Here is a 143768-nt window from a genome sequence, read left to right as displayed (position 1 = left end):
CCATTGCCCCCTGCTCTGCCCACTACAGACATTTATGGCATAGTTTTTCTACTCTGATGACTTTCACGGTAGCCTACAAAGGATGTGTCTCCAGCCTCAACTGCTCTTTCAGATAAACATATCCCATTGTGTATTTAGAAAGTTCCGTGTGAATTTTCTTTGGCCAGCTCAAGCTTAACATGGCCAAAACCAGACTCATCAACTTCCCCCTAGAACCGCTCTGTCCAGTCTCCATCATTACATCATCCACCAATCCCCTAAGCTGGACATTTGAGAGTCATCCCTGACTTTCCTCTCATTGTCAGGTGACACAACCCACAGACTTCTTTCCCTAACTTAGTTTCCTGCTTAGTATGTATTATGTGCGCCAGTGGTTTTTATGGGTTGCCCCAGCTAATCCCCAGGACACCCATACACCATAGGCATTATCCCCAATTTAACAGGCAAGGCTCAAAGCAGTGGAGTAATTTTCTCAAAGTCACATAGCAAATATGTGATAAAAGCTAAGCCAGTATTAGATCCCAAGACTGTTGTGACCTCAAACCCTGTCCTCTTCCCCTCCACCACTGGCTGTTCTCTTAATAGGAGTTTCATGGTAGACACCAGGTTATCTACCCAACACCCAACCCTTCCATTCTGCATTCTGTATCAGCCATGCAGTTTGAGGAATGACTCCTCTCGCAATTCCAAGCATGGCTGTAATTGTTATTTGTTTGTATTGAGGTGAAATTCGCATAACACGCAATTAACTCTTTTAAAGTATACAATTCGGCAGCATTGGGTACCTTCACAATGTTGTGCAATCATCACCTCTATTTAGTTCCAAAACAGTTTCATCACCCCCAAAGGAGACCCCATATGCATTAAGCACTTAATCCTCATTGCTCCCAGCCTGAATTGTTTTAACCTCATCAGGATCACCTCCCTTGGGATTCAACCTCAGCCAAGTTGAGCATGGATGTCCCATGGCTAAAGAAAGTGATTCTGGGGTGGGCATGGTGGCAGGCCAGAGCCAGGGCCCTGTGCCAAAAACATGAAGAGAATGTGTAAGTAGCTAAGTTATATTCACGTCAGGCAGCAAAAATGTCTTTTCACAGAAATAGGGGTGCGGCCCTGACATCCAGCCTCACATGATAGGAGAAAGAGAAAATGTACATTTCTGAGCTCCTCTGCCCTGGTGTTCTCTCACTGGGACCCCCAAATTCGGGTGCATCTCTGTGAGGAAAGCACTGGGAAGCTGCTTCTGCTCAGCCCCCTGGTCCTAAGAATAAGCCTCATCCTGCTTGTTTGCTAGCTTTATAGAAAACTAAGCCAAAGTCAAGGAGTCTGAGCAATCATTCTCTCTAATCTTACAACCCCTGCTAGCCCTGCCACTTGGTCGACGTGAGCCTCAAACTGAACTCGGTGCAATAAAGTCTGAAGGCAGATCTGCTGGGGGCTTCCAGAAAAGTAGGTTCCTCAAGAAAGTATTTTAGGGGCGCCTGGGTGGCACAGCGGTTAAGCGTCTGCCTTCGGCTCAGGGCGTGATTCCGGTGTTGCGGGATCGAGCCCTACATCAGGCTCCTCTGCTATGAGCCTGCTTCTTCCTCTCCCACTCCCCCTGCTTGTGCTCCCTCTCTCGCTGGCTGTCTCTATCTCTGTCAAATAAATAAATAAATAAAATCTTTAAAAAAAAAGGTATTTTAATCTGTCTACACTGCCATGAACTTCCCCATGAACAATGAGGTTGCCTTGGTGGTTGAACTTCATTAGCTATTCTCCTGCCCGTGGAATCACCTTCACTCTGACAGATCCTAGATAGGTTCCAAACAAGTGAGTCGGTAAATACTCAACTTTTAACAGAGCCCGAATGTAGCCTTAGATGTATGAAAACTCTGATGTGGGCCATGTAAAGCCAAGGATCTGCTAAAATAATTCCTTTCATATTTGCCTTACGTGTTTTTCTGTGTTTTCTAATTTTTCTCTGGTGGATCTACATTATTCTTCTAATCAGAAAAAAAGAGACTGTGTGAGAGCTAGGTTCGTGTCCGCCCATCGGTCCTTCCACTTTGTGGGCCTTCGCTCCTCAGGGGTCAAATGAGAGGTCTGGACTACACAACGGCTAAATCTATTCCAACCCTGACGACCCAGAATTTGAGGACTCTATCGAATTCAGAGTCAAGTTTGAGGAAGGGACCACTAACAAAAACAGTAATAATGGGGCCGTAGAACTTTGCCTCAGCTTGCAAGCCGGGTATTATTTTCTCTGTTTTTACAGATGATTCCGAGAAGTTAAACAATTTCCTGGCATCATTCCGCTTATGAGCAGCAGAGCTAAGCTTGGGGCCCGGATCTGTCTGAGTCGAGAGAACAGGTTTGTATTTCCAGTGTGTTTGCATGCAGGCAGACGTAGGCCACGGGCTCTAGATGATCCTTTTCCAGAGCGAGAAGACCGCACCTGCTAGTGAGCGGGCCGGGTAGCAGGTGCGCTCAGGCGGCCTCGCTGCTGCTTTATCTCCCAGGAGCGCCAGAAGCAGCTGCTGCGCATGCTCTCGGCCCTCGTCTGCGCGCGCGCAGAAGGCTGTTTCCTGTGAACCCCTGTGTTTCTCGGCCCCAAGGCTATTTTTCTGGTGGCATGAGGATGTTTGCTGTGCAGACAAGCCAAAGTGTTGGAAAGACAACGTTCTGGAAGCAGCAGGCAGCCAGATGACAAACGGTTGGACAGGAATGGCAGCTCCCTTGCCATCCTGGCGAGGGGAACTTGCCAGAATGTTCCCTGCTGCCCATGGCGGTGGCTGAGCACACGACCAGCCTTTATTGTCTCTCTCCCCTACTGCTAGCTCTCCTGAGACCACCTCCCAGGCAGCCCGCTTGGGTTCACACCCTTGCTTCAGGAAACCCCACACTCTGACCCCAGGAAAGGCGCCGTTAGGGGGGAACTCAGGAGCATCAGACCCGTTGTTTCATACGGAATTGAAAACAGTGCATCACTCATTCTAGTTCGTGTGCGTGTTTGACTTCTTAGCCACAAACCAGGGTGCTCCTGGATTCCTGCAGGTCATTTGGAGCTGGTGAGCCCAGGAGGCCTGCGTTGTCCATTGGAACGCACAAGGATGGAGGAACAGCTCTTGAACTTTTCTCCAGACCACAAAGGGCCGGGCTACTGGGAGCTTCACGGAGAGCCCGGTCTGTGATGACGTGTGGTCCCAGAGCCGCGGGCTCTGCGGGGGGGCCACAGAGGAGAGGGGGCGTGTTCCAGGGACGTGCGCAGTCCGCGCAGCGTCGGTTCCGCGAGGCGGTGGAGAGTTGCTGCGCACAGATCGCCCCTCTCACTCTCTCCTTCGCGGGCTCTGAAGCTAGAGCGCCACTCTTCGCCCACAGCCTTCTTCTCCTTTGGGCTGCTCCCAGACCCATCAGCGCATGCTCCGGGCCCCGCGGAAACCTTGCGGCCTCTTACTGACTTGGGAGGGGATTCTTTCTGCTGCTCCGCAACCTACCACCAAGTATGCCTGGGAATTGCGTACTCGAGGAACGGAGCAGCGCAGAGAAAGACAAAAGCCCAGCACTCTTGCTCGATTTGCACGGCCCGCAGGCAGGCGTCAGGACCTGCGCGTGTGCACACGTGCGAGCAAAGAGCCACGAGACGAGCATGAGCAAGGTAAGGGGGCTGCCAATCAAGGCGATTGTTTTCACATGGGTGGTAGAGCTTATGGCCCTAAATGCTGCTTATTTCTCGTAGTCCCTTGCTTTTGAATTTGGGTCAAATTCGAGTGTGAAAGTGAGATGGAAGGTGGATTTAACAGCCCTTCCTTTAATCCCACTAACTGTGCTGTCCTGCATTAATACTTCCGCACTTCTGTCAGCCTGGAATTTTCTATCAGGGCTCTCCCAGCGGCTCCGGCTCATCTCCATTCAAAATAATGGGGTTGTTGATTTTTAAGGAGAGCGTCCTCTGCTGACTTCACATTTCGCTTCTAGGTAGACTCTTGCAGGTCTCGAAAGTTCCAAGACTTTTGGTATTTTTTATCTTTTTGGTCACTGTCTCACCTCACGTATCAAATCAGTCACTAACGGAGGTATTTGTCCTTTCTAGCACGTTTATAAATCATATTTCCCTTTCCCTTTCTGCCGCCTCTGCCGGGGGCAGGTCCTTGTTAACAGGAGGTCTCAGGCTTATCTGGATTATCTAGATTTTTACTCTAGCATCCTAAAGGATTCCCTTAGTGGAGTTTGAGCACTTCCTCAAGGGCAGGGTCATATTAATCTTAAAAAATGCTGATAATGACACAGCACAGCAGCAAGAGTGAGACTCTAAACCCTAAGTCAACTCCCGTCATTTCTCTGCTCAAAACCTTCCAGTGACTCCTCATTTCATTCATAATATAAAAGTCTATTTTATATGCAGTTCTTTAATTGAGATGTAATTGACATATAACACTGTATTAGTTGCAGGCGCACAACATAATGATTCAACATTTGTGTATATTGGGAAATGATCAGCACAGTAAGTCTGTTAACATCCGTCAGCCCGCAGTTAACTCTGTATCTGAGTTCAGGTTTTGGTTTGGGGTTTTGTTTTTTTTTTTAAGATTCTACATTTAAATGAGATCAACAATATGTGTCTTTCGTATAGCCCTCAAGGTCTATCCATGTCACAAACAGCAAGATTTCCTTCTTTTTGTTTTTTAAAGATTTTATTTATTTGAGAGAGAGTGAGAGACAGCACGAGTTGGGGGGAGGGGCAGAGGGAGAGGGAGAAGCAGGCTCCTGCTGAGCAGGGAGCCCGATGTGGGGCTCGATCCCAGGACCCTGAGATCATGACTTGAGCCGAAGGCAGACACTTAACCGACTGAGCCACCCAGGAGCCCCAAGATTTCCTTCTTTTTATGGCTGAATAATATCGTATTGCATCTATACAGCTGACCCGTGGAGGATGCCAAGGTTCAGGGTGCTGACCCCCTGAGCAGGCAGAAACCATATATAATTTTTGACTTCCGAAAAACATAAGTACTAATAGCCCACTGTTAACTGGAGCCTTCCCAATAACATAAAGATTCGATTAACATGTATTTTGTATATTATATGTATTATATACTGTGTTCTTAAGAGAAAAAAATGTTGGGAAAATGCATTTATAGTACTGTACTATGATTATCAAAAAAAATCCACATATAAGTGGACCCATGGACTTTAAACCCATGTACTTCAAGGGTCAATTGGAGGGGCACCTGAGTAGCTCAGTTGGTTAAGCGTCTGCCTTCGGCTCAGGTCATGATCTCAGGGTCCTGGGATCGAGCCCCACATTGGGCTCCCTGCTCAGCGGGAGCCTGCTTCTCCCTCTCCCTCTATTGCTCCCCCTGCTTGTGCTCACTCTCTCTATCAAATAAATAAAATCTTGTAAAAAAAGGGGGGGTCAACTGTATATACCACATTTTATTCATCCCTTCATCCATCATTGGACACTTAGGTTGCTGCCATGTCTTGGCTATTGTAAATGATGCCACAGTGAACATGGGGGTGCATACGTGTTTTCAAGTCAGTGTTTTCATTTCCTTTGGATAAATATCCAGAAGTGGGATTGCTGGATCATGTGGTATTTCTGTTTTTAATTTTTTAAAATACCTTCTTCATTGGTCCAGAGGAAAATCCTGATATTTTTAATTTTTTGAGGCACCTTCCTCCTGTTTTCCATTGTGAGGCCACCAATTTACATTCCCATCAACAGTGCGCGGGGTTCTCTTTCCTCCACACTCTCACCAACACCGGCTGTTTCTTATTTTTTGGTACTAGCCATTCTGACAGGTGCGAGGTGATAGCTCATTCTGGTTTTGATTTGCATTTCCCTGATGAGTGATGTTGAGCATCTTTCCGTGCACCTGTTGGCCATCTGGATGTCTTGCTATTGAGCTGTTTGGGTTTTTTATGTATTTTGGATATTAACCCCTTACCAGCTAGATGATTTGCAATTATTTTCTCCCATTCAGTAAGTTGCCTTTTCATTTTGTTGAGGGTTTCCTTTGCTGTGTGAAAGGTTTTTGGTTTGATGCAGTCCCATTTATTTATTTTTGGTTTTGTTGCCTTTCCTTTTGGTGTCCAATTTTTAAAACATTGTTGCCAAGGCTGGGGCGCCTGGGTGGCACAGCGGTTAAGCGTCTGCCTTCGGCTCAGGGCGTGATCCCGGCGTTATGGGATCGAGCCCCACATCAGGCTCCTCCGCTATGAGCCTGCTTCTTCCTCTCCCACTCCCCCTGCTTGTGTTCCCTCTCTCGCTGGCTGTCTCTATCTCTGTCGGATAAATAAATAAAATCTTTAAAAAAAAAAAAAAAAAAAAAAAAAACATTGTTGCCAAGGCTGATATCAAGGAGTTTACCACCTAAGTTTTTTTTTTTTCTAGGAGTTTTATGGTTTCAGGTCTTATGCTCAAGTCTTGAGTTAATTTTTGTGTATGGTTAAAATAGTGGTCCAGTTTCATTCTCTTGGATAAGCCTGTGCAGTTTTTCCAGCAACGTCATAAATTCCCATTATATATTCTTGGCTCCAAACATGTGGTTGTAAATTAACTGACCACATTTGTGTGGGTTTGTTTCTGGGCTCTCTTATTCTGCTCTATTGATCTATGTGTCTCTTTTTACGCCAATACCATACTGTTTTAATTCCTATAACCTTGTAATATAGTTTAAAATCAGAAAGTATAAGGCTTCCAGCTCTGTTCCTCTTTTCAAGTTTTGGCTATTTGGGATCTTTTGTGGTTCCATACAAATTTTAAGATTGTTTGTTATATTTCTGTAAAAAATGCCATTGGAATTTTGATAGGAATTGCATTGAATCTATACATTGCATTGGGTAGTATGAACATTTTAACAATATTAATTCTACCGATCCACAAGCATGGAATATGTTTCCATTTATTTGTGTCTTCAGTTTCTTTGTTCAGTGTCTTATAGTTTTCAGTGTACAAGTCTTTCACATCCTTGGTTAAATTTATTACTAGGTATGTTATTCTTTTTGAAGCAATTGTGAATGGGATTGTTTTCTTAATTTCTCTTTCTGATAGCTTTTTATTAATGTATAGTAATGCAACAGATTTTTGTATATAGATTTTGTGGCCTGCAGCTTTACCGAATGTGTTTATTAGTTCTAACAGGTTGTGGGGTTTTTGGTTGTTTGTTTGGTGGAGTCTTTAGTGTTCTCTCTATATAATATAATGCCATCTACAAATAGTGACAGTTTTATTGCTTCCTTTCCAACTCGGATGTCTTTTTTTCTTTTTCTTGCCTAATTGCTCTGACTGGAACTTCCAAAACAATATTGAATAAAAGTGGTGAGAGTGGGCATCTTTGTCTTTTTTTAAAACATTTTTTAAATTTAAAATCAATTAACATATAACATATTATTAGTGTCATAGGTAGAGGTCACTGATTCATCAGTCATACCCAGTGCTTATTATACCACATGCCCTCCTTAATGTCCATGACCCAGTTACCCCATTCCCCCCCGCCCCCAGCAACCCTCAGTTTGTTTCCTATGATTAAGAGTCTCTTAAATTCATCTGGTCTAATGTGTCATTTAAGGCCAGTGTTTCCTTATTAATCTGTCTGGATGATCTCTCCATTGATGTAAGTGGGTATTAAAAGGCCCTATCATTATTGCTGTCTATTTTTCCTTTTAGGTCTATTAAATTTTGCTCTATATATTTAGATACTTCTATGTTGAGTGCATAAATATTTATGAATGTTATATCCTCTTGTTGGATTGACCCCTTTATCATTATATAATGACCTTCTCCGTCTCTTATTATAGTCTTAAAGTCTATTTTGTCTGATAGAAATACAGCTACCCCAGCTTTCTTTTGGTTTTCATTTACATGGACTATTTCCCATCCCTTCACTTTTTTTTTGTTTAAGATTTTTATTTATTTATTTGACAGAGAGTGACAGCCAGCGAGAGTGGGAACACAAGCAGGGGGAGTGGGAGAGGAAGAAGCAGGCTCCCAGCAGAGGAGCCTGATGTGGGGCTGGATCCATAACGCTGGGATCACGCCCTGAGCCGAAGGCAGACGCTTAACGACTGAGCCACCCAGGCGCCCCCCCCCGTGTTTTCATGACAGCCTACAAAGCCCTACTTACCTCTCTGAGCTCCTCATCTACAGTGCCCCCTAGCTCGGTCTTCTCCAACACACCAACTTTGCTGTTCCACACAGTTTCCCACCACAGAACCTTTGTTCTAGTTGTTTCCTCTGTTACTTGGGGTACTCCAGTGGTACCCATCCTCCAAAATGGCCCCCAGTGAATCTCACCTTCCGGTATTCATGTCCTTGTGTAATTCCCTTTCATGCTGAATGGAGCCCACTGGTGTAACCAGTAGGATGCTACAGCAATGAGGGCTTGTAACTTCTGAGGCTAGGTCATAGAAAACATTATGACTTCTGTCTTGCTTTTTCTTGCATCACTGGCTCTGGGGGAGAGCCAGCCGCCCTGTCATGAGGATACTCGCGCAGCCCTGTGGAGAGGCCCTTGTGATAAGGAATGAAGACCGCCTGCTAACAGACACATTGGCCTGCTGGCCACGTGGGTGAGCCCTCTTGAAAGTAGACCCTCCTTCTCTAGTCACGTCTTCACATGACTGCAGCCCCAGCCGATATCTTGACTACAGCCTTGGGAGACATTCTGAGTCAGTGAAGCAGCTTCTGAATTCCTGACCCACGGGAACTATGAGATAATAGATGCTTGTTATTGTTTAAAGCTTCTAAGTTCTGGGGTGATTTGTTTTCCAGCGAGAGTTAATACAGCCCCCCCCCCCATGCTGACTTGGTTAATGCCTTCACCTCCTTCAAATCCTTTCTCAGATCTCACTTATCCAATGATGTCTACCCTCAGCATTCTTTTTTTTTTTTTTTTGAGATTTTATTTATTTGTTTATTTGAGAGAGCACAAGCAGGTGGAGGGGCAGAGGGAGAAGGAGAAGCAGAATCCCCGCTGAGCAGGGAGTCTGATGTGGGCTCGATCCCAGAACCCCGGGATCATGACCCGAGCCGAAAACAGACGCTCAACTGACTGAGCCACCCAGGCGCCCCTATCCTCAGTATTCTATTCAATATTGTAATCTGTGCCCACTCTCTTGCCTTGTCCTTCAACTCATGATTCCTTTTTACCCTGCCGTAATTCTCTTTTTTCTCATAGTACTTACCGCCTTCCAAAGTAGTGTATAATTTACATATGTGTTGTGTTTATTCTTATTTATCTTTTCCCTCTCCTATAATATAACTTACTTGAAGGGCGTCTCATCCATGCCCTTATCTCCTTTCAACAAGACTTTGTTCTTCTGTGAATTTGCACAGCACCTGGGGACCCTTAATATTTATACTTTGCTTATATTGCCTCTGGAATTAATTATGTGTATATGGACCGTGAGTGTGTTGACAACAAAGAATCATTCGCCAATCTAATTCAATTCACAAACATTCATGGGGCACTTACTAAGTGCCAGTCACCTTGTTAGGAATTGGAATGCAAAAGAAAAAAAAAGAATGGAGATACGAAAAGAGTAGGGAAAGGCCTCTATCCTCAGCATTTTGTGCAGAAGAGAGATGTAGCCATAATGAAAGCAGCAGAGAAAATGAGCCTGTGAAGGACATGAGAATGAGAAGCTAAAGGGGCAGACCACGAGCCCGAGGCAGGTGGGGAGCCCCAGAAAATAGGGGAGTGGAGGAAGCAGTCATCAACAATAACAATGCCACAGGGAGGTCAGGGCAAAGGAGAGCTTAAAAGTAGCCACTGGGTGGCAGCGAGGAGGTCACCACTGTTCACGTGGAAGGTTCCATCCAGATGCTCCATGGTCCCATTTCCAGGGCACACAAGAAGTCTGCATTCCCAGACTTCCTTGCAGTTCCATTGAGGCCATGCTGATATAGCTTTGGAATATAGGTGAGGTTCTGTGGAGTGGAGTCCGGAGCCGAGGACCAAGAAAGAATTCTTGAGGCGTCTTTGGTGCAAAATGGTGGTTTATTACAGCACGGGAACAGGACCCGTGGGCAGAAAGAGCTGCTGCCCCGGGTTGTGAGGGTGGCTGATTATATACTGTGCGGTTGGGGGAGGTGAGGAAAAAGGGAGATTGAGAAAATACTTTCACGTATTAAAGAAGACTCACAGGATACCAGAGGCCTTGCCGTTGTCAAGTTAAAGGTTGTTTTTCCCTCTAGCAAGGCATTAGCATTAAGATGGTTGGGGGCTTCCTGGAAGAATGTCACACAGGTCCCACCCAGGAGTGGGGGTGGGGGGAGGTTGTAGGGTGTCAGCTTATGCTTTGTCTTCAGCCAGCCTTCTGCTCCCTCGTCAGCATGACTGGTTGCTGACTGCTGCGGTGTGGGAGGAAGTGATGTATGCCTAGGCAGGAAACTTTCTACACAATCCTTTACTGCCTCTCGGGGGGGTTTTGGTGGGCGGAATGCAAAGGATCCAGCGTGGAACTTAGAGCCCCACGGGAAAGTGGGGCCACAGGCTAGAAGGAACATGGGGTTCTGAATCACCACAGAGAGGACAGCTGCCCAAGAGAGCTGCGGGGCCTCCAGATAGGATGGAGGCCAGGGGTGCAGGAGGTGAAAGAATTCACAGCTCACCCGAGGCCGAACAAAGGAGACAGAAGTTTATTGGCTACACCGTGAGGGGGCAGCAGGACAGCGGAGGAGAGCCTGTCTGCCAGGAGGCGGTGGGGAGGGCCGCAGTGACAGGGCGGAGTGGGGGAGTGTGGGAACGTACGGAATTGTCCTCTGTTTTGGTACTCTTAGGAACTGCGCCTGGTTGTAAGTAGCCCATTGGTCAGTTCGGGCCGATGGCTCTTTCGAGGTGGGCAGCCTCATGAGCCTGTTTCTGTCAGCTCGGTGGTCACTGTGGCCCTTTGGCCTTGCTCAGGTTTCCAGTGCTCGAGCCTGTTGTCTAAAAGCGGCCTCTGCAAGAGCCACTCTGTGCGTTGGACTATAACAGGGCAAGAAATAAGCATTTATTCTGTTAAGGCTCTGAGAACTGGAGGCTCTTGACTGCAGCTAGTGTTAGTTGCCCTAATACGGTGACAGGAGGGGAATTTTAAGGGGGCGTTGGGCGTAGTGACCAGGCTGTGGTGGGCTTAGAAGTAAAGGGAAGAGGGGCAGGGGCGCCTGGGTGGCTCAGTCGATTAAGTGTTCGACTCTTGATTTCAGCTCAGGTCTCAATCTCAGGGTTGTGAGTTCCAGCCCTGAGTTGGGCTCCACGCTGGGTGTGGAACCTACTTCAAAAAAAGAAAGAAAAAGGAAGTAAAGGGAGGGGCAAGCAAGTGAAGACAATCTGAGACCAGAGGGGAACGCTGTGAAGTGTCATTTGTCATCATTTCCAGTGGCAGGGGGGATGAATGAGTGTTTTAGTTTTGAGGATATGAAGTGGGGGTTCTGTTTTAGGTTCTTACCATATCCATATGTAAAGAGCTTCCTCATTCTTGTTCACAGATACATAGCATTCCATTGTACGAATATACAATACTTCATTAATCACTATTTAATCACCGATCAGCTAGTTAATCATTAATTAACATTTAGATCATTTTAAATCTTTTGCTATTGAAGGGGTACAGGATGAGACACCCCAAAATGGGCCATTTGGCATAAAGATTATTTCCAGTTAAAAGTAATAAAAACCCAGCGGATGCAGGAAAAGCAGTCTGCCTCCCCCTTGACTGCCTACATTTACATTGGAAAGGAGAGCCTGCAACAGGAGAGCAAGTATGCATGGAGGGGCCCTTTACAGAAGGAACTCATCTGCATTAAAGAACAACCTTGTTTTTCCAAACATCTCCTTTCACCTCTTGCTAATGAGTTTTCTCGCCTTTGTGTCAGCAGGCCCCTACTTTTTTTTTAGCTCATATAAGCTTCATGGTGCCTCATTGTCTTTGGAATTCCAAGTCTGTGTGGATTCCTCGTATGTGCAGCTTATAAATTTGATTTTCTCCTGTAAATCTGCCTCCTGTCAATTTGATTCTAAGTCTAGCTAGAAGGGCCATAGAGCAGAGGGAGATTTTCCTCCTCGACACTATTCTAAGCATATATTACATGTTATGTATATATTCTATATATATTCTAGTTTTCTAGGATATATAACTTTAAATTTACCAGTTTCACGGACCTCAGATTTTACTGTATGCGCAGTGGTAAAATACTGAGGGATTTTAAGTGAAAGAAGCAACCTCATTTGTTTCGTCCAAGGAGGTTGCCTAGATTGAAAGCAAAGAACCTAAAAACAAGCCAGTGAGAAAGATGGAGAATGACCACAAAAAGGGCAAAAAAGATAAGGAATTTATGTTTATTAAGAAATTTGGCTATGCATCAAAACAGAGAAACAGCCTTCCTTGTGCAGTTCTCAATAATTGAGTCTGGTGGGGGACGGGGTAACTGGGGGACGGGCACTAAGGGGGGCACGTGATGGAATGAGCACTCCGTGTTCTATGCAACTGATGAATAGCTGAACTCTACCTCAAAACTAATAATACACTATATGTTAAGTGATTTTAAATTTTAAAAAAATCGAGTCTATGTCCCAAAATAAAGCAGTTTCTCTGAAACCGAGCTTCTAGAATTTGGAGCACATGCTCTCTACTGCAACTTCCCTGGGTGGGCCCTGACAAGAGAAAGAAGCCAGTCATATTCTTTTATCATGTGGTTTTCATACCAAAGCTGGTCCGTTACTTAGCAAACATAGGTCCAGTCAACCTCTAGAACCTCAGCTTATCAAAACCCCATTTCTAAGAGTTTAAAGACTCAAAATCCAGATTTTTCCAAGTTCTGAAAGCAGTGCCCCCAAGGAGGGCTGGCAGCAGTCCCATGAGAACTATTTACTTAAGTCACTAGAATAATGTTTAAATTTCTAAATTCTTCCCAGTGACTATATTTGATTCATGCAGGGCCTACCTAGTATTTGATTGAGGCCTGACAAGTATTGCCTGGGGAATGCTTTGCTAGGGGCAGGAATTGGGGTGCTGCGGTAGGGATGTAGTTAGTTCTTCATTTCTTTTACCATCGCATGGTTTCATTTTAGAAAGATAGATTTTGTAACCCACTGACATCTGTTGGCCACATGAAGGTCAAATCCAGATCCGTACGAATTAGAATAATTTTGCATCTATTTCGGGAAATTAGGTAATTAAAAGAAAGGCAAACCTCAGGAAAAAATTCTCTCTATTCTTACAGGTATATATTAATCGTAGTGTCTGATTAATGAGCCTCAGATCTGCGTCTGGGGGCCCTGGTGTGTTCTTGGCTCTCACCAGCATGCTGCTTCCTGTGGGAAATGCAGGGAGTTCAATCCCCTCATGGTTCAAAATAATCTCACATGTGTTAAAGAACCAAAGCTTTGATTGCTAGCTGCTCACGTGGAGACCACCACATACGTGAGTACCGCTGGGGTCCAGCTTTTCAGATAGAGGATTGTAATTCTTCAGAGGATATTTGCATTCATTCTTTTTCTTAGTTGTATGAAGTTAACATGGTACGTGCTCTGAAAATTGTTTCTCTAAGCTATTAGGAGCAGCCACTGTCCTGGCCTGGTTCAGGTGATGCCATCCTCGGGACATGAAACCAGTGTCCCCTTTTTCAGTCAGGAGGACATTTGGGGAGATGGGCTGATTGAGTTCAACTCAGTTGCTTCTCGCTATTATAGGCCCTGGGAAACACAAAGCGTGGATTGCATACCTTCCATATCCTGACCCTGATCCTGGGCCCAACTTCAGGAGCTCTACCAGTTCAGGATGCCTGGTGACTTGTTTACTCACAGAACCTTCCCGGTCAGGAAAAGAAACTGATGGCCATACTTGCTCTTCAAAACTTTCACAGCAAGACAGAGTGACTCACTTGAATTTTTTTTGATGATGCTGATCTCTATTGAATCACATTCCAAAGAACTGCTGACTGAGCTCCTGTTCTAGAGGCTTTAAAATTGGGGAGAAAAACCTGAAATAGCTTGCATTATAAGCAAAGGAGACTCCATAAATCTTTATGTCCCACCCCAGGGCTAGAGACGTGAAAGAGGGCCTTCCCAAGCCAATGGGACCACTGATATGCCTAGTCACAACTATAGACCAAAAAATGCCATTACAGGGGCACCTGGGTGGCTTGGTTGGTCAAGCATCTGCCTTCAGCTTCAGGTCACGATCCCGGGATCCTGGGATTGAGCCCCGCGTCAGGCTCTCTGCTTGGCGGGGAGCCTGCTTCTCCCTCTTCTCCCTGCTCATATTCTTTCTCTCTCTTTCAAATAAATAAATAAAATCTTTTTTTTTAAATGCCTTTACATTTTGGCCCAAAAATGCAGTCCCCATCCTCCACCCCCTCCATGGCCAGGTAAATAGCGAATGAGCACAAAAACTCAACCTACCACTTCAGAAAATTATTAGTCTGTTTTCAATGATATTTATCTATTATGCCATCACCTTCAGCTTCGTTCAGGGGCAGAAATGGTGACTCTTATTGGTACTGTCACAGAATTTGAAATGCTCATTAAATATTGCTAAAATAATATGAGCATGTGACAGTGAGCCACAGCTGTTCAGCCAGTCCCACTTCCTCCCCATCTCTTCATCGGTTTCTGTTCTGTAAGGGCAGCCAGCAAGCTGTCATACATGCGTCCTTCGTTGTCTGCCTCAAACTACGATCAGGAACACTTCTTTTTTTTTCTTTTAGATTTTATTTATTTATTCATGAGAGACAGAGAGAGGGGGGCAGAGGGAGAAGTAGGCTACCCGCTGAGCAGGGAGCCCGATGTGGGACTCGATGCGGGACTCGATCCCAGGACCCCGAGATCATGACCTCAGCCGAAGGCTTAACGACCCGAGCCAGCCGGGCACCCCGGTCAGGGACACTTCTAACCACGTGATGGCATGGTATGTAAAGTGATGAGCCTCTGCTGTTTTTTCTGCTTTCTCAGTAAGCCTACCCTTACTCTCCTGTAGGCAGGCAGCCTCGGTTCCCTCAGGGGAGTGATGACACAGGCAAAAGCAGCTAACCGGGTCGTCTAAGTTGCGACTTCCCAAAGCCGAGGCCTGGGCATGACACGAAGACCTGGCAGAATGCGTGGCAGAGAGGGGCCTGTTGCTCCACGCTCAAGCCCAGAGAAGAGGACCTGGGATGCAGGGCAGGAAGAGAGCCAGAAGGCAGTTGGGAATCGTTTGGATGCCAGTGAGTCCCTGAGGAGGCGTGTGCCCTTGAGCAGGCCGAGCCAGGGCAGACAGGAGGGAATCACGTAAGACCAGCCTGGTTTGGAGATCCGAATGCAAAGGGTCCCTGTGCTCTGTCCATGGTTAAACTGAAGTGGGCGGGAAGGCCCCGGGGTTCCCTGTTTCAGCTTGCTGAGGGAGCGGAAGGGACTGCGATTCGTGGTGTCCATGGGAAGGGTAAGGCAGCCTCCAAGAGTTTCTCAGAGCCCTGAGATGGCCTCGAATTGCAGAATGTTACCCCATGCCAGGAATTGGTATGGTCACAGTACCATAAGCCAGTGGACCTCAAGAAGTCTTTTTTTTTTTTTTTTAAGATTTTATTTATTTATTTGAGAGAGACAGAGATCACGAGAGCAAGGGGAAGGGTAGAGGGAGAAGCAGACTCTCCACTGAGCCAGGAACCCAATGTTGGACTCGATCCCAGGACCCTGGGATCATGACCTAAGCTGAAGGCAGACGCTTAAATGAGCCACCCAGGCACCCTGAACCTCAAGAAGTCTTAGAGTTGGAAACATGGGGAGACAGAATGGTGACAGGAATGCCCAGGGACCAAAGAGCAGAGCAGAATAAGGCCACTCCGTGGGCACCAGGAAAAAGAGCCCCAGTGGGGGGACTATCTCTCTTCAGAGGGAGCCCCAGATAGCAGACTGACTTCCCATCCTCTAGGAGAAAGGACCCAAAGGAGGTTAGATTCTATTACTTGACATTTTTCTCAGGTGCCAAGATTGACAGCAGAAATCCAGAAATAGAGGCACACCTTGTTCTTTTGTGCTTTGCTATATGGTGCTTCAGAGATATTGAGGTTTTGTTTTTACAAAATGAAGGTCTGTAGCAACCCTGCTTTGAGCAATTCTTTCGGCGCCCTTTTTCCAATAGCATCTGCTCGCTTCCTGTCTCTCTGTCACATTTTGGTGACTCTCACAATATTTCAAACTTTTTCTCTATTCTGTTTGTTGTGGTAATCTGTGACATGATTATGCATTTTTTTTTAGCCAGAAAGTATTTTTTTTTAAGATTTTATTTATTTATTCGACAGAGATAGAGACAGCCAGCAAGAGAGGGAACACAAGCAGGGGGAGTGGGAGAGGAAGAGGCAGGCTCATAGCGGAGGAGCCTGATGTGGGGCTCGATCCCACAACACCGGGATCATGCCCTGAGCCGAAGGCAGATGCTTAACCGCTGTGCCACCCAGGCACCCCCAGAAAGTATTTTTTGATTAAGGTACATACGTTGGTGTTTTTAGGCATAATGCTATTGCATATTTCATCGACTACAGTATGGTGTAGACAGAACTTTCTATGCGCTGGGAGGCCAAAACATTCACTTTGATTGGCTTTATTATGATATTCGCCTTATTGTGGTGGTCTGGAATCGCACCCATACTATCTCCGAGGTGTGCCTGTCCCTGGTTTCCTGGAAGAGACAAACTGGAGCAGACGGATGACAAAGTGGCCTGTGTTCCCTTCAGCAAGGCCATGAAGTCAGTTCTGAGGACGAATGAGCCATGGCAAGCAGCAGCGGAAGGAGAAGAAAAAATACAGAGAACGCATGGAGGGAAGAAAGGGACACTGAGGGCGAAGTGCACTGCCTGGTGGGTCCCAGACACTGGAGCAGAAGGGCAGTGGAAGGAGAGGAAAGGGAAGAAGCAGGCGGGCAAGGGCATGTGGACCTGCAGGACCTGCTTATTTTTGAACTCACCCTTCATTTCCGAGACGAAGAGCTAGATTATTTATTTTAATTTTATTATTTATTTAATTTATTTATTATTTATTCGACGTGCAAGGGAGCGGTGAGCGGAGGAGATACTAGGACATGTGGTTACCTTCTCCAGGCCGGTAAGATCAGGGAGGGGCTGGCCATCTCAAGGGCACGCCAGCGCGAGAACTCACGTTCAAGTGTACTTAGCTCAGGCCTCCAACTCCGCTTGGGCGGAGTCAGCTCTCAGTAAACATTGTGAACTCCCAAACCAACCAGGATGCTTCGCACTGGTCATTCTTGTCTAAATTGAGAATCAATTTACCATAGCTTCCTGAGTTTAAGGAAAGTAATTCTCAAAAGCATCCCTGGGGGAAAAAGAAAGAAGTCATCTTATATTTGAGTTTATATGAAGTCTTTCGTATCACAAGATCCTCCCTAAATTATTTTAACCGTGAAGTATGTTTAGTGAAAGGCAAATTAGCTTTGTTGCAGGATCGCAGGGCTCTTGTCTCACGAAGTCGAAGACGGAATCTCTCAGACACAGAGGGATGAAGTGAAAGTTTACTAAGTGAAGCTGAGAGCAGAAAGGAAGGGCAAAACTCTCTAGAGTGAGAGGGGTCCCGAATGGGTTGCCACTGAGGGATTTTAGGCCGGTCTTTTATTGAAAACTTGACCAGGGAGGTTGTGGCCTTGAGATTCTTGGGCCGTCTTGGTCTGAGCAAGGACAACTGATAACACCCTTAATGACTGACTTCTTTGAGGTTTGGTCGGTTTCTGTCATTACACTGTAGCCACCAAAGAAAAATACTCCCGACCATCTGGGGTCAGGTGGTCTGGTCTACTCCCTTATCTCTTGTTCCCTCTTTCAGAGCCTAGTTAAGGGCCCCCTGTCTCTCCCTGCCTATACCTTAACCCTCTCCTTACTCATTCACTCGGTGTTAATTTTGGAGACCTATAAAAGTCACTGAAAGAAGTCCCTAGTGAAAAGTAGTAAAACACCCATTAATACACATGGGCCGTGATTCCCGTGCGTATGATAATTTCTAACGTGTTTTGACTGTTCATGGGGGCCAAGCACTGGCTAGGCCTTTTACCTCATATCTGCTCTTTAATCCTCCCAAAACACCTCTGAGGTCAGTACTAATATCCCCCTGTTTTGCAGAGGAGAAAACTAAGGCCCCGAAAGGCTGTGTACCTTGCTCTAGGTCATGGACGGTGGAGCGGGAGAGCCAGAGAAGGGCCCCGGGCAGGCTGGCTGTGAGGCCCGCGCTCCAGCCCCTGCGCCGGCCACCTCTCGTAGCCACGGTCAGTGCATGTGTGTGGGAACCAGCCTTTGCAGCAGCTCTTGAAAAGCGATGGAGGGGCGCCTGGGGGGCTCAGTCAGTGAAGCGTCTGACTCTTGATTTTGGCCCAGGTTGTGATCTCAGGGTCCTTGGATCGAGCTCCGTCAGACTCCACACTCAGCAGGGGGTCTGCTTCCCTCTCTCCCTCTGCCCCTCCCCCGGCTAGTGCTCTGTCTCTCAAATCAATAAATAAAATCTTTAAAAAAAATAAAAGCGATGGCATATATTGTTATGTTTGAAGATCACAGATACGAACACAATGAAAAAAACCGTGGCTGAGAATAAAATGTTCAGTGGCCCCAAGATAGAAGTGGCTATATCTCAAAACAAGTAAGATAGAAAGGAAGTGAGCAGAAATCTGAAAGATTCCTTTAGCCGACTCAGAAAGTGCCTCCCAGAGTGATGAAGACCTCGCTGTTGGAAGATGCGTGTGGAGAAGCTGAAGAAAATATCTGCTGTAAAATGTGAACAGGACGATGTTCTAAAGTCAGGTTTTATGTTACACGTGTATTTAAATAGATTTAATCGTTCTCAACTGCAAGTACTTCTGCCCCCACGGGACGTTTGGCAATGTCTGGAAACATTTTTTGCTGTCAGAAGTTGGGAGGGGGTTGCTGCTGAAATCGAGTGGGTAGAGGCCAGGATGCTCATTCTGTGGCCCTAGACTTCATAACACTCGGCCTTGGGAGTGCACAGTTCACGGGGCTGTGATGTCACTCAGGATCGGACGTAACCATGACGGATGTAGGAAAATGTCTCTCCGAGCATGTCCCCAAAATCACTAGTTGTGTGAGACACCCCGAAAGAATGGCTTGCGTGGTCTCATGATTTGGGAAAATGCTACATACCAGCTTCTCCCTTGTAACTTGGCAGTAGGTAGTAGTGTGTTCAAGTCTCTGAGAAGTCCTACGAGATGCTGTACTTTGTTTAATCCAGAACTTTCCAATTGTATTTGATCATGGAGGCTTTTACAAAGGTTTCTGATGAGGAGAGGGCAGTGATGCTTCCAGCGTTCCGTGCTTGACTGTTTACGTGTCAAAATACATTTCGTTATGAATTACGCTCTTCTTATTCCTTTTTATGTCGCTACTGGAGCAGCAGATTACATTGTCTATGAGTTTCACTGAAGGATAGGAAAGTGGGGGGCTGTAAATCATTTGTCCTAAGAGAGGCTTCGGGTCCAATCAGGCGGCGAGCCACTGTGCAGCAGTGCGCCTGGGCATAAACGGAGAGTGGTGGTCTAGGCTGCCCCACCAGCAGAGATGCGCCCAGAAGAAAGGAGAGAGGCTGTGGGGTGTGGAACCCTGCTGAGGTTGTGGGATTATTGCAGAGCAGAGCTAGAAGCCACCCCGACTCCTCTAGCCCCACTTCCCATTGCACAGACGAGGGAACAGAGAGACTCTGCAATGGTCGTCGCAGTCACCACAGCGTGCGAAAGGCCTTCTAGTGTGGCCTGCTCATACTGCACTCCTGGAGTGAGTGAACAAAAAGTTCTGGAAGCAAAAATTATACCATAATGTTTCCAAAGAATTTACCGTTTTTGATTCATGTTCACCAATCTCTGAAGGCCAGTGGAGTGATGATATTAAACATGTTTCTCGTGAACCCTCCTTTCCCTTGAACCGGCTAGACATAACCCCACAGCACAAATTTTAAATGGGCCCCCTAGAGACCATGGGATATTTGGGAAGGAGAATTGGCCGAGGAGCCAGGAAACATCAGACCGAAAACATCAGCCTTATTCTTAAGGATAAGACCTTTTACATTTCTTGAAACAAAAAGTTTTACTCATCTCCTTTGCCAGACTTTGTTGAAACAAAACGCGACTCTTTCAGTGAATTGAATCAACCCCAAAAGGATCAAGGTTTGCCACAAAAGGGAGAAGCATTTTCAAAAGTGAGAAATTGGGGGGGATTGGAGGCCTGGCTTCTCTGCCCTGGCTAGTTAGGCATGCGACGTGTGCTTGAGACTTATCAACTCACTTTTCTGTTTTCCCCATCTATAAAAAAGAGGGATGAAAATGTGTTTTCAGTTTCTCTCAGGGTTGCTTTGTAGGTAAAGTAATGCAAGGTATATGAAAGCTTTTTCAAGGTGTCTGCAACTTCACAAATATAAGGGAGAGCGCCTGTGAAATGTGCATATGTCTTTTCCAACCTGAAGCGAATGTGACTATTTCTGGAGATTTCTGTTTTGGGTCTCAGACTAATTCAGATTCCTCAGTTTGGTCATTGCCAAGTAATGTCGATGACTTGCTGATTACGCCAAAGCAGTATGGCTTCCTCCCTCTGGATGAAGTCAGCAGAGAAGCCACATAGTTCTGGAATTTACATCCAGATGTGTTCATGCTTTCCAGTGTACATTTAACTACAATGGTATCGCTCCATTTCCCAAATGAACCAGGAAATACAAATGTTTCTGCACACAGCATTGCATACTCAGCCACAGCAAATGTGAACCTCAACTTGAAGAGATTTCTGGATACTTGGAACATTCTTTTCCAGACAGACCGGGACTGTTACCCCTGAGCGTTTTTTTTTTTTTTTTTTTTTCTTTTCTTTCTTTGTTTCTTTACCTTGTCCAAAGACTTCCTGGCAAAGGCCGCAAGGGACACCTGTAGTTGATACGAACCTAGTTGGACGTGTTGGGATTATTTCGCTTTACAGCAAGAGAGACTACCCACAATGGGGAATCATGGGCATCTCATGGAGAGGTTTTCTGGAAGGACTTACTTGAGGATTTGGGCTTGTGTTAGGTGACTTGGTGGAGAGTTTCAAAAGGCGGGGTTGGGGCGCCTGGGTGGCTCAGTTGGTTAAGCATCTGTCTTCAGCTCAGGTCATGATCCCAGGGTCCTGGGATCAAGCCCCGCATCGGGCTGTCTGCTCAGCAGGGGAGTCTGTTTCTCCCTCTCCCTTACCCTGCTCATACTCTGTCTCACTCGTTCACTCTCTCTAAAATAAATAAAATCTTAAAAAAAAAAAAGTGGGGTCTTGCTTTAGAATAGATGCTGTGAAGAAGTGGGGGCAATTCTATGATTAGGTATCTTAGATCCAATCTTATTTATTTATTTTTAATACTTTATTTGTTTTTAAGATTTTATTTATTTATTTGAGAGAGATAGCGAGAGACAGAGCATGAGCAGGGAGGAGAGGGAAGAAGCAGGCTCCTTGCTGACCAGGGAGCCCGACACGGGGCTCGATCCCAGGATCCTGGGATCATGACCTGAGCCTAAGGCAGACGTTTAACCCACTGAGCCCCCCAGGAGCCCCCCAATCTTATTTATAAAGCAGAAGGACTAAATCGAAGCCAAAGCTGTACTTGGTAGAAGCAGCAGTCACTCATACTTGCCAGGAGAGGGACATGTGTGGTCATTTTTGAGACGTTACAAGGGTCATGTTTTGTCTTCTGTATTCACACATGACTACGGGGCAGTCTTATTTTTGTCTGGATCCGTCCTGGTCACAGAGTGGCCTCACGTGACCTTGGTGCTCTGTAACATATTTACATTGAACAGGACCGTGCCAGTACCCAGCTGTGAGTACCAGGCTAAGTGCCGGCAACATCACAGCCTCGCTGGTAGCGTCAGGCTCTCAGGGGCTACTTTTCTTTTTCCTGATCTTTATCGTGAAATACAGGACAAATACAAACCCCTACACACAACAGAAGCAGGGCTTAACGAATTTTTATGAGAGAAACACCTTTGTAACCACGGTTCTGGTCAAGAGATGGCACTCTGCCAGCCATCCCAGAAGGCCCATGGGTCCCTGGTCTCCGTCACAGCCCCAAAAGGAGCCACTCGACTTTCATAGCAGTCACCTCCTGATGTATCTTTATCATTCTGTCACACAGTGTCTCTCTCTAGACATTGTAGGTTGGTCTTACTCATTTTTGAAGACTTGATGTATCTTTTGAATCTTTAAAAAAAAATTGCTTAAAGTAGGCTCCATGCCCAACATGGGGCTTGAACTCATGACCCCAAGATCAAGAGTCACATGCTCTACTGACAGCCAGCCAGGCGCCCCAAAAACTTAATATATCTTTTGAATCCATAGGTTTCCTCTCTGACCCTTTCTTTTCTTGTGATTTATCTGTTGAAACATTAAGGCCGTTCGATGTACAACATTTCCCACTGTCTGGATTCTGCTATTTTCTATCTTGGGGCAGTTTGACCCTGACCTCTGTCTTCTTTATTTCCTTCCACTCTCATCTGGATCCAGAGGTCTGAATGGACTCAAGTTCAATGTCTTTGGCAAGTCCACAGGCAGCGTTGTGTTCTTTCCTCAGGAGGCATGTTTCATCTCATTGTCCCGTGAGTTATTTTTATAAGAAAAATGTATGCTGCTTGTCTTCAGGTGTGAGATACTGACTGAAACAGCCTCCCCCACCCCCCAAGGAGGCCAGCTGTGCTTCGGTAATCCTGCCCAGAGGAAACCCGGAGAACATTGCCAAGGAAGGCTCCGTGGAGCACAGAGGGTCAGAAGCAGGTCCTGGGATTGTACTAAATGTCTCCTTCCCTTACATTTCTGTGAATAATTTCCCTTTCTCACCAGTTGTACATGTAATATGGAAATGCCTGTCACTCAGAAAACCTTAAAATAGAGCGTGGTGACATCTGGCACAGATCACACTTCCTTGTGATATGATGACAAATGTCTGGCTAATACAAGGTGAGACGCAGGCATTGGAACTATTATAACGAGAACATAGGATCCTGTGCTTACATCCCGCGACATGTAAAGTACTTGATTGTCTCGGACATAGTACCTGCTGGAAGCAGCTCCTCCCCCTAGGGCTCAGTGGGAAGAGGTCGGGGTTATCTGAACATGGAAGATTGTAGGAGAGTCTCTGTGGGGCTGCCACCCAGCTCTGTGAGTGGGGTTCCGATCCGATGTCAGGGCTCCGATGTGGCTGAGCAGGTGTCATAAGGCTGGTCTCTGATGTAGGGGAAAAAGCAGGAACTGGAACCAGCTGCTAGGGCCAAGGGGGGGACCATTCCTGGGGGAGATGCTCACAGAAACCTCAATAAACAAGGAGCACAGCCTTCTCCCTCCTCCCGTGTCCCTCCAGTGTCCCCTCACGGAAGAGCCTAGCAGGGAGCAACTGGCAAAGCGGAAATGGGGAGGTGTGAGTTCAGGGCTGAGAGACAACAGCTTCCTGATGGGCACACTTCCATTTGTTCTTCTAAGCTAGATGTCTCTGATTGCCCTTGTTCTCGGTGAAAAGTATCAACTGAGTCTTTTGAAGCTTGTCCATGAATCCAGAGTCATTCTCACACAAGGGTTGGGGGCCGTGATGCATGTTTTGGCTACGCCCAGCTCTAAAAGACTGCTCCTAGTTTCCATGTGTTAAAGGACCGGGGTGTGGGCTTTCCCAGGCTCCGGCTGGTGAGCATTCTCCTCCTTCTTCGGAAAAAATTTCTTACAAATGCCAGTGTCAGGTTTGAAATTCTTGAGCCTGCGGTCTGTGTGCCATACCCCCATGGAGTAGTTCCTGAGGCCTTTTGTGCCCAGCTCAGATCTCTAATAGCTTAGGAGCACTGGCCGTGTGGTTAGTGGGGCCTTGAACTTTCCCCAAAGAGACAAGTCCTCGTCGGCCCCTTTCCTCTCTGTGTTGAAGGCTGAAATGAGGCTTCTGCTTTGAACCATGAGCTTGGATTCCAAACTTGACAACATCTTCCAGAATGCAGGGTGATTAAGGAATCCTGGGCACTTTGCGGGGCACCCATTATTGAGCAGCGTCTGGAGTAATTCGTTTGGGAAAAGTTCGTAAGTACAGATACACATAGTGCCGCCATTCAACACAGACCGCCTGGGATACAGAAGATACTCTATGTCAGCGTGTTGATTCACTCACAAATTTAGTAAGTATTTATGGAACACTCGGGTGCCAAGCACTATTTTAAACCTTGATGGTACAGCAATGACAGACAGATGGCATCCTGCCCTCCTGGGGTCTGCCTTCTCGCGGAAGAAACCTACAACAGACAAGGAACTATGTAAAATATCGATGTGATGGGTGCTATGCAAAAACGTAAAGCAGACACGGGGGGAACAAGGGATACAGGGGGGCTCTTCCAGAGAAGGGACATCTAAGCAGACATCTGCTTGGAGATGATGGTGTCGAGAGGCAGTTCTCTTGGATTTCTGCCCATCTTTTGAGCAAAGGCTTGGACAGCCTTTGTTCTGGATTATCTTTCCCTGGATGTTTGTATACCACCCAGCCTTGGAATCCAGAGATAGCGTCTCCCTCTGAGGCAAAGGGCAGATTTACTTCCTGACCAGGATAATGACGATAATGGGTCCCTCCAGGGCAAAAGTGGGCAGGTTTGCTTGCCACCCCCTTGGCCCATTAAGGGGTTCCCAATCTTGGCCCTCCTCAGCTTTGACCTAGAGCCTCAGCATGCTCGGCGTGCACCCTGGGGCCCCCTCCACGGCAGCCCGTCGGACTTGGGGGCTCGTGCTGCCAGCTGGGCTTGGCTCTGTGCCAGGAGTCTCAGTATGCTGCCTACCTGCAGGGAATTATGGCAGGCCAACTTGGTGCCTGGTAAATAGGGTACATCTCAGACCATTGCTCTCAGCCACTTTTGACAGTTGGCTCGGTCTCCAAGACAGGAGGAGGAGGCCTTCGGTTATCAGGAGCACCTACAAAACCACTATTGCGGTGAGGGCTCACGGTTGCGCTCTTGATGAGATTAAGATCAAAAATGTATTGAAACAGGAACGGCTAAGTCAAAGAAAAATTCTTCCAGCCATTGCTAAACATTTCAGATCACTAGGAAAAGATAACCTTTAAGCATCATCTAAACATCGGCGGGATTGAATTAAGTCCCACAGAAGGCTTAAAACTGCTTGTCTTATCTAACACTTTCATTTGCCATGAAAGGGGTTCTGGCGCCGTTCTGTACTAGCAGCAAGCCTAACTTTTTAAGAAATGTCTTTATTTTTGTGTGCCGTACAATTATACAGACTCATAGGAAATCCGTTTGGCAGCCAAGCCCCTTGACAAATCACATCAAGGTAAAGAAGAACAAAATCGTTCCCATAGGTCGGATTTAGTCTCCAAGCAACAGTTTTTAACAACAGTGGAACAGTATAGCAGAATTTGACCATCAGAATTTCCCCCAAGTCTTTCTAAATTTGTAACAGGGGGGCGCCTGGGTGGCTCAGTCGGTTGAGCATCCGACTCTTGGCTTCAGCTCAGGTCATGATCTCATGGGTCCTGGGATCGAGTCCCACCCCCCACAGTCAGGCTCCGTGGTCAGCCTGCTTGAGGATTCTCTCTCTCTGTTCTTCTCTGTCTCTCTCCTTCCTTCTCCCTTCCCCTTGCTCACAGGAGCTCTCTCTCAAATAAATATATGTCTTTTAATAGGTAGATAGATAAATGAATCAGTTGATAAAAGGTTCAGTTGTATCAACCTGGAAAACCTCCAGACGGGACTAGGAGGATTAAGACAACTGTGCACATCGGATAGGTCATGACTCTGTGTAGATACTGCGTTATCTCCCATGCCCGGTGTTTCCCTGTAGTTTTAAACTCACAAATTCAGCCCCAGTAGTGGTGGATACACATCATGATACACTTGTCCAAACCCATAGAATGTAGCACACCAGGAGTGAACCCTCCTGTAAACTATGGACTCCGAGTGATGATGATGTCAGTGCAGGTTTGTCGACAGTAACAAATGTGCCCTCCGCTGGGGATGTAGACAGTGGGGGAGGCTGTGTGGGGGTGGGGCAGGGGGTATATGGGAAACCTCTGTACCCTCCTCTCGGTTTTGTTATGAGTCTAAAATCTCTCTGAAAAACGTGAAGTCTTAAAAAAACTCTCCAGCCTCACAGGGAGAAAGGCTAGAGTAAGTGGGCAATTATCTGTGCAGCTCTAAATGTAAGACTCAAAGAGAACCCAAGTCAGCTTGCAACTGCCAGAATGACTTTTGACTGTCCAGGCTTCGTCTTATTGCTCCAGTAAGCTGATAACAACAATTCCAGTAGTACTAGGGTACTGGAAATTCACAAACGTAAGCGGCATCGGAGACATGTCTCCCGCCCCCACTCATTCCCCAGGATACCCCAGGTTGCCTTGCATTTCCTATGTCCATCTCACAAACTAAAGGTGGTGATCGAAGAACAAAAGGTGTTTAGTTAAAAGGGCTGAGGGCGAGCCCTGAGCCTCAAAAGAAAGTCGCCGTGATGCTGCTGCTGGTCGACTGTGGCAGTGTGAGCTTTTAACAGCTTTGTTGACATACAATTTCGTATCATAAAATGATCCCACTTGAAACGTACAGTGCAGTGCTTTTTAGTAAACCTACTGAGTTGTGCCACCATCCCCCCAATCCAGTTGAAGAACATTTCCATCATCCCCAAAAGATCCCTACTACCCACATGCAGTCAGCCCCCACACCCACCCCCAGCCCCTGGCAACCACTGACCTACTTGCTGCCTCTCTAGATGGGCCTTTTCTGGACAGTTCACATAAATGGAATTGTGCAGTATGTGGTCTTTGTACGTGACTTCTTTGAGCATAATGATTTTAAAGTTCACCCATGGCAATGCAACATTTTCCTGCAAGGAATTTTATATCTAATCAATAGGGTTCTTTTTTAATTTTTTTAAGATTTTATTTAGTTATTTGACAGAGAGTGAGAGAGCACAAGCAGGGGGAGTGGCAGGCAGAAGGAGAGGGAGAAGCAGGATCCCCGCTGAGAGGAGGCCCCACACGGGGCTCGATCCCAGGAGCCTGGGATCATGACCTAAGCCAAAGGCAGATGCTTAACTGACTGAGCCACCCAGGCGCCCCCAGTCAATAGGGTTCTTAATAAAATTAAGCCACAGGCCACACACCTAAGAAGCAAGAGTTTGGGTTATTTCCCTAACCTTTTCATTTGTATTTATTAGAACCACATTCCATAACAGCTCAGAAACCCTGGAGACATCATTGTGATCTAAAGTTCAAGGAGTTTATTACAGACTTGGTGCAGTCACCAAAGAGGGCTAGCAAGTGATGTGTCAGAGCTAACGATGTCTCTGTGCCTGATAGAGAAGCATCTTCACCCCAGATGAATGCGTGTCAAGGCACCATCAACTCCGGACCACTATTCTCTGATTTCTTTTCGGTCAGAGGATTGAATTCTTTCTTCACGATAAATAGCAGTGCAAACTGTACTGGATTTCAGAATCATTTACATGGACAAAATAACGCTTTCCCCTTACACACACACACACACACACACACACACACATACATACACAGGTGCGTGGCACACTCACATGCCTTGGCTCTGTGATTGTTTCACTTTTCTATAGTTGTGGCCATCCCACCCACCTCCCCTGTGCTCACCCCCACACTGCATTCTTCTCTTGTCAGCTTGGTTAAGGTGGGAGCTAGGGTTCCCAGTGTCTTACTTAGCATAGGCTAACTTATTTTAAGTATGTATAGTTTATTTTATTCTATTATTTTTTTAAGATTTTATTTATTTATTTGAGATAGAGTGAGAGAGAGAGCACAAGTTGAGGGGGGAGGAGGAAGAGGGAGAAGCAGGGAACCTGACTCAGGGCTCAATCCCAGGACCCTGGGATCATGACCTGAGCCAAAGACAGATGTTTAACTGACTGAGCCACCCAGGCGCCCCTAGTTTATTTTATGTTTTAAAGAACTTTCCTTTTAAAAATTAAAATCCTCGGGGCGCCTGGGTGGCACAGCGGTTAAGCGTCTGCCTTCGGCTCAGGGCGTGATCCCGGCGTTCTGGGATCGAGCCCCACATCAGGCTCTTCTGCTATGAGCCTGCTTCTTCCTCTCCCACTCCCCCTGCTTGTGTTCCCTCTCTCGCTGGCTGTCTCTATCTCTGTCGAATAAATAAATAAAATCTTTAAAAAAAAAAAAATAAAATAAAATAAAATAAAAATTAAAATCCTTCTTATATAGCTCTACGTTTTACACACCAGCAAAGTGGCAGATCTGGGTAATTCTTAGTGTATCCAGATCCAGCTTCTTTGTGGCTTCTCCCTACTTAGATAAACAGAAAGTGTGCGTCAGCCTGGCTTTATTGAAGCCCTTGATTGTCTGAGAGTCTAAGTAGTACCAAGAACAAGAATTAGTTACCCTTGTGTTATCCTGCGGTTAGGGCCACCTGCCAGCCAGTCTGTGTAAATCGCATCCAGGAAAATAGTATGTCCTTTTACTGTCTAGGGACTAGTTCTCCGAGCTTCCCATTGGCACGGATTCGCTTAGAGAGGGTAGAGATGGCCAGCTTGCAACGATGACAGGTACGATTTACACACCAGTGTGGACACGTGTCTGCGAATGAATTCAGGAGCCTCCAAGAGGCACAGAGAGGTGACATAACTTGTCCAGGGAAACACAACTGTTTGGGATTCGAACCCACGGCAGGCAGCAACATAGGTCGTATGCTCCAAGACTGCTGTGCTGTTTCTGCATAGCTAAAGGGGTGAGGTTGAGGACAGAGGGTTGGACGCCACCAAGAAGGACCCGCAGAGGACCGAGACTCAGAGTGGCAATTTTGAGGATTACTGGGGATGTAGAGAGGGTTGGGAAGAGGATAAAGAGCCCGTAGCTAGAGCCACAAGAAGATGCCACCAAGCACAGTGCAGAGATGGACTGATTTCTCCCTGAGGAGATGAGGGAAGGGAGAGTGGGGAGGCGGAGCTGAGCTCATGGGCCAGCACTTGGGTTTCCCTCAGGGACTGAGATCGTGGTGATGGGGTCAGAGCTTCTCAAACTGGCCTGCGCCCCTGAGTTAGCTGGGGGTTTTCAGTGCAGATTCTGATCCAGCGGGGCCTGAGCTTCTGCATTTTTAACAAGCCCCCATGCATTCTAACATTTCTAACCCCTGCTCCACCCTACTTTGAGTAGCAAGGGACAGAGTAATGGGAGCACCATAGATATAAGATGGCAGCTTCTGGTTTCCAAGGCAGTGCTCCTAGGGGGAGTCCCTCCAGGGTTCAAATGGGGAATAGCCTGCAACGAGATGAAATTCTGGGGTGAGAGGTTCTAAAACAACCGTCCAGCAAAAACATGACCCTCAGGGGCCTCAAAGCTCTATGCCCAAGACCGCGTACCAGCAACAAAGCCCTCAGACTCCCCGTCAGAGCTTGCTCTGATGATTTCCGGGCATGGAAATGGAAGGAAACATCAAGAAGGACATGGACAGATTCGTGTTTGGGAGAGAATGAGGGAGGCTGCCTCTGGATTTTGTGGCCATTCGCACGTGCACACAGGGTCGGCATTTATCGAACTAACTTTATTGAGCAGTTACTATGTGCAAAGCACTATTTTTCAAAACTCTGTGTACAGTCTATACAGATACATCAGAAACTTCACGGTGGCTGTCCCTGGGGCATGGAATTTGGAGCAGAAGCGTCCATTTGACTTTCTACTTCAGCAGTTCTGTGTGGTCCGAATCATTATAGTATGCGTAGTTTACTATAATGAGTAAACTACTCATTATAGAGGCAGAGTATACCATCGCCCCTCCTCCAGATCCACGAGGCTTCTCCTGCTTCTGTGCCTTGGGACAGATGCCTCTGTCCACAGTGTTCTTGTGCAGTTGGCAAATTCCTACTGTGCTTTCAGGTCCAGTTCCCATGCCATCTCCTCCAGGAAGCCCCCTTGGTGAAGTCCCAGGCTCAATCTGGGCTCTCCGATGTGCGGTCACGGCCTCCCATCCACTCTTTTATGAGAGTCCTTACCACAGCCTATTACAGTATCTGGGTCTTTCCTGCTATTCCTGCCACTGGCCGGTGAGCAACTGGAAGGCAGAGAGTTGGTTTCCTTTTCTTCCATCTTTCCAGTTCCCAGTTTGGGGCCTGGCATTTACTAATAATCACTAAGCCATGTTTTTAAATTAATTATTGTATTGATAGGTACACTAATGTCTTTCATGCGCTTTGGAGCCAGTTTTTAGTTACTACTGTCGGATTTGGGGGCCCCGCAGTGATCCAGATGAAGACTGTACAGTGTGGTCATGATGCTTGACTACAGCTTGTATTCTGGGCCAAGTTCCTGATCGGGCTTAATACCCCCGGACTTACCACTTGTGGGGGATTAGCGTGTGACTTGGTGAGCAAACCCCGATTCAGGGTCCTGTATTGATTTTCAGCCCCCACGCCACCCAGGCTCAAGTTAAACTGGAAGTAGACGTTGTCAAGCTTACAATTTGTTCAGGCTCTTGCCTTGTCGTTGACCTACATTCCTCATCTGTAAGTCATTTAAATTCACCTGGCAGTTTGTTTAAAGAGGGGAGCGGCATCGTGTCAAGGCAGAAGGCCCCAGCCCGCTGCTGGAGAGATCTGTCTCAGCAAATCCTCCCCGAGGGACTAGCTCTCATCCTCTTGAGTTAAGCCGCGGGGTAGAGGCAGCCCTGTCCTCCGGCTCTCTGCGCAAGAAGCAGGTTAGGAAGAAAGAAAGCACGTTTATTTGCAAAGGAGGAACCCATTGAAAAGATGACAGAGAGGGACAAGCTGGGGCGCAGACATGCTTATTTTGAATGATATAAATCCTCAGGGGCCACAGCCTTAGAAACATAGAAAGTAGCTAAGAAATACAGAGCAGGCCTAGCACTGAGCATGTCTGCAAGCGAGACCAGACTTCATTATCCTCATGAAATTGTCAAAGGCTGTGCTGTCCAGTCCAGTAGCCACTACCCACATGTGGTGTTTAAATTTAAGTTAATTACAATGAAATGAAATAAAATATTCAGTTCCCGGGTTGCACTAGCCACATTTGCAGTGGCTGTGGGACAGCACAGATAAAGACCATTTGCATCCTGGCAGAGTTCTATTGTCCAGCGTGCGTCCAAGGGTGCCGCAAAGCCTGCGCTTTTCTCTTCACATAATATGCCCTAGGGCCTTCTTTCTGGTCCGTTTCCAAAGCTTCTGAGGGCGCCTTGCCTATTAACGCCAGATCTCTGAATGAGCTGCAGGGGAACCAGGAACCATTAAGCAAGCAAACCCTGTCAAGTGCAAGTTCATCACTTCCAAGTTCCATGATTTCCAGCCGACACCCTCTGCCCTTGGCACCCACTCACAGGGTCTAAGCGGCCCCCAGCCAGCCTCGCACATGCTATTTCCACCAGGACACATTGCACACAAGTGAAAGCAGATTTCCAGGGTGAGGGAAAACTGAACAGTCTGGGATGGGATTTTAACGGCTTCCTCCCCAGATGTGAGGCCTAGGCCATTCCTCTGGGACCCTTCTCAGATGGTGCGGTTTCCAGCATTTTGAAGGAGGCTTTGAATACCTCTGGATATTTTATAGGCTGAGGAAATTGGGGCCTCCTTTTATAGTATATTTTAAAGGATCTCACCAGCATGGAGGAGAAAATAAGTCCGGATTCAAAGCACATATTCATAGAATGCCATTCTCTTATTTTTAAAGAAAATGCATGCACTGTATAAAGACATACCACCATAGTTAGGAAATATTCAAGAGTAAGAAGGAATAGAAGAATTGATAAAGAGGAATGGCTCCTTTTTAAATGTCATTTTTTTGAAAATACAGTTTATACGATGTGTGTGTGTGTGTGTGTGTGTGTGTGTGTGTGTGTGTGTGTGTACACGTGCGCATGCGCGCATGTGTGTGCCAAAATGGAGAGTTTTTGTTTCTGGGTTCCCCATTAATACCAAGAAGATACTAGGGACACTGATGAATCAGACATCGGTGAGAACAAGAATCTAGAAAGGATCATCAGTTTGGATGCAGGTCAGCAGACAGACTCGAGTTACTCCAGACTTAAAAGTCATTAAGATGCCTCAGCTTCCCCAACCGATCCTCTTTTGGAAGGCCCTAGGCAAGAGCCATTTAGAAAAGCCACTGACTAAAATGAACACTGGTCTGACCCCACTCCCCGCCCCGCCAATAGTCAACTACATTGTTTCTAAATCACCCGGCATTTCATCAGTCCATCTACAAAGCAAGTGTCTATCTGTTGTTTTTTGTCTGTTTGTACCAGGCTCTCTTCCAAGAATGGATTTGACACAAATATAAAATGTTGCATACTTTTTAAACTCATCAGTTGCTACAAATTTATCATTTATAAGTATTTCAACTGCTACATATATACTTACACATTGTGTCAAATGTGCCGATTATAAGTATATTTCAAATGTATCAACTGGAATATGTTTAAACAGAGATAAGGTTAAATATAAAAATAAGCCAAGAAATTAGGCAAAAGAAAGCAGAGTGAACTGGTCAGCATCCATGCTGTGGCCACAGATTTGGTTCTGAGCTTTCAAACAGCCAAGCCAAAGAGAGAAACAGACAGTGACATGATCCAGCGTCCATACGGCATAAACTAATTCTTAGGGAGGGGTTCCGTTCTCCCTCAGTCCTAGCAAAGGGAACAGTATAAATGTGAGCAAGGACCTCATCAGTGACCCTGTGACAAATAGACAAGTTTGATATGTGTGTTCTTTTTTTTTTTTTTAAAGATTTTTTTTTTTTTTGACAGAGATAGAGACAGCCAGCGAGAGAGGGAACACAAACAGGGGGAGTGGGAGTGATATGTGTGTTCTAATAGTAAGGCCAATGGAAATGGGCAACTCTGAGAGTTTCAAAAAGCAGTTCTTAAACAAGGGGTTGGGATCAAAATGTTTTTGTCCAGTTAAATTACTTTCCGATGTATCGTTTAATCCAAGGATAAATTGTAGAGCTGTGATTCTTGGTGTAAGTGGGAAAAGTAGGAGTACGATTTGAATCAACTGGGGAGATTTTTCATACTGACATCTAACATCTAACATTCCTCTGCTGCCATCCTCCCTTGGGATTTGATGGGACTTTAGGACGTTCATCCCCAAATTTATTAAGAGTGAGCCGGCAGGGACTCCCTCACAGGTGTTGGGGGGGAGGCACGTGGAGAACGGAGGCCATGGTGAGAGGGTAACCAGGTGCACGCATGAAGACCACCTAGCCAGCTTTCACCATGATCTGCCTAGACCTCCCTAGACCTAAGAATCAAGGAGTGTTGGCTGCAGCCATGTGTGTGTATTCTTAACTCCCTTACCACATGCTTCTGGTGCAAAACTCCTTTGCGAAGTGCTAACTAGATTGATGGACGGAATGCGTACTGTTTGGGTGAGCTATCCTAAATATTTTTAAAGAAAAATTTTCAAAAGGAGTGAGTTCTGAAGTCTATTCCCCAGTAGCACACCTGGAGCACCACTCTTCTGTCATTCTAGTTGATCAGTCCTATGATGAATTTATCAGATAATCTCACCCCACCGCGGCACAGGCCACCGCTGAGTAAAGCAGGGGAAACCGACAAGGAGACAGTCTCCCTCCTCTGCCTACTTACATATCTCTGATCGCAGGTAACGTATTCTATTGGTCAGAGTGCAGGCTTTGTTTCCATAAATCCTTGGCCTTATGAGGTGCCCTGTGGTTTGAGAATCTGCTTCTGTACATCTAAGCCCTGCTCAAAATGCCATTGATAGAAAAATATCAAATTGGTGTTGTATATTTGATGCTTAAAAAATTCTGACACCGAATATTCTCAGTGTTTACTGAATTGATTTGAATTAAGTTCATTTATAATAATGATATGAATGACACTTCCTCTCATTAAACAATATAGACAGAGAAACTACCCATCTGGCCCAGGTAATTTGGCATGCCTCAAGATTCCTGAACCAACCCAAAGTCATAAAATTTAATTTCTGAAATAAAAAAGAAAGAAGGAAAGAAAAAAAGAAAGAAAGAAAAAGAAAATTAGAAGAGGAAGAAAAGGAAAGGGAAAAAAAAAAAAAAGCAGAGCCTCAGGTTGGTGTGAAGGCAATACACAGGCTTGCACTACTCCTGACAGATGCATGAAAAAGCTCCAGAAATTTCCTCTACTTTAGACTCTGGCCTACCCGCAAGTGTCCCAAAGACACTTTCATTGCGGTTCTTCTTCCCTTGTTGTCTACCTAGTTTTTAAAAGATTATTCCTGGGGCACCTGGTGGCTCAGTCAGTTAAGTGTCTGACCCCTGATTTTGGCTCGGGTCTTGATCTCAGGGTCATGAGATTGAGCCCCACATCGGGCTCCCTGCTCAGCGCAGAGTCTGCTGGAGAGTCTATCCCTCTGCCCCTGCCCCTCACCGCCCCCCCCCCCCACCGCTGAACATGAGCATGTGTTTGCACTTGCTCTCTCTCTCTCTCAAAAAAAATTAAATTAAAAAGTAAAAGATTACTCCTGGAAATGAGCGTGAGGCATAACAGAAAAGCACACAAGGAACTTCATCTGACTTTAGGGGATTGGTTGAAGGGAAGAAGATCAGGAGCTGGTTTCTTTCTACCAAAAACGAGTGGCCCCCAACTTGGAACAGCTTTTAGAAAATTCAAAGATACCCCATGGGACTTATTCACTCAGCCACCTACCAGTAAAAATAACCAGTAAAAATATTTCCTAGTGCAAAATAGTTTTCACTTAAGAAAAAATGATTTTCGATTTGATTTGATTTTCTGTTCTAGCTGCATGGCTAAGAAATTACTTGGGATTAGGGTGCTGTGTTTTCTTTTTTCTTCCTCTAGGGCTTTGTGAGGAAACATGAGAACTGCATCTTTTGCTGGAAGGTTATCTCTATTAATATCTGGGATAACTAAAGCTTATTGACAGAGGAGGTAGGAAGAGGTAGACTTCATTCTTTCATTCAAAAGGCACGCCTGGGATACTGGTGCTACTTGCAATAAAAATTCCTTTCATGAAAGGTGGGTGGAAGGACATTCCATCACGTTCAATTTCCTATTCCCATCCCAAAGACAATAACCTGGATTTGAGGGAAGAGTATTTGTGCCTCTACAGTGCATGAGAAGTCATTTGAAATTCCTTATTTTTACTACCTTGAAGAGGGGTGGGAGAAAAAGTAGAAATGTTGTAAACATGTTGGCATGCTTGCGTTTCATTTCATTTCATGCTTTTGAAAAAGATCTTTAAAAAGACCTATGTTCTGGCCTCCTAAATTATAATGTTCAAAGGAACTATGACTTCTGCCCACAAGTCCGACAGATATCCTCAGGAGGATTTAACATACCTCAGGGCTAAGATTTCTAATTTTTTCTTAAGTATTTTCATTATAAAAGGAAATAGATACAGGAAATCACATGAAGTGAACACACGGCTTAGTGAAGGATTCGAAGTTAAGCACCCACGTAAGCATCACCAGGTCAAGAAAGAATGTTCCTAGCCACCCCAAAGCCGCTTCTGTGTACCCATTTCCGGTCCCTTCCCCCCCTGTCCCCATAAGTAACCATCGTTTTGGCTTTTCTGGTAATCACTTCCTTGCAGGTTTTAATAGTTTTTTTTTTTTTAAAGATTTTATTTATTTATTCGACAGAGATAGAGACAGCCAGCGAGAGAGGGAACACAAGCAGGGGGAGTGGGAGAGGAAGAAGCAGGCTCATAGCGGAGGAGCCTGATGTGGGGCTCGATCCCATAACGCCAGGATCACGCCCTGAGCCGAAGGCAGACGCTTAACCGCTGTGCCACCCAGGCGCCCCAGGTTTTAATAGTTTTATTACCAAGATACGTGTGCCTGGATAGGACATACAGTCTTGCTCATATTTTAAAATTTGGTATGTCTTTTAAGTCTCTTTCAAACTGTAGGCTCCTTGTCCATTCCTTTCTTCTGCTTACAATTTACCTGAGGAAGAAGCTACACCTGGACGCCTGGGTGGGGGGGCTCAGTCAGTTAAGCGGCTGTCTTCCACTCAGGTCATGGTCCTGGAGACCTGGGATGGAGCTCTGCGTTGGGCTCCCTGCTCCGCGGGGAGTCTGCTTCTCCCTCTCCCTCTGCCCCTAGCCCCCCAACTTGTGTGCATGTGCACTCTCTCTCTCTCTCTCTCTCTCTCAAATAAATAAATAAAATCTTGAAAAAAAGAAGAACCCAGACTATTTGAAGAGTCGCATTTTCACAGTGTGGAGTTCGCTGATTGCGTACTTGTGGTTTCCAGCTTTCAGGATGGGTGCTGGTGAGCCTCACTTCGCACAGTTGTGTAGCCGCCCCCCCCCCCAGCCTGGTATCAGGGTTGGTCTGTGTGACCAACAGAATAGAGGCAGAGTGATAGCGTGTGGTTTCTGAGGCTTTATCATAACAGCTGTGCTGCTTTGCTCTCTTGGATGACTCAGGAAAAGCCAGCCACTACCTCACGAGGACGTTGAAGCAGCCTGGGAGAAGCCCGTGTGGGGGGAACTTAGGCCTCCCACCAACAGCCAGCGTTTCAGTTGACAGTCCCGTGGGGAGGCCACCATGGAAACAGGTGCTCTAGCCCCATTCAAGCCTTCATGTAACTTCAGCCCCAGTGAGCATCTTGTCTGTGACTTCATGTGTGAGCTGGAGCCAGAACCACCCTGTTAAACCATTCTTGAATTCCAGAGACCATGAGGATGATAAGTGTGAATTGCTGCCTTAAGCTGCTGAGTTTTGGGGTAATTTGTTATACAGCAGTAGACGACTAACACAGCACTCTTGGCGCAGTTCACCGGGTTTCTTTGTCCTCCGTATTTCCTGCAGTTCAGCAATGGGATCCTGAGACTTGTCAGACTCAGGTCAGATCTCTCTGGCAAGACCACAGGATGGTGATGGAAGCTCATAATGTCTGGTTGTCTCTGTTTTGGTGATGTTACCAACCACTGATGCTTAATACATATATACATACATACGTATATACATATATCTACATACATACAGATATACATATATATACATACATACGTATATACATATATCTACATACATACAGATATACATATCTACATACATACGTATATACATATATCTACATACATACAGATATACATATCTACATACAGATATACATATATATACATACATACGTATATACATATATACACATACATACAGATATATATATATCTTTATCAGGGGTTGCAAAATGTTCTCTAATTTTACCCTTTCTAGGGACTTCCACTCATTTACTATTTGTTAAACTGAGTTCCTAGAGGAGGGTGGGATAAATCTTTGATTCACTTCCTTTATTTATTAGTTTTCAAGACAACACGTTAGTTTCTTGTCTTATAGAGGTGACAGTCATCATCATCACTCTAAATATTATTATAAATTCATGTAGTTAAACATATTTGAGGATTTCAATTCATTGCAGTTATGAATTATCATTATTAAAGCTCAAATTGCACCGTATTGGGCTAGTGGGAGCCTTATCAAGTTGGTTCCTGCGTCTTTGACATGATCCTAATTTGCCTTTGAGAGTGTCCTTACTGTGTGGTGTTAAAAGATGTTTCAGACTCTCTTGGGTCTTCTCAGCCTACTGACAGTGATGCTGTTGGCTGGGGATGCCTAGGGCGCTCTTCTGGGCCCGCACGACTCACGAGCCACCACGGGCACTTCTATGACCAGGGCCAGTGTTGTGGCTGGACGAGTACTTGTGGTTCTTAGTATGATGGCGGGACACAATTTAGCAAAAACCTCAAGGGGACTTTGAAGAATGAGATATATCACAAGTCCTAGAGGGTACATGGCACGCCCAAGGGCCACACAGTGAGGTTGCTGGTAGAGCGAGAGGGGCGTCACCAGCCGGATCCCAAGACCTGGCCTTTACTGTCTGACTGCTTGTACTCACTAACCTTTGTCTTACATTTCTCCTTAAGCTCTTCTTGCCACGTCTGGACTCAGATGAACCCTGCAAGCACCCCAGCGGTGATGTCTGCCCTGACAAGACCTGCCGCAGGCCCAGACCCACGCAGACCTTTTGAGCTAAACCCCCTCACTTGCGCCTGCGCAGATGGACCCGGGAATGACTTCTGGAATGACCTCCAGCTACCTTGACCTCATTATAATACTAAACACTCCACTGTGGGAGGAGCCTCAGCCTCATTTACATAACATACAAGGTACGTGAATGCGGGTTTCCTTACGGTGCATGTGCGACCTGACGTCCCATCCATCTGACTGCCGAGCTTCCCTATCTAAATAGTCATCCTAACCCTAAACAAAAGGAACCCATTCATCCTCTCTCTGAGAGTCACGGCTTTGGAAGCCATTCCCCGTGGTCTCTTTATTTGCTGCAAGTAAAAGTTTTCTTGGTGCGACAGTTCAACCTGGTGCAGTTTCGGACTCACCAAGGAGCGAACCCATGTTGGTTCAGTTACAAAACCGTGAGGGAGGGGGGCCTTGAAACAGTCCGGAGGGAAGTGTTCTTCCGGACGGTGAAGCCCTGTTTGGGGCCTAGTATGGATCAGATGCCTCAAAGGCAAACGTTACCGTCTGGTCCCCATTAGGTTTCTACATTCAGTGGGTAAACAGGGAGAAAGAGTAGAAAAGGCAAAGTTAATGATTAATCAGGCATGAGGTTAAGAGGTGCCTAAAACAAAAACAAACAAACAAAAGAGGTTCCTAAAACATAATTAAGTAGGAAACAAAACAACATGTAGCTAGGTGAATAACACAGCTAACAGAAGTATAATTCAAAAACAGGTCCAGGAACTAAAATGTCTGGCCTCAGTACCACCAATGATTATTGAAACATTTAAAAAATGATAAATGCTTTCCCCTTTCTTTTAATTTCCCCATTAAAAAACAGTTGAAGTATTCCTTGTTAGAGCCTACACTCACCGCATACTGTGTACTCTCCTCCATCCTGTTAGCCCTCCTTTGGTCTGCTTTGTTTAATATGGTAATCACTAACTACATGTGCCAATTAAACACTAGAAATGTGAGACGAAGGAATTTTATTTTAATTTTAAATAACCATTTGTTTTTGAGCACTTGAAACAGCTAGTGTAACTGAATTTTTTAAATTTTAATTTAAATTTTAATTGCCATGTGTGCCTAGTAGCTACCATATCGGACAGCACAGATGGAGAGAGAGAAAGAGAGATGAACAGATCGAAAAGGGTGGCGAAATAAAAATTAAAGACAAATCAGTCCCAAAGAACTCCCAGATGAGTTTGAGCTGGAGCCTTAGGCGGCTTGAATGAAGTAGTGCTCAACTCGGAGACCGTTGATCACTTGAGGCGGCCTCCCCCCCCCCCCCCCAGGTATTTTGATTCAGTTGGCCCAGTGGGAGCCTCGAGCACCGTATTGTTAACAATCGCCACCCGGTGATTCCAGTAGGCAGCCCGGCTTGAGCATGTAAATGTGTGATCCATTCATTCTTTCATCACATGTATATGGAGATCTTACAAAATGTCAGCCGCTCTTCAGGCCACTCCTAACTTTATCCCAGAGATGATGCTTCCGTACCTCAGGGCAGTGGGTCCAGGAATCTATTCACAAAGAGCTCAACTTTGCCGAAGAGAGTGGAAAGCCATTTAAAGTTTCCAGGATAGTAGTAACAGGATTTAGGCTGTGCTTTAAGAAAAATTCTGCCTGAGTGTGATATTGTGGTTTATAATAAGAAATATGATAATAAGAAATATGTATTTGGTCTATGGCCTCATTTCCTGGCACAGAGCTCCTAAAACCCTTGGAATTGCGTAAGTGAGGAAAGCAGTAAAGTTGTATTTCGTTACGTTAATGAGGTACTTTTGGAAAGCACCTAAGGATGGGGGCCGGTTGCCAATGATTCACCAATGATTTAATCATACCTAGGTAATGAAGCCTCCATCAAAACCCAAAAGGACGGAGGTCAACCAGTAGTGAATGCGTGGAGGTGCCTGGCGAGGACTTGGAGGCTCCGCGCCCTAGCCCCCTGCATCTCTCCCATCGGGCCCATTCCTGAGTTATGAAAGGTAAAATTTACCATTGGAATCAAGAGACAGATCCAACTGCCGGGGAGTTGGTTCACTAGATGCCTAAGGAAATGCAGGCTACTAAGAAAAAGGCAGATTTTTCGATCCTTGGGTTATTATCTGTAATAGTTGAGATGAACTTGAAAGAGTGCTGGTTCAGGCTTCCATGCTAGACCAAACGTAGAGTTCAGTGAGTCTGAGTTGTCGCCACTAGCCTCCAAGCCCCCTAGCAAGGGGAAAATCCTGCAGGGACAACACAAAGTCTCTTAAATATCCCTGGTGTCCAAGAAGGTGGTCAGCATGATGGAAGGGCAAAGCTAAGAAACTGTCGAAACCAGGGGTGCAGTGTGAAGTTGGTTTTAGTGTTGGATTGGTATCCTCGCTTTGTGGATCAGTTTCCTAAGCAGCTTTTACTGAAATGGATTATGAAAGCAACTAATTCGGAGCGTCCTTGGTTTTGCATGCTGCAGAGTAGAAGGGCGTGTTTGACTTGATACAAACCCCGGAGCTCACCACGCGGCGATCAGAGATGGCTTTGTGTGACCCAGACGCATAGCAGGTTCTTCCTGAAGGAGGAGCCAGCCTAGTGCGCTGGATGAAAGCCACTCTGAGATCTGTAGATCCTGAGAGGGTGGACTGCCCACCTCCCTTAATGAATACCGAGGGGAATGCTCCAGATAAAGCAGCTCAGAAGTTTCTCTGCAAGCCATGTGGGACCAGCTTTATGATGACCAAGATAGTCACTCACCGAGTATGCTTGTTACCCAGGTCATGGTAACTGCTGCAGTTAACGGGGCTCCCTTCACAGGGGCACCCCATTTAACCTTATTGCAGCAAATTGGCTGTCTCTCCTTCCCCTCCTGTGTCTTACAAATGCTAATAAAAACATTAGGTTAACTAAGGAGAACAGGCTTAGGCTGAGGGGAGTCTAGGGACTCTCGCCTATAAGATAGAAACTTTGAAACTTACTAAGAGATCGTGAATAAGAGAAATAGGAAAGACAGAGGAGAGTCTGGGGACTGCCCCCCCCCCCAACTAGCAGGATGGCCGTCTCGAGGTGGCTATTAAAAAACGGGATGCATTAAATGGACACAGATGGGGTTAGAACAAGTTTCTGTAGGGTAAAGGAACTCCCTGTTGGTCCCCAACATTAAATGAGCCCAAATAAGTCTGCTTTATTTACCCCAATTTGAAGGTGTTAAAGTCAGAAGTTACATCAGAACGCTTAAATCATCACTGTTCTGCTACATTCCACTTTTTCAAAGAAGCAGATAATGATAAAACAGGTCACTTGTAATCTCTAATTTCTAAGGTAATTGCTTTGCATATTGTAATCACCTGGGGAGCTTTAAAAAAAATCACCCCATTCTGGTTTCGTTGGGGTGGTGTGGCCTGGGCATCAGAATTCTTGAACTCTCCCCAGGAGATTCTAATAAGTAGCCCTGGGTGAGCACCACTGCCTTCTAGGGCCACTTCTCAAACTTGAATGTGCTTTCAGATCACCTGGGGCTTTGGTGAAATGCAAATTGCTTTAGTAAATCGGGGTTGGGGTACAAGATTCTGCATTTTTAAAAAGATCTTTATTTGAGAGAGCACGTGAACGCGTGAGCTTGAGCAGGAGTGGGGGCAGAGGCAGAGGGAGAAGCAGACTCCCCGCTGAGCAGGGAGCCGATGTGGGGCTTGGTCCCAGGACCCTGGGTTCATGAGCTGAGCCAAAGGCAGACGCTTCGCTGACTGAGTCACCCAGGCGCCACCAAGATTCTGCATTAAAAAAAAAATACTGGCCAGCGAGAGTATAAATTGGTACAGCATCTTAGAACAATCCAGCACTATCAAGCAAAATGAAAACACCTCTGACCCAGAATTCCCCAACTAGGTATTCTCTTTCCGGACATGGGCACCTAGGTACAAGATGACGAACGTATGCAAAATTCCTCACATTAGAGTTTGTGCAGCGGCCCAAATTTCCATCAGTGGGGGACTAAGTAGATAAATGACAGGGTGTCCACAAAAGGCCTTAGAAGACTCTAGCTCAGAATACAATGAGGCCATCTACGTATGCTAACAGGGAGTAATCTGTAAACCACACTGTTACGTGGAAATAGGATGGTAGAAATGATGCGAATGTTTACAAACCTAGTCTGTATTTACAGAAATATCTAGGGAAGGATGTGTAAGAAGCCAGGAACAGGGGTTGCCTTTGGGGTAAAGTGGCAGTTGGAGGTCAAAGAAAAAACCCAGACTTGACAGAGACCTTATTAAAAAGGATTCTTGCAGGAAGGTTTTCCCCTGAGGCCTGCCTGTTCTAAGGAGGGCCATCTGGGGGCTGGGGCTGAAGGTGAGCCAAAATTCCAGATCTGGAGGAAGGCAAGGAGCTTAGTCAAACTTTTGTTAACAAGTATTTTGTTCCGATACATTGGTAGGGGCAGAACAATTCAGCTAATCATTTTTAAGGCAAAAAGTGGCAATTAAGAGAGTCTTTGTCAGGCTTTGGGGTAAACAAAGGGTTTCTCGGCAAGTCTTCTCAAAGTCCTATGGAGAAAGGTGGTTCTTACTGATAAGCTGCTTCCTGGAACACAAGAGCCCGGGGAGACTTCTTTCTGCTGTCTTCCAGGAGCACGGGGCTCAGGTAGAGTTCAATGTGGTTGTTGGAGAGAAGGAACGGGGTACATTTTTCATGGCAAATGCTTTTGTACTTTAGAATTATACCCCAAAATAAACTTAAATAGAACGTTTTTAGGCGTGCCTAAAAACAGTCGGTTTTTAGGTACAGTCGGTTAAGCATCCAACTCTTGGTGTCGGCTCAGGTCGTGATCTCCGGGGGGTGAGCTCAAGCCCCACATCAGGCCCCACGTTCGGCAGGGAGTCTGCTTGAGATTCTCTCTTCCTTTCCCTCTCCCTCTGCCCCTCCCATTCGTGTACTCGCTCTGTCTCTAGAAATCTTCATGTAAAATTTAAAAAAATTTTAAATAGAAGACCATGAATTTTAGAATTCTTCCAAAATAGTTCTGGATGTAGAAGGAAATCTTGGGCCGTGTTTACAGAAACTTGGGTGGAAGTGCCGTGAGGCCAGAAATGTTGCCATGGTTTTGATGACTCGGTTCCGAGTTTTACTCGTGCAGATAAGCAGGGTGCCCCATGGGTCCGGCCGGCCGTACTGCAGAACCCACCTCTGCCTCTCTGGCTTTCTTTTCCCAGGAAGGCATGTGTTCCGTTCCCACAGAGGTGCTGCTCTCGAACCCCCGCTTCTACCAACTCGAACAGATCATGAAATGGGACATGGACTGTAGCCCAAGTATATGTAAAAAGGGGGGGCATTCATATTCTGCTCCAAGGGACTTTGTGAGGTACTGTGGCTTCTGTCACGTGAGCCCCTGTGAAGGCTTGACAGGATGAGGTGGCAGAGTTGGGGATTTTCTCCACTACTGGGGCCTGCTCTTTGTCTAAGAGACCTTTTCGGCCTCAGCCAGGAGCCGCTGCTCTGTCCTACTCCGGCTGTGGCCTCGGCTGTCCGGGGGCCTCAGGCGGTGCTCCCGCCTCTCGAAGTGCGGGCCTGAGCAGGGCCCCGGTTGCACAGAGCGTGCCTCAGCTTCATAGGCCTCTTCTGAGTGCCGGCAGCCTGACGGCAGTTGCCACATTCACCCATTTAATTCTCTTCATAGCTGAAAGGGTTCTTTTACTGAAAAAAAAAAAAATGACCACAGAAAAGTTAGGCAACATGAAATCCTCTCTCAGGAAATGAACTATATGTGGCTTCCTAAACAGTTCACTGCAGTAAGTGGGGGTTGATCAGGACGAGGCCTGCGGGTGACCTCCACTTCCGACTGTACCTCAGATGGACATGGTGGATTCTCGAACAGAAAGGCCTGAGACAAACCCCTGCCTTGCCCTAGGCCAGCCATCTGCATGTTCCCTTCAGGCCTTCAGCTGCACAGGGGAGACGCGCCCCCCCTGCCCAGGGAGGGCCTAGCGCCTAGCACGTGTGCTCTAGAATCCATCACTGCGCTGGTGCTGAGGCCATCTCCCTTTTGTGGTGCCTCCCGCCACTTACCCAAGTGCAAGGGGAAACTGAGGCAGCCTGTGGCTGGGAGACACAACTTTCCTCTAATAGTGGACTTAGGCTCCAACACTTCCCAGTACCTTTGCCAAACCTTAGTCTGCACAGTAGCTAGGATCCTTCTGCCACCATGCCTTCCCACTCTCCTTTACTGGGGTCAAACATGCAGCGGGGTCTGATGCTCCAGCCTTCCCCCCAGCATCTATCCCATTTCTCTGGCAGGATTTCCCCTAGCCAGACCCTTGCACATCTAACCTCCTCTTGCTCGAGGGTGGACCTACACTAACCCGTGGTCCTCTCTGGATTCCTGCTGCTTCTGTTGGCTAACTTGATTGTTGACCTTGGGCCTTCTTGTCTCATGGCCCCGCACTGCTGGACATTTCCTGCCAGCCTTATCAGGAGGGTTACTTTGTCCTATTCAGGTGGTCTGTCTTTCCCGATTATCGTCAGTCTTTGTCTTCTGTGAGGTCTGTCTGTGGAGGACACAGCCTTTGATGACTGTGTTTTTAAGATTTACATTCTGATATCCCTAATTGTGACAGCACAGATTTAAGAAATTCCAGCAAATTTCATTTGTCCTTTGCTAGTCTGGAATCCCCTGTGCACCTGGGCATGTCTTTTGTCTCTGAACTGCAGAATTTAGGGACATTCTGGGCTTTGTCCCTCTAAGTTGCACTGAAGTTGAGGGTTAAAGCCACAGGGCTATTGGTACAGGAGAGCAACTTCTAGATGAAAAATGACCCAAAAAGTTTCCCCGGGGACAGAAGTCACTGACTCCATGATAATTCAGGTGTCTCTCATTCAAATATACCCATGGACTCTTACTAAATCTCTTAGCACTCCTTGTGGGGCTGCACAAACACAGTCCTATCATGTCAGTTCACTGCAAATTATTTTGTTGGAATGGAATTTTGCCACGTCAAATATTGAATAATATTAGTGGAAAACAGTTTGAGCTCACCACTGGTGTTTATTTTGAAAACGAATCCTCTCTCCATAGGAAATGGTAACAGTATTATCTCCAGGGAGGGATATTGAGGCACTGGATGGGGCTATAGGGAGGCTGACTTCTCACTTAATGCTCACAAATGTTCTCAATTACTTTGTACTGAGGAAGTATTACTTTTTCTAAGTTTTAAAACAACAAAAAATGAACTCCAAAAAAGCCACTAAAGCATGATAATGGGATACGCCTCGGACTGGGCAGACAGTTAGCATTTAATCAACAAGGTAACGCTATGCTTGGCCTGCTGTCATCAGCGCTGGATGGTGACGGTCCCGATGGCTTGTCTCCTCCAGTGCCATTCTTTTTGTAACGTAGAATCTGATTTTCATTTTGCCTTCACTCATTTGCTCCTGGGAGGAGGATTGATTGGGTCCCCGCCCTCGGTTACCAATGATGGTAAGCTTTCAGTTAGTTTTTTGTTTTTGTTTTGTTTTTTTAAGATTTATTTGAGAGAGCAGGGGGAGGGGCAGCGGGAGAGGGACACGCAGACTCCCCGCAGGGCTCCATCCCAGGACCCTGAGCTCAAGACCTGAGCCAAAATCAAGAGTCAGACGCTTAACCAACTCAGCCACCCAGGTGCCCCAAAGAGAGTCTTTAAAGCGTTCATATGTATGTATAGTTACAGAAGTACCTCAAAGAGTAACTCTCTGTAACATTACAGTGTTCTTCCCACTTAAAAACATGAGGGACATTTTACCTTTTTAAAGCCGATGGCTTTTTAAGGGAGGGGGGAGGCTGCTAACAGAGGTACAACATTTCTAAACCAACATATGGAAAATATTGTAGACCAAGAAGTGAAAGAGTCCTGAATTACAGCCAGGAGATCTCCCTGGTTATAATTATAAACACTTATGAAATCACTGATGTATAACAGCGGCAAGATGAAGCTCTTAGCTCTTGGCCAGAGGCGAGCAAAGGTTTTTTTTAAATTCTGAAGCCAGTGATTTATATTTATAACACTTCCAAGCTGAAACCAGCATTCTCATTACATTTATTCATGAAAATGATAAATGGGCCATTTCCTGATAAATGAGCAGATTTCCTACCATTCATTGGAAAATATAGTGCAAAAGGGGGAAAATGTCACTTAGCGAGGCATCTATATTCCTTTTCTTTCTGGACAACTGAAAATGACATGAAAAATGAGTGTCCTGTGACTGTTTAAGTTAGACCTCCTCTCAGGGTTCCCAAAAGTAGGTTTTGAGATAAAGCGTACAGGCACTAAATTACCGTTGAACTTTCTGAACTGAGGCACAGAGCGAGTCCTGTGAGGACAGCACAGAGATGGTCTGGAATACTACCCTAGCCCTTGGAGCATAGGAAGCAGGGCCAGGGAGGTTGCCAGTCCATGGTCATGTAACAGGAACTGCTGCTGTCAGACGCAGGGGTTTAGCAGGCTTACAAGCAGCAGCTGTCTGAGTCGCAAGCTGAATCTACACTTCGTCCTGGTAAAATGAGTCCCTTTTCCAAACCTGCCATTCCTCATTGTTTTTCAGTGCTGCTCTTGTATTTCACCTTCCACACTGCCCTGTCTCTCACAATTCATTCTTCCCCACAATTCTCCATCTCAAATTCTCCTCTCACAATTCATCCTCTCCCACGATGCCTTGCTTGCCCATGATTCCCAGGCTCGCCTATAATTTGTTTTCCTTTACAATTCTATTCTCTGTTCTCATTTTTTCCCACAATTCTCATCACCTCCCCCCCATTTTTTTTCCCCAGAAATTTTTTCACTCTAAGTTTCTAATCTCTCAGTTCTTCCCACAGGTCTCCCTGCCACTCCCACAATTTTTCAAGATTGTAATTTCCATCTGCCTCATTATAAATTCTGACAGTTTTTGCTAAAATAATTTTATATTCCCTTTAGCAATTGTTTCATAATCCACTGCTCCCTCAAGCCTCCGCTGCTCCCACAAGCCTCCGCTGCTCCCACAAGCCTCCACTGCTCCCGTAATTATATGCATCTCCTATAATATTTCAATCTCTCCCACAATTCTTGGTATTATAATTGCAATCTCCCTCACAGTTCTCCATTGTCCCTCAATTTTATTTTCATTCTCATAATTCTCCACTCTTACAGTTGTCTTCTACACACAGCTCCCCCATTGTATCCCATAATCCCCCTCCTCTCCCATATTCCCTCCTCCTCTCCCATATTCCCCCCTCCTCTCCCATAATCCCCCTCCTCTCCCATGATGCCCCTCCTCTCCCATGATGCCCCTCCTCTCCCATGATCCCCCTCCTCTCCCATGATCCCCTTCCTCTCGCATAATACCCCTCCTCTCCCATAATCCCCCTCCTCTCTCATAATGCCCCCTCCTCACCCATAATCCCCACCTCCTCTCCCATAATCCCCATCTCCTCTCCCATAATCCCCATCTCCTCTCCCATAATCCACCCTCCTCTCACATAATCCACCCTCCTCTCGCATAATCCACCCTCCTCTCGCATAATCCCCCTCCTTTCCCATAATCCCCCTCTGCTCACATAATCCCCCTCTGCTCCCATAATCCTCCTCCGCTCCCATAATCACCACTTCCTCTCCCATAATCCCCCCCATAATCCACCTCCTCTCCCATAATCCACCCCTCCTCTCCCATAAACCACCTCTCCTCTCCCATAATCCACCCCTCCTCTCCCATAATCCCACCTCCTCTCCCATAATCCTGCTCAGCTCCCATAATCCCCCCTGCTCCCATAATCCCCCCCCTCTCCCATAATCCACCCTGCTTCTCCCATAATCCCCCTGCCTCTCCCATAATCCCCCTTCCTCTCCTGCAATCCCCCCTCCTCTCCCCGAATTCCCCCCTCCTCTCCCCGAATCCACCCCTCCTCTCCCATAATCCTGCTCAGCTCCCATAATCCCCCCTGCTCCCATATTCCCCCTCCGCTCCCATAATCCACCCTTCCTCTCCCATAATCCCCCCACCTCTCCCGTGATCCCCCGCCTCTCCCGTGATCCCCGCCTCTCCCGTGATCCCCCCTCCTCTCCCAGAATCCCCCCTCCTCTCCCAGAATCCACCCCTCCTCTCCCAGAATCCACCCCTCCTCTCCCAGAATCCACCCCTCCTCTCCCAGAATCCACCCCTCCGCTCCCAGAATCCCCCTCCGCTCCCAGAATCCCCCTCCGCTCCCAGAATCCACCCTTCCTCTCCCAGAATCCCCCTCCTCTCCCAGAATCCCCCTCCTCTCCCAGAATCCCCCTCCTCTCCCAGAATCCACCCTTCCTCTCCCAGAATCCACCCTTCCTCTCCCAGAATCCACCCTTCCTCTCCCGTGATCCCCCCGCCTCTCCCGTGATCCCCCGCCTCTCCCGTGATCCCCCCTCCTCTCCCAGGATCCCCCCTCCTCTCCCAGGATCCCCCCTCCTCTCCCAGAATACACCCCTCCTCTCCCAGAATACACCCTCCGCTCCCAGAATACACCCTCCGCTCCCAGAATCCCCCTCCGCTCCCAGAATCCCCCCTTCCGCTCCCAGAATCCCCCCTTCCGCTCCCAGAATCCACCCTTCCTCTCCCAGAATCCACCCTTCCTCTCCCAGAATCCCCCTCCTCTCCCAGAATCCCCCTCCTCTCCCAGAATCCCCCTCCTCTCCCAGAATCCACCCTTCCTCTCCCAGAATCCACCCTTCCTCTCCCATAATGCCCCTCCTCTCCCATAATCCCACCGCCTCTCCCGTGATTCCCCTGCCTCTCCCGTGATTCCCCCTCCTCTCCCAGAATCCACCACTCCTCTCCCAGAATCCACCTCGTCTCCCAGAATCCACCCCCTCTCCCAGAATCCCCCTACTCTCCCATAATCCCCCTCCTCTCCCATAATCCCCTTCCTCTCCCATAATCCACTCCCATAATCCACCTCCTCTCCCATAATCTACCCCTCCTCCCCCATAATCCACCCCTCCTCTCCCATAATCCTCCTTCTTCCTGCTCCTTCATTAGACACCCTGCTGAGCCCAGAACCCAACATTGGGTTCCATCCCATGACCCTGAGATCATGACCTGAGCCAAAATCAAGAGTCAGACACTTAACTGACTGAGCCACCCAGGCACCCCTGAAGTTGGAGGATACATCTTACTAAGCTAATTGCCCCTGTATCAGTACCAGTAACAATGCCGCCTACCCATATTTGCCAGTTCACACTGTTCTACCTATGATGAGAAAAGGAGCCTGTGCCAAAAGGGAAAGCAATTTACTTCATCAAGAAAGTTGCTGTGAAAGAGAAAGACATACTAAATACTGCTGAGTAACAGATGAGATTTACATTCTAGTGCAAGCTTCTTATCCCCGTTCGGCCTGGCGCGTGAATTGCTCTGCCCTTCACCTACAATCTAGGTCCTGTTGTATGAAGAAGCAGTTGCTGAGTTGGTAAGCAGGTACTAAAGAGATACAGGAATGAACGAATTTTGAAAAGCATCCTTCATTCGACAGTACTTGCAGAGCATCTGTAACATGCCAGGTTCTGTGTTAAATGTTGACGATAGAAAAGTGAACACCCTGGACAAAGTCCCTGCTTGAAGGCCAGCGCCCTTAACTCTGGCAGGGTGCATCCACCTGCTTGCTCAGAAATATTTCTGCACCAGCCACGGCCACCCTTGTGGAGCCCAATACAAATGCCGAGATGTCTGGGGCACCTGGGTGGCTCAGTCGTTAAGCGTCTGCCTTCGGCTCGGGGCATGATCCTGGAGTCCTAGAATCGAGCCCCGCATCGGGCTCCCTGCTCCGCTGGGAGCCTGCTTCTTCCTCTCCCACTCCCCCTGCTTGTGTTCCCTCTCTCGCTGGCTGTCTCTCTCTCTGTCAAATAAATAAATAAAATCTTTAAAAAAAAAAAAAAAAACAACAACTGAGATGTCTACTGTGGGCCTGGGCACCTGGAAGTCTCTCCTAAGCAGAGTCAAGGAACCTGTGAAAGTGGCCATTGATGCAGAATATCATCACATTGACTGTGCCTGTGTCTATCAAGAATAAGAATGAGGTGGGAAAAGCCATCCAAGAGAAGGTCATGAAGCAGGAGGACCTCTTCATCATCAGCAAGTTAGGACCCACCTTTGAGAGAATCCTAGTGAAGGAAGCCGGTCAGAAGACTGCCAAGAATCTGAAACAGGACTGTCTGGACATCTGTCTTATTCATTAGTCACAGGATTACAGCCTGGGAAGGACTTTCCCCCCTGAAGACCATAAAGGCAATGGCCTTGCCAGTAAAGTAGCAGTCTTGGGTGCCCAGGAGGCGGACGAGCTCCGTGCAGTCTTCAGCCACTTCCAGATCAAAAGGCTCTTGAACAACCTAGGCTGAAATGCAAACAAATGACTGACCAGGTGAGTGTCCCCCACGCCTCACAGGAAATAATGGACCCAGGACAGCCATTCCAAGGGCATCGCTGTCACAACTTACAGCCTTCTGGGCTCTCCCGAAAGACTTTGGGCCGAGCCAGAGGACACTTTGCCTCTGGACGATCCCAAGATTAAGGTGATAGATACGAAGCACAAAAAACCCACAGCCCAGGGTCTGATCCAGTTCCACATCCGGAGGACTAGGGTTGCAATCCCCAAGTCTGTCCCTAACATGCCTTGTTGAGAGCTTTGAGGCCTTTGACTTCAAACTGATTAATGCCGAGGAGATGGTGACCATACGTAGCTTTAGCAGGAACCGGGGGGGCCTGCACTGTGGCTTGTATGTCTCACGAAGTCATCTTAGCCCTTTAATGATGATTGTGGAGGCCGAATCTCCTGATGAGATTGCCGGCAGCTTCTCTCTTCACTTTCCTGTGGTGTGACTCTCGGCCAGAGTCCTGTTTTAGCCAAGCTCGTCTGAGCTCGGGGAGCCTGGCCCTGCCATAGGCCCGAGTCTGGGCAGCGCTGTGTGCAGGTTGGTACGCTCAGCTACGAGCCGGTGACCAAGGGGTATGACTGAGAAACAAATGACTTTTTTTTTTTTTTGATAACAATTATTTGATCTGATCACCAGGGAACTCTGCTAACGAAGATTAAAAAAATAAAAGAGTAATAATAGTGCAAAAAAATAAGTCCCTCCTCTTGTGGAATTTACCTGCTACTAAGTCAAACAACCAATGAACAATCCAGTACACAAACATGATTTCAGAGTGTGAGACCCCCCACGAAGAAAGAGAAAGAGGTGGTGTGACCGAGACTGAGCAGTAGTGCTGCCTCTCCAGGTGTGGCACAGGAAGCAGCAGTTTTCATCTCCTGGGAGCTTGTTAGAAATGCAGAATCTCAGCCTCACACTGCCACCCCCCCCGCGCCCCCTAACCGCTGAGTACAAGTCTGTGTTTAACAGATCTGTGTGCGCAGTACAGACTGAGAGCTTTGGACACAGTCTCAGATGTGATTGTCAGGAGAGACCTCTCTCTCCGAGGACGTGACGTTTGAGCTGAGACCTGATGAGAAGGACCCAGCCATGTAAAAGATCAGGACGGAGTAGTCCCGACAATGGGAACAGCAGAGGAAATTTTCTGAGATCAGAATGAACAGGAAGACCCCCCCCCCCTTATGGTTCAGGGTTCCTTATTCACCAGCGCCCACCTTCTGTCCTCAGAGGCACCATGTGTCCATATCATGTCTATATCAAGGGCTGGGGCTGCCTCACTCATTGATATAAATGCTGTAAATTACATATTGCCAGAGGTTATCATTCTGTTTAATAGTTTCAATAGTATAGCAACTTCAGAGGATATACTATTGCTGATCAATAAATCCTTTTTTTTTTAATGATAATTTGAGTCTTTTCTAAAAAAGTTAATTTTGACTTGCTTTACCATTCAAAGAATATTATAAGATTGTGGGTAACTATCTTTTAATTTGGATCAGCCCCACTGTATTGTCTGAATCCCAGTTCCATGCTTCCAGATGTACACAGGACATCACCTGTTAAACGTATCTCTAACTTACGGCTGAACCTATTTAAGACTAGACTTTGTTATTTCTCTTACACATGAGATGCCTTTTTTAACTGCTTGTTCTCTGTGGGAGGTTCCCAAGTGAAAACCTTAGAATCCCACTCTTTTATCATTTATATCCCTTATGTTATCAAATCTGGCTGGGTTGCTTTTTTGTTTGTTTTGTTTTCCCTCTTTTGACCCTTTCCCTTCCATTCCTACTGCCAGAACCCTAAAACCTCCATTTTTCCAACAAGGTCTAGGGTCTCCATACCTATAGGTTACAGCCCCTGGGACTCCATTTCTAGGAATGAACAGCACACCTTCATGTGGTCTTAGAATGACTGTTGTCTCATAGACTTCAGGGTGAAACGGTCTGTCTTGTGTTCCTCCAGAGGTAAAATTCAGCGGGGGTGCCTGGCTGGCTCGGTTGGTGGAGGGTGCAACTCTTGAACTTGGGGGTTGTGAGTTCAAGCCCCACGGGGGGTATAGGGATTATAAATAAATGAAGACTTTAATTTAAAAAAATGCAGAAAAAACTCAACAGCTCTAAACTCAGAATGGTATCTTTACAACATGAAAAGTGTGGGCTGGTGTCAAAACCCATATTTTATTTCAAACAACAGTCCAACCTCCATCAGCTCCAATCTGCCCCCAAAACAAAACAAAAACTTTAAACTCCCCAAAGTCTAGCACTATAACCTTCCTGCCACTAGGTTTCTCTCCAAATAGAGCTGCTTTCTGGCAATTTAAATGTCAAAGGCTTAGAGCAGCCTAACGGATTGATTTTGAGTCAACATGCACCATGGTCAGAGGCTGACACTTGCAAAACCTTTATATTCTGTGTTTCCTATACGACCGACCACACACTTGAGTCATTTTAACAGGACTTTCCTTTTTCTTCTACATTAAGGACAGAGTGTTTACTAAAATGACAATCCTCTATTCTGGCTGTACGGTGGGAAAGGTATTTTGACAGGAAGTAAAACGTGATCCCTGATGAGGCCCTCACACCCAGAATGTTTATCAGCCAGTTAAGAGTTTGGAACTTTCACTTTGGATCAGCTACTGTGTTCTGGGTTTGAGGACTGTCCACAGGTAAGTGCTTTTGGTGTTTCCCATAACTTAATTCCCTCAAAACTCAGACCAGATGGCATGCTTATTCAGTTAAGCTGCAGTTCCCAGAATATTTTTGTCTTCTGTCATGAGTTGAGAACAACGTGTATGTGTATTTAGAATGGCTTCCTTAAATCCTCGGAAAGCTCTTTCAGTTTTCAGTTTAATATTTACAAATTTCAAATTTCACCAAACAGTGACTAATTTGGCCCCAAAATTTCACTTTCACTTTGCAGGGAACTTAGGTCTCTCCCAACTCTTACTCCAAGAGAGAGACTTGTCATAGCTGTGGACAAAATAGTTTTCTGATTGCACTTCAAGGTTGATCTGCTGAGATGTGGAAATGTGTAATGGTAGAAATGAAGATTTTATTTATTTTATTTGAGAGAGAGAGCACGAGAGGAGTGAGGGGCAGAAGGAGAAGCAGACTCCCTGCTGAGCAGGGAGCCTGATGCAGGGCTTGATCCTGGGACCCCCAAGATCATGACCTGAGCCGAAGGTAGATGCTTAGCCAATTGAGCCACCCAGGTGCCCAGTTTTTACATTTTTAAATGGTTAAAAAACAAAAGAATATTTCTCAATACCTAAAAATTACAGGAAACTAAAATTTCAAGGTCTATAAATAAAGTTTTATTGGCACAGGGCCACATTCATTCATTTATGTATCCCCTATGGCTGCATTTGTTCTACAAGCGCAGTGTTGAGTAGTTACAACAAAGCCCATATGACCTGCAAAGCCTAAATTATTTATTCCTTGGTCCTTTGGCAACAAGTTTGCCAACCTCTATTCTGTAGGATCATCTTTTCTCTCTTTGGACTTCCGTGGCCAGAGCCCTGGGTTGTCTTCCTTTCAGAAGGTACAAAAAGCATGCCCCTCTTGGAGGTTAAGTTGTATAGGTCTGCAGTAGCCTAGATCTTAAGCAAAGAGAGTTCCTGAGGATTATGTATGTTTTAGACCAGAGTAGGAGTACTACTAGCCAGTGGTGAAGAGACAGAGCATGGATATTTGCCCGAGGTGCTTAGAGTACCCCATTTCTGTCTGGACGCTTGCCAGGGTGAGGGATTGGGGTGGGGTAGGGCACTCAAGGGAGGTACAGGTTTGGAGACTTGTGATGCTGTTCATCTTTGTCGAGCACAATCAACATAGCTGAGCCCATGGGTGATAAACAGAACCTGTCTGGAATAATCTGTGTCATCAGGGTGGGATAGCCACCATGGCATGGAAAGCCCGCAGGAGCTGAAGGCTGTGCAGCAGACTCCTTGGGCATTGTGGTGGTGGGCAGTACTGTGGAATGTGGAGTGGCTGGTGAGATGGGAGGATGCTGCAGTTAGCTGGGTGGACGGTATGTGCATCTGTTTCTCTAGCCCGGCTGTGTCTAGATTCTCCAGCTTTCGGAGAGAACATGTTCCAAATGACCAAAGCCCTCCGCCTCCTCGAATGGTAGCATCCTGTCTTCCTAGATACCTTCCCAGTGTGTTGCAATTGGGGGAGTCGCGAAAGAGGTCTGTGTGCTCCCCCGTTTGCGTTGCTGCTTGTCTCTTTCACGTGCGGAGCCCACCGCCAGGCTTCCTGCTGGCCTGCCGTCTCTCGCCATGTCACTTTCAGATCCCGCAGGTGGTTACCACCCTCCTCACACCTCTCTTTCCTGGTCCCGGATGACTCCATCCCACATGGTGGCAGGTGCCAACAGTGCTCCATCCACATGCCCTTGGCGCCCGTGGCAGCCTTTACATTTGGGGGGCACAGTGCCTCCCGTGTGTGTTCCCTCTCAATAGCACCTGCATTTCTTTTTTTTTTTTCTCAAAGATTTTATTTATTTATTTGACACAGAGAGAGAGAGCAAGCACAAGCAGAGGGAGCAGCAGAGGGAGAGGGAGAAGCGGACTCCCCACCAAGCAGGGAGCAGGGAGCAGGAAGCCCGAGGCAGGGCTCAATCCCAGGACCCCAGGATCATGACCTGAGCCGAAAGCAGCCGCTTAACCAATTGAGCCACCCGGGCACCCCTGCACCTGCATTTCTTTGTAGGCAGTGCAGCAGGGGATTTCCGTGCTTGCAGCTGTGTTTCTAGCACTGGCGCTGAGTTTCCAGAAGAGTGGTTTCCACTCTTGCTCACAGACACTATATGGGGGTGGGAGGAAGAAGGTATAGAGGAAAATATGGATGTGAGATATGGAAGTATAATTTATGGGATTAAAAAAGAGTTAATTAAAGAGGAAATTAACACAGGTTATACTGGGAAGTAAACTGGTGGTCAAAAAGTTTCCCCTCCTGACCATTCATATGCCCCCCTCTCTGATAACCTGAAAATAGCTTAATCTGTATTTACCAGCCTGCCAAGAGTTGATCCTGATTTCTTCGCTTAACCACAAGGTGATTTGTGCAAGGTTCTGGATCTCTTCAGACCTCAGTTTCCTAATGGGGAAAATGGGGATGATAAGAGTTTTTATGTCATAGGCTGTTCTGATGGTCAAATTGCGAAAGTGTATGCCAAGGGTTTAGAGTCTGGCCCACAGTTGGAGCTCATATGGTTGCTGTTATTATCCTTCAATTGTCTTTCTCCTTCCTTTAAACCTATTTCCAGACTTACCTGCAATATTACCCTCACTCCTTCCCAAGCCATTACCCTTATTTAACTGAGTGGTACGTTAATACATTGAATCGCCACGGGGGCTTTTTGAGAAACACTGATACCAGGAAGCCAGCGATCCACCTCCAACCAACTTAATCAGAATCTCTGGAGATAAATCCTAGGGTCTCACTCCTTTTTGTAGAGTTTCCCAGATGGTTCTAATAGACAGGCACCTGCTGTAACCATAAGCTGGATTCCTCTCCCGGAGCCCCCCTGGAACTGTGCCGGGAAGCCTTCAGGGCCTGCCTGCCCAGCCCAATGGCCTTTTCCCCATCATCCTTGATCTCTTTGAATTTGTCAGCATAGCGGAATACCTTCTTGGAAGTTTCCCTTTCATTTTTATGTTCTTTCCTTCCCTGCTTTTTCCTACTCCACCTTCTTAGTACTCCCCTTCCTCTCCTGCCCTCCTAGATGAGGCTGTTCTGGGAAAACCACTCTCGCATCGTGAGCTCTAGTTCTGACCTCTCTTTTGAGCCTGCGACTTGTACCCCTAGCCGCCTGTTAGATGCCCCAGCGGTCCTTCCAAATTTAACCCGGCCCGTCTCATGATCAGAACCTTGGCTCTGCCATTTATTAGCAGTGAGACCTTGCGCAGATCACGTAACCTCTCTACGCCTCAGATTCCTCACCCGTAAAATGGAGCTACCAGCAGTGTTTACTTCTTAGGGTTGCTGTGAGGAATGAAGATTAAATTCGTTAATTTGGGGAAAAGGTTTAGACCGGTCCCTGGCCCATCGGACTCCACAGATTGGAGCTGCTGTTGCTGTTCGTTGTGTTGTTAACGTGATGTCGTTCCCCGTGTCACAGCGCCCTGCACCGCCCACCTCAGCACCGCCAGCCCTGTCTGTGAGCCACGCACACGGCAAGCTTGCTGTGCACGAACATCTTTGGAGACCATGCGTTTAGTCTCATGACCGTCTTGGGAGTCAAGTATTGTTATCCTCATTAACCTGGGCACCAGAGAGGTTGAGTAATTTGCCCAAGGCCACACAGCTGGTAAGATGCATGGGCCAAAATTTGAGCCCAAGTTAGATTCCAAAGCCCATACTTTTTCTACTATAATATGAAGATGATTGAAAATTTAATATAATGGGGGCGCCTGGGTGGCTTAGTTGGTGAAGCATCTGCCTTTGGCTCAGGTCATGATCCTGGGGTCCTGGGATCGAGCCCCGTGTCAGGCCCCCTGCTCAGCGGGGAGTCTGCTTCTCCCTCCCCTCGTGCCCCTCCCCTCTACTTGTGCTGTCTGTCTGTCTCTCTCTCTCTCACACACACACACACACTCTCTCTCTCTCTCAAATAAATAAAATCTTTTAAAAAATTAATATAATTATATTCAATATAGTTAGCTTTCTTTGGTAACTCAAACCTAAGGTGACCAACCATCCCAGTTTGCCCTGAACTGAGGATTTTCCTAGGACAGGGGATTCTCAGCACTAAACCAAAAAGTCCCAGCAAACAGACAAATTGGTCACCCTATATAATCAAACCCAAGCCTTTCCCACACACCTCCAAAGAAAGTAATCTTGGTCTAAATTACCTACAAAATGCCTTGACTTTGTCCACAAAGATAAAACGGTAGCGTGATACTGTCATTCACAATAAGAAATACATATTTGGTCTTCCATCCCAGTTCCTAGCACAGAGCTCCTAAGACCTTTAGAATTTCCTACATGATGAGAACAATAAAAAGTGTCTTTTGTTAAATTAATGAGGCGACTTGGGGAAAACTTCTAAGGATGGGGGCTGGTTACCAGGGGAACCAAGCAAGTGAGGAGAGGAGTGGATTGTTCAGTCCCACCCTCTGATCTCTGGGGAGGGGAGACAGGCTGGAGATTGAGTTCACCCTGCCCTGGTCAGTGATTTAATCAGTCCGGCCTATGTAGCAGAGCCTCCGTAAAAAACCCAGGAGGTCAGGGGTTGGAGAGCTTCTGGGTCGGTGAACACGCGGTTGCAGTGAATGACACGCTCGGCATAGAAGCTCTGTACCCTTTCCCCACGCCTTATCCAATGCCTCTCTCCCATCTGGCTGGCCACGGTTACATCCTTTTCTCATGCACTGGTGATCTAGTAAGGGAAATGTTTCTGAGCTCTGTGAGCTGCTCTAGCAAGTTAATCAAACCCAAGGAAGGGGTCATTGAAACCTCCAGTCTGTAGCTTGTCGGTCAGAGGCACGGGTGACGGCCTGGACTTGGGACTGAGGCCTGATGTTGGTGGGGGTCTTGTAGGGCTGAGCCCTTCACCTGTGTGACTGGATGTTATCTCTGGGGAGGTAGTGTCGGAATCGAGTGGAATTTGTGGGACACTTGGTCAGTGTCCTTGGAGAACTGAGTGACGGGTTTGGCGGTATTGGAACAAAACCCACATGGGAGGTAGTCAGAAGAACAGTTAGCCATATTGTGTTAGTCATCTTTAGCCTCTCTAGTGGGAAATCAGTCTTCTCCCATCTTGCCATTTAATTTTTTAATAGCCCTTCCCAGCCAACATAGATGGTCCCAAAATATTCATTTTTTAATTAAAATGTATTTTTAAATATTTTATTTTTAAATAATCTCTATACCCAATGTGGGGCTCAAACTCACAATGCCGAGACCAAGAGTCCTATGTTCCACAGACTGGGCCAGACAGGTGCCCCTAAAATTTATTTCTACTTGAGTGAACTTGGGTGGGGGAGATACCTTGTTTTGTTCAAATTTAAGAACTCCATCGGAGATAAGTGGAAATTAATTATGATATATATATTAAAAAAAACCCAAAAAACAACAAACTGGTTTGGAAAGTCCAGTTGACGAAAGTAACGAAGACTAGAGCAACAGCAACTGGGAGTGTTTTAGTCATTAAATAAAGAGAACCAATATTTTTAAAGTATTTTTTCTATATATGTTCATATTATATTTCAAATATTTAAGCTCTATTATCAGTTAACTCTGATTAAGATTAAAGGAAAATTCTCAAAAAAGATAAATCACAACTCTGATAAAAATGTAACACGAACACATGATTAAAGATTTGATGTAACTCGTCCCTGTGCAAACTAGTAAGGTACTCCAGCTAGTTTGAAGGAGAAACCGAAGAACAGACACATAGCTCAGGAAGGTTGAAATGAACTTGTAAATGGAGGCAAAACTGGCCTCTTCCACCCTGGGGGCGGGGAGTCTCTTGACCCTCTAGGGCATAGGATGTACGTGTCTATAGGTATAAATGATTTTGCATTGTTACCAGTCATCTACAACGTGCAGTAAACTAGCTTGAAGACTGCTGAGCTAGAGTCAGAAAACCAGGAAGGGTGCAATGTAAAGAGCACATTGCTTGCCATTGAAGTACAAATATTTCTTGACACCACCATTTTAAAAAATTGTTTTTACGGAGTTTTCCCACTGGCATGGTCGTGAGTGTTGGGGATCTTATGTAGCTGAAGAATAAAACCTTAGTGGGTTTCTTTGGGAACACAGGAGGCTTTTAATAAACTTTTTATGTTAGAAAGCATTGGCAGAATTCTTGCAATAAACACTAGCTTCCTATTTGTCATGCTGCAGAAAATTAGGTCTCCCAAGGTGCATACATCTTTGATATGCCAACCAATAATGTAACAGGGAGATTAACTCCTATTTGACCCCAAACTCCAGAACCAGTATTGGTTTTGAAGGTGAGCCATAGTGTGGTGGTTTGGAAGGAGCTGGTTGCCACTCTCTAGTTGTGGGCTTTGGACACATTTCTTGAAAAACCATTCCAACCCTGATGACATCTAACGCTTGATGGGTTCTTACCTTGTAGCAGGCACTGTTCTAAGGTCCGGGTTTGTATTAACACACTTAACTTCACCATGACCCTGGGAGGTATCTTCTTCGTATTTCACAGCTGAGGAAATGAAGAAACAAATTTAAACCACGGGCGGCAGCCTTTGCCCCATTCCCTCAAAGGTGGCATCTTAGATCTGATTGCACTGACACTCAAGTCAGAACACGGACCTTCTAAATGGCTCATATCCCCAAAGGATTCCCATTAACCCTTTGAGACTGGTGAAGAAATCCCATCACTGGAAGATTCAGCTTCGCTAAAAATTAGCAGTTTTAGATTGCTCACTTGATTTCTGGGTGTTAGAAGTCTGGCTGTATTCGGTGTTGCAAATTCACGCTTGTGACTCTCCTATTGTAAGAAAATAGATGATGCAAAATTCCAGGTGAGGCCAGAGCTAGGCTGCACTGCAGTGATAGTGTTGACGTTTGGGTGACACCCATCACCCATCAGCAGGTTTGGGTCAGGGCTCTGGTTCAATTCATGAATAGGAAATAGGAGATTCTTAGCTTCGCTCCCCAGACTGGAAGCGAAACTCAACGATACACACCGCAGCTACTGCTGCTTTACGGCTGAAGTTCGTGCTCGTATTTTTGTGCATTTCCTCACGTTGAGTGATCCTCTGTCCTTCGGGACTCAGTAATATTGAGCTTTAGATGGCTGTTCTGCGTGAGCTCCAGTGACACATTTGAAAGGCACACATACTATAATTGATACCCTTCACCATTTATCCAAAAAGACTGAATGTTTTGCTATTAAAAAAAATTTTTAGAGCTCCTGGGTGGCTCAGTCAGTTAAGTGTCTACCTTCAGCTCAGGTCATAATCCCGGAGTCTCAGGATCGAGTTCCGCATTGGGCTCCCTGCTCAGGGGGAGTCTGCTTCTCCCTCTGGCCCTACCCCCTCATGCTCTCTCTCTCAAATAAATAAATTAAATCTTTAAAAAAATTTTTTTTAATGTTGCTTTAAAAGATATGTTTTAGAAAATAGGTGCAGTTTAAAAATCTCCAACAAAAATGGAGATTTTAGTGAAGTCAGTGGTCCATGTTTAGCTCTATATACCATTTATTTAAACCACACAGACTTTTTTTTTTTTAAGATTTTATTTGCTTATTTGAGAGAAAGAGCGGAAGCAGGAGAGGGAGAAGCAGACTCCCCACTGAGCAGGGACCCTGGGATCATGAGCTGAGCCTAAGGCAGATGCTTAACCGGCTGAGCCACCCAGGTGCCCATCTCTGCTCTGTTCTAAAGGTAGGTTCTGGGGAAACCTTTTGAATGAAAGAGCAAATAAAATCAACTTTTTAAGAGTAAGCTTCAAGCACAAACATTTCCATCAGACCCATGTTGTATTATTAATTCCTGAATATATGCAATCATCTACAATGTTTTAGTAATTAACTTATCTTAATAGAGTCTGGTAGCAAACATGGGATATTTTATTTAACATGGGGAAGATTATTTAACATCAATAAAATTTTAATACATCTTTTTCTGCTTAGCAAAGGTATCTATGAAATATATCATAATTACCATATTGTGTTTCTACCATAAGCGCCCAGTTATATAAATTCTTGTCTCTGGCATCCAAGCAGTATGAGTAATTTGACAAAAGAAGGAAATACTAGAATTTACATAAATCGTAAATCTGCCATTTGGGGAATTTATATTGCACTTTGTTATAGTGAGAACAAATTTTAAAAGAGGCATTTTCTTCATTTTCACACCATACAAATATTATACCACACTAAAAATACCACGTGTTTGTAAGTTCAGTAAAATGAAAGGCGTGGGGCCAAGCCATGAATTTAGGAGTAGATTTATGGGTTTTATCCCTTTCGTTATAGTCAGACTAGGATAAATAGAGTTGTACCAAAATGGCCACTTACCATCTAAGGAAGACCAAAGTAGCTCACTGTTCTGAAATTGGCCTTGGGGAACCTCAGAGCTCATATATACTATAGAATTTATGTTAAATGGACTTATAAGGCGATCCCCAGAGTTCAGATGGAAATTCTTTCTACTAGAATGTAAATAGGTGTCTTGTTGGAGATTTCCCCAGGAGCAAGGGGGTGAATGCAGGTAGGTTATTTGGAAGGTGATCCCAGGAAATATTAGCGAGGGAATGGGGAAGTAAGATGGGGAGGAGAAGGAAGCCAGTGAAGAGTAAAGAACCAAGCCAGTTTCCACTCTGGGCGTCTGGAGTTCCATCCCCCTGGGGAGCACTGGGAGACAGTGTAGAGTTCTCCCAAGCGAGAGAGGAGGTGGCTGGGGTGTTGAGTTACCAAATCCCTGTCCATCACTAGTTGAGCTGTCCTCAATGACTGAAAAGCCCTTGATAAAGGGTGGCAGGTGTTCAAGGTAAGCAGCCTTTGGCGATCAGAGGAGAGCGCCAGAAAGCTAGGGGTGACATCCTGGTAGCATCTGCTACAACAGGTTTTCAAAGTTCAACTGATGAAACTGAGTCTTTCAGTTCTTCAGTGCATTTCCTTTTCCCGATGAAAATCAAGTGGGGTGGCAGGAAGAACGCCGATCAGGTGCCTTCGTTCTAGCCCCATTTTTTTTTTTTAAAGATTTTTTTTATTTATTTGACAGAGATAGAGACAGCCAGAGAGAGAGGGAACACAAGCAGGGGGAGTGGGAGAGGAAGAAGCAGGCTCCCAGCGGAGGAGCCCGATGTGGGACTCGATCCCGGAGCGCCGGGATCACGCCCTGAGCCGAAGGCAGACGCTTTAACGACTGCGCCACCCAGGCGCCCCTAGCCCCATTTTTATATCTTCCTACGTCTAACATCTTAAGGCCGACTCCAGGCTGGAACTCTCTGTACCTATTTTCTCGTCTGTAAAGCGGGAGGCTGGACCACATGGTCTCGAACATTTCTTCCATCTTAAGGTTCTGTGTTTGATGCAAATGGGCCTCTTCTTTTGTTTGCTTGAAAGGGTCAGTGCGGGCTGGCCAGACTGAGCAAAAGGTAGGTGGAATGTAATAGTGTTTTAGTCAGGACTCCTATGGATGCAAGAGATAAAAACTATCTCAAGTTCAAAGAAAGCACATTAGAAGGATCCAGGGACTCCTAGAGATGGAGAGCAGTAGGCAGATCCAGTCCTTAAAAGAACAGAAGAATCCTCAAACTAACTTGAGACACAGATAGAGACATAGTGATATGATACAGGGATAGAGAAACAGTTATATAGATGATACAGTCATAGTTACAGAAATAGAGATGTAAATACATAGAGATATTGTGATGGATCTAGGGACATGGATAACTATCGATATAGAGATCTAGTTATACATATAGTAACAGAGGTATAGTAATAGAATTCCAGACATGTAGATACAGTATTAGATAGTTGTGGATATGTAGAGAGAAACAATTAAACATACCCAGATAGAGAGTGATAGACATATAGTTAGAGATGTATAGATACAGGCAGACATGGGTATAGTTACAGTTGTAGAGATAGTTATATATATGTAGCCAGATACACAGACTGTGTATAGATACAGATATGGTTATGGATCCAGATCCAGATGCAGATAAAGATTGATAACGGGACCACCTGGTCTCTGAGCGTCTGCTCCCTTTCCACTCAGTAGCCTTGTTGCTCCTGCTTCCGCTCCCCCATTAGTCCCCTGCCCTAACTTCAACTTGGACGTGGCTTGACTTGTCCCACTGCAACTCTCCAGCCCCCACTGCTGACTGACTAATGACCTTAGTGTCCCAATTCCCCAGTCCTGGAGAGGAAAAGCATGGCTTTTGTATCCACCCTGGTCCAATCAGCTATGGCCAGAGTGGAGAGTCACAGCACAAACTTGACTACTAAGCCTACCACGTTAGTAGGATTGCAGGATCTAATTTAAACATTTGGGGAGGGTGGTGCGCCTGGGTGGCTCAGTCAGTTGAGTGTCTGACTCTTGGGTTTTGGCTCAGGCCATGATCTCAGGGCTGTGAGATCGAGCCCCACGTTGGGCTCCATGCTCAGCCTGGAGTCTGCTTGGGATTCTCTCCCTCTGCCCCTCCCCCCGCTGGCTCTCTCTGTAAAATAAAATGAATAAATAAAATCTTTAAAAAAAAAAGTTGGGGAGGCAATCATAAGATGTCCAAGCACCCTAAAATGTGTCTACTTGTTGCTCCTAAGGAGTACTAGAGGCATAGTTCTGTACTGAAAGAGGATGAGGACGCTTGGGCAGCCAATGACTCAAGGAAAGTATTTTTAATTTTCATTGCAGTATAGGTAACATGCAGTGTGATCTCAGTTTCAGGTGTACAATATAGTGATTCACCAATCCTATACATTACTCAGTGCTCCAAGCAAAGACAATTTTCAAGATTTCCTGTTTTGTAAAAATCTTGCCATCTAAAAATTGTTTTAGAAAACAGTTCATGAGAGTAGGGGATAATCCAGGAGCAGCATTTATACATATAGAACCCAAAGAATGTATCTTCTTCCTTCCTTGTTTCCACAGCACCCCGAAGTACTTCTCCTAACACTTAAACCATTAATTCTAATATCTTTACATGTCTGTCATCCAGGGCAAGGGATTATCTCTTAATCATCTTTACATCCCAATGGGACACAGTGTCCAGCCCATGATTGGCAAGAGGACAATAAATGTTTGTTAAAGGAATAAGTCTATAAACCATATGAGAACTTTCTGCAAATAAGGAGATATATATATATTTGTTTTAGCAGATTTTGCTGCTTTTATTCTTAAAAAAAAATCACAAATACAGTTCAAATTTTACAGTCCACAGAACATTTCTCAACCAAGCTTTCCCAAGTCAAGTTGGAGCAGCTTTGAGTAAGTGTCTGTACTTTTAAGGCCCATGTAAATGGAGGTGCCTGGCTTTCGCTCTCAGAAATCATTGTATAGGATTTCTGTAGGACAAAATAAATAGACAAGCCTTGCAGGGGTATGCCAAGTTATTACATTCAACGTGAACAGGAAAATAGCAAAGGATATTTACACATGGAACAGGAAGGAAGTATACAGGGTGGACTCCAGCTGTATCTCCCCCCAAGAAAGACAAAAAGAAAAGCCCTTGATGACTGAGTGCCTTAAGTTGCAAACATGAAGTTAGTCAAAGTCAAGGGCACTAACATTCACACAATGAAATTTCATTCACGAGCAAGGAGATTTTTCTATATAGTAGTGACATTTAAAGGGTCATAGATCATAGACTCAGTCACTTAAAAATCAGACAAAAGCCATGCTGATCCTCACTGACATATAAAATATTCATTGTTTCTGGTGGCGAAGTGACCTTACCCCACCACCACCAGGCCATGACTCCCGGCTATGAAAAATGAAGTCCGGGAGCAAAGTTAACCACCAGTGAATTCTGACTCCCAAATTCATGTTCTTTCCATTCCATTGATAGATGACCATAGACGAGGCGTAACTGCTCTAAATCTCCCATGCCTCACCTGTAAAGTGGCGTGATAAGACCTACCTTGTCGAGTAAGTAATTACTCTGAAATGTCTAGCATATAATAATCACTCCAAAAATAGCAATTGCTCTTCAATTATGAAGTGGGAGGTCCTACAAGCTGACAAAATTTGAGGGAAAGTGGATCACAGTGTTATTTTTTTCAGTTTTAATCTCACCTTCATTTTTTTCTGCTCCCTAAGAGGTGTGGGCTATTATGTTGAAGGCCGGACGGTCTAAGAACCACGTGTTAGCTGGCCAGCCCAGGTCTCCAGGGAGAAAAAAGCTAGAGACTGTCCAATGGACACATTTCTACCAAGTGGACCCCACAGGCCTGGCTCTTTGTAGGTTCCAGATGAATGTCTGAACAAGAATGGAGGGAGAGGAGAAAGAAGGAAGGAAGGAGAGGTGGGGAAAAGGAAGGGAAGGAAGACTGAAAGTGGTTGGGATTTTTCTTCTACCATCGAGCTCCAAGAACAGGGTCCTTGACAGGCACAGGATGAAGAAAAGCAGTGTATACCTGGACACACCTTCCCGTACAGAATGTAGCTGTGTCTGCAGTGGCATCTTAAATGTCTTCATTGACTTCTTTCATGGAATAAGAAATGGAAGGAAAAAACAGACTGGGAAAATCCATCCATTTCTAGAACATGTCACTACAATTAACTTAGAAAATGAAGAATTAAGGTACCTTCTTCCTCTTCAGTAGGAATGGTGATCAAGAAAACTGAAGTTTGGGGCACCTGGGTGGCTCAGTCAGTTAAGTGGCCAACTCTTGATTTCTGCTCAGGTCATGATCTCAGCGTCCTGGGATCGAGCCCCGTGATGGGGTGGCCTCTGCGTTCAGTGGGGAGTCTCCTTGAAGATTCTCTCCCTCTGCCCCTCCCCCCCCATGCATGCTCGTGCTCTCTCTCTAGAATAAATAAACCTTAAAAAAAAAAAAAGACGTGAAGTGTGAGGGGAGGGCCATGTGATGGAAACAGAGACATGAGCTCCGCCTGTGTGTGGCCTTGGGCAAGGCGCTTCACACACTGGAGCTGTTTTTCCACTTGTAAAATGTTGGAGTCAGCCCAAATCAATGGTTCTCAATCTTGGTTTGCCATTAGAACCACCAGGGAAGTTTCTGTGTGTCCCCATGCTCAAGCCATTGTTCATACGTTAGAAACTCTGGAGGTGCGGTTGGGGTACCAGTAGTTTCAAAGCTTCCCAGATGCTCTCAGTGTGCAGCTGATCTCCAGCCTCACTACCCTCAGAGGTTCTCGGACAAGCAGCATAGGCATCACTTGGGATCTTCTTAGTAATCACGACTCAGGCCTTACTCCAGAGCTACACAGTCAGAGCCTGCACTTTACCAAGACCGCCAGCTAATTTGCACTGCCCTTCCGGTCCGAAAGCTCTGGCCTAGCCACTCTTGCATCCAGCTGTTTCATCTAATCATGCTTCGCTTCTGCTGTTATTTCAATGTAATTTTGGATCTCAGCGCCAGGCGCAATGTGAGTATTGCAAGGTCTGTATGTGTGTTACGGGTCTGTATTCCGAAGGCACAAAAAGATCCCGTCACACCTGTACCACGCGGGGGGCTCCATGAAAACAGATTGAAAACAAAAGTAGCCCTGTAAAAGGTGCAGATGATTTTACGAGATTCTGATCAAAGATTGCTTTTCCTTTGTAGAATGCAGTGGGGCCCCCTAAAGAGCCGTACTCTGCAAAGTCAGCAACACCAGTGTGATTATTAAAAACACCTGCCTGTCCGTGGCCGTTTGGATCCAGTGTCTTCTCACCTGGCCACACATCACTTCCAGGCTCCTTCTTTGTTCCCCCATGCTACCCGATGGTGCCTTTGTCCACAGCTCCCCTCAGGAGATACTCAGTGGGTTGGCCGAGGGGAGTTTGACCACTCTGGAAGTTTCTCATTGTAACGTTCATTCTCTCCGTTAAGCCTACAGAAGAGAAGTCTGCTCTGATAAAAGCAAAAACCAGAAACATAATCGACTTGATAACTCAGGGCTAAGGAGGCAGGATGGCCCCCACGTGTTAGGCTACTCATGTTTTATTAGGACTTTTTGGAGTAATGCTCCATCTGGAGGAGGGAGTGATTTGGATCAGGATGTTTAGGGGGAAGCGGCATGGTCCAAAACCCCTAATTGCCGATTTAATGCCATTTCTAGACATGGGGTAGCTGCCCACGTGGTGCGCTGCCCAAACTCCCCTGGGCCTTCCCAGTCTAGTAGGACTTGAGCAGTCAGCATCTGCAAGGCTGGGGTGCCTTTGGCCGTGAGCACGGCAGGCGGAAGTCCTAGGGTCAGTACTCCGGGGGGAGCCTTCTGGCAGTGACCGGAGGCGCCTTTTGCATGAGCTCGTGTGGAGAGGCGTGCTCTAGGCTGGCTCCGGGAGATGCTCAGCAGCACAGAGCTCCAGTTGCCCCCAGTGATGACCCGATGATACATACTTGCTAGTTTCCTTCCCTTCCTGTTTGACTCCCCACTCCCCTGCCAGTGTCCTTGGCACCTGCAGAGAGAATCAGTTCCCCTCCGCTCCTTGCCTCGTGGTGTGCTTGTGGGGAAAGCCGCACTAAGACACATTTTAGATTCCATTTGCTTTAAAATATTTGCAGGTACGTGGTTCATATTTGATATCCTTTCCTTTCACTTCTAATATTTTCAGTAAATCAAACCAGTTTTGGTACGAAGAGTAATGGCAGGGAAGAGGTCATCTTATTACCTTATTCATGAGCTTCGTTTGACATCTGAAGCCACCAAGGAGCAAGAAGATGAGGAAAAGGATTTCTGTGACAGAGCTGAGGAGAGAAGGGCCCTCCTTTTCAATCTCAGTTCTACACTTGTCAGTTGTATGACCTTGGGCAAGTCGCTAAATCTCTCTGACTCTGATTCTTGACACTTCAAAAATGGGGGAACTAATGATTACTACCTATAGAGTTGTGGGTGTTGCGTACGAGTGTTTAGGACAGGGTCTGTCCCTCTTCCCTATGAAGAGCTCAATGGCCTAACTGCTTACTAACCAAGAACACCGAATCTGTTAGGATACCTTCAACCATAAAACCAAAGATCCAAGTAAACACGACTTCGCCTTAAGGAGATCCATAATGGTGTAAATGAAGAATCTGCAGCAAGAATCTTCCCCATCTCCCCTTCTCACATTTTATTGGCTAGAATTAAGGCATATACCCATTATAGAACCACGAATCAAGTTTATCAAGACAACTTCCTCTTTCTCCATAGTCTTCCTTTTATATCTAACACTAGGTCATAGGCGTGTCAGAGAGCTATTTCTGTAGCTTGGCTGGCACCGCTGACCTTGGCTGAGCTCATTGTGTATCTGTGGGTTGGACGACATACACTAGGCTTGATTGAGTGGCTCTGTTCCACCTGTTCCTCATTCTCCTTGGGCTACGATGCTGGCTGGGGCGTGGTTTTCTAGCCTCCTTGAGAGAGGCTCCGGTGTCTTACGGCCTACCATTGGAACTGGCAACTTGGTTACCTTCTGTCCTTATGCCGTTGGTCAAAACAAGTCACAGCCAAGTCCTGAGGAAAAGTGTGGGGACATAGGCTCTACCCACTGCGAAACCAAAGGGTATGGATGCAGGGAAGGGGTGGAGGAGGGACCAGTCGTGTTTTTGCCACTAGTTTCTGCCCTGGTTACTATATTACAATATCGGCCGGTGGTCCCATGTGAGTAAGCTGTTGCAGATGAGCGTGGGAGGTCACTTGTCAAATGAAGGGGTTGCCCAGGACTTGGTGTCCTTCCAGCTCTAGCAGCCTAGTGATTTGCAGTTTGTGGAAGAACACCTAGAAGCGTATGATGAGAACCTAAACAAAAGTGGTATGGAAGTGTTCTGAACCAGCATCCTTGGTTCCTGCTTTGACTTAACCAGATTCTGAAATCCGGGCGCAGGTATCACCGAAACCTGCCACAAAACAGCGGTCTGAAACAGATGGCGCGGCGTCATGACTCTGACCAGAGTGAAGTGCACTGAGTCTGGGGGAAGTTTCTCTGGTGCGCAGAGAGCACGGAGGAGGATGCGCGGGTCGTGCTGGAGGCGGGTCCCAGCCAGATGTGCACCGCCCGCCCCGCCCTCCCCTCGCGCGCCGGGCCCCGCTGCACCCGGAGAGGAGCCGCCGCGCGCCTCACCAGGGTACCCCCGCCGCCCGCTGGGACCGCGCCCGGGAAGAGCGGAGGCCCGGAGCCGCCGAGGAGAGCGGAGGCGGCCGGCCCGGAGCGCCCCGGGGTCTGCGCCCTCCCGAGAGGGGGCTCAGGAGGAGCAGCGGGAGGCGGCGGAGGGAGGCCCCGCGAGAAGATGCCGCCGCGCTGGGCCCTGGCGCTCCCGCTGCTGTTCCCCTGGGTGGCAGGTGGATTAGGGAACGCGGCCAGGTGAGTGCTTATCGCCCGGCCTGAGCTCCTCCTTGCGGGGGCTTCTCTCCTCGGTCCCTCCAGGCACCGCGTGGGGGTGTGTGCGCGTGTGTTTGTGCGCCCTGAGCCGGGATTTCACCAGGTGCCAGGCCCGGGGCGCGCACGGGCTTTCCTTCCCGCGCCCCTTTGGCGAGGCTGGTTCCCGGTCCCTCTGCACCAGCTGCGCCCCACCTGGTGGCGTCGGGCGGGTTTCGGGAGGAGGGAGGCTCTGGGAGCAGCCGGGTGGGTGCGTTCTGGCTTGGTGGTGGGCACGCATCTACTGTGCCCGCGGAGGTGCGAGTGGCGGTGGGCGGGTGGGTTCTGTGCCTGCGTAGTTTTGTGCTTCCCGTTCTATCTGAAGGGCACCAACTGATTGTCAGTCGCTGGTTTTGCTGGGGGAGGAGGGGGAGAAACAGGACAACAGAGTAAGCCTTTGCTGTGCTTGGGCCCAGCCGGCTGGGAAAGGGGCTCCTCTACTTAGTGCCTTTCTGATTAAGGTTAATGAACTGGAAAGAAAAGATGTGGTTGTCAGATGAAATCGACTTATTTTTCTTGCTATGGCAATTAAAATCTGAAGCCGTTTCTCTACTGTTGGTAAACTTGTTGAAGCCCTGAAACTTACTTTTTCCGAGATCAGCAAAGCCACTTAGTAAGCACACACGTACATAGTGCTTACTGTTGGCATGGCAGTATTCGAAGCACTTTCGGACTATTAACCCATTTGAAAGCCCGTAAGTGTTCTGTGTGGTAAGTACTAGTATTATAAGCCCCTTGTGGCAGAGAAGAAAAATGAGGCACAGAGAAGTTAGGTAACTTGCCCAAGGAGGCACAGGCAGTAGTAAGTGATGGAGCGGGCGTTGAATCAAACCCAGGCCTTTTAGGAAGCACTCACTGGTTCTCTGGCTGTGATACCTTGCTTTCTGAGATGTCCACTAGAGCCGTGTTTCTCTTCTGGGCCACTGTTGACCTTTAGCACTGGGCTGGGTAGTTACTGGTTGGGGGTGATCCAAAAACTGTCCTGTGCATTGTAGGATTTTGAGCAGTTTCTGTGGCCTCCACCCACTAGATGCTAGTAGCCCCCTCTCCACCAAAAATGTCTCCAGACGTTGCCCAAGGTAGGGGTGGGGGGCAGTGGCTTGCAGAATCACTGCCTTACAGAGATTTTTTTTAGTCAAACACTTCCTGGGGAGAGCAGGCTGGGAGCCGTGGTTTGGAACAGGCTTCTGAAAGGTGAGCCTGACTATCTTTGTTTGACTTACAGGAAAAAAATCTTTCATCAGTCAGCCACAGTATTAAGGGATTTTGAAGTTCAAACAGAACAAACCTCAAACCAGGTTCTTAGAATGTAGGATCGTAAGTTTCAATTTCCTTTCCACAATAAAAATGTAAGCAGATGCAATTTGCTCCTAATCACATTCCCCTTGAACGTGGAGGTTCGCGTGTTGTTAGAAAGCCCACTTAAGAATGACCGACCGCTCTTGGGAGATGAGATTAGCAGTTCTTAGCAGCCAGCAAACCGACCTCCAAGAGCTTCACTTTCAAAGTGCCACCAAATTAAATGAAAAGCCGAAAAGCCCCCCATAAACCAAGGAATATTAAAGTGAAGAATCCGTGTCAGGATTCTGCGATTCTGTGGTTTTCAAGATGTGAAATGTGCTTTCTTTACACAGTATCAGGTTCCCGAGATGGTGTGTTTATTATCTGCTCAACAGGCTTGGAGACGGCAAGTGGTCGGCTCTTCGGGAGCTATGCAGACGCCGTGTTCCATCAACTCCAGCCTCCACATGCTGGGTGATTCCTTTACAGAAAAGACAAGGTGCCCACTGCTTGTTTCCAGGGGCTTTACACCTTATAGTAAAAACTGTGACTGCTGTATAGAGATTTCTAATATAAGCACTGGGGTTTTTTTTAATTTTTTAAAATTTTTTAAAAATTTATTTGTCAGAGAGAGAGCGAGTGCGCACATGCAGGGGAAGGGGCAGGCAAAGGGAGAAGCAGCACCCTGGAATCATGACCTGAGCCGAAGGCAGACGCTTAACCTCCTGAGCCACCCGGGCATCCCATGGTTGGTTTGCTTTTTAAATAGAAATACTGCACCATAATTTTAGTGATCTAGAAAACTGCATGCCACCTAAATAATGCTTAGTGCATAGTAGACAGTCAACACTCATCAAATGAATAAATCAGCAGCAGCATGCATTTTTCTGGTCCTAAGCATCAGAATTTGGCTTGAGCCCTATACTGTTTTTATTTCTATTTATTTATTTATTTTTTATTTTTTTACGAGGCAAAAGACTTTATTAACCTTGTCTCAAACTTTATTCCCAGGCTTTTCCAGCTTAATTAGCTGCAAAGAATGAATTGTGTCTAAGCAAAAGCTGAAAAGTGCTACAGTGTCCAAGGGGCTTGGACTTAAAAATTCTAGAGATCTAGATTTTATCAGATCCACAAACAAAATTTTAAAAAAGTCATAACATAAAATAGCAGCTCCCAGTAACTTCTTCAAGTCCTGTCTTCTTCAGAAGGTGTCTCAGTTCCATTTGCTTTATTCTTGGAAACTTCATCAAAATTCTCTGCAAGATCTGGAACTTTGCCATCGCCCCGGTCTCCGGTAGCAAGGGGTGCTTTTCCACCCGCAGACTGTGTGGGCAGAGCTTCAGCCAGTTCCTTAAACGAGTCAGACGGTCTGTACCACGTTGGTGTAAGATGCCGGGTGGGGTCCTGTCCGCCGCTCTGTCTCAGCACGGCCTGGAACCATGAAAGTGGACCCTTGTTCCTTGGCTCGTGAACATCTTCACTTCTTAAATACCAGAGGTATTGTTTACCCCTAACTTCTTTAAGGAGAACTGAAGTGTTTTCTCGCGGACCCTAGCCCTTCTCTGAACCACCTTCTTTCGGCGAGCGGTTCCTTTCCCACCCCTGCACACTTGTGCTTGCAGTTCGATGAGTTTTTCCTGGTTCGTGGTAGTTTCTTCCATCTTGTTGGAGCGGAAATGCGACCGTGCCAGGGACGAGGGTTGGCGCTCAGGGGGTGTCGGGTGGACCAGCTGAGATTAGGTCGAACCCTAGACTTTTTAAATGCCCTTTGGGCGTGGGGACCATTTGCCAGTCTAGAACATTTATTGATCTGAATTCCCTCTCCACAGTGTTCCAGGACCTAGCACTGGCATCTTTTGGCCTTGAGCACAGAAAATAAACATTAATTTTGCTGTTCTTTTCACATTGGAGCAACTCCCTATTTAAAACATATTTCTGTTATACATTTTTTTTCTTGATTGAATTCAAATAAAAATAACGTGAGATGAAGGAATGACTGGGTTCATGCTAAGGTCTGCACTCAGGGAGTGATGCCTGCTTTCTGTAAATCACACCTGCGTTGAGAACGGATTCCTCTCAGAGCCCTGCTAAGGAAGTGCCATTGTAGTAATTTTCCACAAACTTTGTAGCTCAAAAAAACACAGATTTATTCTCTTAGAGTTCTGGAGATTAGAAATCCAAAGTGAGTCTTAAGGGGCTAAAATTAAGGTGTTGGCAGGGCTGTTCTTTCTGGAGGCTCCAGGGGGGAATCCATGCCTTGTCTCTTAGAGCTTCTAGAAGCTTCCAACAATCCTAAGCTTGCGGCCACATCACTTCAATCTCTTCTTCCTCACCTTGCCTTTTTTTCTTAGTCTCCTTCCTCCTTTATCTACAAAGAAACCTGTGATTATACCAGGCCCACCCAGATAATCCAGGATGATCCCCTTATCATAAGATCCTTAATTTGATCATATCCGCAAAGTCCCTTTTGCCATATAAGGTAACATTTACAGGTTCTAAGGATTAGGTAGGACGTGGACATCTTTGGGGAGGCCATTATTCAGTCTTGCACAGGAAGCGTGAACTGCAAGTTGGTTGTTCTTGGTTTTATGGGTTGGATCTTATTTTGAAACATGATTTTAGTGATTTGTGAGTGGTTGAGGTATCATTCCTCTCTTATTCTTAAAACTAGAATTTGTGGGAGTATACCCAAAACTCAAGAGCTAAGTTTTTCTAGGAAATAGTAATGATGAAATGTTTGATTACAACATAGAAATCACTTCTGAGCAAACTTACTTCAATAGTTTCATTAGTTTAGAAGATATTACGGTCCTATTTATATGTGATTTATGTGCATAAGCCAAGGTTGCGTAAAGATTAAAATGAAAATAAGTATATTATCTAGTCTTTATAAATCAGATTGGTGTTCAACAAATATTGGTGAGACTCTACTATGTGTCAGCACTTTTCAGTGTGCTTTCAATCACTTCTCTCATCAACCCTATGAAACAGATATTGTGCCTATTTGACAGACATTGGGATGGAGAAACTTGAAGAAATAAAGTGAATTTCCAATAACTTTATTTGATTTGATTTTCTGCTTTAAGAGCAGTGCCATTCCAATGTTCCACATTTATTTCTCCAAAAATATTGGATACATAAAAGCTGACATTTTTGCAAAATGCTTTCTCATACATTATCACCAGTGATCTTGTTTAGCTTGACTCCTGCCCAGTATGACCCGGGGATGTGTGTAGAATAAGTGAGGAATTTCTGAGGCTCCACCCTCCCCAGCACCACCTCCTTCCTCTAAGCTTACATTCTCTCAGAAGCAGACTCTGAGATCAGGATTTGAGTGTATGTGGTTTATTTGTGTAGTGACCCCAGAAAGTTCTAGTTGGGAAAGAAATGTTATGGAAATAAGTTATCACTGTGGTTCAGTCCTGCTGGGGAATTCTAGAAGACAGTAGGACACAAGCCTCAGAGCTATCCCCCCTGAAGGCAAGGGAGCTGGGGTATTTATACTCCAATCAGTCATTGGTTGAGAGCTTCTGAGGAGGGGCCACGTAATAGGGATCTTATTACCTAGAAGGGGAGGAGAGATATTGAGGTACCACTTGCAATGTCAGCCATGTGTAAATTACAGATCATATCCCATTTACAGATGAATAAACTTGAGTTTCAAAAGATTAAGCGATTAAATGATTTGCCTAAAATAATCACAGTGAACAGGTGGCAGATTGAAAGCCATGGCTATCTCCCAAGGATAATTAGATCACTTTCCATGGGGTGGTTTGTCCAGAGTAATCAGCAGTACTTCTGGTTTCATCAGTTAACTTGCTGGGTTTCAACGGATTGGTTCCAAGAACCTGTTTTAAATCTGAAGGTCTTGCTTATGAAAACAGACAAAATGCAAAAAACCAATACTTTAAAAGTAGTTAAAATTAATTCACTTCAGTTCAACATTAATTGAACAAATGACATGCCCAAACATTCTCCTGAATGCCGGAGACTCATATCTATCTGCCATCCCCACTAAACAACTTGGTAGGGCAGGCAACATATCTGTCTTTTTTGGTGAGTGGGGTGCAGGGTGAGGGTTGTAACTCTAGCTTCTAGCCCAGTTCCTGGCACATAGTAGGCATTAAGCAAAAAAATTGGTGCATTAATAGGACTGTGGTGGAGAGGCAAATAATGTTACGTATAAATAACGTGTGTTTATGCTTTTATATATAAGCATTCAAAAGAATGAATGTATATTTGTATTTTTACATATTACAGTTGACCTATAACACAGGTTTGAACCACATGGGTCCACTTATATGTGGATTTTTTATAGTACGGCACTGTAAATGTATTTTTTCTTATAATTTCCTTGATAACATATTCTTTTCTCTAGATTGCTTTATTGGAATACCGTATATAATACATATACAAAATGTGAGTTAATCAGATGTTTTCTGTTATTGCTAAGGCTTTCAGTCAACAGTAAGCTTTTAGTAGTTACATTTAGGGAGAGTCAAAAGTTATACAAGGAGGGCGCCTGGGTGGCACAGCGGTTAAGCGTCTGCCTCCGGCTCAGGGCGTGATCCCGGCGTTACGGGATCGAGCCCCACGTCAGGCTCCTCTGCTATGAGCCTGCTTCTTCCTCTCCCACTCCCCCTGCTTGTGTTCCCTCTCTCGCTGGCTGTCTCTATCTCTGTCAAATAAATAAATAAAATCTTAAAAAAAAAAAAAAAGTTATACAAGGATCTTTGACTGTGCCGGGGGTCGGCACCCCTAACTCCCATGTTGTTCACAGATCAACTGTGTATGTTTACGTGTATATATGCATGTAAAACTGTGTATGTGTGTGTGTGTGTATACAGAGAGAGAGCACATATAGAACATATGAACCATTCCATAGAAATCAGATAAGAGAAATTGAGTCGGCGTGGAAAGTGGAGACAGGGGATGACATTGAAGCTGTCCTTGTACTGCGTAGGAATAAATAAATGGCTGGATGGATCAATACATAGCTGCAAAAGGGGTGTAAAAGGAAGGCCTTGGCCCCAGATAGGAAGTGCACTGGCCAGCATCTGGGGGCACGAGCCCAGTGATAGCCAAGAAGGCGAGCAGGAAGCAGGCTGCAAGGAGCCCTGTATGTTGAGCCAAGGAGCTCGGACTTTGTTGGGAAAGCAGAGAACAAAGCAGGGCATCGCAGGCTGGGTTCTATAAAGACAACCCCATCGTGACCAATTCACGCTCAGAATGATCCCGCAATCACACAGAATCATCTTTAAGGTAATGCACCGTGGTTGAGAGAAATTGGCAGCAGTTTTCCTTTCCGAATGCACATGTTATCAGTGTGTTTATAATCCGGGGAAGCTCAGATGGGATGAGCACAAATGCAAAATTAAAACTCAGCATACCAAGCAGCAAGCATCTTTACAAAGATCATCACCTTTGCTCTTCACGTATGGGTTATCTGTTGCTCTTCAACCAAAGACTCCAGAGCTCAGAGATTTAAAACAACATTGATTCATCATCCCTCACTGTTTCTGTGAGCCGGGAATTCAGGAGCACTTTAGCTGGACGGGGCTTGGGGTTTTCGGCGAGGTTGCAGCCGAGTTGTTGGCCGACACTGTTGTTCTCAGAAGGCCTGACTCCAGCGGGGGCGCTGGCTGCAAGGTGGCCGGCTCACCCGGCTCCGGCAGGAGACCGCAGCGACTCGCTGGCTGGTGGCAGGAAGCCTCAGCTCCTCACGTCGGGGAGCTCCCCGTGGGGCTGCTCGAGTGTCCTGGTGGCACGGCAGCAGACTTCCACGTCGCAAGAACTTAGAGAAGGCGAAAGGTCCTCTGCCTTCTGTGCCCTACTCTTGGAAGTTACTCTCCATCACTCCCAGTGCGACCGCTTTGTGTGAAGCCGGGCACCAAGTGCAGTCCCACCTAAGGGGAGGCGAATTAAGCTTCACCTCTGGGAAGGCGGACTATCAAAGAATCTGCGGGCATATTTTAAAACCACATCACTTTCTGGTTTTCCTTCCCAGCTTCTTTTATCAGCCTCCATTCCACAGAGCTCTGTCTCCGACCCGATTTTCTTCCTTGTCTCTACTCTCTCTGGGAGATCTTGCCAGTCCTAGCTCTTTCACTGCCATCTGTATGTAGATGACTTCGAAAGGTGCATGTCAAGCCCCAGGCGCTCTGCTGCGTTCTTCGCCTAGCCGTTGGGCTGTCCCGTTGAGCTGTGGACATCCCAAACTGAGCTCTGGATCAGCTCTCCAGAACTCACTGCCCCCCATCTCACCCTTGCTCCCTCTTCCAGGACAAAGAGTATCCAAACTGGTTCAAGGCAAAAACCTGGGCATGATTCCTGACCACTCACTCTTCTCCCCACTCGTGTTCACTCTGGCGCTAAATCCTACCGCAGACCGCGCCTCGAGCCCATGTGCTGCTCTCTCTCCTGCCCGCCACCGCCCAGCCACACCGTCTTCTCTCACCTGAACCCCCACAGCAGCTGCCCTTTGCTGCTGCTTTTGCGCCCTCTAGTTCACGTTCCAGAGTGTTCCTCTCAAAACTTAAATCACATCGTGTTAGCCGTTTCCTTAAAGCCTTTCAGTGACTTTCCATTGGGTTCAGAATAAGATCTGTTCTATTTCAGATGGCATAAAAGGCCCTGTGGACCTGCCGTTGCCCGTGGCTCTGACTCCCCATTTTCTGTCATTCCCCACCGTGCTCACTGTGGATGGAAACTAAAGGAGCTGCCTGGATGACCCTTGCTTTATTGACTACCTTCTCTTCCTCGTCTCGCTTCCCCACTCCCCGACCCATGTGCCTTTACCTCGTAGACAAGGCACTGGTGCTCACATCCTTGTCTCAGCCTGCTTCTGGGGGAGCCCACACTAAGACACTCCCCATGCCCGGTTTCCACCCAACCCCTGATCGCGGAAGGTAAGTGAGAGCAATAGAGGAAGCAAGGGAAGGTGCTGAGTTTTGCTGTACCGTGGATGCATGGACAGTGTGAAGACGGAGAACACATGCTCTCCAGTGCCTATACACCCAGGCAGCTGAGACGCCTTGGGGCAACCCTGGGCCTGTTGCACCTGGACTCTGTATGTTGAAGATGGGTGGGAAACCAGAATTAACCTTAACCAGTAAGGTACAATGGACTTGCCATACTGGGAACGCTGATGAAAACAGAAGGAAACAAAGAATTCTCATGGTTGGACCTTATGGTCCCTATTTAGAAAAAAATTTATTTCATTTGTTTGGCCACATTGCAACATATTTAAACATCAGCAAAAGAAGTTTTAACTTCTCAATTTGTCTTGGAGAAAGACTATCGTAAAGTTTCCTGGAACCCGACCATAAGCAAGCACACTAAGAATTCTGGCACAGTATGTTTTCGCAGAAAATAAGGAATCCCATGAAGAAACACTACACTACTTACACAATCCCTGGAATGTTTTTAAATTAACTTCAGCTGTGGAGACGGCGATTCACGATTAATTTGATCAGTGTAGACAGCAAGCTGTATAATGCGTTAAAGGAACTGGGACAATTGAGCATTCAGCTCAGACTCCCACAGCTCAGGGCCGCCTATCCACAGAGACTCGCTCATCTACACGGACACTTCCCCGCCTCGGAACCAGGCTCCCCTGGCCTTCCATATGCCCAACGGTGTTCAGCGAGAGAGATCTGAGAGACCGAGCTGCTGGCCGGCCCAGCCAGGCCTCCTGAGATGGCAGAGGATGTTGCTGGGGTCATCTCAGTCCAAGATCAGGAGTTCTCTTTCTAGATTCCTGAATTCCTTTTGATTGATTACCCCATGTTTATCAGGTCCCATGAGGTTGGGTCAATCCAGCCAAATGCATACCAGCTCATTATACTCAGACGTGTGTTACGTTCCAGTGACTGGTACTCTGCCAGAACCATGCCTCCTTGGTATCTTGGAATGCGCTGCTCCAGGTTTATACATTTTAAAAAATACATGCTTCACTAAATATGGAACTAAATGCGATTCATATTGATAGTTTTGTGTTGTTTTTTTTAAATTTTTTTTAAGAGCGGTAGGGGGCCGGGGGTGCAGAGGAGAGGGAGAGACAGAAACCCGAGCAGGCTCCATGCCCAGTGCAGAGCCCAATGCGGGGCTCAATCTCACAACCCTGCGATCATGACTTGAGCCAAAATTAAGAGTTGGACACCTAACCGACTGAGCCACCCAAGCACCCCTTGTAAGATTTTTTTTTTTTTGGTATGAATAGATTCACATCTGAGGAAAAAGATCATGTGCACTAGACTTTAGGAAAAGAAGTGGTTCTTGAAATACTACTCTGTTGAGCAGGGTAGGCTAGTTTCAAACCATCTCAAAATCGCAGTGGCTGAACACAGTAAAGTTTATTTCTTTGTCTGCCTTGAAGTCCCCAGCATGTTGGAGAGACACTACAGTGTGCTTTCACACAGGACCAGGCTCCATCCATCTTGAAGTGCCATTTCCTCCAGGTCAGCACAGTCCTTTTTATTCAGCAGGCTGATAGAAAAGGAACGTGTCCAGGATCCCATGGGAGGCTTTATGAACAGGCTTTGAGGTGGTCTGCCCACTATCCGTTGGCCTAAACCAGTCCTGTGGCCCCACCTAACCGGCAGGCTGGCTGGGGAGCATAGTGTAGCTTTGTGCCCAGGAGACACAGAAATGGATTTGCTGAGCACTGAACCTTCTCTTCCATGATCATTAAATTGTATCATGAAATTACAGATATTTGGCCATTTTTAACTTACAGAAGTTTCATGTAGTTTAACCTAATCGTTTACATCCCTTATCCAGAATACTCACAGCCAGATATTAAAGTAAAAGAATAATTGAATTGATGATGGGAAAGTTAGTGATTGGGCAGGAATTAGAGCAAAGGACAGGCAGAAGGAGAAGATGCTGGGAAAGTCATCTGAATAATTTGTTAACATTAACTTGCAATGCCATGTGAGAGCTATGTATGGAGCTATAGGTTAAAGCTTTTAAAGCAGTTTTTAAAAGATCTTATTAGACAGTGTGCCCTGCTATTATTGTCAATATCATGCTTGCCTGTGCTGGACTCCTTTCTTCCCCTCAATAATATTGTTTCAACTTAAAGAGAAATGTTTTAATATTTACTTTTCTTTTTTATCCCTAATTTTAAATGACTGCATATGTGCATTTAAAAAAAACTGGCAAGCTTAGAAGGCAGAGCTGGATTCTTGGTGTAATAGATCAATTTCTCAGCAAGTGATTATTAGCCATTTTATCCACCAGAGATTCCCCCCCTTTAAACTGTTTTTCCATTTTCATGACCAGATGTAGAATTGGATGATAAAACCACTAAAATCCCATTTGTGGCTGTCCCTTTGAAGCATTTCTCAAAACTGGGTGAATATGGAGATGGCACATCCATCAAGTAAAAGGCATGTTGCTCATTTATGGCCTTGCATGGTTCTGTGATGGTTTTTCCGACGATGTTGTTGCAAGCTACTTGGTCTTCTCTAGGAAATATGCACAGAACATGTCGCTGCATTTACAAGAGCAGCTGCGGGCTGAACTGGCGTTTTCTCATTTGTGTGGTTGCCCAAACACCAGAATCCACTTTCTAGTTCTCAGTCATGAGTTGATTCTTAACGATTGTTTCCTTTTTTTAAAACAAGTGAGAATAAGGCTAGATTCAAGAACAAATTTCTGTTATCGTCTTATAAAGCTGTAATCCTAAAATGCATTTGTGACTGGGGAAGGAATTCTTTACAGTGTATAAGAAACCTTGATTAACAAGTTTTTGGTGGCCCAAGTGTTAGTCATTAACATCTTGGAGAGCTTTACAAGTGATACTTTGTACAATGTCAAAAATTATGACTTGGGAGAAATTGATACACCTCAGATTTCTCAGTTTCACCTTTTCACCTAAAGACAAGCATGTGAAAGCAATAAAACTCGAGAAAGAGGATTTCTCTGGAGAGTTGTGGTAATGTGCAAACAGTGTATGAATTTCATCTTCTGGTAACTTTCTCCTGTTAGTTAACCCCAGCCAGTGTTCTTTACAATCAAAAGTAATTCACTTTGACCAATACATATGAAATGCGTTTGCCCACCTGTACAGAGGACCCTGGACTCTTTCACTAAAGTTTTTAATTAGGCTTTTTTTTAAATATCATATTTCAACCAGTTTCAATTTTTTTTGTTGTGATTTCACCTCTAACAGTTTCAATAATCTTTTTTTTTTTTGAGGTGTAACTGACATGTAACATTGTGTTAGTTACAGACATACAACGTAATGATTCGATATTTGTATATATTGCAAAATGATCATGATAAGTCAACTTATTATCTGTCACCATACATAGTTATAAATTTTTTTCTTGTAATGAGAACTTTAAAGATTTATTCTCTTAGCAACTTTCAAATATGCAAAATAGTATTGTTAACTACAGTCACCATTTGTACATTACATCCCTATGACTTATTTTATAACTGGAAGTTTATACCTTTTGAGCCCCTTCACCCATTTCACCCCCACCTCCCTGCCTCTGGCAACCACCAGTCTGTTCTCTGTATGTATGAGCTTGTTTTTTATTGTTCTTTGTTTTTTAGATTCCGCATATAAGTGAGCTCATGTGGTATTTGTCTTTCTCTGTCTGACTTATTTCACTTAGCATAATGCCCTCAAGGTCCATCCATGTTTTCACAAATGGCAAGATTTCACTCTCTCTTTTTTTTTTAAATGACTTGAATGGTATCTCATTGTGTATATAGCACATTTTCTTTTTTTTTTAAATATATTTTTTAAAGATTTTATTTATTTATTTGACAGAGAGAGACACAGTGAGAGACGGAACACAAGCAGGGGGAGTGGGAGAGGGAAAAGCAGGCTTCCCGCTGAGCAGGGAGCCCGATGCGGGGCTCGACCCCTGGGCCCTGGGATCATGACCTGAGCCAAAGGCAGATGCTTAACGACTGAGCCACCCAGGCGCCCCTATAGCCCATTTTCTTTATCTCTTCATCCATCATTGAACCCTTAGGTTGTTACCAGATCTTGGCTATCGTATATCATGCTGCAGCAAACATGGGGCGTGCATGTATCTTTTCAAGTTAGTGGCTTCGTTTTCTTTGGATAAATATGCAGAAGTGGGATTGCTGGCAAATGGTAGTAATTTTGTGAGAAAACCCCATACTGTTTTCCACAATGGTCACACCAATTTACATTCCCATCAGCAGTGCACAGAGGTTCCCTTTACTCCACATCTTCACCAACACTTGTTACTTCTTGTCTTTTTGATAATAGCCATTCTAACAGGTGTGAGGTGATATCTCACTGTGGTTTTGATTTGCATTTCGCTGATGATGAGAGATGTTGAGCATCTTGTCATGTGTCTGTTGGCCATCTGGATGTCTTTGGAAAAATGTTTATTCACATCCTCTTCCAATTTTTTAATCAGATTGGTCTTTTTGTTATTGAGTTATATGAGTTCTTTCTATATTTTGGGTATTAACCTCTTGCCAGATATGTGATTAGTAAATATTTTCTCCCACTCAGTAGTTTGCCTTTTCATTTTGTTGATGGTTTCCTTTGCTGTGCAGAAGTTTTTTAGTTTGATGTCCTACTTGTCAATTTTTGCTTTTGCTTTTGGTGTCAGCTTTCAGTAATGTTGTTGCTTATTGAGTTCCCCCTACTCTTATGGAGGCTGCTTTGTTTTGCAAAATCTCCAACTGCTTGAAATCCTTCTATAACTCCCCAGAGCCTTCAGGATGGACAAAATGTTTTATGTGGTCACAGGCCTTTTCTTTGCAGCCCCTGCTACCTTCTCCTCCTCTCTATTCTCTCCACTTCCCTTTCCACCTCCCTTCCCACTCTCCTGCTTTAAACACATACCACTTTCTATGCTCTAGTTTATAGGTCACCAACTCCTCAGGTTCTTGGTGGCTCCTTCCTTGGCACAGGCTGTTTTCTCTGCCTGGAACATCTTCCCCACCAAATGGCCTCCTTTCATTTTACCCAGGTAATTCCCACCAGTCTCCAGGATTCATATCAGGCCCCATTTCCTCCAGAAAACCCCTCACCCACCCACCTGTAACCTAACGATACTACATCTTCCCCTAGCTCCTGAGAACTTACTCCTTTTGTGAGATTTTTCATGTTGGAATATAATTATCTGTTCACTTGTCCAGCTGTATCCCTAGACTGTAAGTTCTTTGTGGGCAGGGGCTGTTCTCATATATGTCTAGAGTCTCAGTGACTATTACAGTGCCTGACATGTGTAGTTACCTAATACATTTTGGGTGAACAAATGGATAGCTGGATGAATGAATAGTGCAGGGGAGGAAAGATAATTTTCCCTCTACCCTCCTAGGTTCTTGGCTGAGATCCCCCTGTAATAAAAGACAGATTAATAGGAGAAAATGAAACAGAAGTAAATAACTTATATACCTGCTGTATACCTGGGAGATACCCAGGAAAACTGAGTAACTCAAAATAGCACAAGCTACCACCTTAATACCATCTCCAGCTAAAGATAAAAGATGTTGGAGGTTGGGAGAGCAGGTTATGGGAGGTAAGTCCGGCCTTCTCCATTGATAACAGCTTCTTCTTCTTTTTTTTAAAACATTTTATTTATTTATTTGAGAGAGAGAAAGCATAAGCAGGGGGAGGGGCAGAGGGAGAAGCAGGCTGCCCACTGAGCAGGGAACCCAATATGGGACTTAATTCCAGGACCCTGGGATCATGACCTGAGCCAAAGGCAGATGCTTAACCAACAGTCACTCAGGCGCCCCTGATAACAGCTTCTGGAGAGTCAGAGAGGGAGACACCCTTACATATGGAGATTTTCCTTATAAATGTAGATACTCTTACACAATTATAACTTTTTTTTTAAAGATTTTATTTATTTACTTGAGAGAGAGAGAACACGAGAACAGAGGGAGAGGGAGAGGCAGACCCCCACTGAGCAGGGAGCTGACGTGGGGCTCAATCCCAGGATCCTGAGGTCATGACCTGAGCTGAAGGCAGACGCTTCACCAACTGAGCCACCCAGGTGTGCCCCACAAGGGTAACTTGTACTCAGGTTTTCAGAGCTTTTCCTATGTCTGCTGTTTCTTAAGAATAGTCAGCCCCAAATAATCCTTCTGCTGAAGACACATGTTTTGAGGTGGCAAATCCAATTCCCCCTCCATACTTTGGTGAAGTGTGTTCCCGTCGGACTTCAATACCAATGTCAAGTCACCTGGTCTTTTTCTTGGCCCTGGTTTCTTCATGTGTAAAATGATAGGTTAGAACTGGCTGATGTCTAAGGTCACTTTCTTTAAGGTGAAATTCTCCAGTAAGCTCCCCTTGCAGTGAAAATGGATTCCTACATACATTAACAAGTAAAGTCACATGGAGACTGTGGCAGCTGTGAGAATGTGCCTTGCAGACTTCCAGCTGCAGACTTCCAGAAAGCCATCAGCACATTTGAGCAAAGCCATGCCTCCCATGGACTGCTCCTGCCAGGTCACCTTCCAGAAGGAGCATGGCAGCGATACCATGGCAGGACCTTTTGTGGGAAATACCATTTTGGCTCAAGGACTCCCCCTCAGTTTTGCCAAACCCTCCTTAGACTACACAGCAGCCTCGGATGCCTGCACCCAACCTTCTTTCCGTCTTTGCTTCACTCAGGGTCAGCCTCCCATGGTGGTCCGATGGCCTTCCCAGCCTTCCCCAGCTCTCTCGCCATTTTCTCTCACAGGTGTTTCCTGTAATAACATCCTTGCACGTTTAATCCCCTCATGGCTTCTGCTTTTCAGAGGACTCAGACTAAAGCGAAACCTAATTCAAACTGTGATTCATTTCATTGATTATGCATCCGTGGCGGTTTTAAACTTTATACCTTATTCAACACATCTAGTAACAATCTTAATCCTACTAATAGTACTACTAAAAGTGATGAGTTAGAGAACGTTCCCTGTGTTACTCACTGCTCCAGGCCCTTTAGATATATTGCATCATTCCATTGTCACAAAAGCCCTTAAAGTAAATACCCTTTTTATCCCCATTTGGCAAATGAGATCGTTGAGGCATAGAAAGGTGAAGTAACTTGCTGGAAGCCATAGGTTCATGTATAGTAGAGCCAGGATTCAAACTCAGGAAGGAGCCGTCGTCCTAACCATCGTATTTCATAGCCACTCAACATCAGAGCTGATCCTGCTTTTTCTAGAAACATTCTGCATTTGGCTTAACCTGGTATTCCTTTTACCTTTCTGAGTATTGCCTGGGTCTCTTTCTGCACCTTTCTTCTCCATGGCCCACTTCTTACATGGTAGTTTCCTTGGGGCTGTGCCCTAGGCCTTCTTTTCTTCTTACACTACATTCATTCCCATGGATTCAGTAACCAGCTGCCTGCAGATAACTCCCAACCCCAGTCCTGCCTCCTGGACTTCTGGCCCAAATATCCAACTTCCTACTCAACATCTCTTGGTTGTCTGTTTAATTAGCATGTCCCGAAGAGAACTCCTCATTTATCCTATTCCTGAACATGGTCCTCCATCCATATTCCCCATTCTAGAAATAACAGCACTGCTGTCTACCTGATATTGCATCCCTCTCACACTCCAGATCCAATTGACCAGACTATGACCTCCACGGCGGCAGAGATCTTACGTTCCTCACGGTTGCTGCTGACCCTCTGGTCTCTTCTTCCAAGCCAACTGGTATCCCTGCTTCCATCTGTCTCCATCTCATCCATTTTCCAGACTGCTGCCATGATAATATTTTTCTAAGGGAAAATGTTCTCAGATAACCTCCCTATTCAAAATCCTTCTGTGCTGCCCTATTACCACTCCTCTGTCAGGCCTCATAGCCCTAGCTTGACTGCCGTGGTGCTCTGTGCCGTAACCCGCTCATCTCCCTCCCTTTGCTCCACTCCTCTGATCTTTCTATCGGTTCCTCAAGCACAAGCATGGGGTCTCTTATCTCTTACCCTGCACTCGTTCTGTGACTCCTGCTTATAATATGCTTTCCCTCATTTCATGTGGTTGACTTCTGTTCATCTTCCATTTCACTTAAAGGTGCACCCTCAGAGAGAACGTCTTGGATCCCTTCAACCAGAGTGTTTCTTTGCTTTAAGTCTCTCTAGCTGACTGAATGTGTTTAGTGCCTCTGGTACCCTTACGCTCTTCTCTAAGAGCTCATAGTCAGGGACCCTGTGCACCATGTTCATCTCTGTATTCCCAGTACCTAGCACGGTGCTCAGTACGTATTCATGCTCTGTGGAATAAGCTGGGGCTCGGGGCGTCAGGAAAATAGGTAGGGCCCTTCCTAGCAAACCTATAGTCAAGAAGTTGGCAGGTCATCTCCACTGTTTTGATAGATTGAAGTCTAATTAAATGAATCCTCCATTCCTTATAAAAATATGGAATTAAGGGGCACCTGGGTGGCTCAGTTGGTTAAGCGTCTGCCTTTGGCTGAGGTCACGATCCCAGGGTCCTGGGATTGAGCCCCGCCTCCGGCTCCCTGCTCAGTGGGGAGCCTGCTTCTCCCTCTCCCTCTGCCCCCCCCAACTCGTGCTCACATGCTTTCTCTCTAATAAATAAATAAAATCTTTTTTTTTTAAGATTTTATTTATTTGAGATAGAGAACTAGCAGTGGGGAGGGGCAGAGGGAGAGAGAGAGAAGCAGACTCCCTGCTGAGCAGGAATCCTGATGCAGGGCTCCATCCCAGGACCTGGAGATCATGACCTGAGCAGAAGGCAGACGCTTAACTGACTGAGCCACCCAGGTGCCCCATGAAGCAGCCATCTTGATAAACTGTGTGGCAGTTTCTCAAAAAGTTACACATGGTTAGCATATGACCTAGCATTTCCACTCCTAGGTATATACCAAAGAGAAATGAAAACATATGTCCATACAAAAACTTGTACGCCAATGTTCATAGCAGTATTATTTGTAATAGCCAAAATGTGGAAACCACCCGAATGTCCATCAGCTGGTGACTGGATAAACAAATGTGGTCCATCCATACAATGGAAGGTTATTCAGCCATAGAAAGGAATGGAGTACTATTACATGCCATAGCATGGACGAACCTGGAAAGCATATTAAGTGAAAGAAGACGGGCATAAAAGATCACATAGTGTATGATTACATTTCTGTGAAATGTCCAGGAAAGGCAAATCCAGAGACAAAAAGATTTGTGGTGGCCAGGGGTCGGAGGATTGGGCGGCAGGGAATTGGGACTAACTGCTATTGGGTATGGGGTTTCTTTTTGGAGGGATGGAAATGTTCTGGAATTAGATAGTGGTGATGGTTGCAGAACATAGTGAATATACTAAAAACCGCCGCGTTTCATTATGTGAACTATATCCGTTTTAAAAATGCCAAACAAAGATTCTTAAGTACATCATTCTGTGTGGACTAGCATGTATTTACTCGGCACACTTTATGTTCAGTAGTCTGTAGTTTCTTGTTTGGGACTTGTTAGTTATGTGCAGACGGGGTCAAGATAGCGGTATCCCCTGCAGAATTGTTAGCAATGTCCAGATTAGATTATGACAGGTGACTGTATTATTATGATACCTGCCATGCTGTCCTGTACTGCAGTATATCTGTTTATAATGGTTTCGGAGTTTAAGAGAGAAAAGATTGGGTCTTTTTCATCACTCTACGTGCCTAAGACAGTACTTGGGATATCACAAGTGCTGAACGAATGTCTTACTTGCAGTAAGACTTAACAAGGGACCGTTGGCCGTGCCTAGAGACATTTTCACCTTCCCCAACGAGAGAGGTAGAGGCCAGGGATGCTGGTACCTGTCCTGCGATGCACAAGACAGCCCCCAATGGCAGAGATTTCTCTGGCCCCAAATGTGAGTTGTGTAGAGGTTGAAAAACCCTGTTCTAAATGGTTAAGCAAGGTGCCTGGGTGGCTCAGTCGGTTAAGCGTCTGCCTTTGGCTCAGGTTGTGTTCCCAAGGTCCTGGGATCGAGCCCTTGCGTCAGGCTCCCTGCTCAGCGGGGAACCTGCTTCTCCCTCTCCAGCTCCCCGTGCTTGTGCTTTCCCTCTCTCAAATAAATAAACAAAAGCTTAAAAAAAGTAAAAAAATAAATGGTTGAGCAAATGACTTACAAATCCCCCAAATTAGTTTCATCAGAAGATGAAAAAAAAGTCCCGTTTAAGAAAAGTTAAATCATAAAATCATCCTTGCATTTGGTGTTCTCAGTTAGTGAAATGTCCCAAACCATATCTTTGTGGCTTTAACTGAAGAACCAGTGGGTGGGAGAGGCAGAGCGCGGGGGAAACTGCGAGGCTGTGGCACTTCCCGACCTTGACTAAGGACTATTAACTTGCAGAAAACTCAGTCCTGCAGCAGAAAGCACATGGTCAGATGTGCATTCCTTGTCTGTTAAAGAGCCCAGGAACCATTTTATGTTGTATTTAATATGCCCGAGGACACAATCCCAGCCCTCCACAAAATACAAACTCAAAGTCTTTTCTTCTAGAAGCTGGTAGCAGCCCAGGCCACTACTAGGTCAGTAAGTACGCAGCTGTGCAGCGAGCTTCCATCGTGGCCCAGAATGTTGAGGGGCGCTTGGTGGCCGGACTCACTCCTCGGCTCTTTGATCGGGTTTGGCAAGCTACAGCCGCAGGCCAAGGCTGGGTGCCCTCTGCTTTTACATGACCTGAGAGCTCAGCCTGGTTTTACCTTTTTTTTTTTTTTTAAAGATTCTGTCCATTTATTTGACAGAGAGAGAGCACAAGCAGGCAGAGCGGCAGGCAGAGGGAGAGGGAGAAGCAGACACCCCCACCCCGCGCTGAGCAGAGAGCCCGATGCGGGAGTCAATCCCAGGACCCTGAGATCACGACCTGAGCCAAAGGCAGATGCTTAACCAACTGAGCCACCCAGGCACCCCTGGTTTTACCTTTTCAACTGGTTAAAGCTAAGCTAAAGGAAGAATGCTATTACATGACATGTGAAAAGTATATTAAATTCAAATTTGGGTGTCCATAAATAAAAGTTTTATTGAACCCAGTTATGCCCATCTGTCTGCTGTTGCCCACTGTTGCCCATCTGGCTGCCCTTGGGCTTGGACAGAGACCGGTCAGCCCTACTGATGGCAGAGCCTAAAATATTTACCATCTGACCCTTTCTGAAAAGCATTTGCCAACCCCTGCTCTACGGTTGAAGAGTTTAGCAAATGGTGTTTCTAGGAGGCGGTGAGGAATGAGAACCCACCCTGGGCTGAAATCCCTGACACGTGGCTCTGCTGGGGATGTGGTTGTGCCCCACGCGGCTGGCACTTCCTCACCTGTAGCACGAGAGAGCTTCGCGGGAGGCTCTGTAGGGCCCTTCACGCTCCGAACGGTCGGGGATGTGGAGAGTCCAGTCTGTGTGGCTCCCAGGTGGCCGAGGAGGTAGAAGTACAGCGTTCTTGTCGGGGACAAAGCCACGGGGCCACGGGGTCACATGACCACGCTCGGTGCTGGAACAGACACAGACCTGGACCGCACCGTGTCTGCACAGAGCAGATTGGAAAATTGGCACTCGACAGGGTTCGGAGACAAACTCTTGGCCACTTTCACGCGCCCTAGTTTTATAGATTATGTAACCCGATTCTTTTAACCCCGGGGAAGAAAGAAATGGACAGCACTTAATGATTGGGGAAGGCTGGCAAGCCCACATTCAGGCTTTCAGAATCTAACTGAGCCCTGAGGGGAGGTTTATTGAATTTCACCAGGTCATTGTCATCTCTCCCGTTCATTTACTGGCAGGAGTCTCTGTTGTCCTTTCTGTGTTCTCCATACTAACATGTGACTCCTTATCCACAGTCCAGAGGATCATGGGCTGTCCACGTCCACGCTGCAGCTGGGGGTCTGTCGCTATGGGACTAAGCTGGCCTGCTGCTATGGCTGGAGAAGGAACAGCAAGGGAGTCTGTGAAGGTAATGGTGCAAACGCTCAGACCACCCTGGGCTCCAGTCCTAGGCCAGTGTCCTTAGGTTTTTATCCAAGACACCGTAAGCTGTCACCAAATGGTCCACCCATTGTCACCAAATCCCTTACTCTGTTAAATAGGATAAACACACAACTGTGTCCCATACGCTTTAGGTGTTGGTGTGCGTCATGCTGGATTATACACGGGAAAGCACAAAAATGTTAGCTTTTTTTTTTTTTTTTTTAAGAATAACAGTACTACCTTCTGTCTCTGCCCGAAACTCCTCCACTCTAGCTGGTTCAGAAATATCTGGATAGACCACAGGTGAACACAGAACTTCAATACATTGAAAGGCGCTGACCTGCGTGCCACCCACCATCAGTTTCCTGGTGACAAGATTATCAAGATACTAGAAAAAAATATTTGAAGAGTGTTATTGCCTACCTAGATAAAGAAAGTTAGAACATCCCCCTGGGGCTTTGTCAATTCAAAAAGAGGGTGGGTCCTCACACTGACTGGGCCTCCAGTGTCCTGATCACGGGCATTGTCTTGGGAATGTCCGAATGATGTGGGTGACTTTGGGCACGGTAGGTGAGCTGGCTGATGTGCGACCTCTCTGCGAGGTGGAGAGATTAATCCCCATTTCACAGGGGAAGGAGTGTAAGCATTAAAGGGTGTGCTCAGTACCTGGCATGCCTAGAAAATGTCTCCTAAATCACCCTTGATTCAGAAAGGACCCATGACTCTCCTGTCCCTTCAAAGCACATACGATGCAGGCATTAAATGTTGCTGAATTCTTTTTCTAGACACAGCACATTTTCATGCGAAGGCAGTCAGGTGGAAAGGGCAAAACCCACGTGGACCGCATGGTTTGGAGTCTTAGAGTTGCACGAGCCTCCGCACTGACTGCCATAAAGCTGACCATGTTTCCGGTGAATAAATGAGGGTGAGCTTTGGCTTTCTGTAAGGTCTACTCTGTAACCAAATCAGAGCAGCTTGGCCACGCCGCAGACAGCCGGTCACGTTCTTGATGCTTTTGTGGACAATGTAAGACCACAGGCAGGAAGGAATTTAGAGCGAGCTGTTGAAAGGGCACGTGCAGAGGCCTCAAGCACAGTGCTCACTGTGCACCGTAGGCAAGCCCCAGAGCTCAGGAGCACCCCCGCCGCCCCGGTGAAACGTTCAGGTATTAAATTGCAATGAATTTGTATCTAAAATCTGTAATGTATTATATCCGATTTGCATGGTCCTTCCTGACGGTAAAGTCCTGTGCTCCTTGAAGCACCGAGTAACAGGGTGACGAGCCCCTGATTGCCAGATCTCGGATTCCTAAGCCAGAGCGCGGGCTGTGTGGTAATGAGATGAGAAGACATGTCCCCCTGCCCGAACAGGCAGAGTCGCACCCCAGCCTGGGAGGTCCCACTCCCCCCGGACTTCATTTCCGTCCGCCTGTTCACCTCTCGTTCCTCCGGAGGCCCTGACTCCACGCTGGACCTTTCTAGATCTTGGCTCCTGCCCTGCCTAAATCTGCTCCCAGGGCAGATGGCTCAGCTCGGTATCATTAACCTGCAAATGTATGTCGCTTAGCAAGATGAGGCAGTGAGTCATCCCCAAACAGACCCCAGCGAAAAGCTGCAGACGGAGGAGTTGGAGGGAGTACAGACCAAGAACTGTAGCTACACTTACATCTCAGGCCGTTAGACATAAACGGAATTTCCCTGGGCTGTAGATTGGTTGTTCAAGTCACGGATCCAAAGTCGCTGGAAATTGAAAACATGTTGCTGGAGCCTTGACCTTATAGCAGCAAGGGCATTATTCACCATTTCTCTTATGTTCTATTTGGCATTGATCCTGGCTTTCCTATCTGGCCCACGTTGGAAATCACTTTCCAGGGAACGGAGGTATTCAGGGCTTAAAAAAGTAAAAAATTTATTTTTCTAAACTTAAAACAGCATTTCCAAGAGCATATCCATAACAAAACAGACACTGGAAAGCAAAATTCTCTTTTGCCTCCAGGAGGGGAAGAATTTTGCCAAGAAGCATTTTTTCCTTACCTTCTCACTTAGGATTTATTCAGAGCCATGAAATGTTTCCCTGTAAAAGGTCTACACTGATTACTTTATTTACTACTGGAAACTATTTGAGTGTCTAACGTGTCCACAGCACTAGTAAATGCAGCAGGAGAAACAAAGATGAAGGTTTAAGTCCCTGTTCTGAAGGTGTTGGGAATTGGATAGTAGACAGAAGTGAAGGATAGAAACCAAATATATGTCTAATTATTTCATAAGATGGAGCCTGATCGATTTCATGGGTGAGACCCACCCACGTTCGGTGGAATTCTCAAAGTTGAGCAGAAGTTCTGACGTGGCTGGAGAAAGCACTGAAGCCTTCCGGAAGGAGGGCTCATGCAAAGTAGCTCTTGAAGGAGTGGGAGGATATTAACCGTTGGAAGGGGGGGAAGGGGTGCCCCAGGGTGGGGATAACAAGACAGGAAGAGGCAGAAAGGGTCGGTTTAGAGAATGGCAGGCAATTTAGTTTGACCATAGTGTTGCCTCTGTGTAGGGAACAGAGTAGGCCAAGGGTGCAAACTAAGATGGAAGCCGGGTCATGGTGATGATACCTGTACGATATTCAAAAGGCAATAAGGATTGTTTGGTGACTTGTGTGCAAGGCGTGGCCTGATCAGAGCCATGCTCTTGGAATGTCAGTTTAATGTCGTGTCTGGCATCAGCTTTTCTAGGAGCAGAGCCCGTAAAGGGGATTCTTGTGTCAGTCATCTGTTGCCGGGTGCTCTCTGTCACAGGCTGTGGTGGGGAGAAGGGGTGGAGAGAGGTGCAGTGTTGTTGCCCAGATTCCTGTGGGCAGCTTGATTCCCATTAGCTAGATGAGTGTCTGGTCAGTGAGTGACTTGGGTGACAGAAGCAAGGATGGGATGTTCTCACGGATGGGTTGTCACAAGAGAAGATAGAGATGAACAGGATTTGGGGTCCAGGTGACTGGGAGATAAATGTTGACGTTAACAAAGAATAGGGTTTGGGGTCGAGTGGGGAGATGCTGCGGTCGAGCCAGGGACTCAACGGGAAGGGAAGTAGGCCGCACTCCTGGGCTGTTGCTGAGTCATCCTTTCGGGCGCTGGCTGGTTCCTGAGCTCCTACTAGATCCAGAAGCTGCTCAGGGCTCCCGACTCCCTGCAGACTCCTTTCTCTCTCATTCATTTTTCTTTTGTCCTGTCCCCTCTTCCTCTTTGGGTTTCCCCATATTCCTTTTGTCCCATCCACGGCCTCTTCTCCCTCCCTCCTCCCTATGAACCGGACTCAAACTTTCCATCATCTTCGACTATTTTTTCTTGCTCCCAACCCAGTGAAACTTTCTATCCTTGGTGTTTCTCCCATCACTTCTCTCATCAAACAAATACTTAATGGAGTGCCCAATTTGTGTCAGGTGTCTGGATATAGAAGTGAAAAAAAACAAAAACAAAAACAGAAGAAACAAATCTTGCCTCTGTCGTGCCAGCATCCTCCCCTCCTCATGATGCTTCTAGTTCCCATCCTTAGGGCTGGAAGTCGTGCCTCCCTGCCTTCCATCTCTGGCTCAGTCATTTTGACTGATCACACACAGCTTTAAAAATCGAGTTTGATCATTCAAAAGCAAAATAGGAGAAATATGGAAGACAAAAAAGAGGCCAGTGACAGAAAGCAGGAGGACCTTGACACTTGACCCAGGATTGCTCTGGAATCCCTTCCAGCTACTTCTTTTATTAAATGTTCTTGTGTTTATGTGCAAAACTAGCTGCCTGTGGTCTGGGAGGCTGTTTTTCTTTGAATGCCACTTGGAGGCACGGCAGTGCTAGGCGAAGTTGTGATAAACTTGGGTAAACTCGCACTCAGTTGGGGTGGGGGGCGAAGAGTGATCTAGTTCTCAAGCAGAACCCTTTCCAGTGTCCCGAGGGGACAGACTGACTAGAGAGGAAGCAGAGCATCCTCTCCATGCCCCCATGGATTTCTCCGCCGTACGGAAGGCTGCCGAGTTTGACCTGCGTGCATTTCTCTGTGCCAACTACTCCTGTTCTTGTATCATCAAAGCACCTTTCCCTTCCACAGCGACGTGTGAACCTGGATGCAAGTTCGGTGAGTGTGTGGGACCAAACAAGTGTAGATGCCTTCCAGGATACACCGGGAAAACCTGCAGTCAAGGTCAGTACTAGAGGCCAGGGCCCGAGCACAGACGAACCAGAGCTTTCCAAAGCTGTGCAGTCACTGCAGAGGCCTCTGTGCCACACACGCCCTGCCCACCGTTTCACAGGTTGTAAGTTGAATCTTCAAGTGAAAGGGGTTTCAGAACTAGATTTTTCCCTCAGTCTCTTCTAGAAAAATATAAAAGTCATTCTGATGTTTTCGTTAAGATGCCAGATAAAAGGCCTTTTTTCCTCCTCTCAAATAACTTGTTTCTAAAATAATTTTCATTGTGTTTTTACACTACCAGAGTAATGCATGTTTTTTACTGAAAAAAACGTCAACGATGCAAAAAGATAGAAGTTAAAAAGTGGGAGCGGAGTTTCCCATCAACACACACACACACACACACACACACACACCAGTCCCTCTTCAAACCAGCGTGAGGAGTTTGTCCTCAGTCCCCGAAGGGCTCGTCTCTGGGTCGTTCCATTTTTACTGCCCGAGCGAGCACCCCGGGGGCTGTTTCTGTGATGCTTCAGACACGAGTGTTTCTCCTGGGCAGTTTTGCGTGTCCGCACATACAGAGCTGGCTCGTGCTTCTCAAGGCTGTATCCTCGGCCCCGATGCAAATGCTTTTATCATGGGTGTAAAAAATACTTCGTTTAACCACTCTTATCTGCCTTGGCCCCAGTGTCTTGCCGTTACAAGCAGTGCTGAGTCAGAAGTCATTCCACATATATCCTTGCACCCTTGACTATTTTTATAGGATAAATGTCCGAAAATAGAATTGTTAGGTTGAATGACATGCATGTTTTTATTATATTTTTTATTTATATTTATAAATAGTTTATTTATATTTATTTATATATTTATATATTTATTTGTATTTATATATTTATATATATTTATTTATATTTATAAATATATTTATATTATATATTTTATTATAATTGACATATTTAAAAAGGTACTTTAGGACTTATCATAAACTGTTTATCCGAAGGTATTAAGGAGTGTATTTATACTATGGACAACAGTGGTTCTCAACTTGGGCAATTTGATTCCCCAGAAAGAGTTGCCGGATAAAATATAGATCTCAAGGCAGATTTAAGTTGCAGATAAACAGCAGATAATTTTATAAGGTACGTAGGTCTCAAATATTGCGTGAGACATACATCGACTAAAAAAGTTATCAGTCAGTTATCTAAAATTCAAATTTAACTGGGCATCCCCTATTTCTGTTTGCTCCATCTGGGAACCTTACCCCAGGGGACACCTGGCAATGTCTGAAGACATTTGGGGGGTGCTCCTGGCATCTAGTGGGTGGAACCCAGGGAGGCTACTCAGCCTCTTACAGTGCGCGGGGCAGCCCCCACCACGGAGAACGATCTACCCCAAATGTCAGCAGTGCTGAGGCCGAGGGGCCCTGGGGGGTGAAGAATTCTGTAGTTCAGAAAGCGTCTGCGGTCCGATAATGCAGTCGAGCAAAGAGCAGCACAGCAAGTTCGGCTGTCCCTGGGGCTGCCGGGCTTCTGGAGGGACGGACAGAGTCCCAGAGACGGGCAGGCAGCCACTCCACTGTGCCACCCCCAGGCCTTGCTGCCAAGCTGCGAGGTTAGCCGCATTCACTGAAGTATTTATATAGCTCCAGCCCTGCAGCTCAGGGGGGAACCTCTGAGCCTCTGACGTCCCACCAGCAGCAGAGGCCGGCGTGCTCGCCTGCTTCTGAGAACTGCACCCACCTGCCGGAGAGGCGTGGCAAGGACCGCGCTCTAGGAAGCGATAACCCAGCGTGTCCCTTACCAGAGGGGTTCACACCAGAAAACCTGTTTCTCCGTATCCTCCTGGATTCTGTGCCAAGATATCTTCTGCAGAGGTTTAGAAGAGAGAAGATATTTTTCATGCTGGTTTTCAATTCCCGGTAAAATATAAGTGTTGAGGGAGTGGTCTAGTTGGCTCAGGTTTGGGACTGTCTCCTCCCGCAGCTTTCCTGGCCCCCCGGGTGGCCTGATCAAAGTCCTTGTATATCCATTAATGGTGACAAGCCTCAGCCCCCCACTGTGGTGTCTTTCCCCCAAATGCTTCTTCCAAGGGATGAATGAGGCACCTCTGAGTTAGGGCCAAGTGATAGGGCGTTTCTCCATTTCCCGTTAATGTCCAATCAGCCTTTTCTAGTTCCCCCTTTTGAAGGGGTTAGAATCCATGCAGGAGAAGGTAGAGTAGAAGGGATAAGCAATGGAGAAGGAGCTTTCAAATGTCCCACTAAGACGTCAGAAAATTCCTGTGTAAGGTTCCTGTCAGAGGCGAAAGCAGCCACTTCTTTATTTTCAAGGATGCGCTTTGCCTGTTGCCCTGCCGAATTTTGGTCTTACACAGAATTTGGTTCTTTTCTCCTTTCTGTATCTTCCTTGAAGTAGTTAAGTCATGAGGCACCGACGTGACCACATTTCCAAAGATAAACTTCTCTACCCATGATTGCTTTTTTCTTTTAAGATGTTATGTGTTTATTAGAGAGAGAGAGAGAACTCGCATAAGCAGGGGATGGGGGCAGGGGGAGAAACAGACTCTGCCTGAACCGGAGCCCAATGTGGGGCTCGATCCCAAGACCTTGAGATCATGACCTGAGCCAAAGGCAGGCACTTAACTGACTGAACCACTCAAGCACCCTACCCATGATCGCTTCCGAAGTTTTGTTTTCCTTCTGTATCTTTTTTTTTTTTAATAAAAAAAAGTCATTTACTCTTTTTTTTTAAGAGAGAGAGGAGGGGCAGAGGGAGAGAGAATCTTAAGCAGGTTCCACGCTGAGCGCGGAGCGTGAGGTGGGGCTGGATCTCATGACCCTGAGATCACGACCTAAGCCAAAACCAAGAGTCGAACACGCAACTAACTGAGCCACCCAGACACCCCAAAAAGTCATTCATTCTTAGTATTTAAATTCTTTTTAGGAAACACTGAGAAGCAAAGAGAAGAAAGTCGCCCTCAGTCTTACCAGGCTCAAATGGTGTCCCACAGCCTCACCACCGACAGCTGCCTGTCGGGGCTCCCTCTGGAAGGGTGTGAGCCAACACACGTTAGTCGGTGTGGGGCCGCCCGAAACAGGAACAACTGAAAGTAGGCTGTGGGTGCCTGTCATTGGCTGCCTGGGACAGTACTAAAGGCTAAAGGACCTAAATTGTATTTCTAGCTTTTTTTTTTTAAAGATTTTATTTTATTTATGTGACAGAGAGACAGCCAGCGAGAGAGGAACACAGCAGGTGAGTGAGAGAGGAAGAAGCAGGCTCCCAGCAGAGGAGCCCGATGTGGGACTCGATCCCGGAACGCTGGGATCACGCCCTGAGCTGAAGGCAGACGCTTTAACGACTGCGCTACCCAGGCGCCCGTATTTCTAGCTTTTTATTCAAGTATTATACACACAGAATTGTGCATATAACAACAATGTACTGCTCAATGAATTTTCAAATACATCCACATAACCAAGAAACAGAAACTCAGTAGCCTTCCTGAAGACCCCTCCTGCTCCCCTCCAGTGACTTGCCCCCCACTCCCAACAAGGAACTCCATCTTGACCTTTTACAGCACAGATTACTTGTGCCTGACTTTTTTTAAATTTTTTAATTTTTTTTATTTTTTATTTTTTAAAAGATTTTATTTATTTATTTGACAGAGATAGAGACAGCCAGCGAGAGAGGGAACACAAGCAGGGGGAGTGGGAGAGGAAGAAGCAGGCTCATAGCGGAGGAGCCTGATGTGGGGCTCGATCCCACAACGCCGGGATCACGCCCTGAGCTGAAGGCAGACGCTTAACCGCTGTGCCACCCAGGCGCCCCCTGACTTTTTTTTTAAAAGATGTAATTTATTTGAGAGAGCGTGAGTGGGGGGAGGGGCAAAGGGAGAGGGAGAAGCAGACTCCCCGCTGAGCAGGGAGCTCCAACTCTCAACCCCAAGATCAAGAGTTGCATGCTGCACTGACTGAGCCCGCCAGGCGCCCCTTGCCTGATTTTTAATGTCCTCTGTTGTCTCCAGCTTCTTCCGCTCACTCTCAGGGTTGTGAGCTTTCTCCGCTGTGGCTTGGAGCCGTGGCTTGGTCAGCCTCATTGCTGTGTAGTATTCCTTTGCGCAAGTATACAAGTCATCTGTCCTGCCTTCTGTTGGGAGGTGTTTGGGTTCTTTCCAGCTTGGGGCTATTAAGAATTGTGCTACTGTGGACATTTTAGTACATATTTCCTCGGTGGGCGCACATCCACATTGCTGTTGGGAAGCTACCCCGGGAGTGGAATCTCTAGGTCATGTGTATACGTGTCTCTAGCGACAGTAGATTCTGCCAAACAGTTTTCCAAAGTGGTTGGGCCCATTTGCCTCCCCTCCGCCAGTGCACGATCGTTCTGTTTGCCCCACATCATCATTAGTCCTTCGAAATGGAGTTTTACTGATGACTGGGGAAGAGGCGAGTCATTGCCCTGTGTACCCACCCCCAGCAGTGGGGTCCAGGGAAGCCAACCCAGCTCTCCATCTTGATGTTTCCCGATCCGGTTAGCCTCTCTTCATGTCCTGCCTGTCCCCTACAGATGTGAACGAGTGTGGAGGAAGACCCCGGCCGTGCCAACACCGCTGCGTGAATACGCATGGGAGCTACAAGTGCTTTTGCCTCAGCGGCCGCACGCTCATGCCAGATGCCACGTGTGCGAGTAAGTTCCGACAGCCAGGCTGCTCGCAGTCATCCTCCCAGACTAGATGTTTGCCATAGCAACAGTTTTTTTAAAAATCATGGTAAAATAAATATAACATGAAATCCACCATTTTAAACTGTACAATTCAGTGGCATTTCGTACACTTACACTATGGTACAACTATCACCACTATCTAATTCTAGAACATACTCGTCACCCCAAAAGAAAACCCTGTGCCCATTAGCAGTCACCCCCATTCCTCCTCCGCAGCACCCCCTCCACCGCCACACCCACTAATCTGCTTTCTATGTCTCTGGATTTGCCTATTCTGGACATCTGCGTTTTAAAGAAAGAAGCTAATTGGGGAGAAAAATAAATTCTATTATCTCTATATATGCAGGGTGTATGGGGTTTCTTCATGAAAATAAGCATATTGTTTTAGGGAGGTGATACGTTTAAATTCCATCATGGGACATCAGTTTTTCCCACCAACTGCCTTTCTCACGCCCCTTGCTCCATGCTCAAAGATTAGTGACTCTTGTTGGAAATACATTCCGATTCACATTCCTGAAAAGAAAAGCCCTTCTGTGATAAAGAGAAACCCATGTCCTGTGGGAGGTAAGAGTATATCCATTCATTTATCTAGAGGCAATCAGGTTTAACGTTGCAGCTGAAAGGCAAACCCATCCTCCCTGCCTGTCTCCCTTCCTCCCCTCGTCGCCCTCCCCTCCTCCCCTTTCCCCCCACTCCCATCTCTCTTTCCTCTGTACTGCAGCCCCCACCAAACCCGGAGCTTACGGCTTCTGTAGCTTCCTATGGTTACAGAGTTATGGGCTCCCTAGGCCATCAGGGGCTTTGCCACAGTTACAGAGTCTTGGCTAGTGCCTGGCTTGCTTCTCCCCTGGCTTGTCCTTGTGTTTCCTGTCCTTGGCAAGCGGCCCCAACACCACCAGTCACCTAGATCCTCTGTTGGCAAGCAGGCTTGAGAGCTAAAGCAGACATTTGAAGTCTTTTTAAAAAATTCTTTTTGTTATAAATGAAACAGAAACCCATAGGAGACAAATATGTATATAATATATACAACATAATATGTAGTTGAATGAATTCTTGTAAGGTAAGCACCTGTGTAACCACTACCAAAGAGAACTTTGCCAGAAGCCCCCTCCCTACCCCATCACGGAAACCACTATCTAGGCTTTCATAGTGATTGCTTAACATTTTTAAAAAGACCTATGCTAATGGATGTTTTGAAACATTCCACGAAAGCCTAATCAGTGCCAAACAAGGTACGTTTTCCCAAATGGAAGGATAGAATTAGGTAAATGTTGAAGACTAATTTTAAAAGAAGACAACTAAAGAGAAAAGAGAATAAATGAGCAATGTTACCATTAGTAGGTGTTTCTTACGTTACCTTGAGGTATGTATCCCTCCTTGTACCTTCTGTGTCTATTTCTGTATGTGGAAGGATTGCTCGGGCTCCCTGTTTAGAGCTCGAAGTGTCCAATGAACCCTGGACCTCTCTCCTGATTTTATTTCACCTGGCTCCTGATGGTTTCTTTTGTCCCACTGGGTGATCGGCATGTTATGGATGGCACTGGATAAAGGGAGTATATTCACTGCACTTCCCTGTTGGAGACATCTGTGATCTATATATAGTAGACTTCTGCTAAGGAAATGCATTTTTGTGGGATAAATTGTGTTTAGCAACAAGTGACGAAAAATCCACCTAAATTATCTCATTTACTAAAAAAAGATGGAGGTAGGCAGTTCCAGACCAGTTCAGCAAGGATGCACTCTCTGCCATTCTCAGGGTACTGATTTTATTCTCATGCTTGTGACCTCATAGTCACCAGATGGCTGTCCCAGCTCCAGATATCACACATACATTTAAGGGAGGGCTGACAAAGGGGAGAGGAGTGATGCCAGTGAATGAATGACTCTTTCATGCTTGTCCCTTTCATCATGCAGCAGCATCTTTTCCAGAAGCCCTGCTCCCTCTAGCAGACTCATCTCTATATCTCTTTGGCCACAGCTGGGTCCTAGGGCCACCCATTGTTGCTGCAAGGGAAGCTGGGATGAAGACAAGTAACTGGCTTTCCAGCCTCAATGATGGGAATGGTGAGAAGAAAAGGGGTCCAGGATGGCTTTGGGGCAGCCAGTCAGTCATATTTGCCACATGTTTTAATACAGACACAGAAATGACCAGGTCTCTTGACCTGAGCGACTCTCATTGAGGCTGGGTCTGTACAGAGAGGTCTGTAGAATGGATGTTTTTCCCGATGACTCAGATTGATCGTCTGCATCCGAGGTTGCATTCCCGCCTGGAGAGGCCAGCCGGGTGACATAAAGGCGCGAGGAGAGAATGTACAAGAGGAGAGAAGGAAATGGTCTTTGGTAACTGAGGGGTGCCTGCCCGAGCTAAAGACAGGAAATTTAATACACTGGCCCACAGAACAAACCGTGGTGCCGCCAGGATGCCACCCTTGCCCAGATTCCATTTGGGTCTCAGATCAGGACGTTCATCCTGTAATACAGTCCATATATGACACCGATTGTCCTAGAATGCAGAGATCCTTTCTCAGTGAGGGCTTTTTACCAGCTCGCAGGAGAAGGCTAATGTTTGCGTACGTTTTCAGACTCCAGGACGTGTGCCATGATGAGCTGCCAGTATGCCTGCGAAGACACGGAGGAAGGGCCGCGCTGTCTGTGTCCGTCCTCGGGCCTCCGCCTGGCCCCCAATGGAAGAGTTTGTATAGGTAGAGCGGCCGGGCTCACCTGCGCTCCTCCTCCTTCCCCCTCTGCTGAATTGCTTCTCTGTCATTCAGCACGATCTGCTTGTTGGCTATACTGAAAGTTCCTGGAAGTACAGATTTATGCCCATTTCTGAGCCGATTGGCCACATAGACTCTAGATACACTTTGGGATGTTAGAAAGAACACTCCTCTATTACTTTGGGATTGTCTAATGCCCTAGTGGAAAAGGGATAAAGGTAATTTTATTTTAGTATATTTACCCTGCATGTTTCACTTCAATTACCATAGAAACGTGCCACTTACTGTCTATCATTCAGTGAATAAAATCCCAAGGGCCATTGGGCTCCGTTTTGGACTCCGGCTAATGTTTTCCTACAAAAATGTATTTACTTATTTTGCATTTTTAGATCTAAGACTATTGAGAATAGTATATCCTATCTACGTTAAGTTAGCAAGTAACCAATTTCCCATTGTCCTTAAAGGTTGCTCTAAAATATATGAACTAAGTATTCCAAAATCATTTCTGCTTGGAGGGATGAGTAAATTAAATCCATGATATTAAAGGAGGAGATAGAGCCCTCCTTTATAGCTTTGAATTCAATCAAGTCAATGGATTAGAACTTTGGTCTCTTGCTCTCCCCTGTCTTACTTTGTGTCTTAGTTTTGGGCCCCGCAGAAGCTGACCCTGAAGAAGTAGTTGATCTGGGAGGTGATCCCAGGGAATGCTGGTTGAGGAGGAGGTGAGGGAAGGCCCCAGGGCAGGGGTGAGTTCAAGGAGCCGGTTAGGCCTCTGTCCCCTCTAGGAGACAGGGGAAGCTGCCTCCAAGATTTCCTTCCGGGTCAAGGGCTCTGGGGATTTATGCAACAACTCCTGTTCTTTATTGACTGCGGGGGCGGGGGGGTGTGCTCTGGAACATTGACTCCCCGGCACGCCCCGCCCAGCCTGGATGAGGGTCACTGCAGAATGTTGCAGGTGCAGCCTTACGCAGGTACAGAAAGGCTGAGCACCAAGGGCGATGGATGGGGCACCCAAAGGGTGCCCTCAGTGACTGATGCAACACTTTCTGCCTTAGTTCCCTTGTGGATCTGAATTCTGTTCTGTAACCAAAGTGTATATACTCATCGTTCTGTACTTAGATGCAAGTGAGCACATAGCATTGATAAGGGCTGTCAAACCAAATCAGAGTATTCAACGAGTTGTTAATCTTCTTTATTTAAATAAGCAAATATCTGTGCAATTGAATATTCTTGTTTCCTGCAATAGAAATACTTCTCAGTGCTGAACTTTGTTTATCCCAAATGTATATAGCTTGATAAGCTGCATTTCAAAAGTTCAGCCAAATAGGCCCTAAATCAGTTAAATACTTAAAAAAAAAATCCCTGTAAAATTTTAATTTTGGCCCTGCTCTTTGAGAGTAATCAGATTTAATTAGATTCACAGGGTTTAGTATTCCTCGGTGAAATAAGATTTATATGACCAGGCTCATTCCTGACCAAACTGAAGCCAATTTTTACCCACCTCTGATTTGACGGGTGTCATTTTTATTGAAGGGAAAGATGATCTGCACGAAAGTGGTCCCTGAAAAATTATTTTGGTCCATCCAACACGTATTTAGTATTTTAAGAATGCAGAGAGAACAATAAGGCAGCACCGACTTGCATGTTTAACCACAGGTCCAAATGAAGAACATAAAACATCTACTCGATGTGACATCTTCATGTGAAAGCAAAGCCTGAGTCTGGATATTTGGGTCAGCCTAGCCGCCAGCCCCTCGCTAACCTGACTCTCAAGGAAAGCAGGGAAGCCTGTTATCTGCTCAAGTTGCATCACGACCTCATTACACTTGACCCACGATTTATGTTTAAGTGCAGTTGTAGGAAACCACGTCTCTGGTATTTGGGTCAGTATTGTAGGAGCCTTGGGGAGCTGGCCCACGCACTAATTCTTCCGTAGAAGATGACCTCGGAGGTGTGTATCTGGTTTGCTTACTGTGTAGTTACCGGACTCGGTTTTCAAAAGTTGTATACGCCATACAATACACACAGCCGGAAAAATATTAATTCTTTCAACAAGCCTGTCATGTCTCTGTGCCAAGTGCCAGACACACACTCCCTGCCCCAGAGGAGCCAGGGCCTACCAGGAGAGATGGGGATGTGAGTAGCGACAGGACGGCGAGACGATGGCTCGAAAACGAGAGGTACAACGTGACGGAAACATATAAAAGAGGAGCTGTGAGTGTGCTGAGGGCTTCTAGAACACTTCCCGGAGGGTGTGATGAGGGCAGGAGAGTAGTCAGAATTCTCCACCAAAGAAACTGCTGTGGGTGTGCGCGCGCGTGTGCGTGTGTTTCGGAGGGAGAGCGCTTTCCTCGCCATCACTGACACCTTCTGGTTCTGCATCCTAGACATCGACGAATGTGCCTCCGGTACGGCCGTCTGCCCTTACAAGCGAAGATGTGTGAACACGTTCGGGAGCTACTACTGCAAATGCCACGTCGGCTTCGAACTGCAATACGTCAGGGGCCGATATGACTGTGTAGGTAAGAGTGGGGGCGCCTTTCCCTTTGCCGTCTCCCCGCCAGACCTGTAGGCTTTGTCTACAGGTATTTGGCTGTCGATTCGGTCTAGTAGTCGAACAGTCTCCTGTACTGACCAGTTGAACAATACCGAAAAGGTCACGTTGTTTCGTTTCTGGCCTTTAGGGAACTCTGGCGAGATGCGTCAGGTGAAGCCAGGTCAGTAAAGGTCTAAAGTGAGGGACTGCGGTGGATTTAGTTCTGCTTTGCAGGTAGATATCTTGAGGTGATTTTTGTGGATTTTTGGACAATTCGGTTGGTTTTCTTTTTTTGATTCCCCAGATACATATCTAAAAATGGGAGCAATAAAGCACAAAAGGAAGAATAAAAAGGCCTGTTTGATCTTGATCTGAGTGATGTGTTCCTCACAAGTTTCCTTCGGAGGTGGCTTTAGAAAAACGTGTGAGGGAGAGGAAGGCACATGTTCTTCCCTTGTTCGGCCCTGTCGTGGTTCAAGTTCCAAGTCGCCTGAAATGTTCCCTTTCCAGGTCACCAAAGCCATTCTCTGATAAGATTCTGGTCTCAGTCAGCTCTTGGCCTGATCTGTGTGAAAGAAAATATTTTGGCCTTTAGTGAAGGAATTCCAAGTCTGAAGGAGCGAGTGAAGGGGGGTGTTTGGGAGCCCTTGGACGCATTCGCATTGAGCCTTGATGAACGCAGGACGGGGCCTGCCCTACTGTGAAGGGGGGTGTTTGGGAGCCCTTGGACGCATTCGCATTGAGCCTTGATGAACGCAGGACGGGGCCTGCCCTACTGTGAAGGGAGACCCAGGCTCCCCGTAGATGCCTCTTCATGTAACGTGTGGAGCACATGTGTGTACAACGGGGAAAGCTAACGGGTTGGGGAGAAAGCAGGATTTCTTTCAGCCCTCCATCCACAGCGTCGCAGGACATGTCCTGCATAACCATGTTGCGACAACGGTTGGCTCCAGGGTTTTGAACCACCTCGTGAAGCCTCCACATCTCTTCACTCAGATCTTTTTAAACACAAAAGCTGGCCTACACGGGCTCATAAAATCCATGTTTCTCGTGGGCTAGACCCCAGGCCCGCTGCAGACCCATCTGGCTCCGTAACGCAGTGGTGCTGCGTCACAGAGAGGGCTGCTCCTGATACCTAGGATGTTCCGCTGGACAGGGTGGGGATGCACGTGGAGAGCTGCCAGGAGAAACACATCTTGTGATTCTAAGTGGTTAGCACCGGCGCTCCTTCGGTGGCTAACTTAAAAACAATGGACTATTTTGTGTGCTTATGTCTCCCAAAGCGTGGAGAGCAGGTGAGGGGGAGAAGAGGGCTAATGAACTTCTCACTCGGGTAGGATTCAGCAAACTTTCCTGGTCTCCATCCAGCAGACGAGCTCAGGCCAGCCCGACCCTGCTCCTGGCAGCCTGTGAGCAAAATGCCTATGAATTCAGATGACATCAGCGGTTCATAGCCCACCTTATCCTTTGTTGGTTAGGAGTCCCAAGCCCTTCCACGTGTAGAATTTATTTTCTGGTACTGTTATTTAATTCTGAATTAGACGGAGGAAAAAGTTAAGAAAAAAACCTGAACGTCTTACAGATTCCAGTAGTGTCGATGAGCAGTCGAGATTGCCGTGGGGGCGGCCGGCTGCAGGGAGCCCCCCAGCTCCCCGTGTGCTGGTGTCAGGCAAAGGCCGGGCTCTGGGCCAAGGCGGTGGGAGTTTTGAACACCTCTCGGTTCTCAGGCCCCACTCGGTTTGTTTGGCAGTGTTGAGTGGTTGGCCCTGGAGTTGCTCAAGTGATGGTGTTAGTAAGTAAGGGATAGTCTTGGCAGCAAGCCCTGCCGCCACAAAGTTGTTCACGGGAACGTTCACATTTTTAGATATAAACGAGTGTGCCGTGAATACCCATACGTGCAGCCTCTACGCCAATTGCCTCAATACCCAAGGATCATTCAAGTGTAAATGCAAGCAGGGATACAAAGGCAATGGACTTCAGTGTTCTGGTAAGTAGCGTTTGCTCATGGTGTCTTAGCTGTTCTCCGTAAAGCGTTCTCTCCGTATCTCCTTCCTTCCTCCCTTCATTTCTCTCTGTGTGTCTCTCTGTGTGTCTCTCTCTGCACGCATGTGCGATTGCATGTACATGCAATGTTGGAAACTTTTCACTCTGCCTCGGTCTTGTCTTCTCTGCTAATCGGACTACATCTTCATCACTCACTGAAGTTGTGGGCACTGAACTTAAAGACCAGCCAAGGTTCTGGATATTTCTCTCGTCACAGCTTACTTTCAAAATTGAAAATAAGCTTTAAGGACAAATGGCGCTGTGCACATGTTATCTGTCGGGATGCGGTAGGTTACGGTGCAGTAACAAGCAATCCTGAAACGTCAGTGCCTTAAAGCCACAAACGTTTTAACCACGTGAATCAGAACTTCTTACAGAATATACAACCAGAAGAAAGTATGATGAAGCTGATGTCACTTTATCTGTCATCCTCAAACCTAGATTCACATTTTTTAAAGATTTTATTTATTTATTTGAGAGAGTGTGAGAGAGCACGAGTGGGGGGGGAGGGGCAGAGGCTGAGGGAGAAGCAGACTCCCCTCTGAGCAGGGAGCCGATCAGGGACTCAATCCCAGGACCCTGAGATCATGACCTGAGCCGAAGGCAGACGCTTCACTGACAGCCACCCAGGCGCCCCAGATTCACGTTTTTAGCAAAGAGTCCCATTTTTCTTGTTGGTAAACTCCTTAGTGCTTAGGTGGTAAAATCTTAAATTGGTAAACCAAATGTATAACCAGAAAATGTCCCTGCTGTGAACAGCTGTGACAACAGTAATGGTTTATGACTCGTACTGTGTCCAGAGAGAGTTGTCCAGGGTTTCTTCTCAACGTGGTCACTGAGGAGCCACGCCGGCAGAGGCCCCGTCTTACAGTCAGCTTGGAAGTAGGGCCCAAAAATATATCGTCCTGCTGTGTGTCCAAAGAGAAAACTAGAAATCCCGATGAGGACCAGAATGTCTGCCAAGGCAAGCCGGCAGTGACGACAGTGTGGTCACTGTCCTGACAGGTGTCTCATGGCATTTAGAGTCACGCAGATTATCAGGCTGCTCTTGTCCCTTTAGCACTGGCTCATCGCGTGCCGAGATCTGTTGACTGTCCAACTCCATTCTCCTGTGTACCCCTAGCAGGCGCCCCAGGTCTTCCAACACGTATTGCTGCAAGTTGTGCCTTGACCTGTCCCATGCCCTCGGGCGGCCGGTGCTCCTGATGACACAGCAGAGCGGCTGCTCTGATGGCAAAAAGAAAGTGTCTGCGCCATGACACACACCGAGCGGCTAAGGCGTAAAGGCTCACAGTACCCCGTGGGCTGTGGTTGAGTGCTGCTGGACTGGGGTATGTCCAGAAGGAAGAGGAGGCTGGAAATCACATTCTCTGAAAAATGCCAGAACTGGGCAGCATTTCGTCTGGAAGAAACAGTGTGCAAAAGTATAAATGGTGCCTGTAGGTATTTGGAGGGATGTGAAATAAAGTGACGTCCCAGGGGCACCTGGGCGGCTCAGTCTGCATCTGCCTTCGGCTCAGGTCAGGATCCCAGGGTCCTGGGATCGAGCCCCACATCGGGCTCCCTGCTCAGCAGGGAGTCTGCGTCTCCCTCTCCCTCTCTCTCTGTGATCTCTCTTGCTTTTGCTCTCTCTCAAATAAATAAAATCTTAAAAAAAAAAAAAGTGATTTCCCAAGGCAGACTAGGAGCCATGGGTAGAGGCTACGTTCTCTCTTACAAATGATGGCCAGGTGTCTGAGAGTGGACCCCAGAGTCCTGCCGAGTGGCACATTCCACCACGCAGCCTTTCAGGCCCGGCTCCCGGCTCTCGGCAGGATTTCTGCCTTGGGCTGGACGTGGGATTACAGAGCCACTCAGCCTCCAGGAACTCGCTGGTGTGGTGTCTATCCCTCGGGGCACACGTGTTCATGATGTCCTCCTGGAACTTTATTCAAAGACAGAGAAAGAGAGAGATGGGCTGCCTGTACAGGGCCGTGCATGGGTGGGTCGGGAGGAGGGATGCCATAACCTGGAGAGGCCCCCAGAGAGGAAACTGAGTAAATCAGCATTCTTACTGGATGATGGTCAAGGGCTCCTTCACGCCACCAAATCTGAACATGCATATTCCAGCCTCATTGTCTTGGGCTGTGTGGGGTCATGGTCAACAGCTGAGGCTCAGGACCTAGGAAAGCCTGAATCTAAATCTGAGCTCTGCCCCATCCTGCCTGTGACCTTTACTAAGTTGTCTTAACCTGTCTGAACTCGGTTTTCTTCTGTGCAGTTTGTGATGAGCTAGGCCCCAGTCCCTGGGCGCTCCCTAGTTGCAGCAAGGCAGGGTGGACAGTTCCAGGCAGATCTTAGCCCCAGTGCCGTGGGCTCCCTGCACGTGGCCTTGCACGTTCTCTAGAGTGCTGCTCAGCCCCTTGGCAAGGACAGCCCTCAACCAGTGGGCACCAGGAGTCTGGATAGATACCCCCAATGGTTGCAGGATGGGACAGTTCTGAGGCGTGTTCTGCATCGGTTCCCAGATGTCCCCAGCAGGACTGAGCCCATTACCCACAGTGATTTCCTGCCCATTGAGACACCATCTTTAGCTTTTCCCCCTCCCCGCCTTGCTCTCCTCTTTACCCCACGCCTGCCTCCTGGGATCCCCTCCCAAGTAAACCCCCTGTACCCAAACCCTTGTTTCAGGTTCTGCTTGGGGATACTCTCACTAAGACAGGTAACCCTCAAGTGCATTGTGAGGTTGGAATTGAGGTAATACAGGTAGAGGGCTTAGTTCCACTGAGCACATGGTAGGTGCTCAATAAAGTTACTTATGGTTATTGTTAGTCGGGCCGTTTCAAAGAGCTGTGTGCTAAGGGCCAGCCACTCTCTAATCCGACCTTCTGTAAATGTAGATGCGCAAACACTGCGTGTCCAGAAGAGACGCCTCAGGAAAACACTTGTCTCGGGAAGGAGGCCACTCGCCTCCGCAGACCCGCCCGGGGCCCCAGGCCTAGGATCAAAGCAAGCACTGCCGGAATAAACCTGGAGTCACTACTTCCTGATCGTTTAACCCCCTTCAAACCACAATGTGTGTGTTTTTTTTAAAGATTTTATTTATTTATTTTAGAGAGAGCTTATGAGCAGGGGGAGGGGCAGAGGGAGAGGGAGAGAGAGAATCTCCAGCAGACTCCCCGCTGAGCGTGGAGCCCAACGTGGGGCTCAGTCTCCTGACCCTGAGCTCATGACCTGAGCCACAGTCAAGAGTCGGACACTTAACTGACTGAGCCCCCCAGGCGCCCCCACAGTGGGTTATTCATGTCCACATGAAGGCCACGTCGCGATGCATGTGGCAGGATAGTCGTTTGCAGCCCATGCTTTCTATATTGTCCCCCAGTGTTTTGAAATTATAAATCCCACATCAACACAAACATTTCTTATGTCAAGAAGACTCCTGTTTTTCTTTGACCATCCGGCTTTAGGCATATTCTTGGGTAAAACAAGTTTTTCTTTATTCTTTGAAACCTCAAATTCCTCACAATGTTCTGTTTGATACCTTGAAACCATTCATTTTGTTGCTATCCATTCTGCAGCTGAATTTTTTTCTTTCATCTCTCACCAGAGTGTTTATTTAAAAGAGAAAACTGTCTTTGGATCATTTACTATATTACTTGCCCAGCCCTTTCCATTCTGCTTTGATTCTTTGTAAAATAAATAGCCATGTCTCTGTTGAAAATTGATCTTAACAGACTCTTAACCACACTGCTTAAAGGATGGCCCAAAATTCATTTGTACGTGCATAGGAAAGTCATGCAAACAAAATTGAGAATCGCATCCAATTAGCATGCAGCATTATAAAATGTTATATTGTAAAATACGTTTGTATGTACGTGAATCGCTGTTACATAATATACGGCACTGATACAGCAAGTTTTATTATGAGTTCATTGTTTTTACAAAAGACTCTGTGTTGCAATACAGAAGAGGAGTTAGGGGGCGCCTAGGTGGCTCATTCGATTAAGCATCTGACTCTTGATTTCATGGTCTCACGGTTGTAAGATTGAGCCTGGCGTCAGGCTCTGCACTAGGCGTGGAGCGTGCTTCAGATTCTCTCTCTCCCTCTCCTCCTCCCCTGCCCCCAAGGAGGGAAAAAAGAAGAAGAGGAGTTAGTGAGTTGCGCTTATGCACATATGGACCCAGAGGAAGGAGTACCCTAGATGTAGATGTGTGGTTTCTTTCCTGGTCTAATATATGTGAGTATTAGTAATACCCTGCTAGATAATTTGGTCTTAATGTGACAGTAGCTCTACTCATTCTAAGCAAATCAAAACTTCAGTATTACCTGACTTGGGTAGTAAGTCCATTTAGGAAAGGACACCATGTCATTTTGTTACCCTGAGCGGGGCTGCTGGGATTACATTGCCTTCGCTTGACTGTTGGCCCCCTGGCCTACTACCTGTGGGCTGTAAATGAACGATTTAATCTTTAGTGCTTCAGTTTCCACATCTGCAAAATAAAGATAATAGTATCTGGCCCTTAATATTCTTTTGATGATTACATGAAATAATCCAAACAAAATAAATAAACATCCATATAAAGGGCTTAGTTCCAGCCCAGAATATATCAAATGCTCAATAATCATGCACTAGGAGTAGGAGTAATAGTGGCAGTGGCTTCTTTACCTGAATTCAACAATTGTTCCCGTTAAAAGCCGTTTCCTTGCATGTTAGAAACATGCTTCTGATTTAATTCAGTTTATAGACTGTATATTCAAGGTCACAGGTGTTGCTACAACGGGCCACTCCAACTTTCTCCCTTCAGTTATAGTATAAATGTTAGAAGTTTGGAGGTATGGCCTGGACAAAATATCTTTTCAACTCAGTAAAAGATTTTAAACATCCTGGTGGTGAATTTTAAAAATAATAGCAAACGGGCACCTGGGTGGCTCAGTCGGTTCGACGTCTGACTTGGTTTTGGTTCAAGTCACATCTCAGGGCCGGGGGATCAAGTCCCGTGATGGATTCTGCACCCAGCTCAGGGTCTGCCTCAGATTCTCTCTCCCACTCCCTCTCCCTCTCTCAAATAAATAAATAAAATCTTTTAACAAATGAATAGAATAGAATAGCAAACAGGCCAAATATATGTCAGGCACTAATCTTAGTAATTGACATGTATTTGCTCACTTAAACCTCACAAAAGCCCTATTCTTTTTTTTTTTAAAGTTTTTAAAATTTATTTATTTGTCAGAGCACAAGCAGGGGGGTGGCAGGCAGAGGACGAAGCAGGCTCCCCGCTGGCTGAGCAAGGAGCCCAATGTGGGGCACGATCCCAGGACCCTGGGATCATGACCTGAGCCGAAGGCAGACGTTTAACCAATTGAGCCACCCAGGCGCCCCACAAAAACCCTATTCTTATCCCAACTTTATAAATGGGTAAACTGAGGCAAAGGGGAGTTAAGTATTGCTTTGAAGACAAATGCCCAGAGGATGCGGGAGCTAGGAGCCAAACCAAGGGAACTGGGCTCCCGGGCTGTGCTTAAACGCAGGCTAGGTGTGTGCATGACCCATGGCTACTCCTTGGGGGTAGCCCTTGCGGGCCCCTCCACAACAAACTCCCATGGCTCAGCCTGTCTGTCATCCTAGCCCCGCCCTGTGTCCTGGGTCCCGTGGTACAGTACCTTCCTCACCCATGCTTAAGCCTCTCCTCCCAGCACTGTGCGCAAAGTTCAGATGAGAGGAATGTTTCTCCTGCCAGCGTATTACAGATCGTCTGATGAACCAAGCCCAGGTGAATGAGTGGCAGAGTCCTGTCCCTCTTGGGAAAGATGTTCTCACATCACAGTGATCCACTCTAAAGTTAAGATTTTCAGGTAGGTAGAAGTTTTTGACAAAGCGGATATTCAGAGAAATCTCAAATCTCTCCCAAGAGAAATTGTCAACTTCACTTACAGAAGACTGGCCTGTGATTCTGAAAACTCTGGAATTCCCTGTTTTTGGGTCTGCGATCCCCAAACGTGCCAGTGACCCTCCTACTGTCACTTCTCCCACATTTTTATATTCTTAAAAAGATGTTGCATTAATCAAGAAACATTTAGGAGGAACAATCAGCACTTAAGTTTGAAACAGCAATATCTAGAGAAAGCCACATCTATCCATTCAGAGTCATGCACATGCCTAGTTTTGTTATCCCTCGCCCCAGCTCTGTTTACATAGTAAAGCAGGAAAATTGTTGACACCACAAAGGTTGTGATGGTTTGATTTTTTTTTTTTCCGATAGGAAAAAAATCGAAACTTCAAAGCAGAAACTGAAAGCAGATGTTTAGGTTTGCCTGATGTGGGTTGAAACCCTCTCCCCATTACTTAGTGAAGGTCCTTAGTTTTATGTTACTGATTGCGTGAAGGAAATTTCGAGGGAATGGGTGTTTCCTGTTAATTTTTCATGTGAGGTCTTGGGAACAGACTCAGGGAACCGTAGACAAAATTACCCAGTGGGACCTCCAGAGGATGAAGGTCCATATGATCAGCACCTTACAATCAAAACTTGCAAAGAAGCTAAACAGGCCATCTAAAGGTCAGGAAAATGGGTAATGATGCATTACTGGTATTACTAGTAGTTGGTTTCCAACCCGTAACTACAGACTGTCACACTGATAAACAGCTAGAACATTTCGCTTTTCTGAAAAGGGAAATGCAGCTCTTGCCATAACAGCTTTAGATTTATTTCAAAGTAAAAGCGATGTGTTAATTAAGAGCATGTATATTTTCAAAGCATTGTTCCTTTTTCTTTTGATTATCTCAAATATTGTAGACTTCTGCTCGTTTATTTCTACCACTTTGGTACAGATTGAATCAGCCAAATGATGGAGAAGGAACTGAGTGGGAGAAGAGATGAGAAGATTGCCAAGAAAAGTAGTCTAATAAAATCCCAATCCAGTTTATTTTTCTAGCATCCTTTATAGGTACTGAACTTAATGTCTCCTCCCTTATTTCATTTCCCTCTAAACTATGTCCAAGTAGTAGAATTGAGTGAATTGGTTCAGGTGTTATTAGACCCTTTCTTGCCTAGTCTTAGACTGGCACATGCCTAGATATTTTATAAAAGGACAATATATTTGATTTTAAAGATCAGTATTTTTAATTCTTTAAAAATTACCTTTTTTGGGCACCTGGGTGGCTCAGTCAGTTAGGCGTCTGTCTTCAGCTCAGGTCATGCCCCACATCGGCCTCTCTGCTCAGCGGGGAGCCTGCTTCTCCCTCTGCCTCTGCCTGCCACTCCCCCCTGCTTGTGCTCTCTCTCTCTCTCAAATAAATAAATAAAATCTTTTAATTATAGATAGATATAGATATAGATTAGATATAGATATAGATACAGATATAGATGGTGCCTGGCTGGCTCAGTCGGTTAGGTGACTGCTTTCAGCTCAGGGGGAGGGGCATTTTTTATAAGTGCATTTCTAAAAGCAATTTAATGTAGTGGTGAGAAATAAAAAACGAGTGTAAGATAGTAAATACAGAAGCCTCTCTAAATATTCAATAAATAAGACCATTTTGTTTTAGATAGTTGATTGAGGTGAAGAGATTTAAAGGGGAGAGAGAATGGGGAAGAAAAGTTGGGTTTGTATACACTGAACCATAAATCACCATTTTTGTGGGCTATAAGTGGTCCATTATTGGCGATTTATATGGTTCAAACTATTGCTATAGCTGTAATCTTGCAATGTCAAAATTTGGACAAATCAGTAGGTTGCCCAGACAACACCAGCTTTGAAGAACCCCAGTATGAATACAGAAATAATTGAGGACCCTAGAAAATCCATCACTGTGGGATCTATAGTCCACCTTGGAAGGAGCAGGTATTTATTTCATTGTAGTAATTTCTGAAGCAGAACAAAAGTGTGTCCTCTAACAAAAGGTAGTTAAGATACTACCATAACATTGGAACTGCTTTAAATAGATGCAAATAGACTTCTTCCTAAAATATCAAGTGATAGTAGCGCACTTGGCTGGCTCAATTGGTAAAGCATGTGACTCTTGATCTCAAGGTCGTGAGTTCAAGCCCCATGTTGGGTGTGAAGCCTACTTCAAAAAATATTAAAATATTGAGTGGTAGAGCCTCATGTCAGTTGATTCTGGAAACATTCATTTACTGCACTCTAAATGCTCCATTTTTCATGAGTGACCTAATTAACGGCCAATGTGAAATGTCCAACCTTTATTGTTTATTTTAGTAATCCCTGAAAATTCTGTGAAGGAGGTCCTCAGAGCACCTAGTACCATCAGAGACAGAATCAAGAAGTTGCTGGCTCACAAAAACAGCATGAAAAAGAAGGTAAAAATTAAAAATGTCATCACAGAACCTTCTGGAACTCCAGCCCCTAAGGTTAACTTGCAGCCCCTCAACTCTGAAGAGACTGTTTCCAGAGCTAGGAACTCTAATGGAGGAAATAAACAGAATGAAGAGAGAAAGAAAGAGGGGCTTGAGGAAGAGAAAAAAAGTCAGAAAGCCCTGAAGAACCACGTGGAGCGGGAGCAAAGCCTTCGAGGAGATGTGTTCTGTGAGTAACACTTTCATTACTTTACACAGTTTAGGAAAAATGAATTGTGACTTCTCCTGGCAAGTGAAAGAAAAGACAGCTTCATGGCTGAAGTAAAGTTAGGTTCGGTGCTGATCTATAAGAAGCAGGGTTCTCTCTAAGGTCTGGAAATCAACATCTTCTGCAGAACCCAAATCAAATTTGCTGCTGTGGGAAACAAGGAGGATAAGTCTTTTCCCCTTCCCGGGGGGGGGGGGTCCTATTTGACGAAGATCCCCTTTCTGCTCCTCGCCAAGCACACTTCCTTGCCCTACAAGCATAGTTGTCTGGCTGCTTGGCTCTCCACTCAGCACACCCCCAAACCAGAGAGACCCGGGATCCAGGTGGATCTGCCAAGCTCTGCCTTTTTACTTCTTTTTTTTTTTTTTTTAAAGATTTTATTTATTTATTTGACAGAGAGAGAGACAGCCAGCGAGAGAGGGAACACAAGCAGGGGGAGTGGGAGAGGAAGAAGCAGGCTCATAGCGGAGGAGCCTGATGTGGGGCTCGATCCCAGAACGCCGGGATCACGCCCTGAGCCGAAGGCAGACGCTTAACCGCTGTGCCACCCAGGCGCCCCGCCTTTTTACTTCTTGAAGGCACTTTTTACGGGCCCACTCCTTGCAAGGGGAGTTTCACAGTTCTGTGGCTACAATTTAAAAAGCCCAAATTGTAGGCAGGAACATTCTATAGAAGAGCTTAAGTTTTCTCCATGAACTGGATGACAGCCCTTTTCACTGGTCACTCTGTGGAACCCACTCTAAGTCTCAGCCCCTTCAGGGCGGTTTCCATATTAATCGCCCCACATCCTCACGCTGAGACTTTGTATTTCTTTCTCGCCAGGCATTTGTTGCTGCCTCTGTTTTTTGCTTTTTCTGTCCTTGGCTCCATGGCTGTTAGATTTAACCAAATGAAAAGTGGACCCAGGCCCACCTATCCAAGAACTACCATACCAATGGCATCATCTACTCTAATAGAGAGTGAAAATCTCCAAGTATATTTCCAAACCCTGTTGAGAAGGGACATGTTAGTAGTGTAGATGCTTAGAACATCTTTGGAAAAGGATGTCCTAGACAAGGAAAATGGAACCAGTGTGAATGCTTTGGGAACGTTAAGGAAACTCTGCTCTAACATATTCTATAATTAGAATACATGATAAAGCTCTCTTTGTTCAGTCATTCATTCCTTTCCTTCTTAGCATGTAAGGATTCAGGGTTTTTCTTAACTGATCAAGTGTTCTTTATTAGCCCCTAAGGTGAATGAAGTGGGTGAACTGGATCTGGTTCTGGTCCACGGAAAACCTGTAACATCCAGACTCGAACACAAAGGTAAATAATGCTTTCTCCCAAGCGTATGCTCTTCGACAATGTCCCATGTCATTTTAATGTCTTTGTACGATGAAATGATTGTTTATGAATCACTGCTTCATTCCTAAACACCCAAGGGAAGAATCAGAACATCTTGACACACGGTGCCAGTATGAAAATAGTAGGCCTTTACATGATTAGTCCCCGTGGTGACAATATAGGAAGGCTGTCTTCTCCCCACCACTCCTGCCTGACACCTAGAGCCATGGGTCGAGGCGGATAGTATATATTTGAAGATGGGAGAAAATGACTCAGTTGCTTCAACTTCAGCACCTGAGGGTGACAACGTGAAAGTTACCATGTACTAAATTCCGGGCCCAAGAGCCAGTGTCCGTGACCCACTGCCACATAGAGCTGCGTGATGAACAGCCGCAGACCCCAGTGGCCTGCAGCGATAGGTATTTATTTCTGCTTACGAGTCTGGATCGCTGGAGAGTTCTGCTGATCCGGGCTGCGCTGGGTGGGGCTTACCCAGGAGTCTGCAGTCAGTGGTGGGCCAACTCAGTGACTTGGCCCATCTTAGCTGTGCTTTCTCGTGTGCCTGGGGCCTCCGCTGGGACGACAGGGCTGACTCAGCTCTGCTCCAGGTGGTGTCTCATCCTCCAGCAGGTCAGCCAAGCTTGCTCTCGTGAAGCAGTGGCAGGGTTCCCAGGAATCAAGTGGAAGCACACAGGCCTTTTGAGGTCTAGCCTCAGAACTGGCTCAGAATCACTTCCGTATTCTATTGGCCAAGGCAACTCACGAGGCCGGGCCAGACTTAAGGATGGGGGACGGTGCTACAAACTTACGTTGTAAAGAGCGTGGACACAGGGAGTCTTTTTTTTTTTTTTAATCACAACAGAATTTGTCCAGAAGGACTTCACAGATTTAAATTGAAACAGAGTATCTGGTTTGACACTGTCCTTAAGGCCATTTCCTTAGCCATGATCTGTATACTCCACGCTGTTCTGACTTTGTTAAATTAATGTTTGTCAAGTAGAGCCCCCGAGTGCCAGATGGTTCAACAGAAGACCACAAAAGATGGTTGAAATGGACACATAGATTACTCACAGGCCCTGGAGGATCATGGCATACTTCAAGGGCCACACGGGGAAATTGAGGCAGGGTGCTTAGAGAGAGACAGGACCTGGAGCACATGCCTTTATTAGTGCTCATGTGTGGAGTGCTTGGGGGTTTCCAGACTGAAGCTGGATTGGTCAGTTCAAACCAGAAAGATCAGGATCTTGTTGAGCTCCAAGGGAGTCTTATCTAAGGAGTGCCCCCGTAGGGTCCCCTAAGAGGATGGTCCTGAGAGACAGGGGAGACTGTGGGTCACAAGGGCTGTTGAGAAGTCATAACAAGAACTTAACATTTGCTTGTGACTGGGCAGGCTGCATTCTAGGGCTTGCACTCGCATGAGGGGCGAAGGTCAGTTTTAGGCTCCTGTAGGCTATTTTGTGAAACAAAATGGTTGCCAAGGCAGCAGCACCATGGAGTAGCTTAGCTCAGTGCTTGACGGCACCTGAAAACACCTTGTGGCCTTTCAAAGCTCCCAATGTTAGACAGGTTTCTGATACTCTTAATGATTATGCAATGTACCCTTTTTCTTAGCAGATTTAAATATCTCAGTTGACTGCAGCTTCGACGGTGGGGTCTGTGACTGGAAACAGGATGTAGAGGATGACTTTGACTGGAATCCTGCTGAGCGAGCTAATGGTATTTAGATTTTACTCTTTTGTGTTCTGTGGTATGGCGTAGATACAGAAGGCTCTCCGGTGATGCAGGGTTCTTCTTCTTCTCTCTTGTTAGGTCAGGGTCGTTGGTCATGTCTGGAAACTTATAGACCTTCCTGAAATCTCCCCTGACGAATGGCTAAGTTGGTTCAGCATATATGCTCCGTCTTATCCCTCTTACCCCCACCGACCCACACACAGGATGTTCCAGCAAGATTCTTCCATAGTCGTTCCTGCTGCTAAGAGAAAGATGTTGGAATTCATGTACACTTTTTTTTAAAGATTTTTAAAGGAAAACTATTTTTTCAAAGTAATCTCTAGGCCCACCGTGGGGCTCAAACTCATGACCCCAAGATCCAGAGTTGCGTGCTCTACCAGCTGAGCCAGCCAGGCGCCCCAGAATTCATGTGCATTTTAAGAGTATTGGGGGAAAGGTAAAAGAAATGGTTCCTTTTCCCCAGTTTGCCAGCTAATGGTGCTCGGTAGCTTCTGTTTTGCTTTTTGTGGGAAAATAAATCTGGAAAGGAAATATGACCTCTGCCTCTACCTGAAGTGTGAGTAAAGTCACCCCTCAAAGTAGCAACACCATAAGGAGCCATCAGGTCAGCAACCTGAACTTTCCCCTCTATTGCTTGCAGATTTCTTTCTGGCCACTTAAACTTGGATTTTTCTCAACTTCAGCTCTGAGCTATGAAATCCCAGCCCTTTCCACTTCTTGGTTGAACATTACTGGTGGGCCCTGTCTTTTCCCTTGTAGAGCATTTGGCTCGCAGATCCCGTTTGGAGCATAAATTGCATCCCTATCTCCTGAGGCTGACGATGTAGTTAGAGACAACTTTGGGGGCTCAGGTTCCTTACCAATCCATTTATTTACTTGGGGACCTCCAAGTTTAGCCCTCGGTTACAAGATCCTCTGCATCCTTCCTCTAGATTAATTCTTCCCTTAGATCTTTCCTTCCAAGCCTTCACGCGCAGCCGGGAAACCTGGATATCCCCTAACAAAAATTCCTTGTGAAACTTGAGATTGGGGTGGGGGGGATACATCCCATGCGGCAAATTGTGGGAGTGGGACTACCGCCAAAGATTCAGAGCAAGCACAGGGCAAGCTTAACCAGTCTGGAGACGGTATGTCTTCGGAGAGCCTGTCTTGCCGATAGCTAACTTGAGTTTCTCCTTTCTTGCATCGTGGCATCTCCAAGTTGATGTCTGCCAGAGCTGTGTCACGCAGGGAGCCCGTCAGTTATTCCAGGATCGTGACAGCTCACACGGTCAGCAGTGTCTGAAGTTGGGTTTTCCAACAATGGGAAGTCCCTTATTTACAAACACAATGCACCAGTGGCCCCAGGGTTCTCAGCCTCTGTGTCACTCAAAACGTACGTTCTTCCCTCCTGCACCCCCTTCAGATCTCTAGATGGGTTTGTCTTTCCCTACAGAGTTAAATATGAGAAAGAAACGCGGGGTGAATCAGCATTTTTAGAAGGATAAAATCTCAAGGACAGATCAAAATGGGCTTCAGCTGCGAGAGAAGGGGAACTCTGCCACAGCGGGTCACAGAGCGAGGGTGTCACTGGTCGAGTGGCTAGGTAAATGTAGGGTGCCGCCATTTCGGATAAGCAGTGAGTGATGTTTAGTACATCTCAGACATGTTCCTTACCTGAAATGCAAACTCTCCTGAGAATCCTTTATCTTTAGTTGCTGAATCTGGCAACTCTACTAGCTCGGGAGAAGACCAGACAGCCTCTGAGTCCAGTGAAAACTAAGGCAATGTCAGCGTGGCTCCTGCAGGGGTCTCCGGGAAGGTCCCAGCAGAAGACTCCAGCCCCCACCCCCTGCCCCCAGTGTAGTCCTCCTGGCTTCCACAGGAATTCCTTCTTTTCATTCAGACCCTATTCTATGAGAATTTTGCCCAAGTTCATCAAAGCCACAACCAGGGGATCGGAGATGAGCAGTGTCCACGACCACTGGTTAGGAGATGGATCTTAGAAGTAGATGTGTTCCTGTCATCCTAAATCAGAACTCAGAGTGATAGGTTGCAAGTGGTGGTTGAGCTCCATGAAACCCGCTAGGACAAGTTCATGCATGTCGTGGATTAAATGCCACACGACGCAATGAGCTGGCCATCCCACATAATACTGACTCTGTGGGAAAATGTATTCCAAGATTCAAACAACCAAGGGGGAAAGTTCTGGAACACAAGTTCTCCATCAGCTGCAAATTACCGGCAGTGCTTAAAGACGATTTCATTAGATTCTTACCACGTATCTGCTGCCACCACACTTTGTGACTGTGTACAAATTCCTCAGTTTCTCTGACCCTCACTTTCCTTTTCTGTACCGTAAAGGATTTCATCTTTGGGATCCCTAAAAGCCATTTTACCATGTAAATTTTGTTCCTGTGTTTGAAATGAAAAGGACTTCAGCTTTCCCTATAGGAGACTATCATTAATGTTCTTTTTTTTCTGATGGTTTTGAAAATTTTTAATTGCAGTTAACATTCACTTTCTATACTATTTTAGACACTATAGCCAGACCCTATACACTGGCTTCATTAACTGGGTACTTTTCTTCTCTCACAGCTGTTGGCCATTATATGGCAGTTACGGCCCTGGCAGGCCGTAAGAAGGACATCGGCCGATTGAAACTCTTCCTCCCTGACCTGCAACCCCAAAGCAACTTCTGTTTGCTCTTTGATTACCGGCTGGCCGGTGACAAAGTAGGGAAGCTTCGAGTGTTTGTGAAAAACAGTAACAATGCCCTGGCCTGGGAGGAGACCGGAAGTGAGGATGAAAGGTGGAAGACTGGGAAAATTCATTTGTATCAAGGGATCGGCGCTACCAAAAGTGTAAGTGGAAAGCCAGTGTTCAATGAGATACTGACGTTCTTTTTCAGTGATTCAGCAAATAAAACCAAACACTCAGCTAGGCACTGGGACCACAAAGATGAGTAAGACTTTTTCCTTACAGTTAAAGAGTTTATATTCTGGAGCAAAATAGGCAAGGCAATGGGTCAGCGCCACTGGTGCTGTCCACTGCACGCATGTCACATGCTACAGAAGTGATCTCTCTGGGTGTCAGGCTTCTCCGCAGCAGCCTCTCACACCAGACGATAAAATCCTTAATATGTAAAAGAATGTCCTGCTCATTCATTTGTGTCTAGCACTCATCACAATGAGTGAAAGCTAGAAGGTCTTTTTTTTTAAGATTTTATTGATTTATCTGAGAGAGCGTGCGTGTGCCTGTGTGTGTGCGTGAGCTGTCAAGTAGGGGATGGGGGCAGAGGGAGTGAGAGAAGCAGACTCCCCGCTGGGCAGGGAACCCGACGGAGGGCTCAATCCCAGGACCGCGAGACCGTGACCTGAGCCGAAGGCAGACGCTTAACCAACTGACCCACCCAGGTGCCCTAGAAGGTCATTTTTAAAATGTTTTTTTAAATTAAGCTGAGATTGTGTCTGTTGTCTGGGGTCCCAAGACCATTCAGGTTCTATGGTTCCCTAGAAGGACTCACAGAATTCAGAGAAGCTGTTCTATTCATGATTAGTTTATTACAGTGAAAGGATGGTGAATAAAGTCAGCAGAGGGAAAAGGCGCATAAGGCAGAGTCCAGGAGAGAGTGGGCAGAAGCGTGTGGTATTTCTCCACCAGTAGAATCACATGCACAGCTCTTAGTTCTCTCAGCAACGATGCGTGACAACACTCAGAAAATGTTGCCCACCAGTGAAGCTCACCCAAGCCTTGGCGTTCTGGGCTTTTGTTGGGTCAGTCTGCCCACATGACTGCCTGCATAGCTGACCTTAGTTACTCAGTCTCCAGCCTCTCCAGAGGTCAGACTGTTTCTTTGTGACCCAGGGCCCCCACTATAAATCACATTGTTAGCATAAATTATCTGGCATGGGCAAAAACACTCTTTTTTTTTTTTTTTTTTTCTTTCCCATCCTAAGTTTTCTTTTTTTTTTCTTTTTTTTAAATGATTTTTTATTATATTATGTTAGTCACCATACAGTACATCCCCGGTTTCCGATGTAAGGCTCGATGATTCATTAGTTGTGTATAACACCCAGTGCACCATGCAATACGTGGGCAAAAACACTCTTAAGAGGCAAGATACTCCAAGGATTTAGAGGTTATCTCCCAGGAACCAGTCAAGAGCCACACCTGTCTTTAGAACGTTCAGGGCTTGGACAAGCCAGACCTCCTGGATCAATCCTTTACCGTACCGTGGGTTTAATAAATGAAAAGCGAGCAGTGCTTAAGAGGAAGTTGGTCAATGAGATGAAACGCTCAGAAAGAACAAATAGGATAAAAATGACAAAGAGTCCATCAAGTTTGACCATCAGGAGGTGGCTGGTGACCCTTGCAGGGTTTGTTTGTTTGTTTGGAGGGGAGGTGGAAGGCCACCCTGTAGAGAGATGAGCAGGGAAGGGAGCAGAGCCTGGGAGGCAGCCACTATGAACCCTCATGAAGAGCTTGGTTGAGGTGACAAGGGAGGAGGTAGGGTGGAAGCTAGAAGGAGACACACGAAAAGCTGAGTACCGACTAATGGTTTGAAGAGGAAGAGCAATTAGTAGATCCATAAATTGGGATCCCATTTACACTTCGCTTGTGAAAGATGATGATTCATTAACATAAGGAAAATCCTGTTTTTTGTTGATAGGCAGTGATAGAAAGCCTGGGGTCTAGTGTCAGACATTATATTCAGCATCTTTTTATTTACTTGGCACACTTAAGCAGAGCATCTTATTTAAAATACGTCCTAAGATCTGACTATGGATAAAATACATGCTGGGCTATAGTTGAATTTTCTCACCATTCTTTCCCTCTTCCAGTGCTTGTTTAGTGCTGACGAACACATTGATTCTAGTTTATGCTGATTGCAACATATTTGCACCGATACAAATCCAATCCACATATTGACATCGTTGTGTTTGTAGCATGGGTTGGGGACCATGACACTGAGCTGTGCTATATATAGTTGACATCTTGTTGGAGAATTGAAATACGCCTCTGCACAGCATTCCTGATTACCTCTGTGACTGAACTTATATACTGAGGAGTACTTTATATAACATGGTAGGTTGGGGGTGGGTAGCAGTATGTGCCACAAAACAGTGATTTTTTTTTAAATACACATTTTTGCAAATATGCCTCCAAAGAACCTGGCCAGCAATGACAGTATAACACAACACAGCTCTGTCAAGAGTCAGGCCCAGCCAGGCCCTGATGCAGGCACCAATGCCCTGAAATTTTTCAGTATGAAGGGAACGCTTACTGGGGCATCCTGGAAGGTGGGGATGCTGAATAATCTAGACTAAAGCATGCATACCAGTTTGTCAAGGTCGTATTGGCCGGGGATATTTGTAGCAGATGAAACTCTTATTCCATCAACACAAGCATACAAGGTAAGTCTCACTGCTTTCTCTAAATCAAATTATATCTGAATCAAAGCTGCATCCTTAATGTGGCAGGGGGTGGGGTGGGATTCAGTCTCGGTTATTTGCTCATGCAGGATGGAGGGAGGGTGCCCCTCCCTGGGGTGGTCTGCATTTCTGAAGAGCTAAAGGCAGCACAGGTATTAAGAGAGGGCAGAACATTTTCACTTCATCATGGGGGCCACGGATATTCTGTGTACCCATGTCGCACGTAAAGTCACTCATCTCTTCAACTTCCATGGCTGGCCAGGACACAGAAATCTTTACCGAGGCTGGAGTCTTGTTGCTAAGAATCTAGCCTCAATAGAAACCTCAGACAACCATTTGAACAAACTGATTACCAGTAATGAAATTGAATCAGTAATCAAAAATCTCTCAAGAAACAGAAGTCCAGGATCAGACAGCTCCACAGGTGAATTCTCCCAAACATTTAAAGAAGAGTTAATAACTATTCTTCTCAAACTATTTCAAGAAATAGAAGAGGAAGGAAAGCATCAAAATTCATTCTATGAGGCCAGCATGGTCCTGATACCAAAACCAGATAGAGACACCACACAAAAAAGAGAACTACAGCCCACTATCTCTGATGAACATAGATGCAAAAATCCTCAACAAAATAGTAGAGTAGCAAAGTGAATCCAACAATACATTAAAAAGATCATTTACCATAATCAAGTGGGATTTATGCATGGGATGCAAGAGTGTTTCAGTATTCACGAATCAGTCATCATGATCTACCACATCAACAAGAGGAAAGATAAAAATCGTATGGTCATTTCGATAGATGCAGAAAAAGCATTTCACAAAATACAACATCCATTCATGATAAAAACCCTCAACAAAGTAGGTTTAGAGGGAACATACCGCAACATAATAGAGGCCATATATGAAAAACCCACAGCTAACATTACAATGGTGAACAACTGAGAGTTTTTCCCCTGATCAGAAACAAGACAAGGATGTCCACTCTCTCCACTTTTACTCAACAAGCTACAGCAATCAGACAAGAAAAATAAAAGGCATCCAAATTGATAAGGAAGAGGTTAAACTTTCAGCATTGGCGGATGACATGGTACTACATGTAGAAAACCCTAAAGACTCCACCAAAAAACTATTAGAAGTGACAAATGAATTCAGTGAGTTTACAGGATACAAAATCAGTGTGCAGAAATCTTTTGCATTTCTATACACTAATAATGAAGCAGAAAGAGAAATTAAGAAAGCTGACCTATTTATAATTGCACCAAAACAATAAAATACCTAGAAATAAATTTAACCAAAGAGGTGAAAGAACTGTACTCTGAAAACTATAAAACACTGATGAAAGAAATGGAAGATGACATAAACAGACAGAAAGATACTCCATTCTCATGGATTTGGAAAACAAATGTTGTTAAAATGTCCATACTATCCAAAGCAATCTACAGATTTAATGCAATCCCTACCAAAATACCAACAACATTTTTCACAGAACTAGAACAAATAATCTTAAAGACCCCAAATAGCCAAGGCGATCTTGAGAAAAAAGAACAAAACTGGAGGTATTATAATCCCAGATTTAAGTTATATTACAAAGCTGTAGTAATCAAAACAGTATGGTACTGGCCCAAAAATAAACACATTGATCAATGGAACAGAATAGAGAGCCCAGAAATAAACCCACACTTATATGGCCAATTAATCTACAACAAAGGAGGCAAAAATACACAATGGGGAAAAGACAGTGTCTTCAACAAATGGTGTTGGGAAAACTGGACAGCCACATGCAAAAGAATTAAACTGGACCCCTTTCTTTTTTTTTTTAAGATTTTATTTATTTGACAGAATCAGCCAGCGAGAGAGGGAACACAAGCAGAGGGAGTGGGAGAGGAAGAAGCAGGCTCCCAGCGGAGGAGCCTGATGTGGGGCTCGATCCAAGAACACCGGGATCACGCCCTGAGCCGAAGGCAGACGCTTAACGACTGCACCACCCAGGCGCCCCCTGGACCCCTTTCTTACACTGTACACAAAAATAAACTTAAAATGGATTAAAGACCTAAATGTGAGACCTGACAACATAAAAATCCTAGAAGAGAGCAAAGCAGTAATTTCTCTGACATCAGCCACAGCAACGTTTTCCTAGATATGTCTCCTAAGGCAAAGGAAACAAAAGCAAAAATAAATTATTGGGGCTACATCAAAATAAAAAGCTTCTGCACAGCAAAGGAAACAATTAGCAGAAAGTTAAAAGACAACCTACTGAATGGGAGACAATATTTGCAAATGACATACGATAAAGTGTTGGTATCCAAAATAAAGAACTTATGCAACTCCACACCAAAAAAACAAATAATCCAATTAAAAAATGGATAGGGGCACCTGGTGGCTCAGTTGGTTGAGCATCCAGCTCTTGATTTCAGCTTGGGTGATGATCTCAGGGTCATGAGATCAAGCCCTGCATCAGGCTCCATGCTCAGCACAGAGTCTGCTTGGGATTCTCTCCCTCCCTCTGCCCCTCCTCCCCAGCTCATGTACTGTCTCTCTAAAACAAACAAACAGAAAAAACGGGTAGAAGATACTTCTCCAAAGAAGACACACAGATGGCCAACAGACACATGAAAAGATGCTCACCATCACTCGTCATCAGGGAAATGCAAATCAGAACCACAGTGAGATACCACCTCACACCTGTCAGAATGGCTAAAATCAAAAACACGAGAAATAGCAAGTGTTTGTGCGGATGTGGAGAGGAAGGAAGCCTTGTGCAGGGTTGGTGGGAATGCGAACTCGTGCAGCCACTGTGGAAAACAGTATGGAGGTTCCTCAGATGGTTAAAGACAGAGTTATAGGGCATCTTGGTGGCTCAGTCAGTTAAGCGTCTGCCTTCGGCTCAGGTTATGATCCCAGGGTGCTGGGATCGAGCCCTGTGTTAGGCTCCATGCTCAGCTTCTCCCTCTCCCTCCACTGGTCCCCCCACTTGTACTCTCTCTCTTTCTGTCAAATAAATAAATAAAATCTTAAAAAAAAAAATAAAGACAGAGTTACCATATGATCCAGTAATTCTACTACTGGGTATTTACCCAAAGAAAACAAAAATACTAAATTGCAAAGACATATACACCCTTATGTTTATTGCGGCATCATTTACGATAGCCAAGATATGGAAGCAAGCCCAGTGTTCATCAATAGACAAGTGGATAAAAAAGATGTGGTATATATACACAATGGACTATTACTCAGCCACATAATGAAATACTGCCATTTGCAGCAACATGGATGGAACTAGAGGATATTATGCTAAGTGAAACAAGTCAGTCAGAGAAAGACAAGTACTGTACGATTTCACTCATGTGGAATTTAAGAACCAAAACAAATGAACCCACCCAAAAAAGAGAGAGAGAGAGAGAAACCAAAAACACCTAACTATAGAGAATAGACTGATGGTTACCAGAGGGGAGGCGGGCGAGGGGCTGGGGGAGAGAGGTGAAGGGGTGCAGAGCACACTTACCGTGATGAGCGCCGAGTCTAGACTTGCTGAATCACTATATTGTGCACTCAGAACTAATGTAACACTCTATGTTAACTATACTAGAATTAAAATTTTTTTAAAAGTTGTAGTAATAGGAAAAAAGAAGAATATTCAGCTATTTATTTTAATAATTTCTTTGTTAATATTTTTGGATGAATGAATGTAAAATAGTGACTGTATATCTTTAATTTTGTTAAATGTGTCACTCCTGTCATTTTGTGTCCAATTTCAAGATACATTTTTTAGTATTCATCCTCTCTCTGTTCTTTATACATTAGATATTTCTAAAATATAAAGAAGTTTGCTTCTCTTTTGATTAATAGATAATAGATACTTTATTTGACCTATTTTATCACGGATAAAAGTGATCATAGTCTATTATGTAACATTTTTCAACACATAAAAACAATGACTTCCCAATAACTTCCAATATTAAAGCCAATATTTTAAGAAAAATAACTCTATTGCTACAAACTACCAAAATCCGAATATATCAAAATAATTCCCTTTCAACTATGTAGTTTTACACTGGATGTTCACCAGGAATGTTAAATTTCTTCTAGCCTGGTTTTTTAAAAGAAAAGAAATTGTTCTTTTATTTTTGCTTTTTTTTTTTTTTCTTTAAATGGGGGTTTCAGATTTTCCTCTTCTGCCATACCTTTCTCAGCTTTTCAGGGCTGTCCAGATGCTTTTAGGAGTTGCAGCGACCCTGTTTTCTCTGCCTATAATCCACTCAGTGCAGATACTGTCAACGGCTGTTCCTTCGCAGTAGGGGCTGACGAGTTCAGTCCCTTTTTTGTTAAGTAATCTTTATGCACAGACGGGCTCGAACTCGTGACCCAAGGTCAAGAGTCTCATGCTCCACCAACTGAGTCGGCCGGGCGCCCTGAGTTCAATCCTCTTTAATAGCTATTAACTAGTTTATTTATATCATTGACTTGAGTAGTTTGAAGTAATTTTTTTTTATCTTCTCCATTATTAGATCATTTTTGAAGCAGAACGTGGCAAGGGCAAACACGGAGAAATTGCAGTGGACGGCGTTTTGCTGCTTTCGGGCTTATGTCCAGATGGCCTTTTATCTGCGAATGGCTGAATGTTACTATAGTCTTTTGTGTCTTTATATTTGGCTTTTTATGTCAGTTCTCTGTTTTCTGATATTCCACCATAGATCGCCCCACTTTAGAAATACAAACTGAAAAATCGTAACATACCAACAGAAACATTATCGTAAGATGCCTTTCTTGTATAAGATGTGCCAATATGTGCATTCAGTATAGTACCACTCATTGATTTCTGAATTTATAAAATGTGGAAATGTGGAAAAAGCTCAGCTTCCCCCACCCCCACCTCCCAGTGTTTCTGATTTGTCTCCATGAGTTGATGGACCTCTATATAACATTTTTAGAATTATAGAAAAACTAACAACAATAACAACAACAAAAACCCCACAGGGAATCATTTCTCTGTTTGACTTTTCTGGCACTTCTTGGAAACTGACATCACAGGTAGATTTTTATCTAAGTGGCTTAGCCTGATCTTTTACAGCCAAGCTTATATATTTAAATTCTTTGTAATAATATTCAAATAATCACCTTGTGTCATGGTTTAAGTTTTTCTAAGTAAGAAAATGTGTCGTTAATGCTCTGTTTCATTGTGTGTATAATTATTTGCTTTACTGGAAAATGTGGTTTTCTTCTTTTTCTTTGGAAATACTCTATATTTGTAAAAATTCGTAAAATTACTTCCTTTTATGGGAGCACTTGACTGCTTCATTAGGCCTCATAAGTGCAATGCAAATTAGCTTAAGTCGTTGAATTTAAGGCCTCAGAGAAATACCTAAAACTAAATCATGCTAGTATCAGGATTCAGAAGAAAGACCAATGCCTTCTTTTCTCTGTTTCTCTTTTCTTCCAAATTCAACAAGAGCTTTGTGTGGTAATGAATCTTGAGTATATTCGATGAACGTATATTCTGTTTTAAGATTCTGGGTCATAAACAGAAGGTTCCCCGGATATTTGCCTGTTATCCCCTAAAGCAATGAAGGCCTTGAGCTGTAGGAGGAAGGAAGAGAGAAGGTGGTCCACTTACTAATCTTTAATATTTGTAGCCTCACTCTTAAAGTTTTTTTTACATTGAAACTCTTAGTAATCCTTTTTTTAAATAGTAACCTTTTCTCAACAAGTTCTTTTTAATACAACCAACACATACAACCTTTTAAGATGGTAGGGGAAAAACATTGTTTTCCTTTAGCGTGAAGTAATTTTTGCATACAAAGTCTTGTATTCAGCGGCTCTAGTTGTATCTGTTAGGATAACGGCTAGTTATAGAAACCCAAAAAATAGTTTCTAGTGAGACCAGACGAAGAGGTGCCTAGCTAAGTCAAATCAGCCTACAGAATTTTGAGAGATAATAAAATGGTCGTTGTAAGACACTAAGGTTTGGAGTGGTTTGTTACGCAGCAAGAGCTAACTGATATAGGTGGTTCCTAATACTGTGATAGAACTTGAAGAAGAAGGCTCTGTTTCTTCAGTGACCAAGGAAATTCAAGAGCACAGTTAGGCTTAGAATAAAGGAAGATAGGAGGGAGAACTTACAATGAAGGACCAGTGTCCCAGTGATCCAGGTTAAAGGAAGAGATGTTGAACCAGAAATGAAATAAGGAAGCCTGGGAATCATGTTGTATATGGGTAGAAAAATCATTGCACAAGGCTGAGTCAAGTTGAATTGAATAATAGTATTTCATGTTTCTCTAATATCTGTAGCAGAGATTTCTATTTGCCTATCCAATGTCCATTCTTGAATTTTTTCCTTACTAGTATAACCATATAAATGTGTGTGTATATTTCTTTTCTTTTCTTTCTTTTTTTATTTTTTTGTGGGTGGGGAGTGGAATGTGCTGAATTAGAAGGCTGCATTTCCCAACCTCTCTTTCAGATGGAGAGCCTACGGAAGTCATTGGTGGGGCTTCCAGGAAGGACCATTAAAGAGGGTTGTCAGTTGGCGGCTTCTCTTGCCATTTCTCTTCCTCCTCCTTCCTGCAACGTGGTTGGTTGTGAAGGCAGAAGCTCTTCGAACTACCCTGTGGTCATGAGGTCAAAGACCATCCCTATGGAGTAGTGCATAGCTGGAAGAAGCCTGGGTGCCCGATGACATTGTGGCATCTCTATCCCTGTCCCAAACCAGTCACTGTTCAACATTTTATTAAGTGAGATAAAAATAAACCCTCTCTTGGCCTATCTAGGATTTCAAACAAAGCACAGTCCAGACTCAGGTGACTACTCTAGGGCTGCCCCTGCCGCTTCCACCACAAGACCATAGTCTTGCGGGACTAACTTTTTGGACCCTTAAATGTCAACATACTGTTTTAAATTCCAGTCAGCAGGCTATAGTGTCATGGAGCCTGCTCTGGCACTGAGTCATAGTTGGGTTCCTTTGGGGAACCTAAGGTCAGATAATTTAGCCAGGATGCATATCTGTTGTCCCTGGCCACCACTCAACATGAAACCCTCCTGTCATCCACTGTCTCCCACTCTCCTCCCCACACTGTTACGGGCTTCTTCCTTCGGAAACTAACTTGCACCGTTTCTGCCCTCTCCCCCATCACACACACTGCATTGTCTGGTAAACAAACTCCCCTCCATCTTAATTCTGCCAACGACCTCTTCCTTCATCTCCCAACCTTAGCTGAGCTGAGCTCTCTCCTGGGCGACCTCTCCGCCTGCAGCCTTAGCAAATGAAAGCTGCTCATCCTTCCTCAGTGCACACGTGCAGGGCCCGGTTGAAGGTGGCATCCTGGTTGCTCCACTCTCATTCATAACCTCCTATTTCTCTATTTCCATGTAAAAGCCACTGTTCCTTGAGGGTACAATTAAATAGCTCTACAGTCCCCTTGACCCTTTGTTGCCATTGTCACCAACCAATGTGGTGACATCTATGCAAATGACCTATCTGATGTCCTAACCTCACTATTCTTTGGCCTCTATTCCAGTTACCATCACCTCCCCGGTCACTGCACCACGGCCACCACCTTGGACTTGATCATCACTTCTGAACTTGAACTCTAACATCAAACTGTCTACTTTATCTGGCTTTCTCTTAGTCTCCTCACACTTCTCCTTTGGACTTTTTGAAAGCCCCATTCCCTTGACATTTTCATTTTCTTCCCATCCATGGTTTCCCATCTTGACTCTCTCTGTAATAAAACAACATAGATGCTAAGGCCACCATCCCTTCAAAGACACTCTTGCCACTGCCCCTGGAGGCCCACACTCTCGTGTTCTTCTACCGCGGCCACTGTACAGAGCCCCAGTCTTGAGCAGGCAAACCCCACTGCCTTCTTTTCTCTATCCCATCACCAGACTGCCGAGCAGTGTTATGAGAAGTGATACATTGTGCAGATTGGTTCTTCAATAAAACCATGATCTTCAACCTTTCACAGACCCTGAGTGCTGCCCAAATTACCACTGAATGGTGTGTGCCTATTCGCTGGCATAGACTAGTAATTCACCAGGACGTCCCACATCCTCCGGCCTCATGGGTTTATATTAACACATCGAAATAACAATGGCATGATTTTTGCCTCCTCTCTGGGGCTGAATGTCAGTGGCGGACTAAAGCACCGAGTTAATTTTGAAAACACACATGGGCCTTTGTCATAAGCAGAGAGGGGTTCGGAACGACCCTGGAGTTCTCTGCTCTAGGGGTTGGGTAAAGCTGCCTTGTGGCCGGGAAGAGCTCTCCTGTCCCTCCCTACAGACCTCAGGAGACTTCAGATCCCACGTGGGAGGCATGTCCTTTACTTCATCTGTACGATGACAGTTGGGACTTGGGCAACACCCAGAGCCCTTCTGCTGGAGTATTTGATGCCTCTCTAAGATTCCGCCAGTCTTCAGCCAGACCTGAGGTAGCCTGCGTGTTTTGTACTCTTCTTTTTCTCTTGGAGGCACAGAATACCTGAGGGATGACTGTGGAATAGTTTCACCTGACGGAGTTTCCCAGCGTCCAGACTGTTCTCCTTGCAAGCTCACAAGTTGGCCTGTCTGGTTTCGTACGTACTGGTACAAAGCATGAGACTCCTGCATCAGAGAGCTGGGCGTTATTACTCACGGGACAGCAGGCAGCCTGAGCCTCATGTCCACACCACTGCCCCGACCTCCCAGCCGCAGGCCACAGCGCAGGGGTGCGCTGCAGGGGCGGGGCCGGGGGTCATGGTTTCTCCCACCCTGCGGCCGCCTTCCACAGCATGGAGAATACTGGAGGAAATGGAATTAGGCAAGAACGAATTCCTCTTTCCTTCTCAGTGATTTTTTTTCCAGAGCCTATATATTTATTTTGCTGATGATGTTCCTCAATACACATTTGGAATTGTCTTTTTCAAGTAGAAAAAGCATGCGAGAGACTTTGTATCGCCACCTTAAGGTCATGTGTCTTTTATGGCCCCAAACAGTATTACCAACTCAGAATTCCACTCCTGGGTATACGCTCAATAGAAAAGCACAGAAGCACTATTTGTAATAGTCACAGTGGGATCACTCAAGTATCCATAGTGTCCCTTGTGAGTAGAATGGAAAAATAAACCGTGGCGTATTCATCCAATGCAATACTATCAAGCAGCGAGCGCGAAGAAACCAACGCCGCCCACAGCCACACGGATGACTTTGAAAATACGGCATTGATCAAAGGAAACCAGAAAGTACATGCTGTGTGGCTCCACTTACGTAAGTTTCAAAAGGAGGCAGGATTAACCTATGCTGGAGAAGCTGGGGTTGTGTTTCCCTCTGAGGGGGCGCTAGGAGGAAGAACGAGAGGAGACATTGGGGGGCCTGGGCATTCTGTTTCTTGATGCTTCTTGGATGGACACGTTCCCTTTGTGAAAATCGTCAAGCAGGTACACTTAGGATTTATGCACAGCGTTTCTACATAGGGGTTAGACTTCAATGACAATTTACTTTAGAAAGTAAAAGTATTACCCCCCCCTCAACACACACACACCGAGCCTCATCTATCTGACTGTGCCAATGGACTTGGGACACCTCAAGTGAATTCACCTCTCAGTACCAGGCAGGCTGTAACTGAAATTCCGCAGACTCAGGTATAATCCGGCCACCAATGACTCTGACATTGGCAATGTCCCCTGGCGTGCCCTCCGGGATATCAATGGACTGGACTTCAAGCGGGTTGCGGGAGGTCAACGGCATTGGAATTTTGAGGGGGCTGAGGCCTGAGGAAATGTGCCTGCTGCTCAGAAAGCCTGGAACCCTCACCTTCCCCACATCTCGTGGTCTTCCTGGACACCCATAAAAGTTTCTACATCCCCCTTTCTTACCCCTGTCACTGTCCCTTTAAAAATCTTTTTCCTCATGGGTCCAAGCTGCAGACACACAGCTCTCCTGCCGAAGGTGAGGCACTGGGTGCTCCCATTCAGTTTCTGGATTCTTCTCAGAGTTCTAGCAGTGCCCTCTTGTGAGGGCTTACGTGCCCGTGTGTGGCTGCCACCTGGCAAACAGCGGAGAGGGCTGTCTGCAGCATCTCCGGCTCCCGCTTTGCTCCATTTCTCCCCTCCACCATGTCTTGTGAACTCATGCCTCTTTCTGGATACTTAGAACCTTCCAATTCAGTGACCCCTGAGATCTCGAAGAATCCAATCTTGCGGACCTTTCGTTCTTTCCCATTACCCTCCCCACCCCCGGCCCCGTCAACATTTACTTGTCCTCTGTCCCATTCTGCCGGTCTCTGACAAGTGAAAAGAGGCTATCCTTCCAAGATAACTCAGGTGTGGGAAATAAAGAGCTGCAGGTGTAACCTTTCTGATATTTGTTCTTTTAGAATAGCAGCTTCCAGTGCTTTAATACGAAGGAACGAGTAAGGAGGCAGTTTCAACACCATCTATGATCAGAGATTCTCTTCAGACGGGGGCTGTGTTAGTGTTTGCTGGTAACAAGCAACAGAACCAGACCTCAGCCAACTTACAGCAAAGGGAAGTTATGGTAAGGAAACAGGAGTGTGCAGGTGCATGGGAAGACCAGCAATCCAGCCTTGGAAATGGGCTCCCAGCCGAAAGCAGAACTGTGGAAAGAAGCCATTGCTGATCAGCATGCCAACGTTACTGGAATGATCTCTCAACATACTAGTCTCCACATTACTCTGCTCAAAATTCACATTCCAGGGATGGGTATGCAATCAGCCCAGCTTGTTCCTGTGACTGCCCCCCCCCCACCGCCTAGGGCAGATGGCGGCACCCAATTGGCTGTTCAGAAGGTGGGCTGAAACCTGGGTGGCTCAAACCCATCACCTGGACCCCATTACCTAAAAGGTGGTATCGAGTACATGTAATTGCCCCAGCCAGCCTACCAATTCAAGAGATTTACGTTTTTTCCCCAAAGATTTTATTTATTTATTTGAGAGAGACAGAGAATGAGCAGTGGGGAGGCACAGAGGGAGAGAGAGAAGCAGACTACCCGCTGAGCAGGGAGCCTGCCGAGAGGCTTGATCCCAGGACCCAGAAATCAGGACCCCAGCCCAAAGCAGAAGCTTAACCCACTAAGGCTACCCAGGCGCCCCCAAGAGCCCATTCAATAAATTAGATTTATAGTGTGTCTCACTTAGTCTTGTGATAGAAACAATCCTAAAGCTATACCCTTTGGAAAATAAAGTCTCTAGTTTTACCATCACTTTGATGTTACCGGACCCTTGCAGGGGAAGGGTGTGTTCAGGTGAGAAGTGCAGGACGCATGTGGCTACTTAATGAATGTTTACTACCTTCATATCAGCTGATGTGTGCTAGGGGTGCAACAACTACTTGTCGAATTAATTACTGCATTAAGTAAATCGCATTTTGGGCCAAAGTTTTGTCGACATTTCGCTGAGTAATGTCTTGAATGAAAGCAGAAAACGTATGACGTACAGTTCAACAAACTTTGCTGCTGAAAAGCATTACTGGGGGTAGTTTCTTTCAATTCAGACCCTGCTGCCACATTGTCAGCCAGGCCAGGGGTCATCCGGCAGCCAGCGGCGCAACAGGACGCGCCGCCGCTAGTCGCTCTGCGCAGACACCTTTCACCTAGCACGCATGCGCTAGGGCCCGGGACAGCGCTCTCTAGTCTGCGGGCTTGGATTGGTTGAGCCTTGGTGGTCCCGCCCCGCGTACCGGAAACTCTCTCCGGACGCGGGGGTCTCCCGGGATTGCCAGGCTTCTGCGCTTGTCGGTGAGCGACGCCCTGGGTTATTCGGCGTTTATGCCCCCCCGGTGCTCGGGAAAGCCCACCACGGCCCCGGGGGGAGGGGTGCCCTCGGTGCGTCCTGGGTCGGGTAGGTCCTATCGTGCCCTCGCCCCTCGTCTCCACCTGAAGTCGCTGGGGTGGGCAGATCTCTCGGGACCGCCGCCGCTTCTGTGCTGGGTGCCAGGCTGGCCCACTGGGACGGCTTGCGCCTGGCTTCACTTGTCGCCCCGCCCCACCCTCCGGAACCCGAACCCGGGCCAGAGCGGGCACTTGGGCTGATCCCTTCCACTCCCTGCACCCGTGCTAGGGATCATCCTAACATGAAAGGGTACTAGCGCAGTGTTGAGGGGTTGTTCAGAAACTGCGGCGCCCCAACATTTGGCATCAGTTCTCTCCATAGAGGAAGGCCTCTCTCTTTGATCTCCCCTCTCCCCGGGGTTTAAGCCAGATGTGGGCAGATGTGTGCAACTTGCCCATATTAGTTAATACTTACAAGCTTCTATATGCATTCAGTCAACAAAGGCCATGCTCTTGCCTGCCCCGAATAAACTCTTTTTGATATGTATCCAGAAGCTAGGGGTATAGGTGTGTATGTAAGCATTACCCATATTAGCATATGCTCTAGAACCGTGTTGTCCAATAGGTAGCCACTAGCTATGTAGGCTAATGAACACTTGAAATGTTCCTAGTCCTAACTGAGATGTGTGGTAGTGTCAAACAGCGAATTTTGGAGAATTAGTATGAAAAAAAGAATGTAAAATATCACTAATTTGTTTTTATCGATTTCATGTTGAAATGGCAGTATTTTGGATACACCGGTTAGGTAAAATGTCATTAATTTTACCTGGTTATTTTTTAACGTGGTTACTAGAAAATTTTAAATTGTATCTGCGGCTTACGTTATATTTCTGTTGGATAGCTTTGCTCTAGAAAGGGGTCGGCAAATTAGGGCCTGCAGCCAAATCCAGCCTCCTTGTCTTTGAAAAAAAGATTCATTGGAGCAAAGCTATGCTCATTGTTTTATGCATTGTCTATGGCTGCTGTTCCTGCTACAAGAGTAGCAGAGCTGAGCAGTCAATAGAGAGACCGGGTGGCCTGCGCAGCTGAAAATATTTACTATCTGGCCTTTTACAGAGAAAGTTAGCCGCCCCTTGTTCTAGAACAGCGCCTGGAATGGTAGATATATGTCATGTAAATCTTTTAATTCTAGTCCTGTGTAATTGTCAGGCGGGCTTACTGTGTGACAGGCATGGTTCTAAGGAGTTTATAAGGACTATCTCATTTATTTCCCGTGTTAATCCTAGATGTGGAATTTCCCCGATGTAGAAGAGGAAATTGAGGCCCAGAATGGGCAAGAAACTTACCTAACATGCTCAGCACCCCTCACCTCTATGAACTATACCTTCTTGACCCTCCTTATCCCCAAGTGCTTGACTCCTGGAGTCTGTTTGATGAGCCCACAGTGGGCACCATGCTGCTGCTGCTGCTTTTTTTTTTTTTTTTTTTCGTTTAAACGACTTTTTGAACTTGAACTGAGATGACGTTGGCTCCTGTGGAAGAAGCTGAGGGGCCCTGGGCTTAGGTGCCGTGGGTACAAGCAAGCTGGTCTGTAGTGAAAGGAGCGAAGCGCAAGAGCAGAGAGGAGAGGGAGCGCTCTGGATGCGCTTTTCTCATTCAACAAAAACACATTTGTTGACGAGTAGGAGGCCCTGGCCAGGTGCTTGTCTCAGTGAGTGAAACAGACATCATTCCTTTATGGTCTTGGGATGGCAGACGATAAAAAAAAATGTTTAATGGGAGACACGCCATGAAGAAAAACACTGCAAATATTTGATGTTTTTTTAACAGGTTTCCTCATCCGTAAGTTGGAGACAAGCCATATACCTGACTCGGGGTCATCGTGAGGATGGAGAGGACGTGAATGTGTGTGGCGCGTGGAGTTCAGTAAGTGTACATCGCCTGCTGCTGTGACGAGGTAAGGGAGGCAACGAGTGCGGGAAATTGGGTGCGTTGTGACACCTAAAACATTGCAACCACCAGTTCTAGTTGTACGGAAGGTTCTTCGGTGAGCAGCGCAGAGCAGGTGTTTTTAATATTTCCCAATGGGGCTCATCTGGCAAAATCCGAAAGCAGTCTAGGAGCAGGTCCGGGGCTGTCTTTGGGCTGACGGCAGCGTAACTGAGCCGGGCCTGCGGTGGGAAGGCCTCGTGCCCGCGTGTACAGGGCAGTGGTGGCGGCTCCGGCTTAAATCAGAGTCACTTGCACAGCTGGGAAAATACCCAGGCCTCCCCTCAGGGATTCTGATCCCTTCTGTCTGGGACGAGGCCCTGGCGTTGTTTTTGGTTTTGCTGTTTAATTTCTCCATCCGATTCAGGTTTATAGTCTGGACTGACAACCACTCCTGGTGAGAATTAGGCTTGGCTCAGGGAGCTGCTGGCACAAAGGCCCAGAGCTGTGAGATGGGCAGTGCCTGTCGGTGGGTCAGCGAGCTCGCGGAGGAGGCTGCAAGCGGGCTTTTATCACCTGGCCAAGGACTTCGGGGCTCTGTCCTGAGAGCAGAGGGGAACCTCCGAAGGGCTTTAAGTGGGAAAATGAGGGCATGTCGTGGTGAGGTCTGTGGTAGAGGGTGATCCCTCTATCGAAGTGCCGTGAGTCAGAACGGACGCAGTGAAGACGCAGTTAGAACCTGCCAGATGGTAGGAAGCCCAGATTCGGTGCCCGTATTCCTCCTGTGAGTGTCCTCTCATGGCCGGGTCTGTCCTTTGGAGACACCCTGTGTCTAAGTGGCCAGTTTCTTGTCCGTATTCCTTCCACTGGGCCGTCCTCTCCCTCAAGGCGGAGAGGCTGTGTTTAGGCTCAGCATCTGATAAGTCCTAGATACATAGTCAGTGTTTATTGAATGAACTCTGTAGAGCTGTGCGCCATCAGCTGTAAACACCGCTTCCTTTGTCTTATGGCAGCGCTCAAAATTTTCTATCTCAGTTGCTTTCAGAGTATACCCTCCTAGGGCAATAAATGCTTTATATCCACGTCACCGTCCCGGGGGGACAGGGGGAACAGAAAGTTTGACAGGATTTAGATGCTGTTAAACATATGGAGGAGGATGGAAAACAGTATGGCGGTTCCTCAAAAAATTGCAGATAGAATTACCGTATGATCCAGCAATCCCCACTTCTGGATATTTACCCACAAGCATTGAAAGCAGGGTCCCGAAGAGATGTTTGTACACCCATGTTCATAGCAGCATTATTCACAATGGCCAAAAGGTGGAAGCAACCCGAGTGTTTATGATGAGTGGATGAGGAACACGTGGTCTGTACACACAACGGAATGTTAGTAATCCAGGACACCTGCTGCGACACAGGTGAACTTTGAGGACGTTATGCTGAGCGAAATAAGCCAGACACAAAAGGCCAAATGCTGTATGATTCCACTTAGATGCAGCATGTAGTCAGATTCGTCGAGACAGAAAGTAGAATGATGGTGGCCAGGGGCCGCGGGGGAGAAGGGAACGGGGAGCTGTTGTTTCATGCGGGCACAGTTTGGTCTGCAAGAGGAAAAGGGTTCTGGGAGTGGGTTGCACAACAGCGTGAGTGTATTTACCACTACTGAACCGTACGCTTAAAAATGGTTAAGTTGGTAAGTCTACGGTATGTGTATTTCACCACAATTAGAAATGAAAAGTATGGAGGAGAGGTAAATAAAAGGACATATAAAATAAAGAGCAGGGGCGCCTGGGTGGCACAGCGGTTAGGCGTCTGCCTTCGGCTCAGGGCGTGATCCCGGCGTTATGGGATCGAACCCCACATCAGGCTCCTCCGCTGTGAGCCTGCTTCTTCCTCTCCCACTCCCCCTGCTTGTGTTCCCTCTCTCGCTGGCTGTCTCTATCTCTGTCAAATAAATAAATAAAATCTTTAAAAATAAATAAATAAATAAAATAAAGTAAAGAGCAGAGTGCTTATGTGTGACTACATTAACGTCTGTAGATTCACAGAAGTGAACAAAAAGTTTTTCTGGTAGGACTGACTGCTGTTCTCATTGCACTGAAGCCCCAAAGCTATAGTCAAATTCCCCTTCAGAATCTCCTTGAGACCCAGCATTTGTTGAGAAATTCTGACCTGAGTTAAATATTGCCTAACCTCCTTGTGGGCACTCTAGACCTGTCTCTCATTAACCACCTTGCCAACATCTGGCACACTTCAATCCTGATTTCTTCAGTAGTGATGCCTCTAGAATGAATATGGAATGCAGGCAAGATGACTATTTCTTCTTTGTTAGGAAACTTCCCAACAAGTTGGGGAGAGTTCAAGTGTGTTAAGCAGCTTGAAACCTTATCACCGTGAAACCTTATCACTTGGCTGCGTGACTTCCACCAGATCCCAGGATGTCAGGCAGACAATTCTAAGAGAAAAGTTCAGCAATGGAGGCTGTGTATTTTTAATTTTCCTGTGTTTTACCTTGCTTGTTCTTTGTTTACTGAGCCTTTGATCCTTAGGAAGACCTCCTTCACTGTTTGCAGTCTGGAATTGTAAAAAAGGTAAAACAATGATCTTGAAGTACTGATTCTTGATCATGAGAAAAATAGCCAGTTAAGATCCTGGCTCACTGGGTGACTGACTGCCCAGGTTGTCTACATGCCAGCTCCCACCCCAGCTCCCTCTGGTGGCAAAAATGCCAGACTCACAGTCTGGGTCATCCTTGAGCTGGCCCAGCAGGGGAACACCCATAGGAACCTCACAGTTGTGACTGAGGGTACTTAACTCTTCCTGTTCGAGGGGAGATTCAGCTGGTTTAGACTCAGCAATAGACTTCTTCTTCTTCTTCTTCTTCTTTTTTTTAAAGATTTTGTTTATTTGAGAGAGAGAGAGCAGGAACAAGGGGAGGAGGGAGAAGCAGGCTCCCCACTGAGCCAGGAGCTCAATGTGGGGCTTGATCCCAGGACCCTGGGATCATGACATGAGCCGAAGGCAGACGCTTAATTGACTGAGCCACCCAGGCGCCCTTCAGCAATAGACTTCTTAGGAAATCGTGAATGCTAATCTACAGGCAAGGCCACAGGTCACGTAGCACCTTTATGATATTCTGATTCCAGAGGGAAGGAAGAAGACTGATCCATTTACCGTGCCATTTTGCAACAGGCAAACATTGTAAATATGTGGAATTTGTCATGAAACGATACTGGACGAATCACTTTTCTGGTTAGGAAAATCATACATACTCATCATACAAAATACGAGAAGGAATAAAAGAACAAACAAAAATCATCTAAAATCTTGCCATTCAGAAAACGTCACGGTCTAAAATTTTGTATATTTGTTTTTGACCTTTTCTCTTCACATGTGATTCTTAAGCAAAATTTGGATCGGACTCTATATGCTGTTCTTAAGTAACAACTTTATTCAGCTCTAATTTATACACCGTATAGTTCACCTCCTCAAAGTGCACACTTCAGTGATTTTTAGTATATTTGCAGCTGTGCAGTTCATCCCCACAGTCAACTTTAGAGAAGATTGTTCGCTTTCCCCAAGAAAAACTCTGCACCCGCTGGCAGCCACCTTCCTTTCATTCCACCCCACTGGCTCCCCCCATCCCTCCGCCCCAGCCCTGGTCAACCACCAGTCTATTTTCTGTCTCTAGAGATTTGCCTATTCTGGACATTTCATATAAACGGAATCATACAATATGGGGTCTTCTGTGTTTTTAACTTCGCGTAGTGTTTTCAAGGCTCATGCATGTTGTAGTATATATCAGAATTTCATGGTTTGTTGTTTTTTTTTTTTATGCCAAATACCATTCCATTGTATGGATGGGCTACGTGTTGTTTATCCAACAGTTGACAGGCATTTGGGTTGTTTCCACTTTTTGGCTATTAAGAATAATGCTGCTGTGAACATTTGTGTGCAAGTTTAACCATTTGGGACCTTACAGTTTCTTCAGAGTTGGAAGAGAATTCTCTTACATGTACAGCTTCCACATCTCTCATTTCCCTAAAATAAATCTACAGAAGTAGAATCACTGACTAAAAGGACATTGCATTTTATAGAACTTGTCGGATGGTCTCTAAGAAGACTGCATCGATCCTCTCTGTGCTCGCTTCGATGTATTAGACTATGTGCTTAGTAATGGGCATTGTTTTTAAAGATTTTATTTTTATTTATTTAGAGAGCATGTGAGCAGGGGGAGGGTCAGAGGGGGAAGGAGAGGGAGAGAATCTCCAGCAGACTCACCGCTGAGTGCAGAGCCTGACACGGGGCTCGATCCCACAACCCCGAGATCATGACCTGAGCTGAAACCAGGAGTCAGACGCCCAACCAACTGAGCCACTCAGGCACCCCAGTGATGGGCATTCAATATCAAGTGCTATGAAACGGAAGCCCATGAGTTTTTGAAAAGACAGGGTCCCTGGCGTCAAGATGCCTAAGTCCATATTTAGACCAGATGGGCAGGTGTAGATCCAGGGGGATTAGATAGCAAGGTTGTATACATTATGTGGAGAGAAAAATAGACTGGTTAGATAAAGTAAACATTTACCTGCCCAGGATGAGAGTCACACAGATACAATCATCAAGCAACTTTTTGTACCTCAAAGTTAAACGAAAAAGGTAATGGAAGCAAACTGGCCTAGGGACTAGCTGGTCCAAAGTCATAAATTGTCCGGATCGCTTGGTCTGAACCCTTACCCTGCTTTCCAGAAGACTTGGATGTCGGCACAGTGCCCATTGACTCTTGGGGCCCATCAGATCCGGTTCTGGCTGCCTTGCAGCCTATACTATCTTGCGATTTCTTCAGATTCCTTGGGGACATCTAAACGGCATCCCCTTATTACCCTGTTTCTCATTCTGTTATTCAGAAAAGTACCACTTAAGATGATAAAATCTGCAAGTAGTTCAACTATATAGTAGGATATGGGGGGAAACAGCCCAGCCTTGCTCAGACTTACCCTGTCGATGCTGACACTGACATGATTTCGTGCCCAACATGACCCAAAGCAATTGACCGATCTGGATCCGGAAAGATCATTGATTTGTAAAATTTGAGATGGAAAAAGTTCTAGAGCTCTTCCAGCGAGCTGCTCTTAAGCAACCGTTAATGCGGAAGTTGGCTGCAGTACTGCCCTTTTTTTTTTTTTTTCCAACAACCCGGACTCAGCCTTTTGAAACTGAACCACACCACACTGCAGATTCCATTTGCTAACCGGCCACGCCCACTTCTGTTACATAACTTTCAGAAAGGCCGCGTAGGTAACTGGCAGCGCTCTGCTGCTATCAGGAAGCTGCGACTGGCAGGCGCAAGCTTAAAAAAAAAATACAAAAAACCCAGAAACCTCTTTTCTCTTTTCTTTGCAGCTGTAAAGATGTCTGACAAGAAGCAGATAGCTGCCAGAGCCTCCCTTATTGAGCAACTGATGTCCAAAAGGCATTTTGAGGATCTTGGCAAGCACCTCACTGAGCTGGAGACTCTTCATGTGACCAAAGAGCATCTCCAGGAGACCGCTGTGGTCAGGGCGGTGTACAGAGTCCTCAAACACTGCCCTGCGGGGGCGCTGAAAAAGAAAGCCAAGCGTTTGCTGTCAGGGTGGAAAGCTCTTTATAAGGATCTCCACTTCACACCAAGGGACAGCCCTGGATCATGCCCTGCGGGTAGAAAGGACGAAAACGCAAGACTTTCTCGTGACCCGGCTCAGGGTGAGGTATCAGGCGGCAGCAGTTCTAATTCATCATCCCCCGAGGTGGCAGGAGCCGCTGAAACGCTCGGGCCTGAAAATAGCACGAGTCAGGTGGAGCCCAGAGGGGAGCATTTCAGGGGTGGTGACCCAAGATCCAGCGACCAGAGATCCCGTGAGTTGCTGGACCCCACAGTGCCTGTGAGAGCTAAATGCACGGAGCTTCTTTATGAAGCTTTAACGAGTCCTTGCACAGATTCGCCCAAGGCTGATTTGTGGCAAACCTTGGCAAGAGAAATTGAAGAGCACATTTTTACCCTCCATTCGAAGAACCTCAAAAAGTACAAAACTTGTGTTAGAAGCAAAGTTGCCAATCTGAAGAACCCCCAGAATTCTCACTTGCAACAGAACCTGCTCTCTGGGACCACGTCTCCGAGAGAATTTGCTGAAATGACGGTGATGGAAATGGCAAGCAAGGAACTGAAGCAGTTGAGAGCCTCCTACACGGAATCTTGCATACAGGAGCGCCACCTTCCCCAAGCCACTGAGGGCACGCAGACCAAGAAAATAAAATGCAGACGCTGTGAGAAGTTCAATTGCAAGGTCACCGTAATCGCCAGAGGAACACTGTTCCTGCCGGGTTGGGTGCGGAGTTCAAATGCAGACGGAGAGATGATGACCTATGTGATCTGTAACGAATGCGGGGAGCAGTGGTACCATAGCAAGTGGGTGTGCCTGTGACCCTAAATAAATGTTCTCCTAACCAAGACCCGAGTGATACTGGTTTTTTGGTGCCCCCTTTTATGCTTGGTTTTAAAATCTTACATGCACTGTATTCTTTTTTATATAAAATAAAAAAGATTTGATTTTATGTTTGAGAGAGAGAGAGTGCACAAGCAGGAGGTGGGGAGAGGGAGAAGCAGGCTCCCCACTGAGCAGGGAGCCCAATGCGATGCAGGGCTCGATCCCAGGACCCTGGCATCATGACCTGAGCCAAAGGCAGACGCTTAACCCACCAAGCCACCCAGGCGCCCGCCGCCCCCCCCCCCCCCCGTATTCTTAAAACAATCCTAAGAGGAAGGAAGGAAAGTTGTTCGTTGAAGTTTGCACCACGATCACTAAAAGTTGACTGTTTGGGGAGAGAGTGGATGACTGTTCTGTGCTTCGTGGCCACTGCGTCCCTTGCTGTACTCAGAGTGCGGTTGAGAGCAGCTCTGCAGGCCCCAGAGCCTGTGAGAAATGCAGAGTCTCAGGCCTCATGCTGCTGAGTCCCCGGGGGAATCCTGTTCGAGGCAGTTGGGGAAGTGCTGCTTTCTCAGTAGGCCTGCAGTCCTTAGCAGTGGCTGCATATGAGAACCATCTGGGCAGCTTTGACAACCCACCGATGCCCGGGGTCGCGGGGGGGGGGGGGCGGACTCCCCAGAACAATAGAATCTGAATGTATGGGATGCAGCCCAGGCTTCTTTAATTCCTCAAGTTATTTTGAGATGCAGTCAGAGTTGAGAACTCACACACAGGCTCGCACTTGATTGTCTCACAGCTCTAAGAAAAGAATGTCACTGTACTCTTTACACCTGAGGAAACAGGTCCCCAGAGGCGCTGTGACTTGGCCGAGCCCTACAACCTTAGCTAGCCCCGCTGGAACTGCTCGCACACTGTCTTCCTCCAAATTCACCATCCAAGACCGC

At 46.1% G+C, this 143768-nt stretch overlaps 2 protein-coding genes and 1 pseudogene across 4 annotated transcripts; 2 read left to right on the top strand and 1 right to left on the bottom strand.

Moving 5' to 3' along the window:
• Window positions 1–68971: 68971 nt before the first annotated feature.
• Window positions 68972–129198, top strand: EGFL6 (EGF like domain multiple 6). Of its 2 annotated transcripts, none has more exons than XM_045800687.2 (12): window positions 68972–69252; window positions 89354–89466; window positions 93560–93652; window positions 98200–98319; window positions 100938–101057; window positions 103460–103594; window positions 105473–105595; window positions 113843–114169; window positions 115435–115515; window positions 117148–117249; window positions 119842–120107; window positions 127181–129198. In XM_045800687.2, exons 1-12 carry the CDS (start codon window positions 69179–69181, stop codon window positions 127289–127291), a joined length of 1665 nt encoding a protein of 554 aa, XP_045656643.2. In that variant the 5' UTR covers window positions 68972–69178; the 3' UTR covers window positions 127292–129198. The 2 variants fall into 2 exon arrangements, with proteins under 2 accessions (XP_045656643.2, XP_045656641.2); XM_045800685.2 differs by having other exon boundaries at window positions 69014–69252; window positions 117145–117249.
• LOC123794517 (transcription factor BTF3 pseudogene) lies at window positions 71773–72268 on the bottom strand (annotated as a pseudogene).
• A 5071-nt stretch (window positions 129199–134269) lies between the features above and the next one.
• TCEANC (transcription elongation factor A N-terminal and central domain containing) lies at window positions 134270–142847 on the top strand. Of its 2 annotated transcripts, none has more exons than XM_045800684.2 (3): window positions 134270–134402; window positions 136266–136392; window positions 141764–142847. In XM_045800684.2, the coding sequence occupies exon 3, from the start codon at window positions 141772–141774 to the stop codon at window positions 142819–142821; it is 1050 nt and encodes a 349-aa protein (XP_045656640.2). In that variant the 5' UTR covers window positions 134270–134402; window positions 136266–136392; window positions 141764–141771; the 3' UTR covers window positions 142822–142847. The 2 variants fall into 2 exon arrangements, with proteins under 2 accessions (XP_045656640.2, XP_087715585.1); XM_087859459.1 differs by having other exon boundaries at window positions 134353–134505.
• The last annotated feature ends 921 nt before the right edge of the window (window positions 142848–143768 follow it).

This window comes from Ursus americanus, chromosome X, assembly GCF_024610735.1.
Source record: "Ursus americanus isolate L20-20 chromosome X, mUrsAme1.1.p, whole genome shotgun sequence".
Lineage (NCBI taxonomy): Eukaryota > Metazoa > Chordata > Mammalia > Carnivora > Ursidae > Ursus > Ursus americanus.
The sequence above is the reverse complement of the archived record's forward strand: the minus strand, read 5'-3'. Positions and strand labels throughout refer to the sequence as shown.

Coding starts and splice junctions, on each gene's coding strand:
- EGFL6 (XM_045800685.2), top strand. CDS start 69,179: ATGCCGCCGCGCTGGGCCCTGGCGCTCCCGCTGCTGTTCCCCTGGGTG. Junction 89,467..93,559: donor CAGCAAGGGAGTCTGTGAAG/GTAATGGTGCAA, acceptor TCCCTTCCACAG/CGACGTGTGAACCTGGATGC. Junction 117,250..119,841: donor TCCTGCTGAGCGAGCTAATG/GTATTTAGATTT, acceptor CTTCTCTCACAG/CTGTTGGCCATTATATGGCA.
- TCEANC (XM_045800684.2), top strand. CDS start 141,772: ATGTCTGACAAGAAGCAGATAGCTGCCAGAGCCTCCCTTATTGAGCAA.